Source organism: Martes martes (assembly GCF_963455335.1).
Source record: "Martes martes genome assembly, chromosome: 1".
NCBI classification, from domain to species: Eukaryota; Metazoa; Chordata; class Mammalia; order Carnivora; family Mustelidae; genus Martes; species Martes martes.
The window spans coordinates 93,080,437-93,224,615 of NC_137888.1; the positions used below are offsets into that span (position 1 = coordinate 93,080,437).

The window sequence follows — 144,179 nt, forward strand, 5'->3', positions numbered from 1 at the left end:
ATACCTTCCAGTTGAGTTTCCTCCTTTATTACGTTCATTATTACATTTGTTACATATGTTATTAAATTCTTTCCATAAAAGAGCTTGTGCTGAGCCGGTTACCAAAGTCTTGTTTCCCAAAAAGGCACTGTATAATTGAGATGATTTATGCAATTGGAAGGGAGAATTCATCAGGCGACAAACTGTAGATCGTGACGAAGCCCAATCATTTCCAGTGACCTCAGATGCCCAAGCTGGATTCAGGATTTCAAGCCGAACCCTCGCGGCGGCGTGCAAGCCGGAGACAGACTCCGTACGAGAGAAGGGGAGGATGGTTTCCTACGTAAAGAACCTCCAGTCCCAGAATCCCATCGGGACTCCAAATCCCAGAAACCCGGCTGGGCTAATCTATCCCAGTCCCTAGTCGGCTGACCGCGGACGCAACCAAGTTGGGAAACCGGGGTGAGATGCTGCCGCCTTGTCTCCTAATGTTTTCCTTGCAGGAAGGGAGCTTTGTAGGGAGAACTGTGGCATTCTCTCAGTCACAGCGTCCAAGAAGGTCTCCCTTCCGGCCCGTTTGATGTGACAGGCTGCGTCTCCCATCCTCTCTCCCCCTTTTCCTAGCCCCCGTAAGAATGGTGCAGCCGGGCGGTGAGGTTCCTTGAGATGGATCGATGGTTGCGCCCGCCCTCCCCCGGAATGTGGGCCTTTGGAGCGAGCGAGGTGGGAGGGACCGGAGCGGGGAGGCGTGCTGGGCCCGGGCGGCGGGAGGAGCCGCGCGGTTCCGGCTGCCCCGGCGAGGCGACCCTTGGGTCTGCGCCGCGGGCGGAGTGGACAGGTAAGCAAGCGGCAGCCGCGCCTCTGAAAGAGGCTCGGGCAGCGGAGTCCCCCACGGCGCCCGGCGCGCCCCCCGCACCCTCGGCCTCCCGCGTTGAGGCGGGGGAGTAAGGAGATGCCGACCCAGAGGGACAGCAGTACCATGTCTCACCCGATCTCAGGCGGCGGCAGCGGGGACCATTCCCACCAGGTCCGGGTGAAAGCCTACTATCGCGGGTGAGTGTCTCAGAGTAGGGGTGGGGGTGGGAGGGGAGGGGAAAGGCCCGCTCCACTTGGACTGGAGGCAGGGAGGGTGAGGGGCTGGAGATGTGGGCGAATGGGTCCGGGCGGGAGCCTCTAGGGACTCAGGATGGGTGACCAAGTGGTCGGGGGAGGAGCATGGGGCGCGGCGTTGGGGCACCCCAAGGTGTGTTTCAGGGCGCCCGGGAGTCGCGCGGCTGATGCTCCAGACTAGGGTCCGAGGGAGGAGTCTTGGAATAGAGCAAGTCCACCTGGTGGGTTCGAGAGAGACTCGCCTACTAAGAGATTTACAAGGGCTTTACGTCATGAAGTCTGAATGTGTTTGGGGTTGCGAGTTGATTCCGAGTGATGCCTCAGTGAACTAAGTTTGCTCTAGGCTTGAAAGACAGGACCGCTTTAGTTTGCTGGTTCTTTGGATTACCAGAAGGCCTAAAGCCTCTGGTTCTCTTAAGTCAGGTTTACCTTCCTCGCCTAGAACAGTTCACAAAGTGTATCCGAACTACGGTCAGGCTGCCTGTGTGTTAGACATAGGAGTTATTATTTAAGAGTAAAGTTGATGGTTTTTAGGGATGTGCATTAGGTACTTATGTCTCGCCGAGATTAGTCTGTATATGTGTAAATTAAAACTGTGAATGCTTCTTTGTCAGTGTTGCTTCAAGGACCATTTGATGGGGGGAGATACTGCAAGGAGAGAAGAGGATGAACCAAGGCATAGTTTTAAAATCTGTGATCTTTACGCATATTATTACCTAAGTTACAACTCCTGTGCTTACTACCAGTAATAACCCAGTCCTAATATTGTTGTATTAAATCATAGTCTGTAATCAGTGACCTGACGGACATATCCCCCTTTTCTTGAATTCAGTTGTGGTTTGAAATACGAGATAATTATATTTAGTAGCTTTAGAGAGGTGAAATGTTGGTGTGAACATGAAGATTTGAAGTTAAGGGTTAACAGAAAACCCAGTGGCTTTGGCTTGTCTGACTGTTTGTCCAAGCAGAAGTAAATTGCTTAAAAAAAACTCAAGCACTAGGAGGTTGAAACTGCAATGCATACTTTTACATTCCGGAGGGGATCAGTGAAGATAGCAAACTTTAAAAAAAAAAAACACTCCTCTCTTGTTTTGATTTCAAAGGAAATGGAAGCCCTAAAATGTGTTATTGGTTTGAAATAACGACTTACTAGTTCTCTTGCTGCCATGTAGCCTCTGACCTCTTGTTTATTAGGTTGACTGTTTTCAACTGTAGTTTACAAGAATTATTTTGGACAGTATCAGTGTTTTTGCTTAAATTGATCAAGGAGGTCTTCACTTTAAAACAATACCTAGAAGTGTGTGTGCCTGTTTTTTAAAAGTTTGTAGTGGTCCCAAGAGCTGTTTTGACTTGACTATGGTCAGCTATGAACTTTGCAATGTGGGGGAAAAAAGTTTTTGCTTCCTTTATCTTTCCTTTAACTTGATAGATGAGGTATTTCACTTTACTTTTTTTTTTTTTTTTTAGAATAGGGACTGGTCATATAGGCTTTTTTCTTAAGTAAGATTTTATTTATTTGATGGAGAGTGAGAGAGCACAAGTAGGGGGAACAGTAGAGAGAGAGGAAGAGGGAGAAGGAGGCTCCCCACTGAGCTGGGAGCAGGACTTGGGACTCAAGCCCAGGATCCTGGGACCACGACCTGAGCTGAAGGCAGACACTTGACCTGAGCTGAAGGCAGACACAACCAACTGAGCCACCCAGAGAGTCACCTCACTTTCCATTTTACAAAGTTGACAGTCCATGAGTTATTAGGCCTTGAGAATGAAATATATAGTAGGTGTTTTTTTTTTTTAAGGTGTCTCATTATTGACATTTAAAAAACTGGATTAAATGAATATACTCACATGGTAGGAATGTGCAAATTGTACAGAGGTATACAATAAGCGTCTTCATCCCATTGTCCTAACTTCCAGAGGTATACTGTTAACAGTTTATTTCTGTTCTTCTGACGGTTGACTTTATTACTTTAAAAGTTATACTGCTGTTTCATGATTCAACTTTAGATAGTACCTTTTAATCCGCTCCCCTCAAAGATTAGAAATTGGGTGAACACTGCCTTTTGCTTGCCCTTCTCCTGGTTGGTGCTTCTCAATTTTTGATTGTTAAACTATTATTTTCAGTTCTCTGGTTTACATTTATGACTTTAAACAGTATAAATTCTTGTCTTATTAAATTTAAATAGTTTCCAATGATTTTAACTATGAAGAGGAAGAAATTTAGCTCCCTCCCCCCATTTTTACTGGTTTGACAAATGTAAATAGGCCTAGTTAGTAAATTAAAATTACCATAAACTTCTCCTTTGGAAAGAAATCAAAGTCTGTTATATTTCAGGAATGTAGGTGTCATATTGTCTTGGCTTATTGCTACAATTATTTTTATAAAAGAGAATAAAAAAGAACATATAACCCTTTTAGTGCCTGACTAAAATTTCTCCAAAACATTCAAGTTAACATTTTGTTTTTTAAAACCTATGAATTTGGGCACCTGGGTGTCTCAGTCGTTGAGCATCTGGCTTCAGCTCAGTCATGATCCCAGGGTCCTGGGATTTAGCCCAGCATCGGGCTCCCTGCCTAGCAGGAAGCCTGCTTCTCCCTCTCTCACTCCCCTGCTTGTGTTCCCTCTCTTGCTGTGTTTCTCTCTCTGTCAAATAAATAAATAAAGTCTTAAAAAAAAAAATAAAATCTATGAATTTTTGTTAAAGAATGAAAGAATCAATCCCTTGCCCTTTATTGCTTTGTATTCATTGAAAGCTTTCTAACAGTGCCTTCATTTCAAGCCTCATTTAAAGACAACATCAGCACTCTCTCTAAATTGTACCAATTTCTGTCCCCTGAAATTAGATCTGTTAAGATTATATGTTTATTAACAATAGTCTAAACTGGTGGTTTTGATATTACATAGTCAGCTGCTCATTACTACAGATGAAACTAAAATAAGTCACCAGTGAGGATAGCTAATAAACAGGTAGGCTAACTAGAACACCTACCTGATTTTAAAATAGAAAATTCTTCCTTTATATCAAGAAATGTAAGGACAATGTGCATTTGAAAAAAGTTTCTATTCTTTCAGATCTTATGAAAGGCCATTATCGGAAAGTTTTCTCTTACCCCTTGTTAACAGTGTATTTCTTTCCAATGAACATTGAATCTTGGAATAGCCAGAATTTTTTAGTGAATCAATTGCCTTCTCCTTTCAAAGATGTGTATAGTGTTCTCCCATTCAGTTAAATTTGTTCTTAGTGCAAATGTGATATCCCTCTAGATGTAGCAGATTTAATTAGATTTTTTCTAGTTTTTAAGCAACAGATTAATAACATTGAGAATCTGACTGGTTTGGGGTGCCTGGGTTGCTCAGTTGGTCAGTTGTCTGACTCTTGTTTTTGGCTCAGGTCGTGATCTTGGGGTGATGAGATTGAGCCCAGTGTGGGGCTCCTTGCTCAGTAGGGAGTCTGCTTGATATTCTCTCTTCCTGTCCCTCTGCCCCTCCCCTAGCACGCACTCAAGATTTCTCTCTAAAATGAATAAATCAGTTTCAAAAAAAAAAAAATCTGTGTCACAGCCTATACACCCTTCTTTCCTTGACATGGGAGTTTGTCAGTGAGTGGCGTTTGTTCTTCAATCATTACCTAGTAGTATTAGGAGGAAGAGAAACAGGTTTTGTTGGTTAGTGATAAATTGCTATTGTATGTGCTTATCCTTATATTAAAGTTACTTGATATTATGGGATAGAGTTTAACAAGGAAATGTCTGGACTACTCATTTCATTTTACATTACAAATGTATGGGGAATTTTGCAGAAAGGTTGTAAAAATGCTTTTTAAACCCACTGCCATTGGATGGTTGTAACATTCTAGAGTATTCTTTTTGTGCACATCTACAAATAGGAGCAGATTAACTCCTTGTATATTTGGATTGTATAGCTGGTTCAGTGAAGAAGTATGCAGGATTTTTCTGTGAACAAGTCTTGGCAAGACTTGTTTTTAAAAGTATTGCAAAATAATTTTAGCAATATAAGGCATATCTCTAGAATGTTCTAAGGAAATACAAAGACTATATTGAGTTGGGAGTTGGGGGAATGTTAGTTATTAGTCCTGGAGCTTCTGGCATGGCACCTAACCACAGGACAACTCCTCATAGCTTTATCAGAGAAGGAGAAATGACTTGGTGGCCTGGTGCCAAAAACCGAAATAGCTCTCTCAGAAATTTGAATCAGATAATACAGAGATAAATTGCTTGGTAGCAGTGAAGACTGGAGCTGCAGAGTTAAGGGAGCGGCTAGTGAGGCCGGCACCAACCAGGTACAAACGTCAGGTCTGAGAAAGCAGAGGAGGAGGCAGCTTTCTGCGAAAAAATTCTTCCTGGAGGTCCATGAGAGCTTTCTAGTACAACTCCCAACCCTCTTGTTAAGGTAACTTGAGTGTTTGGGTTTTTTTTTTTAATGGTTGAAATGAGCATAATGAAAACCTGAATTTTTAAAATTCCAGTCTTGCTTAGGATTTCACGTATTACCTAAAGTGTGTTTAAACTCACTTTAATAAATATTGTTGAATACCTGCTGCCTACTCTAAGGTAGGCACATGGTGCTAGGGTGGACAGAGGGTGTAGAGGTGGCTAATCTAAGGCTCTGCTCTCAAGGGACTGAGGAACTTTTAGGAGGACAGACATAGAAGAGTTAATAAAGGAGTGTGTATGTGTTTATGTGTAAGGTCCTTGCAGGGATGGATATTGGGGAGGGGTTTGGGAAACCTTCTAGAAGATTAAATATTTGAGGCTTTTAAAGGATAAATAGGTTTGCCTGGTTGATGAAGATGTGGGGTGAGGGTCATTCCAGTCATTGCACAACTGCGTGGTATGTTTGGGGAATTCAGATCAGTTTAGTTGTTAGTTCCATAGTCATTCCTTATTAGGACATAAAGTGTGAAGTGGGCACTGATAAGAAGTGAGGCTAAGAAGAGGTTCATAAGCACTACTCATGAAGATTCTCGAATATCATACTTTGGGCTTCGGACTTTTTTTCATTTGGTGAGGGTTTTAAGTAAGAGAGATTCATGCTTAGATTTTCATCTTAGAAGGCTCACTCTTAGAACCAGTATGGGTGATGAATTAGCAGTGGATGAAGACTAATTTGGAGGCTTTGGAAGTAGTCCAGCTGAGAGAATCAGAGGGGGAGAAGAGGATATGGATTGAACAGTGATTTTAGGGGTAGAATCAATATGAATTACACATTGATTGCCTGTGGGGAAAAGAGGGATTCTGACAACAATAGGTTTCTTATTTGAGAGAGACCAAGGAATAAAGGAGGAAGAGATTAGTGAGAGGAGGTAATTCATTATGTGGAACAAGTAACCGAATTTTGAGTTCTTCATGCTTTGCACGCATCCAGGTGGAAATGCCTAGAATTAACTGAAGTGTCATTTACTGTGTGCCTGCTGTATGTCCCAAGCCCTGTACCTGGCAGCTTACCTATGTAAGAATGTGGCTGAGAATGATGATAGAAACAAAAGTGCGACCAGTTACCAAATGTAGATGACAAAGGCAAAGGACTAAAACTAAATTTTAATACAGACATACCTAAAGTGGAAAGTTCCCCTTGTACCCTCTCACCCCCACTCCCTGATGGTATCCATTGTTAATAGTTGGGATATTCTGCATCATATTAATATGTCTTTACATATAGATATTGTGTACACACAAACCCTTTTATTTTTTAAGTAAACAGATTTGTATTTCTACACATGTTTCTGCAACTTGATTTGTTTTCATTCATGATCATCTTTCCATGTGAAGGTAGGCAGGGATAACTAGAGACATACATATATAGAGAGCAAACTGCTTACTTTATAATCGACATATAGTGTTCTATAGTATCGTTATACCATAATTTAATCTTTTTCCGGATTGATGAGCATAAAAAATTACCTTCATTAAATCAGTATTTCAAATTATGCTGAAGGAACATCCTTTTAATTTAATATATATTCTTGCAAACATGGTCCAAAATTTGCCTCTTTTAAAACTTGATAATTGTCTTCCAAACACCTACCAATTTACATTCCAAACAACAGTGTACAAATGAAGTATTTTCCTTGTGTTCCCAACTGCACATTATTGGTCTTTAAAGTTTTCCCAGGAGGGGCACCTGAGTGGCTCAATCAGTTCAGTGTTTGTCTTTGGCTCAGGTCATGATCCCAGGGTTCTGGGATCAAGCCTTCCGTTGGGCTCCCTGCTCAGCTGGGAGCTTCTCACTCTCACTCTTACCAGTTTCCCTCTCACTCTCCCTCTGCTCTTCCCCCTGCTCCTGCGTGTGCGCTCTCTCTCTCTCTCTCTGTCTCAAATAAATGAAATCTTAAGAAAATAAATAAAAATTTTCCCAATAGGCAACAAATGCTAACTTTTTTTATAGCTATCTTTTTATACATTACTGATTATTTGTAGTTCTGCAGCTTGTTTATTCTTGTCTCTTGCCCAGTTTTTCTCTTGAATTCTTTTTTTTTTATTAATATATTTGAAGGGACATTGACATTTCGTCTGTTAAAAAAGTTGCCAGCATTTCTCTAACCTGTTTGTCTGGAGTTTTCACTTTAATTTAATCAAATCCATCTTTTTTTCTTTTTTTTCCCCCTTTTTGGCTTCTGGGTTCTCTTAGGTATTTGTATTTCCCATCTAAAAATATTTTTTGTGTATTAATTGTGCAGCTTTTCAAGTGATTATCTTTTCAATCAATCTAATATTTGGAGGTTTAGTTGTTTGTGCTGTACTGATACGACTTAATGTTTTAAAAAGTGTATTCTAATATTGTTACTGAATAGGTTCTTTAACCACTGGGCTGAAGGACAACTTTGTTCTATACTGAATTTCTCAGATGAACTTAAGTACTTTCTATTCTGTTTCATTGATTTTTTTTAAAGATTTTATTTATTTGAGAGAGAGAGAGTGAACATGAGCAGCGGGAGAGGCAGAGGAAGAGAGAGAGGGAGAATTAGACTCTCTGCTGAGTAGGGAATCAGATGCAGGACTCTATCCCAGGTCCAAGTGATCATGACCTCAGCTGAAGGCAGACAGACACTCAACCAACTTGAGCCACCCAGGTGTCCCTTTTTCATTGATTTTGGGGAGAAATATATTTTTGCACATACCGCCATTGGTTTAATTATTGTAGTTAGTTTTGATATATGCTATGGAAAAGTCATTTCATTAATTTTCTATTTCCACATTTTCTTGGCTGTTCTTGTATATTTATTTTCTCTTCCAGATTAGTTTTTGAAGGTTTTTCTAGGTTCCAGAAAAAAAAGCTTTTATTTTTTTATTTTACTTTATTTATTTATTTTTTTAAGATTGTATTTATTTATTCCAGAGAGAAAGAGTGAGCAGGGGAAGAGCCCAGGGAAAGGGACAAGCAGACTCCCATTTGTGCATGGGGCCTGATGCAGGTCTCGACTATAGGACCATGAGATCATGACCTGACCTGAAAGAGTCAGACACTTAAGAGACTGAGCCACCCAGGTGTCCCCAGGAAAGAAAAAATCTTACTGGTATTTTGATTTGGAATTGCTTTGAATTTATAGGTTAGTGTGAGAACTGATAGTTTTATAATATAGAGCTTTGCCTTTTAACTATGAGGTATAATACCTATTTATTGATTTTTTTATTCACTAAGGTTTCTATCCCTTAGATTTTACACATTTCCTGTTAAATTCTTAAATGTTTTATAATTTTGTTCCTTTTGTGAATGGAATATTTTGTTTTCAGAGGCTTATAATATATCATCTATTTTTGAATATTTAAGTTTAACTGGTCACCTTAATTCTAATAATTTCTTAGTTAACTATCTTGGAATTTATAGCTAGATAATGTCATCTGCAAATAACAATTTTGCCTCTTTAATATATCTCTCACTTATTTTTCTTATCTTAACTATTTGGCTAGGTTTTCTAGACAGTGTTGAATTTTAGCAAGATCTTTTATCTTTTTTTTTTTTTTTTAAAGAGAGGGAAAGGGGGAGCGGGGAGGGGTAGAGGGAGAGAGAGGAAGAGAAAATCTCAAGCAGGATCCATGCCCAGCTTAATGTAGGACTCCATCTCACCACTATGAGATCATGATCTGAGCCAAAATCAACAGTTGGACGCTTGACTGACCAAGTCACCTGGGCACCCCAGCAGTGATCTTTTACCTTAATGAAGTATTATCAATAGTTAGAAAAATCTCACAAATTATTTCCAAAGATGCCCAGTCTCCTTTCCCCTCTATGAGGAATGCTAAAAAGCACAGAAACTAATCTTTATAATGTATCCAGTTGTTCCAAGAACTATGATGAGTGTTTTCCCATCATTTTTATTTAATCTTCACGGCAATATCCAGAGGCAGATACTATTATCTTCATTGTATGGATGGTAATGTTGAGGCTTAGTAAGCCACAGCACAAAGCTGAGTCTTAACCCTTCAGAGAATTTTTTTTTTCCTTTTACTATATGGACGGGGCTTTTTAAAATCACTTTTTTGCTTTATTGTCAAAGTCATATTTCACAGTTCTTTTTGAGCCAGTTTTCTTTTTCTTTTTTTTAAGATTTTTTAATTCACTTGAGAGAGAGTGAGAGAGCACAGAGAGAGTGAGCAAGCACAGGGAAGGGCAGAGGTAGAGGGAAAGAGAAATTCCAGCAGACACCTCCCTGAGCTCAGAGCCTGGGGGCGGCGGGGGTCACCTCAGTCTCATGACCCTGAGACCGTGACCCTGAGCTGAAAGTAAGAGTTGGACACTAAACCAAATGCACCACTCAGGGCCCTATTTATCATCATGATCATTAAAAAATGGCAGTTGCTTTATCAATTTTTATGAATAAATTAATTTGAGGAGTGGTACTATGAGATTGTATGAATATTCTCTTTCCTCAGAACTTTTAACCCAGTGATTTTACCATCCATGGATAATTCTGCCTAAATCTATTATATCAGTGATTACAAATAAGACTTTTTTCTCTTTATACTACATTTAATTTTGGAGAAAAGCTTATTTTGAGATAGCAGAAGGACTGAACTTGTGGTTCTTTTTTCAGGTTTATTTTTAAAAGCAATTAGTCCTACAGAAAAACTTTAGATTCCATATTTTAGGACATAGGAACATAATGAATGCTTAAAGCAGTTTGTCTTCTGAAGCCCAGTAGCAAAATTAAGACTGCCTTTTTTTTTTTCTTTTTTAAAAATTCAGCTAAAACTATATCTAAATTTGCCATTTTGGGAATTTTTGTGGTGAAGCAGACTATATTCTGTCGAAGACCAGTGGTAAGATAATTTATGCTAACACTGAAGTTAAAACCAGAAAAAAAAAATCTTTCATGCATAATTTGTTTTATACCTTGAGAAAATAATATCTTTATTTTGTAGCTCATTTTTAGCTTTAGGGCTATAATAAGGATCTGGTGTTTGTAGAGGGTATGAACATGGTGCTTTTTCAATTACTTAGAGAAGTGTTTATATAAAACTCCCTTAAATGTTTTAGTTCCTGGAACTTAAGGAGTGGCAGTTGATAAAGCATGACTCCTTCACTGAGTCTCTTTAGGATGTTTGTACTTATGTTTTTTAAGGATTATTTTAAAAATATTCTGATAAATATTTTTTAGCTCTTGCAAAATAAGATTTCTTAAAAATCCCTATTGTTTACAGACATGCTTACGTATGTGTTAATTTTAAGTTCATGTGGACCTTAATAAGGAAGTCACATTTTGATGATATCTGATACTAGTTTTTTTCCCTTGCCTTCAAAAAACACAATGCCATACTTGTTCTTTGCCAGAGAAAGTCTACAGGAGTCTTTACTTATTTAATTCTAAAATACATTCTTCCAACTTTTACTCCCTTATACTAATGACCTTGAGGGTATTTTGAAAGAAAAATTGGTGGGGAAGTGGGAGGGGATGGGCGAAGTGGGTGATGGGTATTGAGGGTGCTGGTGATGAGCATGAGGTGTTGTATGTAAGTGATGAATCCCTAAGTTCTACTCCTGAAACCAATACTACACTGTATGTTAACTAACTTGAATTTAAATAAAAGGTTGGAAGAAAAAAGATAATATAAAAAGATAAATAAAATGGAATAAACCCCCCCCCCAAAGTTGCTTTAAGGTTAGCATGTCTCTTAATAATGTTGTTAGAAGAAGGAACTATTTTCTACTTTTATTTTCTTTTTTAAAAATAAAATTTTAAAATATTTAAAACAATTTTATTAATAAAAGTCATTTTAATGTTTTAAAATATTTTGTTTATATTTTTTACTAGAAAACAAGTTTTATAATAAAATCATACCTTTTTATGGTGGAGAAATTAATGATTATCTATACCATTCAGAAGAGTCTAAGTACAAAGTACATCTTCTTTCCATCTCTGATCTCTCCCCAATCCCCAGTTCCACTACCCAGAGTTAACTACTTTTAAAATTTTGTTTTGTTTTGAGGTGCCTGGGTGAATCAGTCGGTTAGGCATACGACTCTTGATTTTAGCTCAGGTCATGACCTCAGGGTCCTGAGATAAGCCAGCGTTGGCCTCCACACTGGGTATGGAACCTGCTTACGAATCTCTCCCTCTCCTGTCCCTTTCCCACTCCCCATGCTCGCTCTCTCAAAAAAATAAATAAAAATCTTGAAAATTTTGTTTTGTTTTATTATATCTGTTGCTCAATATGAAAGATGAGGAATTTAGTACTTCTTTGTCACTGTCTCTCCTGGTTTTTAGTTCTTCTAATCGTTAATGTTTGTAACTTAAATAATGTATCTTCTTCTGCTTTTCTTTTTAATTGTGGTAAAAAAAAACAATTTATATCTTAACCATTTTTAAGTGTACAGTTCAGCAGTGTTAACTATATTCACATTGTTGTGTAACCAATCTCTAGAACTTTTTCATTTTGTAAAACTGAAACTGTACCTGTTGAACAACTCCCCATTTCCACACACCCCCAACCCCTGGGAACCACTGTTCCAATTGAGTGGATTCATACAGTATTTGTCCTTTTGTGACTGGCCCATTTCACTTAACATAATGTCTTCCAGGTTCACCCATATGTCAGAATGTCCTTATATTCATTCATTTATTCATTCATTCGTTCATTCATTCATTCATTCAAGTAATCTCTGCACCCAATATGGGGCTCTAACTCGGGACCCTGAGATCAAGAGCCACATGCTCCGCTGACTGCTCTAGCCCGGTGTCCCATAATTTCCCTAAAGGCTGAATAATATTCCTTTGTGTTTATAGATCACGTTTTTTTATCCATTCCTCTTTTAATGGACACTTGGGTTGCTTCCATCTTTTGGCTATTGAAAGTAATGCTCCTATGAACATGGGTGTACAAATACCTGTTGGCGTCCCTATGTCCTGCTCTTTTGGACCTGTACCCAGAAGTGGAATTACAGGATCAAATGGAAATTCTGTTTTTAATTTTTTGAGGACCCTCCATACTGTTTCCTATAGCTACTGCACCATTTTACATTCCCACCAACAGTGCACAGGGCTTCTGTTTCTCCACATCTTTGTCAACACTTGTTCTGTTTTGTTTTGTTTTGTTTTGAAAGTAGTTATCCTAATGGGTGTGAGGTGATATTTCATTATGGTTTTGATTTGTATCTCCCTAATGTTTAGCTATGCTGAACATCTTTTCATAAGCTTGTTGGCTCTTTGTATATATCTTTTTGGAGAAATGTCAGTTCAAGTCCTTTGCTCATCTTTTATTTGGGTTATTTGTTTTTTTTTTTTTCTTTTTTCTTTTTTAAAAGATTTTATTTATTTATTAGAGAGAAAGAACGAATGGGGAGAGGGGCAGAGGGAGAGGGAGAAGCAGACTCCCTGCTCAGCAGGGAGCCCCTTGTGGGACTCAATCCTAGGACCCTGGGATCATGACATGAGCCAGAGGCAGACACTTAACTGACTGAGCCACCCAGGTGCCCCCATTTGGATTTTTCTTGTTCCCTGTTTTTATTTTTAAATTATTAATTTCAGATAGAGTATTGACTCTCTACTAAGAAACATTTTGAAAATAAAATTTCTCCACATCTTGATTTTTCTTAGTAATTTTTACATTCTAAAAGTTTGTAACATTGTTCTCTTCTTTATCTTATAAATTTTTGTTTAAAGCAATTTTTAAAAGCTTGCTAACTGGCTCAGTTGGTGGAGTGTGTGACTCTTGATCTTGGGGTTGTGAGTTTAAGCCCCATGTTGGTGTAGAGACTACTCAAAAATAAAGTCTGGGGCACCTGGGTGGCTTAGTTGGTTAAACATCTGACTTCAGCTCAGATCATGATCTCCAGGTCCTGGAATTAAGCCCTGCATTGGACTCCCGCAATCAGCAGGGAGTCTACTTGTCCCTTTCCCTTTGTTCCCCCCTACCCCCAACTGGTGCGCGCATGTGTGCTCTCTCTGTCTCTCAAATAAATAAATAAAATCTTTTAAAAACATAAAATATTTTTTAAAAAAGCATTTATAATGAATGCTTATGTAGATGTTAAGTACTTTAAGAGCCAAGTACTATGATTAGATGCTTAAAGAAGGAAAAGTAATCTTGCATATATAAAACTTCTCTTTTAAAGGTTCCTCTTAACTTTGTTGTTTGGGGCTGGTACGTTTTCTTCACCACTTTTATTTCATCTGTTTTCAGTCATCTGGGATTTTTACTTTCTGGTCTGCTGCTGGTGCCTTTTCTGACTTATAAGACTTAGATAATTTGCCATTTCAGTTTTCTTTTTTTTTTTTTAAGATTTTATTTATTTATTTGACAGAGATCACAAGTAGGCAGAGAAGCAGGCAGAGTGAGGAGGAAGCAGGCTCCCTGCTGAGCAGAGAGGCTGATGTGGGGCTCTATCCCAGGACACTGGGATCATGACCCAAGCCAAAGGCAGAGGTTTTAACCCACTGAGCCACCCAGGCGCCGCGCCATTTCAGTTTTCTGATGTCCATGGGCCCTTCGAATGAAGGGATACAGATATGTGTTCCCTCTGCCATATTAAACCAGAGGCATTTGTTGCTTTTGTGTGTTGCTTTTAAAAGGTTAGTTGGGGAGGGGAAGGGTCAGAGCACAGTGTCCACCCCAGGTGTGATTAGATTTGGATTTGAATTCATATTCTATTTTTTTTTAAAAGATTTTATTTATCTGACAGACAGAGATCACAAGTAGGCAGAGAGGTAGGCAGAAAGAGAAGCAGGCTCCCTGCTGAGCAGAGAGCTGGATGTGGGGCTCAATCCCAGGACCCTGGGACCGTGACCTGAGCCGAAAGCAGAGGCTTTAACCCATTGACCCACCCAGGCGCCCCTATATTCTATTTTTTAATTGGGAGAGACTGGCAAATATTCCTTTGTGCTTTGCTTTTTAAATTTGTAAAATAGGTTAGTCTGCCTAGTTTGACAGTTACTGTGAATGTCATATAAAATTACAGTTTGTTTAAATACCCGGAGCACATTCAGTATTCTATGAATGCTTATAGGCAAAGGAAACATAAACCGTGATAGTACCCTGTCAAAAGTGTGTTTTCTGGAAGATGGTTTTCTCCTAGAGAGTATTTCTTCTACAGTCAGTTAAGAAATGTTTAAGTCCTTATTATGTTAATAGTTATGTGAATCTGTGAAACAGTCTGAGAATTCTTGTCTTCCAGTTGTGTACGGTTTAGTTGAGGATGTGTTACCAGTGTATGAGTTAAATAACAGAAGATGGAACGTAAGATACATGTTGGACAGGTTCAGTAATGTAGACCATTCGGCTTGTGTGGTTGAAAAAGGCTTAATGGAAGTTCATGTTGAAATACCAGTTAAAGAATTGATACCCACCTCCCTATATAAACTGGGCCTTGAACTGAGGAAAGGTCAGAATTAAAACTTGGATCATCAAGGTCTTTTGTGTGAAGGTCATGAGTAAACCAGATGTCTGTTGTAGAGTATATGTGTTGGGGATGGGTTCAATTTGAGAATAGAACCAGATTATTAAAAAACTTAAATACCACACACAGAGAGCTGGAATTACAGATTTAAGAAATCCCACTACATAGAGATAGTAGTTAAAACACTGAATGTGAATTAGGTTTAGAGAGAAAGAGTGACAGAGGATGAATGTGAGAGAGGGTGTAAAGAGTATCTTGTGATTGACGACCGAAAGAGACTAGAGTTCTGAAAAGCAGACAGAGAACCAGGGTGGCATACTATTATGAAAGCCAAGGCAAGAGGCTTCTCAGAGGCAATGGCAGAAAGCTCTGAGATGCTTAGAATGATTCTCAAGAAAAGGCCAGTCAGTTTCCATGCTCTGCTCTCTACTTACCTTTGACAGCCCCTAAAGACTATAGTTTTTTTTTTTTACTTTTTTTAGAGATGACTTAAAATTCTAAACTCCTTATTTCCTTCTCTGTGCTCTGTGTTTGAGCTCCCCATGTCTGTTCACAGTTCTTCCTTTCTCCGTGAATATTTCTCAAGAATCCATTCTGTGGGGCACCTGGGTGGCTCAGTGGGTTAAGCCTCTGCCTTCAGCTTGGGTCATGGTCTCAGAGTCCTGGGATTGAGCCCCACGTCGGGCTTTCTGCTCGGCAGGGAGCCTGCTTCCCCCTTTCTCTGCCTTCCTCTCTGCCTACTTGTGATCTCTCTCTCTGTCAAATAAATACATAAAATCTTTAAAAAAAAAAAAAAAGAATCCATTCTGTGCTAGGCACTGGGTCTAGGCACTGTGTTGGCCACTGGTAATATAATGAACAAAACAAAATCCCTAGTTTCATCAAACTTATATTCTAGCTGGGGTAGATGGTAGACTATAAACATTGGTTTACCTGTTGAAGTAGTTGAAGAGGTTGGTCGGAGAGGTAGCCAGCACCTGGTAGACCCTGCTAGGGACTTGGTTACTCTGCATGAGAGACAAAGACATTTGGAGAGTTTAAAACAGGAAGGATGTGAACTACATTAACTCTGTAAAACTCTTAGAACAGTTTGACACCTAGAGATCTTTGTAAGTGTTTGTTAAATTAGAGTCTTTCAGGCCATCTGACTTAATATTTGAAAGGATACTGTGGCTGGCTACTGGGCCTAGACTAGATCATAGGGAGCCTTCTCGTGGCTCCTTGGAGGAAACCCCAGGCCTCCTGTTGCGATTTCAGGCTTCACAGTGAGTAGCTGCTAGGTAGATTTATTTGAATACTGTTGCTTATCTAACACTAAAACAAACATAAATACACATTTATATCTATTCCTATGTTTTCTGCGTATCTACCTTAAAACATTAGTCATATTATAAAACCAGTTGGGGCAAATGGGAGTTCTTTGGGAAAAGGTGAAAATGAAGGTGTGAAGTCTAAAAATCATGCCATACAAAAAATGGATGACAGTCTCATGGATGGTTAATCTGTGGAAGTGAGGGCTGAGGAAGAGGGCATGACAGATCTTTGTCCAGTTATTGAAGAGCCATCTCTTAGACGAAGGGTAGACTTCTTAGGGAGGGGAGATCTGGAGTCAGCGATTAGAACAGATTTCAATTATATATAAGGCAGAAACTAATCAATAACTGAGCTGTTCATCTGTGGAGTGCAGTGCCTCACAGAAGAGTATGCTCCTGAAAACTAATATTAAAGCAAAGTGGGACGACCGTCAGAGCAGTTAGGGTGGGCTTCCTGAAGGCGGAGGGAGATTAAATTGAAGTTTCTCACAAATCCACTATTTTTATTTTTTATTTTAAAATTTTTAATTTTTTAATTTAAATTCCATTTAGTTAACATTCTATTCTTTTTATTTTTGAAATTATTGATATGGATTTTTCTTTTTTCTTCTTTTTTTTTTACTTTACAGAGATCGTCTACCGGAAGCAATGCAATGATACACTCACAAAATATCTGACGTCCTTCAGATCGCCAGGCATTCAGTAGTATGTAAAGCATCATTAGTTCCAGTTATCTTCAAACTTAAAACTCTTTTTCTTTTTCAGGGATATCATGATAACACATTTTGAACCTTCAATCTCCTTTGAGGGCCTTTGCAGTGAGGTTCGAGATATGTGTTCCTTTGACAATGAACAGCTTTTCACCATGAAATGGATAGACGAGGAAGGTGAGTGATAAAGAGAGGGCTATGTGTGTAAGCATTTGATCTAAGATACTATTTTGTCATTTATTTTTAAAATACAGTAAAAGTCCCAATTAATTAGGACTATTAGGAAATTTGATGCCATTTTTATTTTGCTTCAGGTACTTAAAAGAATATCACCAAAGTGGACAGTCTTTGTTTTGTCCTTTTTACTCCAAAATAATGAGAAATTAATGTGACTGTCTTCCCCCATTAACATAAACATCAAATAGTGTTATATTTTACTTTAATTTTGAATATGAATGTTGTTTTATACTTTAGAGATTACCGTCAATAATTTGGCAGTATTTTTTGCTGAATATTCCTTCAAAGAAAATGTTACAGAATAGAAGTGATTGTGACACTACGATTTCAAAGATGGTGGCATTGATACCTTAATGACTTGGACTCAGAAAACATTTATTGAATATCTATGTACTAAAAATAGATATTTTCTGCTCTTAAAGTCAACGTCTCATTGAGAGATGGACATGTAAATAACAAATGTGGTGAGTTGAACATAAATGTGTAGGGGTCTTGGAATGCAAAAGAAGTAGCATCTCCATGTGCCCGAAATATTTGTGACATTTGGACTAAAATAGTGACAGAGTAAAAGTTTTTGAAGTGGCGGAGGTGAGGGGAAAACCATTTTTGACAAAGAATAAGATAGAAAAAGGACAGAGGTATGAAGAACGTGGTGTGTATGGAAGAGCAGTAATTCACTAAATTAACGTGTGGGGAATGGTGTGGTATCGGGACTAGATCCTTGCTCCTTAGTGTGGTCTGCGGAACTTTTAGAAAAGGCGCATCACAGACTCCTGGATCTGAATCTATATTTTAACAGGAACTACAGGTAAGTCGCATGAATATTAAACTTGTAGAAGCTTAGGGTTGACTCAATCCTGGAAGGCTTTGCAAACCACATTAGACTTTATTTTACATGATAGAATGTCACTGAAGTATAGCTTAAAGATACCCTAAATATACTAGCTTTGTATTATGGCCCTCTATTAATTGTAATGAGAATGGAATTTCTTTTTAAGGAGAGTCATTTTAATATGTTGCTCAATATTTGGGGCCATTTCTAGGTTTACAGATAGGAAGAGCCCTGGAAAATATTATCCTAGATCCACGCTGTACATAAACTCAAAATCTATTTTTACTTTTTAAACACATTTTTAAAAAAAAGTTTTATTTTCTAATCTCTGTGCCCAATGTGGGGATAGAACTCATGACCCCGAGATCAAGAATCACATGTTCCTCCCAACTGAGCCAGCGAGGCACCCTTTTAAAGACATTTTTAAAAGTTTCTCTAAAGTAATCCATGTTTACTGTTTGGGAAAAAAAAGTAGCACAGATGTTTTGAAATTTTGAAAGAAGTCTTCTGTTTGCCCTTTCTCTTCTTTCCTTCCTCATCAGTCCCAGGTGTAAGAGAGAAAAACCACGATAGCAGCTAGTATATATCCTTCAAGATATTTTCTCTCTATATACAGATATGTTTGTTTCTGTACATTATTTATAAGTGTACTTTTTTAATACAAAAAGAATTCAATCATATAAATCATTAAATGATATTTTCCTTTTACATTGTGAATTGGACATTTTTCATTTCAGCGTGAATGAAATTACACCATTACCTTTTTTTTTTTAAAGAATTTTATTTTTTTAAAGTAATCTCTACACCCAAAGTGGGGCTTGAACTCACAATCCCAAAATCAAGAGTCACATGCTCCACTGACTGAGCCAGCCAGGCGCCCCTATAGCGTTACTTTTTTAAGTGCTGCATAATATACCACATCATTGTAGGTATTTCATGGTTTATTTAATCCCTTATTGGTGGACATTTGGACTACTTCCAGGGTTTTGTGGGGTTTTTTTGCTACTATAAGCAATACATAATGAACATCTTTATATGAAATTTTGTGCAATTGTATGGGACTTTGTGTAGCAAATGCATAGAATATGCACATCATAAATTTTGGTAGCTAGGGACAATTTGCTATCAAAACAAGTTTAAACCAATTTATGGCACAGTTACATTGAATGAGAGCATCCCTTTGCTCTTACCCTCACTAACCTCAGATATTATGAGTCTTAACATTTTTTGAAGTCTAGTAAGGGAAATACTAGCTTGGTATTTTAAATTCTGTATTATTTAAGGACAAGTCTGTCTCTATCATTTCATCCATTTTTTACCACAAGGCTAGTTTAAATATTGTTAATTCTAAATGGTGTGGATATCACACTATATCTTCAGCCTGAATATGAGACTATATAATTTAGCACAGTATATACAATATAGTTAGCATCAATAAATTGATTCTTATCATGAACTAATGTTATTCTCATTTTTTTTAAAGATTTTATTTATTTATTTGATGGACAGAGATCACAAGTAGGTGGAGAGGCAGGCAGAGAGAGAGAGAGAGGGGGGAAGGGAAGCAGGCTCCCCGTGGAGCAGAGAGCCCGACGTGGGGCTCGATCCCAGAACCCTGGGATCATGACCTGAGCCGAAGGCAGAGGCTTTAACCCACTGAGCCACCCAGGTGCCCATCATTTTTTTTTTAAAAGTAAACTCTATGCCTAATATGGGGCTTGAGCTCACAACCCTGAGATCAGGAGTCTTATGCTCTACCAACTGAGCAAGCCAGGCACCCCAATGTTATTCTCATTTTAATCCCGTCCTGACCATTTCATGCCATTTATTTCCCATTTGGGATTTTTTTTTAATTGGTGGTTTTTAAACTAGTGCACATAGGAATCATAAATAATGCATTTTATTAAATTGATTTAGAGATAATCCATTAAAAATTGTTATAGTATTTGGGGTGCGTGGGTGGCTCAGTTAAGCATCCAACTCTTAATTTCATCTCAGGTCATGATCTTGGGCTTGTGAGATCAGGTCGGGCATGGAGCCTGCTTAAGATTCTCTCTATCCCTCTCCCCCTCCCCCTATCTCTCTCACCCTCTCTGAAATAAAATAAAAATGAAACAAAATTTTATAGTACTCTTATACTTTGTGTTGTCTTTACCTGGGAAGCTCTGTTCCCACATTGTTATATGGCTATCTCTTTCCTGTCATTCAGGTTACTCAAATGTCCTATCCTCCAAGAAGCCTTTCACTCCTATTCACCTTGAATCTTATTTTATGGTAGAATGTAAGCTCCATGAGAACAGAGATCTTGTCTTTGCCATGGAGCTCCAGTGCCTAGAGCAGTACTCAATAATAGTGTGCTCGAAAACATTTATGAGTCGTAGAAAAGGCTAAAAGCAAGGCTGTCCTGTAGTTTTATGTACATTATTGAAGATTTAAGTGTTGGGAGTTGTGGTTTATTCTATTTTTTCTTAACATTATAGCATATTTTAATTAACAGATTCACATAGTAAATTAAATTAATTCTCTGGTGAAACAGTCTTATCCTTTTATAACGCAATTCAAAGTTCTTTGTCTCTAAATAGCTATTAAGTGTCCTAATTTTCTGGGGAGAACTATAAAACTATAGCCTCATTCAAGTAAAAGGTTAGACTTTCTATTAAAGTCTGCTGATTCCCATGTGATCCTTGTTACCCTGGTTAATTTTGATACCAGTCTCTTCTTAATTTTAGGTATATAGAGCTGTAGTAATTATTTTTAAGTTCCTTGCAATTATTTTTCAGTTGTAATTTTGTTACCTTTATTTTTAGCCAGGTAGGCATAGGGGGTGCTTATCTAGAGAAAAAATTCTCTTCAGGATCAGTGGGACACAGGACTATGATTTCTCTGGTTTATGAGCAACACTGTCTAGAAGCTAAGCTTTTAACTGTGGGATTTTTTTCTGTTAGAGCAAATAATGATCACAAGCTTACTTCATTTCTTAAAGTAGATCTATGACAGCCATTCTTTTTCCTTGTGTTCAAAACCAGTTTTACTGATTTGTTTTGATGTGTCTGTGGAAAAACTGGTTTGCTTAATCTAACTAAACATTTTAGAATGAATAGTAATTTTGTAACAATTATACCTCCCTTCTCATGTGAGGAGAGAGTATGGGACAGAGAATGATAAATGACTTTTTAGTTCATCAAACTTTAATTGTGACTGTTTTTCCATAAGGATATGCTTTTTTATATTCACAATATAATATTAAGTATTTTCTAAATTTCTAATGCCATCAGTTTCTAATTTATTCAGAGTCTGATGACCAGGTTTATATTTAACTGCTTCTATTCTGTCACTTCTCTTTTATTAGAAACTAACCTTTGGGTATTTTATTTCTTAGTTAAGTTTTTATTAAGAGTGGTGCTTGCTTTTTAACAAAAATATTGATTTGTTTGAAGGAAAAGGTATCTCTGAGGATCCTCAGATTCCCCCCAAATAGCTCCTATAAACAAATTAATGATGTCTTTTTTGGTGAATATACAACCAGAAGGGATTGGGTAACAGTTTTTTCCTTTCTTACAAATAGCCAAATATTGTACAGGCTGTTATTTAACCCGCCTTTTCACTTAACATCTTGTGGATTATCTTTCCATATCAATGCATGTAGAATTATATAATGTGGTTTATATAATGTTTATATAACATGGTTGTACCATAACTTAACCAATCCCCCTTTGATGGCTATTTGGATTATTTTGTAGTGTATAAAAAATATTAGTGCAGAGACTATCTTTGTACATACTTTTTTGGGGACACCTGTACTATATTACTTATAGGGTGAATTCCTTGAAATGGAATGTGTCCTTGCAAATAGGTGGTACCAAATTGACCTCCAAAAATATTCCACCTTTTGTTATACTTTTCACCAATAACACCTGTAAATTATTATTTTATTACTATTTATATTTAAAAGACCACCTAGGCACACCTCAGTCAGTTGAGCATCTGCCTTTGGCTCGGGTTACGATCCCAGAGTCCAGGGATGGAGCCCCAGGTTGAGCTCCCAGCTCAGTGGGGAGTCTGCTTGTCCCTCTCCCTCTGCTGTTCGCCCTGCTTGTGCTCTCTTATGCCTGCTCTCTCTCTCTCTCCCCCAAATAAATAAAATCTTAAATAAATAAAAATGAAAGAGGTATAATTGACACAATATAGTGTACATATTAAAAGTGTACATGCAATTTGATGACTTTCAACACCCAGGAAACATCACAAGCAAGATGGAGAGCATATCAATTACCCCAAGAGTTTCAGTGTGCTTTGCAATTCCTCACGCCTACCCCTCCATGCGAAGTAACTAGTGATTTGTTTTCTGTCACTGTAGATTAGTTTACATTTTCTAGAGTTTTGTAGTCGTGAGATACACAGTATGTACTCATTTTTGGGGGGCAGGCTAGTCTGGTTTCTGTCACTGGGAAAAATTGATATGTGTGTTGTGTGTATCAATAGTTCATTTCTTTTTATTGCTGAGTGAGTGGTATTTCATTATGCGGATGTACCACAGTCTTTGAACTGTTCCTCTGTTGATGGCCATTGAGGCTGTTTGCACTTTGGGGCTATCACAAATAAAAGCTCTATGGCAGTCACGTATGAGTCTTTGTATAGATACAGATTTTCTTTTCTCATGGGCAAATAACTAGAAGTGGAATGGCTGAATCATCTGGTAGGTATATATCCTTTCTTATTTATTCTTTTTCTGTAAGATTTTATTTATTTATTTGACAGAGAGAGAGAGAAAGATCACAAGTAGGCAGAGCAGCAGGCAGAGGGAGAGGGAGAAGCAGGATCCCTGCTGAGCAAGGAGCCCAATGCAGGGCTCCATCCCAGGATCCTGGGATCATGACCTGGGCCAAAGGCAGACACTTAACTGACTGAGCCACCCAGGTGCCCTGGTATATATCCTTCTTGAAAAATAAAATAGGAAAAAAAAATATTTGAAAAGGAGATGAGGTGGGGTACTATAACCCAGGTGCATTCTTGGGCTGATGATTTTTAGAAAAGAATTTATATGGAAGTTGAGCATATGCAAATTGATACCTTTTAAAAACCCTCTAATCCCAGTCATCCCTGGAAAGTCTTCTGCACTCCCAAAGATGGAGTACTCCACACTGAAGACAACTGGCTGACTTAGAGAAGTCCTCAAGCCCTTCTTTCAGTTCTGGCCTCTGCCCCAACTCTCTGCTCCAGGCATTCTGTCCGGTAAACTCTGGCTGCTGCCATTTATACAGCAGGCCGTGTAGATGCCTGAAAGGCAAGGGGATCAGACTGGGGCCCACCTGGAAAAAAATCCCTTGCAGTGGTAGGGTGGAGATGAGTTGAGAGGTGAGACAAGAGGGGCCATAAGATCCTGACTGGTCACCAGAGATCCCAAACTCCAACTTACGCTCTGGTCTGTCGAAAGGTCTCTTCGTTGGCATCCCCACCTCCTGTTACATTTTAAGGGGTAACTACTATCGTAGGAAAGGTTTATAATCCAGACTGTTTCTCACTCACATCCTTCCATCTCCAGGGAACCACTAATCTGTTTTCTGTCACTATTCTATATATATAAATAACAAAATGCAGTGTTTTCATGTGCTTTTAAATTCATATAAATGATACTAGCACATATTTTGAAACTTCCCCTTTTTCTGCTGGACATATGTCTTGAGGTCTGTTCATGTGCCTAGAGAACTAGTGTAGTTCTTTTTTAAAATTCTTTTTTTTATTGTGGTCAAATATACCTAACATAAAATTTTAACTTTTGCTAAGTGTACAATTCGGGGACATTAAGCATATTCACAATTTTATGCAACCATCCCCCCTTACCATATTCTAGCATCTTTTTATCGTCCCAGACAAACTATACCTATTAAGTAATATTTCCCCTAATTGAATTTAAATTAAAAAAAAAAAAAAAACAACTCCGCATTTTCCCCTCCTCCAGCTCCTCTTCCTCACATGCTTTTCTTAGACTTTCTGTCTCTATGAATTTGTCTTTCTGTCCCTATAAATTTCTCTGTGAAATAGATTTCTGGCTTCCTGCTCTCTAGGTCACCTTTGTTTTTGAAAGATAATTTTGCAGGGCAAATATTTTAATTTAATTTAATTTTTTTTGCATTCTGTATACTGTCTTCTAGCTTGCATTGTCTCTGATGCAAATCTGCAGTCAGTGACCTTTGTTCTTCTCTATGTAATATATCTCTTTGGCTGCTTTTAAAATTTTTCTCTCTATAATTGGAAAAATTTTGGCCATTATCTCTTCAAACAATTTTTTTTCTGTCACCAGGCGCCTCCTATTTAGGGACTCCAATTACAGGTATGTTAGGTCTCCTGAGGTGTCATAAAGCTCACTAATGCTCTGTTTCTTTCTTTTTTTCCCCCAGTCTGTTTCTCTGCTTTTCATTTTCGATAGTTTTATTGCTGCCTGTCTAAGTTCACCAGTCTTTTCTTCTGCCATTAATCCCATCTAGTATAGTTCAATTTGGGCCTTTATCTTCCATCTTTACTTGACATACCCAATACCTACAGCTTCGTGAGCATATTGGATATAATTATAACTTTTAATATCCATTCCTACAAATTCTTTCATCTTTCAGGGTCTGTTCCAATTGATTGATGTTTCTCCTGGCGTGGTTCGTATTTTCCTGCTTCTTCATGTGCCTGGGTCTATTTTACTGGATCCTGGATATTGTGACATTGGCAATGGATATATTTGTATTTTTATGAATATTTCTGAGTTTTGTTTAGGGATGCATTTAAGTTACTTGGAAACAGTTGATCCTTTGTTACTTATTTCCAGTCTCCTGGATCTTTTTTTTCACTTGTTTTGTGTAGTTTTCTTGTGTTTCAGGTGGAGGGTTGAATCCAGTTCCTATTACCTCATCATCTCCAGAAGTGGAAGTTGAGGATGGGCAGCTTGATAGGATAGCATATGCTTCTGTAACCACTGATTTCCACCTTCTAGAAAAGCAAGCCAGAAGCCAGAAGTCCACTGCTTTTGTGATTGGGCCTAATATTGAAAGGATGGCTATTTAAACACCCTAGCATTCTTGGAAACTTTTTGCAAATCTGTATTTTAAGCAATGCAGCCCTTCAGAGCAGGGAGTGCAGGACCTTTCACAAGTAGTATGTAGTGTTCTGAACCCAGTTTCCAGTGGGGGGATGGCAGTAGGAAGGTTCGGTGGAAACGGGGATTTTGTAAATCTACAGCAGACTCAGGCATCCGGGAGAGGACTGTGAAGATACTACCTCAGGCAGATGTTAACGGTTGCCAACTTTGGTTGTAGACTGCGTTGATTCTCTTAAGTGTGGGGCACTGAATTGAGTCATGTGCCGAAATACCTAATATAACTAGAGTTATATATGTGGTTTTTTTTTTAAAGATTTTATTTATTTATTTGACCGAGAGAGATCACAAGTAGGCAGAGAGGCAAGCAGAGAGAGAGGGGGAAGCAGGCTCCCCACTGAGCAGAGAGCCCGATCCCAGGACCCTGGGATCATGACCTGAGCCAAAGGCAGAGGCTTAACCCACTGAGCCACCCAGGTGCCTCTATGTATGTGTTTTAAGTTCTGCATCTTGTCAGGTTATCTCATAAATAACTGAACCTTGCATATTTATCAAACACCTGAGGTCCAGTGCCCTATTTTTCTTCTTTTCATAGGTGAAAGAAAATGTAGATGCATTGAAAGAAAGACTTGATCTGCTGGTTATAATACACACATTTTATTACCTTGAAATTCATTGACCATAGCAGATCTCACTCTGGCTGTATGTCTGTTTCAGGAGGTGAATTTGGACTTTAGTAATAGAGGGGGCTTTGAGAAATAGCTTTGCTTCCTATCTTTGTTTCATGATGACTCTTCATGGAATATTTTACTTCTGAGTTACGTGTCCTGCTTTATCAGGCATGAAACAGTTGGCCCAAAAAGGTAATACTTGAACCACAGATAAAAACAAAATAGATTTGAGTATATGTAATGTCAGTAATTAACTCCTCTTTTCACACTTGTGATTATTCAAAAGTATCAGTCTCTAGGTAAATACTGAATACAGGTACTTCACCCAGTCTAGGTTTCAACCGACAGCAAGCAGGTACTAGTCTGGCAAAAAGACAGTGTCTAGCAGAAGGGAAAGATTGATTTTTTAAAATATGGTTGTAATGATACTTTTAACAATAGTTAATTCCATTCATGGCATTTAGTCAAAGCACAATAATAAAAGCCACATGTATAATGGACCAAGCGTACCATGAGTCACTTTAAATATATGATCTTCAGTTTTCCCATTATCCTCACAATATAAGTAATAGGCCTCTGCAGAGAGAGAGAATAAATATGTGTGCACCGACATATATATATTATATATATGTTTTTAAACAGTGAGAACCTAGGGGTTACTATATATATATATATATACACACATATATATATATATCTCATGCTCATTAGCATTCACTACCTATTTCCCCTAAGTTCTTTACCCACTGCAGCCCATATATATATGTGTATGTGTATATATATATATATAGAGAGAGAGAGAGAGAGAGAGAGAGAGAGTAACCCCTAGGTTCTCATTGTTTAAAAACAACCTGAGCTAAGTTTAAATGTATTTGCCAGCGTGGATTCAGTTTCCTCACCTGGAAAATTGGAAATGAAGTGTTAATTAAATTTTAGACTCAATCTATTTCTAGAATTCTTTGAATATTTCATTATTTATGAATATTATTAGAATTAATTTAGTCAGTTGGCTTGTTTAACTGGAAGAATAATTTACACACTTACTGACATGTGAAATTTCCATTACTTTTTATGTTGCTTTTTTATTTTTAGCCTATACTTAAATCTACTGAAGAAACAAGTTTTTTTTTTAACCTATATCAAAAATGGTATATAATTAAATTGACTTTCACTTTCATAAATGTGGCAAAATGGGAGAAATTTGAGTAACTGAGAAAGTGAATCTATGAATGAATTACTTTATTTCTTTGAGGCAAACTAAGACAGACTTTGCTTTTGGACTAGAATGTTACTTTGCTGTCAGGCTCACATTTATAAAAATGCTGCATTATGTAAACATTTTTTCTAAAACAGCTTCATTGAGATATAATTTATTATTTAAAGGAGTTTTTAGTATATTCACAGAGTTAAACAACCATCACCACAATCAATTTTAAAACATATCATCACCCAAAAAATAAATCCCATGCTCATTAGCATTCACTGCCTATTTCCCCCTAAGTTCTTTACCCACTGCAGCCCGTAGACCTAGGTAACCACTTATCAATTTCATGTTTCTTTCTTTTTTTTTTTTTAAGATTTTATTTATTTATTTGAGAAAGAGAGAGAGAGCATGAGATGGTAGAGGTCAGAGGGAGAAGGAGACTCCCTGCCGAGCAGGGATCCTGATGTGGGATTTGATCAAAGCCAAAGGCAGCTGCTTAACCAAATGAGCCACCCGGGGGCCCCCAACTTTATGTTTCTATAGATTTGCCTAATCTAGACGTGTCATATCAGTACTTGTTCAATTAACGGACATTTGGGTTATTTCCATTTTTTGGCTGTTATGAGTACTACCACTATGAACATTTAGTTACAACTTTTTGTGTGGCCATATGTTTTCATTTCTCTGGATATATACCTAGGAGAAGAATTGCTGGGTCATATGGTAACTATGTTTAACCTTTTGAGGAACTACCAGACTGTTTGTCAAAGTGGCAGCACCATTTTACATTCCCACCAGCAGTATATATGGATTAATCCTCACCAGTACTTGTTATTATCAGTGTATTGAGTGTTGATCCAAAAATGGTTTATCTATGTAACCTGGTTGAATCATTTTGACTCACTGTTTTTTATCTAGCATCTTTAAGATATTAATAACACCAAGTTAAAGACTGGATGTATGAGAGAACCAATCTTTCTTTTATGTAGATTATACTCAGTCAGAAAATAAATCAGAAGAAAAGCTTCCATCCATAGTAACAACATGATTTTTTTTTAAATCTAGGGGTAAAATAAATAAATCAATCAATCAATCAATCTAGGGGTAAACTTTAAAGGAATGTGAAGAACCCATGTAAAGAAAACTGAAATAAAAACAACTGGATTCCATAAGCAAAACTTTAAATGAATGGGGTTAGGAAGAAGTATCTTGTAAAATGAGAACTCCCTGCAGATCAATCTATAAAAAGACCATGACCGCCCCCCCAAATTCTAATAGGATTTTTTAAAAACTGACAATTTCATTTGGAAAAATAAACAGGAAAATTCTGAAAAAGGAAATGTAAGGAGGGAAGAATTACTCTAATTTTTATGTTGAAAAACACCATAATCACAGATATAAGAGTAATAACAGCTGACAGAAAATACTTGTAACATTTCCAGAGAGTTGGTATCTCTAAGATAAAATAATTAGGTAAAAGAAAAAAAAAGATGAAAAATCTACTTAAAGAAATGTAGATAGCTAATTCATAAATGACCAAAAAAGCTAAAAAATTACTAATAGTTAAAAAAACCAAAGATTTGAAAATAAGACATTTTCACTGCCAGATTAGAAGATAATTAAAATTTAATAATTACTTATAGGGAGTTAGGAAAGATACACTGTTGTATATATGATAACCTTTTGGAGTTCCTGTCATTCTAAATTTTGGAATAATTGTCAAAATTTTAAATGGGGGCACTTTATTTTATTTTTTAAAGATTTATTTTAGAGAAAGAAAGAGCACGAGCAGGGAGGGGGGCAGGGGGGATGCAGAAGGATAGGGAGAGAATCTTAAGTAGACTCCACGCTGATGCGGAGTCCATCACATGGCTTGATCTTACGACTCCGAGATCACAACTTGAGCTGAAACCGAGAGTAGGACATCTCACCAACTGAGCCACCCATGTGCCCCAAATGGGCACACTTTAATCAATCCTACTTGTAGGAAATCATCATGAGAAGTTATTCAAATACACAAATACTTAAAGATTATTTGCTGTCTTATTCACTAATAAAAAAGACTAACATACTGATACATGCTACAACATGGAGGAACCTTGAAAACATGCTCAGGGAGAAAAGAGGGTTATGAAAGACCACATATTGTATGATTCCATCTATATGAAATGTCCAGAAAAGCCAAATCTATAGATGCTGAAAATAGATTAGTGGTTGCCGAGGTCTGGCAATAGGAGGAGAGGTTGAGGGAAATGGAGAGTGACCACTATGGGCAAGGGGCTTTTTCGAGGAGGAAATAATAAAAATGTTCTAAAACGGATTCTTGATAGTCGACAGCTCTGCGAACATACTGACAGCCCCTGTACACTTCAAATGGGTAAATTGAATGCTTTGTGAATTATATCTCAATAAAACCATTATTAAAAATTAGGTTATCCTTAGGTTTTTCATAAAATGTGAAATATTACATCCTTAGGTAGGGCTGTTCAGAAGAGGTGGCATTTGTCCTGGGTCTTGTAAAGATTCACAGAATTTCAAGATTCAACTTGAAAGATGGTTGTAAGGTGTTGGTTCCATAACAACTCACCTCAGAGTGTAGTAGCTTTAAATAAAAACCCGCCACTTTATTTTAAAATCTCTCACACTTCTGTGAGTTGACTCGCTCTGCTGGTCTCACAAGAGGTCTCTCACGCAGTGGCAATCAGAGAGGGCAGCTGGGTCTGGAGTCATGTGGAGGCTCGCTGGGATGCTGGCGTAGTTGGTTCTCTCTCCCTTTTTGTGTAGTCTCATCACAATGAGGCAGTATCTCATTGATTTTCACTTTCTTAATGATTAATGATGTTGAACATTTTTTCATGTGCTCATTGGCTATTTATACATCTTCTTTGGAGAAATGTTCGTTGTTTTTTTTCCCCTTGCCTGTGGTTTTGGTGTCAAATCCAAGAAATCAGTGCCAAATCCAGTGTCGTGAAGCTTGCTCCCTATGTTTTCTTCCAAGGGTTTTTATAGATTTAGCTCTTGCATTTAAGTCTTTGTTCCATTTTGAGTTAATTTTTATTTATGGTATGAGATAAAAGTTCAACTTTATTCTTTTGCATATGGTTACGTTTGGATATTTTATATAAAGTGAGTTTTTGTTAGTCTTTATAGGTTTATAATGGTATTATGATCATATTAAGGAATTTTAATCTTAAATTAAAGAGATTTATGCAGAATGATACTGTAGAAGTGAATGGATATGTAGGGGGAAGTGAGATTTGGTAATATGTTTGAAAATTTCCAAAATGAGGGGTGCTTAAGTGGCTCAATTGTTTAAGTGTCTGACTCCTGATATCAGCTCAGATCTTGATCTCAAGGTTATGAGTACAAGTCCTGCATTGGCCTCCAGGCTGGGAGTGGAGCCTACTTAAAAAAAGAAAGAAAGAGAGAGAGAGAGAGGAAGAAAGAAAGAAAGAAACGAAAGGAAAGGAATTGAAAAGAAAAAGAAAATTTTCAAAATGAAAAGTTAAAAAGGAGAGTTAGTAAACCAGGAGAATGGCATTTAGAAACCTAGAGGCATGTTGGTGGAGGGATGGGGTAACTGGGTGACAGGCATTAAGGAAGGCATGTGATATAATGAACACTGGGTGTTATATGCAGCTGATGAATTACTGAACTCTATATCTGAAACTAATGATATACTATATGTCAACTAATTGAATTTAAATAAAATAAGTTAAAAAAAAAGAAACCTAGATGCCGAGTTTCTGTAAATAGTCAGTGGGCAACTTTGTTAGATGCTATAGAGAGGTCCATTAGAGTAAAGACAGAAAAGGGGATTTAGCAGCTCTCTTCATGACTGTGGATATAGCACTTTTAGTAGACCATATGGACTAAAACCTGTTAGCAGAAATTTTGAGAGGATAGGAACATGGAGAAAGCAAGGTGGAGTCACTCTTGATATTAAGAAAAGCTATTTCTAATAAATCTAAAGGATTGTAAACCTCTGATTAAAATTACAAAAGAAAAGTATGAAGTCAAAAGCCAAAGGCCCTATCCTTCTTCCCCTTCTTCTCACCCACCCCTTCCAGTTTCAGTCTTCAGTTTGCTCTTGAGACGTGTGCCTACTGAATGAAGAGAATGGAACCTGAGTGTGAGGGAGATTGCTGAGAGGGAGACTCAAACATGCCTTTGCCTGAGAAGAGCTAGTGGAAGGAAAGAAAAATTGAAAACGGAACTGAAGGGGACTAATGGGATAAGGCCCAGAGAAGATAAAAGGAAGAGATTCCTTAAGGGAGTCTCCAAGTTGGAGAAAGGTACAGAGGCACTCATTTCTTTGAGACTGGAGGATAGGAGATGGCTTCAGTTTTCTCTCTTGAGTAATAGACATAGTTCTCTGCTGAGAGTGATTGAGGTTTGGATAAGGTTGGTGGCATCTTGTGTGTGGTCACATTTGGTGTAACCACAGGAATGTGCAAAAGCATTGCCATGAGGAGGACCCAGCTCAGGCTCCAGCTATGATCAAAATGACTTTTTCATTGAGGAATGCCATCATCTGGGGAGACGTGCCATCTCACTGTTGGTCAGGGATGACTCAGTTCTTTGGCTGGTTGATTAGGGAGGTGTTTCTCCCTTAACCTTTCTGTGGGTAAGTTTCCTAAAACTATGCATTCACGTTTGAAAGAGCTCAAGCAGGGCTCTCTGAGGTCCGGAGTACTCTAGTAGCTGTGCTGCTTCTTTGTGAGCCTCTTGGGTGAGGAAAGACTCACAGGTGAAGGAAAAATTTGACAGAATGATGACATTATGGCAGTGAAACCACTTTCACTTCCTCCTTTAAAAAGGAAGGTAACAGAAAGCTTGTCCCTGGCCATTAGTCATCTCGTAGTAACAGTCCAGATGTGGTCAGGGTAGATTCCGTTTGCTGTATTCTGAATATCTATGTTATTGAGAATTAAATGGTTTTTGTATGTCTCAAATTGGGTATTGATGAGCCTCATGTAATATTTTATAGAAATAAAAATGGAATTATGTTACCTACTTTAGAAAACAGAATTGGCTAAATATCTAAAATTTGTCCTTGCCAAATACTTCTGTGTGTGTGTGTGTGTGTGTGTGTGTGTGTGTGTGTGTATAAAATTGTTTTTCTCAAGATTTTATATAATGGCAATTGTTTTTGCTCAAGATTTTATGTAATGAAAATTGTGTATTAAATATTACATTTTAGAGGGTTTAAAAGGTGAGCTTTGCTTTACTTTTTATATTTTTTAGGAGACCCGTGTACAGTATCATCTCAGTTGGAGTTAGAAGAAGCCTTTAGGCTTTATGAGCTAAACAAGGATTCTGAACTCCTGATTCATGGTAAAGAAGTAGTCATTTCTTACTCTTGTAGAGCTCCAATTTTTTAAAAAAATAACCCTATATTCTTGACATTTTAAAACATAATCCTGATGTCATTTTCTTAATCTCTACCCTCATTGCTATGTGACTGTTCATAGTCAGTAGTTTCTCAAATGCTAGAGAAAATAAAATCAATCATCTTATACTCTTGGAAAATTTGTTATTTGGGTATGCCTTCGTGGATATTAAACTGATCTTCTCTTAAGTGTTTCACATCAAAGTTTAAGAGAGAATTTAAAATTGAGTGCCTGGTAGGATTCTCCTGAGTCATTCCCTTGCAGTTTTGTAATGTATGCAAATAATGATCTCCAAAGAGAAGGTATCTGAAATGTCCTTTCTTTTATTTGAGGGTTAACAGTGAAACTATTTACATAGTTATAGAGATTACTGCGTTAAACATCTGCAGGCCCACAAGCTGGCTAGTGGTAGAGAAGAAGAGGTGAAACTCAGCCGGCACGTAATGGTGCGTTGTAGACCAGGGTATAGAATCTAGGTATTCCGCTTCCAAGTCTCTGTTCTTTTCATTCTACTGTGCTACCCCTCACATTTTTTATGTCCTGTAAAACCCACTTAATATATCGCATTTCACTGCAGTTCATCGGCAATATTTCAAGTAATATTTTTAGGAGGCCAAACCTAGAGAACTCTTTAAAACTTGAACAAATATAAATCGCCCGTAAGTATAGTGAGTCAACACCTTGTTATTATTCCCTTGTACTTTTCTTCACAGTGTGTCTTTTAAAAATCAGTAGCTTAATATTTTCTACCTTCAGAGTTTGACATAGTGACTCCTAAGGGATCCGTAATCTAATTGGTTGAGGTCCTAGCAGAACTTCAGAAGTCATCCATTTTTGGAGTCATTTCTTTCTAGAATAAAACTGCAGTGAATGTTGAAAGAAGTGATTGATCAGTAGTATTAAACAGTTTGTTTTCAGTTTTTGTTATTTTTATACCATAGCACAACTGAAGTTAGCTTATATTTCAACTTTTAAGAATATATTAGGACCCATGCTTCTCATACTTTGTGTTTTTTTTAAGCCATGTCCTTTTATACATCACAGACTACAAATAGTTGACTGGTTCATAAAAATACTGTCTTTATTTTCTACCTCTTTATGAAAATGGCCTGAATTAACATGTTTATAAATTTGTAGTTCCTAAGATAAAAAGTATATTTTTTGGATTTGGGTAATCTTAGTGCCGTAAATTTTTTCCTAAATTCAGTATACATCTTTTAAAAACTGTAATGGTTTGTGTTCATATTTGTATAAATTTTTCTTTTCTTTTTTTTTAAGATTTTATTTATTTATTTGTCAGAGAATGAGAGAGAGAGCACAGGCAGGCAGAGTGACAGGCAGAGGCAGAGAGAGAAGCAGGCTCCTTGCCGAGAAAGGAGCCTGACCTGGGGCTCAATCCCAGGACACTGGGATCATGACCTAAGCCAAAGGCAGCCGCTTAACCAGCTGAACCACCCAAGCGTTCCTGTATACATTTTTCTAATTCAGTTTTAGTTCTTCATTTTAGCAAACTTGACAGTACAACAAAGATTTAAGGAAATAGTTAATGATTTTTCTAAGGGCAAAAAAATCAATTAGTAACATAATAGGGACTAGCATGAATAATTTGAGCTTCTAATGCATTTGATTTTGGCTGTTAACTTTTATGAAAACTTTTTTCATATAGACTTAATAAACCAATCCCTTGAAAAAAATCTTACTGACCGTATGCTAAATATCTTGTGTCAAGAGAGGGTCAGGTTGAAATTTGGGTCAATTTTTTTGATTTAGAATTTAAAATTCTGTGTAATTTGTATGTTTTCAATTTTCTATATTAATTTTAGTTTCTTTTCTTGTAGTCTTCCCTTGTGTACCAGAACGTCCTGGAATGCCATGTCCAGGAGAAGACAGTGAGTGTGTATTTACTTCATATCTTTGAATGTAGAGTTATTTATGGCATAAAGGCACAAGTGAAAGGAAATCAGAACTAGAACTTTTAGTCCATTTCATTTCTTTTCCATTCTTCAATCTAATTTAGGCTATCTTAGCAACTGCCTAAATTCTCTACTTTTGCCAGATAAAAATCAGGCAGTTTTTAGTTACAAGTTACTGACATGAGTATCTGTTGAATGTTTGAGAGGAAAATTAAGTGAATTTTAAGTCGTGTTTCTTCCTAGTTTTTAATTTTGGAAATTTTCAAACCTGTGGAGAAGTTGAAACAACATTGAAAACAAAGACACAAAGATATCCTTTGCCTTCATTGACCAGTTATTAACATTTTCTGTGTTTGCTTTATTTCTGCATCTGTATGTGTTCACACATAGACATACAAATATATACGTAAGAAACATGCTTGTGTATTTTTATTTTTTTAGTGTAACATTTGAAAGTAACATGATGCTTCCTTTCTAAGTACTTGAGCATGCGTAGTTAGAAATTGTTAGGGGTTTTATTTTGAATGTCTGGGCTGATAGTTACCATTAGTAAAAAGAACTGAAAGAGCAAACAACTATCTGGTCTGATGGAACTTAAATATGTAAACTTATTTATGATCATAAGGTACTGCTTTTGATATTCCTTTTTTTTTTTTAAAGATTTTATTTATTTATTTGATAGACAGAGATCACAATTAGGCAGAAAGGCAGGCAGAGAGAGAGGAAGGGAAGCAGGCTACCCGCTGAGCAGAGAGCCCGACTCGGGGCTCGATCCCAGGACCCTGGGCCGAGCCGAAGGCAGAGGCTTTAACCCACTGAGCCACCCAGGCGCCCCTGCTTTTGATATTCTGTATAGCTTATTAGTTGTGGATATTACTCATTTTTCACTTGTGGTTTCTGCACATATGTATGACTTTACAAGAATTGTGATAAGTATTTTCCTTTGAATTAAATGAAATAGTTTTAAAACTTTAAGTTCTGTGACTCTTTTTTTTTTTTTTTAAGATTTTATTTATTTATTTGAGAGAGAAAGAGAGAGAGTGAGCACACAAGCGGGGGGGAGGAGCAGTGAAAGAAGGAGAAGCAGACTCCTGACTGAGCAGGGAGCCTGACATGGGGCTCCATCCCAGGACCCCGGGATCATGACCTGAGCAGACGCTTAACTGACTGAGCCACCCAGGCGCCCCAGTTCTGTGACTCTTCCTGCAACTTGGTGAAGAAAAATAAAAGAGATATTAATGTTTGTATAGAGAGTTGAATGTACTATTTAGGAAGATGGGGAAATTTAAGGAAGTAGGTAGAACCCTGAAGCAGTAGTGAAAAATGTAGGTCTGGATTCAGAGAAGAATATTTTGCCAGAGTTCAATGATGGATGGATCAAAGACTGAGCCCCTAGGTTAAGATATAATTAACAGAAACTTTCTGCTTTGGTTACTCCTAACAGAATAAATAAATAAAAATAAAAGGATCTGTATTTAAGGTTCTGTATTATGCTATCTTTAGATTTCTAATTTAGAGGATTTCAACTAGTTTTTTCTATCTTAATTTTAAATGGTAGACCCAGTGCTACATTGGCTTTAAAATATGAGTTTAGAAACCTAATGGAATCTTTCTACAGTATTTACTATCACTGTGGAATATTAATAGTAATGACTAATAGGCAATATGTATAATAGTGATTGACTTAACCAAAATTACACAAGTCAACTAGATTTGGTCTTATGGAAGCTCTTAGTTTGTTTAGAAAATGTATTAATAGGGGCGCCTGGGTGGCTCAGTGGGTTAAGGCCTCTTCCCTCAGCTCAGGTCATGATCCCGGGGTCCTGGGATTGAGCCCCGCATCGGGCTCTCTGCTCAACGGGGAAGCCTGCTTCCTCCTCTGTCTCTGCCTAACTCTCTGCCTACTTGTGATCTCTCTCTGTGTCAAATAAGTAAATAAAATCTTTTAAAAAAAAGAAAAAAAGAAAAAAAAGAAAATGTATTAATACAAAAACCCTTGGATTAAAGATTAATGGGGAGGGGCACCTAGGTGGCTCAGCTGGTTAAGCCTCTGACTCTTGATTTCCAGCTCAGGTCATGATGTCAGGGTTATGAGATCAGCCCTACTTTGGCTCAGTGCTGGATATGAAGCCTGCTTAAGATTCTCTTTCTTCCTCTCCCTCTGCCCCTCTCCCCCTCTTTAAAAAAAAAAAAAAAATTTAGTGGGGAAGATAATATTCTTGTGGTTGCAGAGTGTCCCCTTTAGAGCATCTGTGAAAAGTAAAATGTACTTTTACAGTGAAGAGAACAAGCAGTCACTGCCTTTAACAAGAGTGATTGAACTGGGAGTCAGCAATCTGACATTTGTGCATCTCTCTCTTTTTTTTTTTTTTAAATTTTACTTATGTATTTGACAGAGAGAGGGAGAGAGATCACAAGCAGGCAGAGAGGCAGGCAGAGAGAGAGGGAAGCAGGCTGTCTGCTTCTTCTTCTCTCTGATCTCTGAGATCAGGTCATGATCTCAGGACCCTGATCTCTGAGATCAGGTCATGATCTCAGGACTCTGAGATCATGACCTGAGCCGAAGGCAGAGGCTTAACCCACTGAGCCACCCAGGCACCCTACATTAGTGTATCTCTTAATGTGATACCACAAGCAATATATATCACCTATATATTATTTTTGCCAAAAGTATTTGATACTGATTCTAATGAGGAAGCAGACAAATGCAGAATGTAGGACATAATATAAGACAACTACCTGGACTCTTTTTTTTTTTTTTTTTAAATCAACATCACAAAGAAAAAACAGTAAATATGGCAGCATGACTGTTTCAGCCTACATTCAAGGGACAAAAAAGGTATAGCAACCAAAGGCAATGTCTGAATCTTGCTTGGATCCTGGAGAGAAAGAGAAAGCTATGAAAGATACTTTGAGGGCAAATAGGGCAATTTGCATATGAGCTATTAGGTGATATTGAATTAATGTTGATTTTCTAAGACATGGTAATGGTGTTAGGGTTAAATAGCATTAGGGGAAACGCCCTTAATCTAAGGCAGTAAGTGGATACTTAGGTATTTAAGGGTGAGATGTTATGTCTGCAACTTACTTTTAAAGGATGCAGACAAAAAGAGAGGAAAGCAAATGCGACATAATGTTAGGTATTGGTAAGTCTGCATGAAGGATTAACTATTTATTGTTCTAGTCTTTCAACTTTTCTGTGGGCTTAAAATTGTTTAAAATTAAAAGTGGGGGAAAATTTTTTTTAAAGATTTTATTTATTTATTTGACAGACAGAGATCACAAGTAGGCAGAGAAGCAGGCAGAGAGAGGAGGAAGCAGGCTCCCCACTGAGCAGAGAGCCCGATGCGGGGCTCGATCCCAGGACCCTGGGATCATGACCTGAGCCGAAGGCAGAGGCTTTAACCTACTGAGCCACTAGGTGCCCCGGAAAATCTTTTTTTAAAAGATTTTATTTATTTTATTCTTGTAAGAGAGAGCACAAGAGAGTGAGAGGGGGTGGGGGTGGCACGGAGGGGCAGAGGGAGAAGCAGACGCAGGGTTCGATCCCAAGACCCTGAGATCATGACCTGAGGTGAAGGCAGTCGCTTAACTGACTGAGCCACCCAAGTGTGCAAAAATTGGGGGGAAAATTAAAAGACAGAAAAGCCTTAATAGTAATTTTTAATACACTTTTGCTCCATAGGCTTTGTTTTCATTAATCCCTTGGTGAATCTATTTTATTTCTTCACTTTCAGGTTTTTATCAGAATATTTTTTTCTTAAGAAAAAAAAGAATATTTGTTTCTTAAAGTGAATATCATGAAAGAAGGTCACAGACTTAATTATAAGAAGACTTTTATTCACACTTGCTCTTTTTCCTTTTTTAACATTTTATCTCTTTAGAATCTATCTATCGCAGAGGTGCACGCCGCTGGAGAAAGCTTTATTGTGCAAATGGACACACTTTCCAAGCCAAGCGTTTCAACAGGGTAAACCTTAGTTTGTAGAACGTTAATAACTTGAGATATCTGTTTTTTTTCTCCGTACTGTGAAAGAAAGGTAGTCTTCTTTTCTCTTTTAAAGGAGTCAGTAGGGTGACACATTCCCATTTTGCCTGGGGCAGTATCTGTGTTATCTTGAGGTAATTTTTAATAGCATCTCCTTTCGCTCTTAAAAATACCTCTGATTGAATTGTATAGTTACCTTAGCTAAAAGAAAGTTGGCTTTTTTACTATAATTCTAGACAACCAGAAATAAGCAAAGTTTATTTTGCAAACCTTTTAATGTGATTTTACTTTCACTGTTTCAGAAATAATAATTGCAAACCACTTATCTAGCTTTTACTAAGTACCAGGTGCTTTTCCAAATGCTTGACATCTGTTGACCCATTTAATCTTTTTTTTTTTAAAGATTTTATTTATTTATTTGACAGACAGATCACAAGTAGGCAGAGAGGCAGGCAGAGAGAGAGAAGAGAGGAAGCAGGCTCCCTGCTGAGCAGAGAGCCCGATGCAGGGCTCGATCCCAGGACCCTGGGATCATGACCTGAGCCGAAGGCAGAGGCTTTAACCCACTGAGCCACCCAGGCGCCCCAACCCATTTAATCTTTTAATCTTTACAACAGCCTTATGAGTTAGATACTATATATTTCTATTTTAGAGATGAAAAAGCTGAGGTGTGGGGTGGTTAAGTAACTTGTCCAAGATGACACAGCTAGTAAATGGCAGAACCAAGGTTTGAAAGAAGTCTATTTCCAGAAGTCCTTGTTTTTAACTACTCTTGATAACTACAAAATATGAACCCTATTTCCATTGTAAAACCAGTGCCGTGTTCTGAATTCATTCATGTAACTAAAAGCTGTGACCTGGGGTTCCCCAAATCCTTTTCCCAGCAGCACTGATACTAACAGAGCTTTGAAATGAACACATCACTTTAGGAATTGCTCTTTGAGAGAGCAGGGCTTTGGTTTGACCTCTGAACAGTCTGGAAGGTTGATGTTTGCTTGGGAGTCCTTCGTAGCTTTTTCTGCTGAATGCTTTTCAAGTTTAATTCACTTTTACTATTTTCAGTACTCTGAGTTTATGCAAAGACTAAAAATTCTTGAACTTATAACAGAAAACAACATGGTTGCGAATTTCACTCTTGCAAATAACTCTTTTCTGTTTATTTTTCTGTGACCATCATAGCTTCAGAAAAGTTACATTTGGTGAAGGGAATTAAGTTAGAGAAGAAAGCCATTCATTTTCACTTTTTTTTTTTCTTTTTTGGAGAGAGAGCGAGTGAGTGAGTGGGGGTGGGAAGGGGTACAGGGAGTTGGAGAGAGAGAATCCCAGGCACGTTGCACACCCAGTGCAGAGCCCAAACAGGGGTCCATCCCACCACCCTGAGATCATGCCCTTAGCCCAGATCAAGAGTAAGATGCTTTACTGACTAAGCCACCCAGCTGCCCCTTATTTTCACTATTTTGGCAAATGATTATGACTTTTTATTTGCTAATAAATTGCTGTTGAATTACTCTTTCCAGCGTGCCCACTGTGCCATCTGTACTGACCGAATATGGGGACTTGGACGTCAGGGGTATAAGTGCATCAACTGCAAACTCCTCGTTCATAAGAAGTGCCACAAACTTGTCACCATCGAATGTGGGCGGCATTCTATGCCACCGGTAAGACACAACTGTCTTTTTTTAATAGAACATTTTCAGTAACACTGCTAGGATGGAGGGCTATAATACAAAGGTGGTAAGGAATCACAGTGGAGCACTGTTGTTACAGAACGTAACTTTACAGGCCAGTTGACATATTGTGAGTTTTGGAATTGTTATTAGAAATTTGTTTATGGTATGTAGCTAACTTCTTGATTTAATCTGCTACAGAATCATCAGGTTAAATTAGGTAGAGGTAGGAAGAACTATTTAAGAGCCTTTTTTTCTTCCTTAAGATAAACTCATTAGTTTATAGCTCACATTGTTTTAGCATCTACACTAAACGGAGATCAGGTAAGAAGAATCAGAGGCTTCATGTTTGCTATTTAAAGTGTGTGATTACTGGGGAGATTTTGAATTTAAAATTTTTATTTTCACTTTCTATTTTAAACATGCAGTTATAACGTGTTCATTATAGAAAAAAAGGGGAATATAGATAAATAAAGAAAAATTACATAAAAATCCCCCGTGAAATCTACTGTCTAAAGGTAATTGTCTTCTGGTGTATATCCTTCCAGAACTTTTTCTGTACAAATTTATATGCATACTTAAAATTTTTGCTATATAGGAAATTTCTATATGGAAAAATTTTAAATATTTTTGAGTCACTCTAACAGTATAATGAACTTCCATATACCAGTCACCCATCTTCAGTAGGTACCAGCTCATGACCAGTCTTAGTTCAGCTGTACCCCCACCCGTGTAACCTGCTTTCATCCTGTGTTATTTTGAAACAAATCTAAAAGATAAGGTCTCTTTAAAAACGAAAAAGCAAATTCCTCATATCGAATATTCATCTAGGCAATGTTCAACATTCCAGTTGCCTCATAAATGTGAAAATTTTTAGTTTTCATTCTGAACCAGTATCTAAATGAAGTCCATATTTGCACTTTACTGATGTGTCCTAGATATTTTCTCAACTTATTGATTCTTCCATTTCTCTCTCTCTTCCCCTACCGCCCTTAAAATTTAAATGTAGAAGAAATTATGTTGTCATTTAAAGTGTTGCAGTATTTTTCTCTTTGCTTCTCTATGGTTATGTTTAAAATGTTCCCCTGTCCTTTTTATTTTCTGTGTATTATAGTTGGATCTAGAAGTTTAGTTAGATTCTGGCTTTTCTTTTTCTTTTTTAAAATTTTATTTATTTGTCAGAGAGAGAGCATAAGCAGGGTTGGGGGTAGGGGGTGGAGCAGGCAGAGCAGGCAGAGGGAGAAGCAGGATCCCCGCTGAGCAAGGGATCCTGATGCAGGGCTCTATCCCAGGACCCCGGGATTATGACCTGAGCTGAAGGCAGACACTTAACCAACTGAACCACCCAGGCAGCCCCCTGGCTTTTCATTTTTGGTTTTTATAGGCTGTTTTTGAGACTGCTTCATAGAAGGTGGAGTGTTTATCAGAATGTGCTTAATGTTTGGGTCTCATTCTTTTACATACTTTTTAACAAAAGTGAGATCATATATATACTGTTCTCTAACTCCTTTTTTTCACTTAACTATATTTTGGTCACCTTTCCATATCTGTCTATATCCTCTTCAATTTTAGCATAATATTTGGTTACATATCTATGTCATAATTTACTTAACCTGTTACTCATGATTTTACATTTGATTTGTTTTCTACATTTTCCTGTAAAGAAAATCGTATGAAGTTTCTGGTAAAAAAAAAATCTTATTATTTCCTTAAGAATCCAGAAGTAAATTACTGGCTTAAGGGATATGCATTTTTAAAAAGATCTGGATGCAGGGGCTCCTGGGTGGCTCAGTCGGTTAAGCAACTGACTCTTGATTTCAGCTAAGGTCATGATCTCAGGGTTGTGAGATTGAGCCCTGCACTGAGCTCCACATTGGTCGCTCTTTGGTATTAGAAGTATTTAGCTAGTTCATTTAAGCTCAGGAGTGGGTTTATCATTAGGGAGGTGAAAATCGCATCTTAAGGGAAAAAAAACTAGGCCAAAAATTGTGAACATAATTTATTTAGGCTACTGTGATATTCTCGAGTATTCTTAGGTGATGGAATGACCTGTGTAAATTTATAAATGCAGAAGGAGTGATAGAATTAGTGATTATTGATAATCACTAAATGCATTGTAAAATCCAGGAGCCTATCCAGACAGCCTTAAAATTATAACTGTGTAAGGGGCGCCTGGCTGTTGCAGTCAGTAGAACGTGTGACTCTTTTGTTTTTTTAAAGATTTTACTTATTTATTTGAGAGAGAGAGCATGAACAGGCAGAAGCAGCAGAGGGAAAGGGAGAAGCAGGCTCCTCACTGAGCAAGGAACCCGATGTGGGGCTCGATCCCAGGACTCTGGGATCATGACCTGAGCCAAAGGGAGATGCTTAACCCACTGAGCCACCCAGGCGTCCCGAGAATGTGTGACTCTTGATCTCAGAGTTGTGATTTTGAGCCCCATGTTGGGTGTAGACATTACTTAAAAATAAAATCTTTTTAAAAAATTAAAACTGTGTTAACTAATGCTCCTTCTCAACTTTGCCCTTTTTTGTTGGTATTTGTTAAACCTGGGTCCAAGATTAATGAATGGGCAGTGAGTTTTTTAAGTCAGTTTCTAGAATGTATTGCTTTTCCTTATTTGGGTCACTGGCACCTTTGAGAATCTTCAGAAAAATGGGAAACCCACAAAATTTTAGATTTATAGACTCATCTTCAGACTCAACTAAGGAACTTAGGGACTAGAGGCTCCCTTTGCCAAAGATGTAAAGTGAATGTGTGGAGCTCATAGGAAGAATAGTATAGAAGAAACACAAATCAAAGTTGATAGAAGTTCAATTTGATTTGTAATTGATGGTCTGAAGTTAGTTTTCTGTTTCTTCTGTTATCTGTGAAATGTGACTAGTGTTATCTCATTCACGGGAATATTGCATGGTTTCATATAATTAAACATAGTAATGCAGTTTTCATTTACTAAGTTCTATTCTTTCAAGTATAAATTTTAATATGCTGTGTCTCGTCGAAATAATGTTTCTGAATTTATAGTGTTACTGGGATTTAGAAAGAACCTGCTAAGTTACTGTGTCTTTGGAAATGTTTGTAGGAACCAATGATGCCCATGGACCAATCATCCATGCATTCAGACCATGCACAGACAGGTAAGAATGACACTGGCAGGAACTGTCATTCATCAGCAAGTATAATTTAAAGACTTCTTTAGGTGACTCTTTAACTTAAGCTTGAAACCATTTATGTTCTTCCCAAATAAAAGTTAGCCCCATTTTGCAGTGGTACTCTCCGTCACAATATTTAACATATACCTTTGGCATTTTAAGAAGACAACTATGTAAACTACAATAAAGGACTCTTTTCTCTGATTCAGATAAATTTCTTCTGAGACTTTTTTTTAAATTGAGCAACCTAACTTTTTCAATAATGAAAACGTATATTGTTTTTGTGGGTCATGTTGATTCTTCAGGTGATCTGTTTTTATTAAAAGCTTTATTATCAGAAGTAGAAATTATGTAAAAGATACAGTATAGAAAATTCAAAAAAGATCATGTGATCTTACAGAACCTTAAATATGTATCTGCGAAATTTAGAAAGCAATTAATTGGGCAGAGTATGCTGATCTTGGATGAATCAAGAAAGGGAAGGTGAGGGAGTTTTTCTGGAAGGACAGAATGTACTTTCTTGTTCATACAAGAAGCTGGTTATATGAAACGTGGGCGCTTTGTGTGTGTGTGTGTGTGTGGCCTGAAGTAGCTTTAAGGAATAAAAACCTAGAGTTCAATCTTTGTCAGTTCTTTACTTGACCTATGTGGTATCATAGTTACGAACATTTTAAGTATGAAGGAAGTGAAGAGTAAAAACCAAACGCCCCCTAACTCTGTGCCTTAGTCATACTGAAATAACTGAATAAGGTTTATAGAGTCACCCTTATAGAACTGATTAATATAGAAGGAACTGATTAATTTGTGAAGAAGAGAAAATTTTTTTTAAGATTTTATTTATTTATTTGACAGACATCACAAGTAGGCAGAGAGGCAGACAGAGAGAGAGAGGAGGAAGCAGGCTCCCTGCTGAGCAGAGAGCCCCATGTGGGGCTCGATCCCAGGACCCTGAGATCATGACCTGAGCCGAAGGCAGAGGCCTTAACCCACTGAGCCACCCAGGTGCCCTGAAGAGAAATATTTTTAAAATGCCAAAAATATTTGTTAAAATCAGTACTTGGTTGTAGTTGATTTTGGCTCTCCACTCTCATTAAAGATTAGGATTTAAGTCATAAATACATACAGTTTATTACTAGTAGGACAGATACTCAATTTTAAATAATGCAAACTTATTCCAAAATAAAAACTTAAATCAAATCATGAAAACATTTTAAGTCAAACTCAGTTAATGGGTGCTATGTTTTCTCCTTTTTCTTTTTTGGGATTGGGTTTTCAGTAATTCCGTATAATCCTTCAAGTCATGAGAGTTTGGACCAAGTTGGTGAAGAAAAGGAGGTAAGATAATTAGTTTTATTGTACATTACATCATCAACTTTTTAATAAGACTCGACAGTTAAAAAACATGACAATTAACTTGCTTCGATTTTTAAATCATAATGGTAAAAATGCAGAAATGATGTTTAATGATGCTAGAGTTTTATTCTGATTTAATCTAATTATTCATTTCATTTAAATTAAATCTCAAGAGATAAGTTCTTTTTTTAACAGGAGAAAATAAAATTCAATAGCATACAGGGATAACTTATTTCTTTTTAAGATAGCAGAACCTATAAAGTATAATTAAGAATGAGGTTTAGAATACTTGGTAGTATTGAAAAGACACATTATAAATCCTACCATTTTATGGGCTTATTATTTATTTAAAGTATAAATGATTGAGCATCTTGACTGCTACTATTTTTTCTATTAAACATTTTATCAGCTTTTAAAGCAATAGGTTTTTAATTAAAATGATAATCTTTTTGAAAAAAATCTTACAGTAAAAAAGATTTATCATGCCTCACACCTTCCACTCCCACTTTGACTTCTGAGAGGCAACTCTTTTTAATCATTTCTAGTTGTGCCTATAATACTTATAACTCAGTTTTTCAGTTTTCCAACTTTATATATTTTAGGCCATAAAGGTTTAGTTCACAGTACCTCCCCCTTTTCCCTTCTCTTTCCAGTGTTTGATAGGTGCATTATGTTTTACTCTCCGTTACCTTTAAAAAAGCCCCAACTTTTTACCATGGAAAATGTAATTAAAGGTAAACAGGGTAGTATAACAAAGCCCCTGTATCCATTACCCAGATAAAACAGTTATCAGTGTATGGCCGGTGTTGTTCTGTCTACCTACTTCCTTTGCTCCTGCATTATCTTGAAGTACATCTGTTGATTACATATTTAATCTCATATCTTAGTTTTTTGTTCTATGTAAGTCAATAACCTTGACTCTCCTTTAGCCATTCCTTCTCTTTCTTCCGGTTTTCCTCTTTTATGTGCATATTTATTTTTACATTGCCAAGGTTCTTAACGTTTACGATCTGTTCTGTAACCACAACTACATCTTCCATATTTTGTTCACAGGTTGAATCAATCATTCAAAGGAGGAAATTCCTAATAATAAGGAATGAATTCTCTATTCTTCTAACACCATGAGTTGCTAATATTTCTTTCTTTTCAATCCTTGACACTTTTACAGTTTTTTGTTCTTTTGGAGTTTCTGTTTATTGTTATTTATTGGTTTGTTTTTTTACCAAAGACTCATTTGCTTGTATCCTCAAGAGTTTTAATATTTTTTTAAGATTTTTTCTTGTAAGTAACAGTCTATTGCACATCTTTTTTTTTTAAGAGGTTTTTGGGGTTTTTTGTTTTGTTTTGTTTTTTAAGATTTTATTTATTTATTTTACCAAGAGAGACACAGAGAAAGAGAGAACACAAATCGGGGAGCAGCAGAGGCAGAGGGAGAAGCAGGCTTCCTGATGAGCAGAGAGCCCGATGCGGGCTTGTTCCCAGGACCCCGGGATCATGACCTGAGCCGAAGGCAGATGCTTAATGACTGAGCCTCTCAGGCGCCCCTTTTTAAGACTTTTATCATACAGTGAAGTATGCAGATCATGACTATATAGCTAACTGAGTTTTCATACACTGTGTAATGACCACCCTGACCAAGAAATAGGATCTACTAATATCCCAGAAGCTCATGTACTTTCTTCTAGTCACTAACACCCCCTCCTCACTATAAGTGACCGTTGTCTTAATACCAGAGTTAGTTTTGCTTTTTCCCCAAACTTTATACGAATGGATTCATACAGTATGTATTTTTCTGTGTCTGGCTTCTTTCGCTCAGTATTGTGTTTGTGAGATTCCGTCATGTTTCATGTAGTAGTATTTCATTTATGTTCACTGTTGTTTCAATTTATCTATTCTACTATCTATTCCCCCCAGTTGGGACTGGTACGATATACTGTTATGAACATTCTTATAAGTGTAGTTGGGCACACATATATAAAAGTTTCTGTTTGGTATATAATTAAGAGTGGAATTCCTGAGTCACATGTAACTGAACTTTAGTAGATAATTCCAAACAGTTTTGCAAAGTGCATGTATTGTTTTATACTTTCACCAATAATGTGTGAGTTTGATTGCTTCACAAATCTTTGTCAGCGCTTTGTATGGTCTGTCTTTTTAATTTTAGTGAATCTGTTGAATGTGTAGTGGTAGCTTATTACAGTTTTTTAATGTGCATTTCCTTGCACAACTTTTCATATATTTATTGGCCATTTGGGTATCATCTTTAGTTAGGTGTCTGTTTTTTTTAAATTGAGTGGTCTTTGGTGTGTTGATTTATAGGAGTTCTTTGTAATTTCTTGACATTATTAGCCTTTTATCGGTTATATATTGAAAATATATTCTCCCACTCTATGGCTAGTATTTTCACTCTGTTAATGGCATCTTTTGATGAATAGATGTTCTTGATTTTTAAGGTAGTGAAATACATTCACCTTTTCCTTTTTGGTACTGCTTTTGGGCCTTTTGAATTTTTTTATTTTTTTAATTTGGCAGAGAGGCAGACAGAGATGGGGGGAGGCAGGCGCCCAGCAGAGAGCCTGATGCGGGGCTCGATCCCAAGACTCTGAGATCATGACCTGAGCGGAAGACGGAGGCTTAACCCACTGAGCCACCCAGGCATTTTGGGTGGCCTTTTGAAATGTGTTTTTCCCAACACTATTGAAGATATTGAAAAGCCAAACCTTCCCCCATTACTCTGCAAAGCTCTCTCTTCATCAGTTATATGCTCATGACATGATCTAATTTTGGATTCTCTCTTATTTTTCGTTGTTTTATTATTATCATTGGGTATTGTGCTTCATGATCACTATAGCTTTATAATAAGTCGATTTAGTAAAATTCGTCTGCTTTGCTGTCTGGGGATTATCTTGGCTACTCTTCCTGGCTTTTTGCATTTCCATGTAAATTTTAGAATCAGCTTGCTGGTTTCCCCAAAAATCAAGCAAATAAACCAAACCGATCAATACATTTCAGAAAAAGTGACATCTTTACAATATGAAATCTTCAAACTGTGAGCATGATATATTCCTTCACTTATTTAGGTGTTTAAAGTCTGTCAATGTTTTATAGTTTTCAGAGTCCTTGAACTATAGGTATTGGATGTAAATGGTATTATTTTAAAATAAAATATTCTATTTAATACTGTACTGCTATTTAATACTATAACATTAACTTTATTTATTTATTTATTTATTTTTAAGATTTTTTATTTATATATTTGACAGACAGAGAGCCCAAGTAGGCAGAGAGGCAGGCAGAGAGAGAGGAGGAAGCAGGCTCCCTGCTGAGCAGAGAGACGGATGCGGGGCTCGAATCCAAGACACTGGGATCATGACCTGAGCCAAAGGCAGAGCCTTTAACCCACTGAGCCACCCAGGCACCCCTGTTTATTTATTTTTAAAATTTTATTTATTTTTAAAATTTTATTTATTTTTAAAATTTTATTATTATTTATTATAACATAAAAATAACAACAGTATTTCTATTTAATACTGTTATCTAGAAATAAGGTTTTTTCCTAAATTGCCTTGTATCCTGACACTTTGCTAAGTTTACCTCTTAATTCTGATAGCTTATTTACAGATACCTTTATATTTTCTATATGTATGATCATCTTATCAATGAGTAACAGTGTCATTCCTTTCTTTTCAAATCTTACAGATTTGTAGCTTTCTTACCTTATTGAATTAGCAAGGACCTCTACAGATGACCAAAATGATGTTGAAAAAAAGTGGTGACCAGCTATCTTTCTCTTATTCTATATCTCAGAGGAAATCTAGTATTTCATCAATAAGTTTGATGTTTGCTATAGGTTTTTATTTTATAGCTATCCCTTATCAAAATGAGGGAGTTTGTCTCTGTTTCTAGTCTGCTAAGATTTTTCTCTTTATCATGACAAGATACTGAATTTTATCAAAAAGATTTTATGACATTTGTGGAATTGATCCTATGTAAACTTCATTAATTTTCAATTGTTAAACCTATTTTTCATTTCTGGAATAAACTCCATGTGTCATGATACATAATTCTTATATATATTGGTGGATCTGTTTTGCCAATATTTAGTTTAGGTTTTATTTTTTATTTTCTTCTAAATATTAATGGGAGTCATTGACCTGTAGTTTCACTGTGTGTTGTTTTTTTTTTAAGATTTTATTTATTTATTTGAGAGAGAGAGAGAGCATGAAAGAGAGAGCATGAGAGGAGAGAGGTCAGTGGGAGAAGCAGACTCCCTGCCGAGCAGGGAGTGGGATGTGGGACTCGATTCTGGGACTCCAGGATCATGACCTGAGCAGAAGGCAGTCGCTCAACCAACTGAGCCATCCAAGTGCCCTGTAGTTTCCCTGTTTTAAATTGGATTGTCAAGTTTTGGTGTCATAAAATGATTTTGGAATTTTTTGTATTCCTAGGAAGAATTCCTGTAAGACTGCATTATTTCTTATGTATTTGGAAAAGTTCATCAGAAAAGCTCTCTGGGTTTGGAGTTTTCTTTGTGGGAAGGATTTTTTTTTTCTTAAGATTTTATTTATTTATTTGACAGAGATCACAAGTGGGCAGAGAGGCAGGCAGAGAGAGGGAGAAGCAGGCTCCCCGCTGAGCAGAGAGCCCGATGCGGGGCTTGATCCCAGGACCCTGAGATCATGACCTGAGCCGAAGGCAGAGGCTTAACCCACTGAGCCACCCTGGCACCCCAATGTGGGAAGGATTTTAATTCTAGTTTATGTCTGAATAGATCTGGGACAATTTAGATATCTCTATTTTGTCTTGTGTTTGTGTTATTCTTGGGAATTTGCTGAGCCTAAATTCTCAGATTTATTGACATGAAGTTGTCCATTTCTGAGAATATGAAATGACATCCTTTTTTATTCCTGATAAAATTTGTTGTGCATTCCCTTTTTCTTCATCATTCTTGCCAGGGGGTATCAATTTATTAGTCTTTTCAGAGAATTAATGTTTGGCTCTTCTCTGTTGAATGCTTATTTACTGTTCTAGTGCATTGGTTTCTCCCCTATCTCCTTATGCTTTTTTGTCATTCACTTTAAAATATATCTTTTTTTTTAAAGATTATTTATTTATTTATTTGACAGAGATCACAAGTAGGCAGAGATGCAAGCAGAGGGTGGGAGGAGGGAAGCAGGCTCCCTGCTGAGTAAGAGCCCGGTGCGGGGCTCGATCCCAGGACCCTGGGACCATGACCTAAGTCAAAGGCGGAGGCTTAACTCACTGAGCTACCCAGGTGCCCCTCACTTTAAAATATATCTTAATCTCTATTATGATTTCTTCTTTGGTCAGAGCATTATTTTCAAGTATACTGGTTTTTACATATTTGGAAAATTTTTTTAACTTCTAACTTCCTCTATAAATCAGAAAATGCGTTGTGTGTGATCTCTGTCCTTTGAATTTTTTTGAAATTTGCTTGAAGGCTAAGTTACATATACATTGGTATATTTTCTAATACAGTATGTTTTGTAGTTATTGAGTATGGTGTTCTGTACAGGTTATTTAGGTCAAGATTATTAATGTTATTCCATTTCTATTGTCTCACTGACTGTTCTTTCTCAACCACAAGGTTACATTGTGGATATGTCTGTTCCTTATTTGTTTTGTTAGCTTTTGCTTTATATATTTTGAGGCCATGTTATTGAATACATACAAATTTAGAATCATAATACTTCTATTGGATTAACCCTTTTTCATCATGAAATATCCCTTTCTGTTTTTAGTAATGCTTTTTGCCTTAAAATTCTTATATTAGGTACTTGCTGTGTAACAAAAAATCCCAAAATTTAGTGACTAAAAACAACAAGATTTATAATGTCATAGTTTCTATGGGTCAGGAATCCAAGCATGACTTATCTGGGTCCTTTGCCTCAGAATCACATACAGACTACAATCAAGGTGCTGGCAAGGACTGCTATTAGCTCAAAGCTTGACTGGGGAAGAAGCTGCTTCCATACTTACCTAGTTGTTGACAGGATTCTGTCCTTGCCACATGGACCTCTCTATAAGGCAGCTTATAACAAAGTAGCTTACTTTATTTCATCGGAGCAAGTAAACCATAAGATCCAGAGAGCATGAATGCTAGCAGAACAGAACTCAGTCTTTTGTAACCTAATCTCAGAAGTGACATCCTATTGCTTTTGCATTATTTTTAAAATTACAAGCAAGTCACTACATCCAGCCCATACCCAAGGGGAGGGGATAACACAAAGGCATGAATACTAGCTGGCGGGGATCATTGGGAGACATCTTAGAAGTCAGCCCACTACAGTAGGCTATAATTACTTTGTCTTATATTGGTTTAGCTACAACTGTCTTTTGGTTAGGATCATGACCTGAGCTGAAGGCAGATGTCTAACCTACTGAGCCACCCAGGCAGCCAGCCCTGTACTGGTGTTTTTAAATAGTCTTTATTTAGGTTTATCCACATTTTATTCTTTTTGTTCTGCATTCCTTCCTGTATGTCTGTCCTTCCATATGAGATTCTCTTTATTCTTGAAGAACTCAGTATTTCCTTTAGTGAGGGGCTACTAGTGATGGACTTCTTTAGTTTGTGTTTGTCTGAAAATGTTTTATTTCACTTTCATTTTGAAGGCTATTTTTGTAGATAAGCAGGGTATTTAGATCCTTTGAAGGTGACATACCACTGGTTTCTGCTTCTGCCCTGTTATTGATTGTATGAAGGTATTGTGCTTTTGTTCCATGTCATTCTCTTTTACAGTTTCCAGTTAACCACATTTAAAGTCTGTAGATTACCTTATCTTCTTAACATTCTGTGCTTTCTTAATCTGCTCTAATCTGATTTCTTTCACTCCTCTTTATTTATCCTTATTACCACATCAGATTTTTATTTCTAGATTTTTGTAAATGACCCTTCTCTTGAAACATCACTTTCCTTCAGTTTTCATAATACTTTTTTTTCTGATTTGTACTTGTTTTTCTTAAAATTTGCTCTTTGCTTTTCTTGATACTCTTCACTTGAGAAAATTCATACTTAATTCTTATGGGTACATCTGTTGATTGTATGCAGAGGGTTTTGCAGATACATTAAAAGAGATTATCTTCCAGTCTTCTCTATAAATTACCAGAAGCCTAAGTTTCCAGTTGTAAATGAATTATAAGGCTAATTTTGTTATTCCAAAGGAGCCTTGGTACTGTGTAGAAAAAAATATTTTCCACTAGTTAAGCTGTCTCATGCTTGTTTTCTGTCTATAGCTTCTAAAAGTGTCTCTGTCGTCCCATTAGTTCAGATGTCATATATCAAGCTTCCAGTAGACTCTTTAATCTTTTTTTAATTATTATTATTTTTTTTAATTATTTAATTTTTTATTTGACAGAGAGAGAAATCACAAGTAGGCAGAGAGGCAGGCAGATAGGAAGGGAGAAGCAGGCTCCCTGCCGAGCAGAGAGCCCGATGTGGGGCTCGATCCCCGGACCCTGGGATCATGACCCGAGCCGAAGGCAGAGGCTTAACCCACTGAGCCACCCAGGTGCCCCTAGACTCTTTAATCTTGATATCCCATTGTAGCTTGTAACTTCAGGATGAAAAACCAAGCCTATTATCTCAGTAGCTCTGTCAATCTTATCCTGTGTGCACACTTTGTTTTTCTGTCAGTAGTACCTCCAATCTCCAGGTCATCAAAGTTAGTGTCATTTTTTAAATTCATGTATCTTCATTGCCTCCAGACCCAAATTTTGTCAGATCTTAAGATACCCTTCAACACTTCTCAGATTTCAACTTCCTGTGACCATCCCTCTGACCTCAATTCATGAATTGATCCTACGTCCTGTGTAGTTAGATTATATCATTTGGAATGATGTAAGAAAAGAATTATTAAGAACTTAGAAGATATTTTAAAATCATCTTAGGTATAACCAGGTGTTATAAATATAACGTATTATGCAAAATTTCTCCAGGCATAACTCTTTGATGTAAATATTCTCGACAGGCAATGAATACCAGGGAAAGCGGCAAAGCTTCATCCAGTTTAGGTCTTCAGGACTTTGATTTGCTTCGGGTAATAGGCAGAGGAAGTTATGCCAAAGTACTATTGGTGCGATTAAAAAAAACAGATCGTATTTATGCAATGAAAGTTGTGAAAAAAGAGCTGGTCAATGATGATGAGGTAAGTACAATGATTTATTATTTCTGAACTGTTAAATTGGATTAAGTGTACTATTTCAGAGAAAACCTCAATGTTTGTGTCTTAAATTTCAGTCTATTCTAAATAAATGCTTCAGTCAAATTACATAACATAGATTTAATGTAATGTGATGATTACTAGATTTTTAAAAAATCAAAATCGAACCATATTATTATCAAGGGAAAGTACTGGAACTTTGTAAAAGTTTTCATAGACCATTTCATAATATTGAAAGATTTATTGGTGGTGTTTTCTCTTTGTATGTAGGCTCTTGTTTCATGTTGTTTCATGATAATCAGTGCTTTTGATATTTGGCCTAGTTACTAATTACATTTATGGTAATTGAATTACTAAGAACAAATTTATCATAGTTTTAATTATAATTCAGTTTGACATAGATTTCTTTCATATTTTGAAATAGGATATTGATTGGGTGCAGACAGAGAAGCACGTTTTTGAACAGGCATCCAATCATCCTTTTCTTGTTGGGCTGCATTCTTGCTTTCAGACAGAAAGCAGGTAAGTTTAAAAGATAATGGGATGATTACTGGGCTTTACACAATGAGAACTGCTTTCTGCTGTAAGCCGGAAGTGGAAGACATGGAGATGGACACAACAGTACTATGCTTAAAATTTTCTACTACTCAGAGTCCAATCAGTGATACCATTTTAACACTGGATCAGCATTTGGCATTAGGAAATTACCTGCTTTAGGCAAAAAAAAAAAAAAAAAAAAAAAAGGCCAGGTCATAAATATCTTCAAGAGTCTAGTTTTAGTTCTTAAAGTTTCCTAGAATTTAGCTAGAGGGAGAAATCCTAACTTCTTTACCTTAAGTAACAGATGAAAATGACTTACCTTGCAAATGCTAAACTTAGGGTGAGAGTGAAAAGCTCTGGATTGCTAGTGGTACTATTTTCAAATAGAAGAAAGGGTTTACACAACTGTGCTGGTTTATTTTCTTGTATCTTCTGTGATTAAACAGCTTTCCACTCCAACTACCCTTTGTTTCCACCAAATTCCTGGAGTGTTTGTTAAGGGTAAATCTATAGAATGCTCTCTGTTGTAACTGGTCTTTGTAGTGTTTAAGATGCAAAATGGCACTGCCTTATTTTGAATCTTGGTTTCATGTGCTCTCTGCTGTTGTTTATTTATTTTTTTAAGCCTGCTGACATGTAGAGTTCCTAGATTTAAGCCCTGCTGATTATTTCTTACTATTTCTTTTCTTTTCTTTTTTTTTTTTTTTTTTTTAATTAAAAAATACTTTTGGGGCTCCTGGGTGGCTCAGTTGGTTAAGTGTCTGCCTTCGGCTCGGGTCATGGTCCCAGGGTCCTGGAATCGACCCTAACGTCAGGCTCTCTGCTCAGCGGAGAGTCTGCTTCTCCTTCTCCCTCTGCCTGCTACTCTGCCTACTTGTGCTCTCTATCTCTCTGTCAAAGAAATAAATAGTCTTAAAAAAAAATACTTTTTTTCTCTCCAAGTTTTTATTTAAATTCCAGTTAGTTAACATACAGTGTAATATTAGTTTCGGGTATACAGTATAATTTAGTAATACTTTCATATAACACCTGTTGCTCCTTGAGAGTACCCTCAATCCCCACCACCTCTACCTCTGCCCACCTCCCCTCTAGTAACTATCAGTTTGTTCTCTAGAGTTAAGAGTCCATTTCTTGGTTTGCCTCTCTTCCCCCTGCCCCATATTCATTTGTTCTGCTTCTTATCTCCTCTCTGTTTTAGATTGTTCTTTGTCATAGAGTATGTAAATGGAGGAGATCTAATGTTTCATATGCAGCGACAAAGAAAACTTCCTGAAGAACATGCCAGGTAATGTGTACTGTTTGTGTTAGATTTTTGCTGGAGGTGGGGCTGGTGGGAGGGGGTGGGAAGGTGGGGAATGTTGTGGGGAGGGAATGCTATGGGACTTTTTATGTGCCGCTGGTTGAAAAGAGTAGATAAATCATGTATTTTGATACCAGTTAGTTTTCTGTAAGTCATGTAGGGGCTAAGCTGCAAGTTAGTTTACATTATAATATATGAATTATATGTAATGTTATATACATATTAATATAAGCAGTTGAAAAGTATAAACAGTGTTAAAGGGGGAGCCTTTAGTTTTCTAAACCCAGTTATTTTAAAACACTTTGTCTATTCAATATCCACAATTGAAAGAATTGATGAATTTATAAACACTTATTCATCTAAGGTTTGCAGTGCTCTCTGACAGTTTTTCATTGATTATTATTTGTATATACTTGAGAGTAATAAACAATTTCTTTTAAGCTATTATGTAATTCTTCCTGTAATTATAATTTCTGAATTGTTCTGCCTTTGGCTTTTTTTTTTTCCTCTGATCACATACCTATTGATAAATAAAAGATCATTAAATATTATTTATTTATTTTGTCTTTAATTTGATATTATTATATAAGATTGTAAGTTGCTTATATGTTGGAGGAATTAGGTAGGGAAGGATCATGGCCTTGGATAAATTTAATTCATCTGTGCCATGTTTTGTTTTGTACTCAGAATTAGGAATAATTCTCACCCTTTAGTGGTCCATAAAAGTAAGGCCAAAATGAAGCATATGAGTCTGCATATGTATGTGATGAAGGTTAAAGATTTTATTTTTATAAATACTTGTTCAGTGAAAATCTTGTTAGGACATTGATTATTTCTTACCAAAAGGAGATAATATCCTTCAATTTTGTAAGGAGGTAGAAATTGTACTAATCTAATCTTGGGCCAAACTGTGTTTGGTTTTGTTAATTTCCTGTATGTTCGTTTCCTGTATTTAGTCTTTATTAAATGATCACCCTTCATAGCAAAGCCACAAATGATATTTCTGACTGTGACCACAGCTTGTATTTGTTCCTTATTTGTTCAGTTGGACTTGGGGGAAGTAGTTTTTTCTGTATTCAAGTGCCAGTTCTGGTTTTATATCATCCTTTTCTGGGAACCAAATGACAAAATAAAAGCTCAGGTTCTCTGTGCATAGAATTAAGTAGCTGAGAAGGTATGTGTTATGCACCTCCAAACATGATCATGGTAACACTCACCAAAGTAGCCGTAAACCAACTTGGGTGTTTTGTTTTCATTATTCAGGTCAAAAGTTCTGGTTATCTACCAATGGGTTAGTGGCAGATCTAAAAAGCTCTTTAATATTAAATGGTATGGTTGTAGAAGAATTTATTTTAATTCCCTCTCTAGAATTTTGGTATGGATTTTGAGTAGTTTGAGTAGGACTTTTAGCATTTTTTCCATTCTAGACCAATCAGTGATTCTTAGCATTTGGGGAGATCATTCTTAGAGAAGTGTTGAAAGCTGTGGAAATCCTATAGAAGATACACAAGAACACATATACATACAGCTGTGCTCTGGTTGTAGCAGTGTGGACTGCCTGAAGTCCAGCCAAGGACCCAGATTAAGAGCTTTTGTCGAGACTTGTAAATTAAAAATTTTATGACTTTAATGTAGGCTGGAAATTTTATAATTGTGTTTTGGGCTCGGATATTTTAAAGTAGTACTTCAATTTGTGTTTTGGTATTATTTCTAAAAACATTGGGAGAAAAAAATCTTTTGACATGATTTTGGTGTTTTCATTTGCAGATGGGAGTAGGATTTCTAGAAACTTAAAACAATTTAAAAATTTGAATCAAATGAGTTATTTTTCATTTTAGATTTTACTCTGCAGAAATCAGTCTAGCATTAAATTATCTTCATGAACGAGGGATAATTTATAGAGATTTGAAATTGGACAATGTATTGCTGGACTCAGAAGGACACATTAAACTCACTGACTACGGCATGTGTAAGGTGAGGGAAATTTCTAGTTAATCAGGTCTCAGCAGCTCACAAAATTCTTTTGGTAAAATAGCAATATTTAAAGTTGAGGAAATGACTGCTACTTTGGGGTGCTTTTTGGGATTTTAGCACAAGAATATAAAAATACGTATTTTCTAACCATTTACAAAATTCCGTATTTTCTGTGAGTGTTATATGTGCCATAATAAGAGTTAATTTCTTTTTATTGTCTGTAAGCTTTTTATCTTGAATGTTGTGATACTACAGAAGAAAATTTGGAAATAAAAATTGTCTGCAATCCCATGACTTTAACATAACTACTTACATGTCACCCTCCATTTTTTGCTAATTGTAACTTTTGATGATGCATTCAGGATTTTATCAGGAAATCTGTCATTTTTTTATATTTAAAGTTTAAATATCTGACATGAAGTATGGTAGAACAAAATAAAAATTTCAGTTACTTTCAGGACCTGTCCTTTATTTCTTGGTACTTTATTCTTTCTGTAACAGTGTTTCATTTAAGGGTCCAGTGTTTTTCCACAAAATGTGTAGGGAGCTACTCCTTGTTAAAAGTAGCTGGGACATAATTATCCTCACACAGTAATATGGCAACAAGCATGTAAATGTGTGAATTACACTCCCCCATTCACCTGAGGGAAATGCCTCCAGAGCTTGGAGATTATTTAAATGTTAACATTAAGTAAGACACTCTAATAGTATTGAAGATTTGACCTTATTATCTGTTCAGCAACACTAGAAAAGAAAATCTTTACCTAAAGTACTTTTGCTTTTAGGTACAAAACTCAGGCATTTATCTTTTCTTATATTCAATTTCTGTTTCCTTAAGTTTTTCTATCACACAAATCTTTAGTCATAAACAAGTAGAGATTTAGTAGGCAAACCCCTATGTACCCATCACTGAGATTTGTGATACCTTTTTCATCTCTCACTTTTTTTTTTTTTTTTAAGATTTTGGTTGATTTATTAGAGAGAGAGCGAGCATGAGATGGGGGGTGGGTAGAGGGAGAAGGAGAAGCAGATCCTCTACCAAGCAGGTAGCCCAACACAGTTCAATCCCAGGACTCTGGGATCATGACATAAGCTGAAGGCAGATGCTGAACCAACTGAGCCACCCAGACACCTCTCTCCATCACTTTTTCCCCAGTGGATTTTTTTCTTATTTCAAAAGAAAAATGACAATAACATAAAAGTCAACAACAAAACCATGAGGAATGCTAACCTTGTTATAAAGTATACATATTAAAACAATAATGAGACTTAATTTTTGCATGCCATATACTGGTTTTTGAAATTATAATAGTCTACTTACAAGAGTTTAAAGTAACGGGTATTCTCCTGTATCATTGGTGAGTGTATGCATTGTTACCATCTTATGGATAACAGTTGGTGGGGATATATCAGGATTCTTAAAGATGTACAGCCACACTCTTCTGTCTAGTACTTCTGCCTCTGCGATATTCTGCGGTATTCTGAGCACATATTTTGGTCTATGAGGAAAAGTTTGTGACCAGGTTTTTTTATTGCAGTTAGTGATAAATATTATAAATAATCTAAGTGGCCACTGGTAAGAACAATGATTAGGGAAATTATGGCATGACCACAGAACAGAGCATTGTGAAGTCATTAAAATGTTTACCAGAAGTTCATGACCATGTAAAATGTTTAGAATGTAACATTAAATAAAGTTCTAAAGTATAGCATTGTCTAATTCTATATGTGTTGTTCTGTTATGTAGCATTACACACTTATTTTGTTCACTTTTATGTATTTTTTAAGTTACCATAATGGGCATGCATTACTTAATGAAACTCACAAAAATGAATTGTCTTTCTCTTGCTTGCTTAATTGTATATTTAGTATTATTTAGCTTGTTTTTATTTTTTATTTTTGTTATTATTTTTTAAGATTCTATTTATTTATTTAACAGAGAGAGATCACGAGTAGGCAGAGAGGCAAGCAGAGAGAGAGGAAAGGAAGCAGGCTCCCCAGTGAGTAGAGAGCCCTGTGCGGGGTTCAATCCCAGGACTCTGGGATCATGACCTGAGCTGAAGGCAGAGGCTTTAACCCACTGAGCCCCCCAGGTGCCCCTAGCTTGTTTTTAAACTATCTTTTTATTGTTGATTTCTTATTTAATTGCTGTGGCCAGCAAATGGTCTAAATGATACAGGTTCTTTGAAAATATATTGAGGTTTCCTTTGTGACTTAGTATTTGATCAGTATCCCACATGTACTTAAAAAAGAATATATAGGGGCACCTGGGTGGCTCAGTTGGTTAAGCGGCTGCCTTTGGCTCCTGGGATCAAGCCCCGCATGGGGCTACCTGCCCAGTGGAGAGCCTGCTTCTCCCTTTCCCTCTGCTGCTCTGCCTACTTGTGCTATCTCTCGCTCTCTCTCTCTCTCCATCTGTCAAATAAATAAATAAAATCTTCAAAAAAAAAAAAAAAGGATATATAATCTCTTGTTTGTATGCAAGGCATCTCTGTCCTTCACACCCTCTCTCTTTCCCTCTTCCCTCTCTCCTCACATGCACATAGATTACACATACTCTATATTATATTTAACTGGCTTTTATCTAAATCTTTTTCTGCTTACTAGATTTTTTTTGTCTGTATTATTTATCATTTTCTGATATAGATGTGTTAAAATCACCTATCATGATTGGAGATTATATTATCAGTTCAGCCCAATGTGGGGTCAGTCCCAGGACCCTGGGATCATGACCTGAGCCCAAGGCAGACGCTTAATGACTGAGCCACCCAGGAGTCCCTCGGATGTAATTTTTATCTTAACTGAACTCTACCAACAGCTAATGAGGACAGGTTTTCTTTAAGCTCTTTAATGGCAACCTGTGATTTTAATAATATGGACAACTGTACTAGTGGTATTTTATTTAAGCTTTATATATTACCATAGATGCTGAGTTTATATGATGATGAAATAAAAGAGATGAATTTAGAAGATAATTTCCTGGCTTACTATATCATTTATCTCTCTCTCTCTTTTTTTTTTTTTTAATAAAAGGAAGGATTACGGCCAGGAGATACAACCAGCACTTTCTGTGGTACTCCCAATTACATTGCTCCTGAAATTTTAAGAGGAGAAGATTATGGTAATAAATAAATAGGTGGCATCTTAGCTGTGTGCTAGATGGGTGGTTAAATGTGGTACCAATTGCATTATATTATACTATAGTATTTAAATGCTAATCTTATTAATATAAACTTTCTTGATCCCCTTAAAACCTACATGAAAACCCTAAACTATGAAATCAGAGACAGTGGGACCTTACCAGTATTTGAAGGTACAGATTTGAATAATATTTTATTAAGGGCAACACTAAGAGAATTAGATACTAATACAAGCAGTTTATACATATTAATTAAGCCTGTCAATAATCCTAGGAGGTAAGTACTGGTTAATTCCCATTTTTAGAGAAAGTTTAAATAACTTGCCCAAGGTCCTACAGCTAGAAAGTGGCAGAGTACAGATTTAAATTTTAGCCATGTGACTCCAGAGTCACGAACCCCTAGAAGATTGTTTCTATTTCCTGGGGTGTTTCCTCCAGGAATCTGAAAAATGAGGGAAAGATTGACTGCTGGTCAGGAACCAGAGGATATATTTATCTTAAGCATACATTTGACTTCTTGGGTTCTGACCCTCTGATTTCAGCAGATGTAAAGGAGGATGGATACTTCTGACAGCTGCTCATAATCTGATTCCAAGGTCCTTCAAGGATCTTTAATCAGCTAGCAGAAGATCAGTTTCAGACCAAGGAATGTTATTCTCAAGTACAATTTAATTATATCCTCAAAAACAACATTTTAGAAACAGATCATGAGTCTGAAATTACAGGCATACTTGAGAAAAGAAACTTCTGTTTCATTTCCAATATTTTATTTTTTATTTATTTGTTTTTAAAGATTTTATTTACTTATTTTAGGGAGAGTGATAGAGAGAGCCTGTGCAGATAGGGGGAAGGGCAGAGGCACAGGGAGAGGAAGAGGGAAAGAATCCCAAGCAGACTGCACTGAGCCAGTACCTGACACAGGGATCAAACCCATGACCCTGAGATAGTGACCTGAGCTGAAACCAAGAGCCAGGTGCTTAAATGAATGAGCCACCCAGGTGTCCTTCCAATATTATATTTTTAAAGCTATCTTTCTGGTACCTCCCCTTTTTGATAACTATATTGATATTCCTATAATCGTCATTGCCTACCATGATAGTTATAATGCATTTAGAGTTTAGTTTTTCATTATGTTTATTTTTTCATTATATAATAGAATGAATCTCATGTTACTGACTTTCGGGAATGCAGAAGAGATCATTTGTTACTTCAAAGAATTTCTTTTTTGAAGGTTTCAGTGTTGACTGGTGGGCCCTTGGAGTACTAATGTTTGAGATGATGGCAGGAAGATCTCCATTTGATATTGTTGGAAGCTCTGATAACCCTGATCAAAACACAGAGGATTATCTCTTCCAAGGTAATTTACAGTATTTTATAGAGATTCTCCGTGAATAACCTATTCTAGAGCATGAATGAGGATGGCTCACATTTTTACTTTGAGTAAGAAAGAGGAAAATAATTTGGACAGTGTACTTCTTAATATGTGAGTCTTCAATTTTTTTAAAAGATACATCTTCCTACTTTTCTATCTTCAGTCCATTTGCCTACTACTCTCTCATACTCAAAAATAAAACAAAGAGTTTCCTTTAGATTGTGTATCATAGAGAGTGGAGGAGGGAATCCTGTGGCTAGAGAGGACAGTCTTTTCACATGCACCCTGAGGGTGAGTCCCTAAGTCCAAGAACAATATGGAGATGAAGTAGGGTACCAAGAATGTAAGAGAATCAAAAGGTGAAAAAAAAGGGCCCATGATTGGAAATACAAAGAATCGAACTGGAAACAAACAAGCAAATACCAAAGTAATATATGTCGTGTCTTATTTTTTCTGCTAGAGTGCCTTATATTCCTTGTAATAAAAATGTAAAGATTGAAGCAATGTAAACGTTAAATATGTAATGCCATAATTTTGTCTTTCTAGTTATTTTGGAAAAGCAAATACGCATACCGCGTTCTCTATCTGTAAAAGCTGCAAGTGTCCTGAAGAGTTTTCTCAACAAGGTATAAATCGCATATAACAGTCTTTAGTGGTTTATCTGTATGGAAATGAAACTGTAAGTAGAGGTTCAGGTAGTGTAACATTCCAGAACATCAGAGTATGTGATTTTTTTCAGTCAGGTCTGGAATTTGTCTCTTCACCAAAGAGTAATTTTGACAGCGTTAGATTGTGAGATGAGTTGTCCTTCCCATTTTGGCAATGTAATTCACCCCCAGCTATATATTACATATGGTGTTTTTAAGTAAATAATATATATCATGTACACAATTAGAGAAAAATTACAGTCTTTGGGGATAGCCTCAGTGGTACTCATAGCTCCAGTACTCAGTTTTCTTTGGGTTATTACTCACTTGGCAGTAGTATTCCCTACTGCTGTCATGATGATCATGTCAAAAGCCCAAGATAAAATTCAGAAGAAATGAAGTGCTATCATTGGTCTTTAAAAGTCTGAAGATCATTCAATAATTTGTTGTTGTTGGTAGGTTAGAAGAGTTTTGGGATCTAAGATTATGATTCTGAACAGTTTTTACTCACAACACTTTTAACACCAAATGTGTAGGTTTTTCCCCACTCTCCAGCTCTCCAGACAAACTGGGTGTCCCACAATTCATTTTTTGGGGCACTAACTGCCCAGAGTTAACATCAGATTCCACGGGTTTAAGGGCTCAGGCTCACAAGACTATCTTCACTTCAGAAGCCAGTCACAAGTACTGAGCACCCACACTTCTGTGTGACTTGGCTGCAAAGTTGGGGGTTCCCACAACCCTCCCTCTTCAGGTTTGAGAATTTGCTGGAATGGCCCACAGGACTCTGGGAAATAGTTTCCTTACCATCACTAGTTTGTTATAAAGGATACAGTGCACAACCAGATGAAAAGATACACAAGGCGAGGTCCAGAAGGATCCTGAAAGCACGGGAGCTTCTGTCCCTGTGGAGCTGGGGTGCACCACCCTCAGAGCACATGGGTGTTCACCAACCCAGGAGCTCTCCAAGCCCGGGGCTTCAGAGGGTGTTGTGGCGGTTCCGTGACATTCAGCATGACTGATTAAATCACTGGCCAGTGGTGATTGAACTCCATTTCCAGCCCCTCTGAAAAGGAGGCTGAAAGTTACAACTCTAGTAATCACAAAGTTGGTTCCTCTGGCAACCAGATCCCATCCTGAAGCTATGACAGGCCCACCAAGAGTCACCTTATTAGCATAAACTAAGGTATAATCAAAAGGGATTTGTTATGAAAAACGACTTTTCTGAGACTCAGGAAATTACAAGGGTTTTAGGAGCTCCGCGTCAGGAACCTGGGACAGACCCTAGATATGCTTCTTACTGTATCACAGCAATCTTGGCAAATCATAAATCTTACTTTAAATAAATTGTAGGTTAGAAAGTAGGTTGATGTGCGTTTACCTTCTCAGGTACATGTAGATAAGATAATGACGAATTTTAATAAAATAAGAAATTGAGGCTTTTGAGTACTTTATGTGAAGAAAGATTTAAAATGGAAATCTAGGGGCGCCTGGGTGGCTCAGTGGGTTAAAGCCTCTGCCTTCGGCTCAGGTCATGATCTCAGGGTCCTGGGATCGAGCCCCACATGGGGCTCTCTGCTCAGCAGGGAGCCTGCTTCCTCCTCTCTCTCTCTGCCTGCCTCTCTGCCTACTTGTGATCTCTATCTGTCAAATAAATAAATAAAATCTTTAAAAAATAATAAAATAAAATAAATAAAATGGAAATCTAAGTGTCAACACACTGAAAAATGAAGGTGAGAGGTTTTAATATTCAAAACAAAATGTCTTTTATTGGAAAGGAGGATGGTAACATGGCCTCATTCACAGTCATGAATAAGCCATGACTTTTTATAAGTTGCAGTCCCTTCTCAGTCCAGTGATTCACCTAATGGTTGTGTCACTATTGTACACAGATGTTGGCTTGTTGCTATAATTGGGCAAAGGGCTTTTTTTTTTTTTTTAAAGATTATTTATTTATTTATTTGACAGACAGAGATCACAAGTAGGCAGAGAGGCAGGCAGAGAGAGAGGAAGGAAAGCAGGCTTCCCGCTGAGCAGAGAGCCCGATGCGGGCTCCATCCCAGGACCCCGGGATCATGACCTGAGCCGAAGGCAGAGGCTTTAACCGACTGAGCCACCCAGGCACCCCGGGCACAGGGCTTTTAAAATGAGCCAAGAACAGACTTGTGAAGTTTGGGGTTTGTATATTTTGACCAGTACTCTAACCTATGCCAAAGAAATATCAGGAAGCCACTCAAATGATTCTGGTGCTCTTTCCTCCCTTTTTCTTCAGCAAGGAGTGGACCTATGTCCACCAGAATCACATGATAGCTCAAGAGAGAGCCACAAGGAAATCTTGTCACAAGCTTCAGATACTCATTTAAGTCTAGTGTAATGTTACATAGAGATGAAAGGTAGACCATACTGATTTCAGAAATAGAAGTATCGTATAATAGACATGAAACCCAGGTCACAAGATGATTTATTCTAAAGCATGATATCCACTCACTTCTTGAAACATTTCTTCCCACCATAGGACCCAAAGGAACGATTAGGTTGTCATCCACAAACAGGATTTGCTGATATTCAGGGACACCCATTTTTTCGAAATGTTGATTGGGATATGGTATGTAAATTTTCATTGTTTTCTATGTTAGGTTTCATTATTATCTTGGGCCAAATTTTATTATCTTGAAAGAATGTTGAAAAACAAATATATCACAGCTTCAGTAACTTAAAACCACTCTCTAAAGTGCTTTTTAAAAAGCTTTAAAAACAGTAATAGCTTGGAATATTAATTTAATGGACCAGGTTGTTGTAATATTAGTAAGGCCTGCGTCAGTGTTCAGTTTTGTAAATGATTTCCATCCTTGTGAACACTGTAGAGCCATTGCTAAGAACGCACTGGGATAGGACAAGGAGGCATCTGAGGGCAGAGGAGAAATGTAGAGGTGGAATTTTTCTGGGAACGTAGGCTTGAGCTGTCATCTAATATGTCTTTTCTAGATGGAGCAAAAGCAGGTGGTACCTCCCTTTAAACCAAATATTTCTGGGGAATTTGGTTTGGACAACTTTGATTCTCAGTTTACTAATGAACCTGTCCAGCTCACTCCAGATGATGAGTAAGTAATTCCATAGACTGAAATATTTCTAAAGTTCTTTGGAAGTTTCACTGTTAGTGGCTACACAGTGCTTCATTATCAGATTATAGTATGATTTATTTAGCCATTCAGTTATGGGGTATTTGAATCTATGACAGTCTTTTAAGTTATAACAGCCGCCCTCTTCTACTTTGCCTTCCATGCCTTATCTCAAATTCTCACAACAGCCTTGTACGTCTGCTTGCTGTCCTCTTCGTCTTACAGACGAGGAAACAGGCTCAGAGAGGTGAAGCAGAGTTTCACAGTCGCCAGGCAGCGGCGTCAGGACGCAAACCCACGTCTGCCCGAGGCCCGTGCTCCTGCCGCTGCCCTGGGCTGCCCTGCTGTGCCGATGGCCATTTTTGTCTGAGTCCCTGTAGGTCACCTTAAGATAGATTCCTAGAAAACGAATTAGGTCCAAGGGGATCACATGCTTCAAGCTCTTGATGTGTATTGCCAGATTGCTTTTTTTTAAAAGATTACCTTACCCTACCAAGTCCAGCCAACAGTGATCTGACATGTTTTTTATAGTTAAAAGTTGCATGTTTTTTATGTTTTTTATCTTTTAAAAGTGTGGTTTAGAATAATTTGGGGGTATTTGATCACGGACCTGTCATTATAGATTTGTTCTCTCATCTCGAGGAAGCCCTTCCTCCTCGGCAGTATTTTTACTCACATCTTCTAATTCCTCTCACATTCCTCACGCAGCTATTCCAGACTGTCTCTACATTTTAGAAGCCTTCAGTCCTACCCCCGCGTCCCCCACCATAGTGGGTCAGCCTTGCCTTACCTTGAGTGCAAGGACTGGGACCTCCTGGTGTGAGCTTGCTCCCTTTTCATCTCTCACCAGACCATGGCGAGGCTCACAATTGCTCTCTTACCTCCTTTTCCTTCTTCCGGGTGCTTGGATGTCCCTCGTTTGCAGGGGGTGCCCCATTTCCCTACGTCTGTTTCCTTAGCTTTTCTGCTAGGATTTCATTTTGTCAGTTATGTCTGTTCTTCCACCTCCTTTAATTTCTCTTTCCGGCTGCTTTTCTGCTACTTACCAACATGCTCCGAAATCCTAGTTTCCCCCTGAATCTTAGCACATCTTTGAACCATCACATTTTCTTACTTCCTTTTCTTCCCAAAATAATTAATAGATGCTCATGGTAAAAGAAAATAAATAAGCAGTATCTCTCTCGAACTCCTTCAGAATAGTCAACATCGATTGTCTTATGCTTTCTTACTCTGGGCACTTCAACTCCTCGCAGTTTAACCTGTTCCTCCAGCATCTGAAGGTTGAATTGACTTGTTAATTTCTGACTTTTAAAGCGTATTCTGATTCGTCGTCATCTCCCCTGCCCTCTGTACAGCATTTGGCGCTCACAGCCTTGCTTTGGTTGGCACTAGCCATCGTGGTTCTCTGGCATCTCTATGACCACTTGTCACCCTTTTTTCCCTGTCCCCTTGAGGCAGGGATGTTCCACAGTTCAGTTCACAACAGCCTTCTCTTTGCTGTGTGCGGTTTGTGCCTGGGGATTTCAGCCAGCCCCACAATATTGACACCAGCTCTTTCAGTGACTGCCAGCGAAATTGGCAAACAGTTGTTGAGCAAAAGGCACTGTGCTAAATATTAGCCATTCAAAGACGATTAAGATGTAGGTTAGGCTCCCAAAAAGCTTCCTGTCTACTAAAGGAGAGAGAGATGTACCAATATCATTACTTCTGACAGCATCATGTGTTAGAAATAACACCAGATTCAATCAAAGGACAGGAATTTGTCCTGACACCACCTCTTCCCAACTGGGTAACCTGGGTTTGAATGTCATAACTTCTCTGAGCCTGTTTGTTCTCTTCCTGCCTGTGTTGCAAGGCCACTGTGAAGAATGAAAGAACGATGGTTCTAGAGCACCTCGCCTCTCCGCCCAGTGCCCCTCCTGAGCTGCATTTCTGTCTGCTGATTCCCCTAATTCGCCAGACAAGCACCTCAAACACAAACCCTTAAATACTTTCAGTAACAAAGCTTGAGATGTCTGGCTGCGTCCGTCAGTGGAGCACGCGACTCTTGAGCTCAGGGTTGTGATTTCGAGCCCCATGTTGGTACAGAGATTAAAAAATTAAGAAAAGAAAAGTAATGATTCCTTATGGTCTCTTTTTCTGTTCTCAATCAGTTCCTTATTTGTATTTACCTTTTTCTGCTCATTCTGTCATCACGTATTCGTTCAGATTCAAAATATCCATGATTATGGACCCTTTTCCTTAACAAACTGTAACGCATTCAGCTGCCAAGTAAGTCCTGTCTGTACTTCCTTTACTTCACTATTTGCGTCAGATCCTTCATGTTCATTCCCACTGCCATGAGTCCAGTTCGTATCTCTTTTAGATCATACCCAGAACATGACCCCATCCTCCTCATCGGGCATCTTCTTTGCTTTGCCACCCATTTGGCCCATCTCACTAAGTAGCACTCCCAGTTCTGTCACCCCCTTGTCGGAAGCCTCCAGGAACTTCCTGCTTGCCTAGCAGATAAAATCTGTCCCCTAGGCCAGCAGTTATGGCCTCCCACCCTCTCCTTCTGCCTGACTCCCTGGCCGTCTCTCTCTCTCTGTGCTCTGTGTTCTGACCAGTCTCCTGTTACTCTGCATTCCCTGATGGTGTGCTCTTACCTTTGTTCATGCTGTGCCTCTGTATGCATCCTTTTATATACTGGAATCTTCTCCGTCTTTCTGAGCTAGTTCAGGTGCAGCCACATCTTTGATGAATCAAGGTGAAACTCCTCAGGGTAAACCTCACTGGCTCCTTTGAGCTAGCCGTTACCTTCCTTTCAGATCACCTGTCATTTGACATGCCTCTGTTCCTGTGCTTTCAACTCGAATAAATTACTTGCATTTTCTCAGACCCAACATCATCTTTCGTGATTCCATTCAGTATATGTTTATGTAGTGGATGCTGGCATTTTCGATTTCTCCAACCAGAAGTCACCCTTTATTTTAGAACTGTGGTTAGATCCAGGCTTAGCTGTCCGTATGAAACTCAGAGTGTACTGCTTTCTCTTGTAGCTTTTTGTTGTATGACGTTCCTTCCCTCCTTGAAGGAAGGGACTGTATCCTGTGTAACTTCGTACTCTGCAGTATGGTGTGTGCATTTAAGTATTAAAATACTCAATAGTACTACTCTTATTGCATATTAAATTAGAAACCCAGTATAGCAGAATGCCAGCGTGTCTACACCCTGTGACCCATTACCTCCTTGCGGTGTCTTTCTGGGTACCGGTCCCTATTGCCTTTTCTTTTTTTTTCTGGGTACCTGCCTATATTTGCCTTTTTTTTTTTTCTTTAAGATTTTATTTATTTGTTTGACAGAGAGAGAGAGAGAGAGACACAGCGAGAGAGGGAACACAAGCAGGGGGAGCGGGAGAGGGAGAAGCAGGCATCCCCCTGAGCAGGGAGCCCGATGTGGTGCTGGATCTCAGGACCCTGGGATCATGACCTGAACCAAAGGCAGACACTTAATGGCTGAGCCACCCAGGGGTCCCTTCTGGGTTAACCCAAAAGGTTAAATTTTTCTATGTCTTGTCGTCATCACCTTCCTGTTGAGGTGATGACTAAATTGAATGCTAATTCAGACCTGTATGTTCACCTATAAAGAGAAATGTTGTTCAGGTCAAAAGTTAAAATTAACTAGGCTTGTGACAGTTTGTGACTTTTTTTTCCTAGCCTTCAATTTTGGACCACCTTTTAGTTCTAAACTTGCTTATGGGATTGTTAGTCTTCTCTTATTTTCAGTACTCTTGGTTCTTCTAGAAAATGTTTTGGAACTAATCTAAACACTTAATAGATTTCCCCTCCATAATTTATGTAAAATTAGCCTTATTTTTTCTTTTTTTAATTTTATTTTACCAATTAAATAAAAAGTTGGTTAGTTTATGAAAATTAATGTATTTTTCTTTCAACAGTGACATCGTGAGGAAGATTGATCAGTCTGAATTCGAAGGTTTTGAGTACATCAATCCTCTTTTGATGTCTGCAGAAGAATGTGTCTGATCCTCATTTTCCAGCTATGCATTTTGCTTGTGTTGCCATTTAATGCATGAATAAACTTGTTACCACCTGGGATACAATGAACCATTTTATATTTTTCACCTATGAAAAAACACTTAATATCTTCTATTATTGGCTGTGAGAGTCAATTTATTACATCTAACTGTGAAAAAGAAAATGAAACTAGTTTCCAGACAGTTGTGTCAGCACTTAACTATATTGGTAATCCAGCAGCCTGCTGATGAGTAATGAAGTTGTCATTTTGTTTAAAGAAACTACTTACCACCACCTTTAAACAGAGTATCCGTAGCATTAAGGCACCTGGTGGGATTGTATCATAAACCTCCGTAATTTTTTCATTCTTCGCCTCACCTTGAAGTGTTTAATTTTGATATAAAACAATGATTCAAAAAACAGCAATTTATTATATTTCCTATTACTTTCTGAGTTTGTGTTTAAAAATTCAGCTGTACGTTTTATTGCCTTGGATAATTAAATTATTGATTTTTAAGGCAGCAATTATTAAATTGGTAATAAAAGATGACTCTTGTTTTGAATTAGGGAATACACATTCTGCTTGAGGGAGAAAAATGGGCACATTTTATTAAGCATCAGATTCCAATCATTAGCTGTTTTTGAAAAACTTAATGAGAGTGATTTCTTTAGTATAGGGGCATTAACTTCTGAGCTTACACCCTTTTAACTAGAAAGTTAATAAATGGCACACAAAGAGCCAGGATGCTTTTGAATGGAGCATGTCTCAGCATATAGAAAGGAAAAAAATAGAAATTTTAAATAGATACAGAAAAGTGCAATGGTGAGATTTATTTCTTTCTTAGCAAATCCCACAGTTATTTTTTGTGATTTGATTTAGATAGTAAGGAAGCGCTCATTATCAGACTTGTAAAAACATTCCTTTATCCAATGGAGACAGAATGTATGCTATTTTTTCCTTATAATTTAGTATACAGAAAAAGTATTTATCTTCCAAATAGTGGCTTAACCATACTCACTTCTTCACCAAAGCCCCATCATCCCTACTTTTGGACCCTGTTTATGGAGTCTTCAGTGAAATTTTAAAAAATAAAGTAAACACAGATAAATATTAAGGACGTGCACATATATGCACCACATTTCCAGCTCCTTAAGTGAGTTTGTATTAAGTAGGTAACACAGGTAATCAGAGTGGAATTCATTTCAAAGGCAGAGTTCTTCAGATTATTTTTTATTAATATTAGTGTTTAGCAATTTATTATTTAAAGGGATGCCAGTGATAGCATCTGTTTATTTTTTTTAATGGAAAGGGATGTAAAAAGTAACCATAACCATCTAAGTTACTTGCAGTTGTCCAGTCTTGGTAAAATTGAATTTTGGGGAAAGCTAGCTAGTCTTAAAATTAGAATGATTTAAAATTTATAGGCATTTAATAAATTATCTTTTGTGATGCTACGTTTTATCAGAAATGTAATTTTTCTGAAGTTTCTGGCCATATACTCATTTTTCTTGAAATAACTAAATCTGAAAGCAATGAAAACCTCAAAAAGAAAAAGTTTATATACGTTCCCATGTTTATATAACAGGTATACATGTTTTTCTTAATACCTAAAACTTGTTTTAAGAAGCAATATTCACTGCAAACCATAAACCCATAGAAAATTCTGACATGTCAGAAATGAATTTATGATCTTGTTTTTAAGTGGTACTGTTTCCCTAGGGCATTAGTTCTCAAATTTCAGAATGGGGAACAATCACCTGGGACATTGTTTAAAATGCACATTGCTGGGCCCACCTTAGAATTCTGTTGGGTCTTTGGACCTTATTTTGAGAAACACTTTCTTGGAGCTATTCTTTCATGTCCTGTAGTTATATATTAGAACATTCATGATAAGTTTTGAGAAAGGGGTAGGCAGTGAGTTACTATCTTATCTACAATTTTAAATAAATTTCGAAAGACTTCTCTTCAGGTTAGATATCCCCCACCCCCACCCCAAAAATCCCATCTATTTTCTATCAGGAGTGTTACAAATGATGAACATTTTTCTGTGATAAGGTTTTAACCATTATTCAGGGTGGTTTTTTGTTTTAAAAATTTTTCTTAACAGATAAGATTTGCCATGTATATTTTATACAAAACTGCATTACAAATATGTTTTTAATTGCATTGTTTTTTTGTAGTTTTTAAGTGCCATGCCAGTTCCTTTTATATAGAAGTTCTCTCAAAATACTCAATGGGAATAAGGCAGCTGACAGAATGGGATTTTGGTGTTCCAAGAAAAAATTTATTTTGCATAAGCATGTCTGTGGTCAGATCATTTTACGTGTCTGCAGCCTGAATTGCATATCAGGTATTATGCTTGTTTAGTACCTGTACATTTACTTTTTAACTTTTGTTTTGATTTTTGTCATGTGGAATACTGCCTTGGTCACCATAATGTAATCTGTGTTTGTGTACCCTTTTTTTACTTTAAAATCTTTAAATAAAATGTTTAATACTCATCAGGACTGGAACAGGTTTAATATGTAGCATTTCAGAAATTTGTGTAAGAACAGGGTGCATCAGAATTTGTTAAAGAAGGAAAGTAGAAATTGTAGAGTTTGGAATATTGCTCTACTTAAATTAGCATTCTGATAGTACTCATGCCATAATCACAGACATTCATTCATAAAATATTGTTCAGTGTATTTTTAAACTCACTCTTCTATGTATCCCTGCTATTGGAAAACAAATTAGTAAGAACTCAGCTGAACGTAGAGCATTTTAACTAGTTTTAAAACAGAAGCAAATTTGAACAGATTCCGAATAGGTTTTTCCCAAATTATGTTGCACAGTGATCTAAAGTTCCAGAACTTCTCCTTTCTCGGTTGTAGTTGGTGTCTGTAGATAACAGCTGTGAGACTGGCGCCCCACACTTAGCAAACCTCTTTACCATAGCTTAATGTCGCCTTCCTTTCATGAGGAGAATGAAATCTTAAGTGCTTTTACTTTTTTTCCCTCCGTGGACTTGTCAGAGAGCGAGGGGTTGTATATTAAAAGCACCAAAGACTGATCTCCTGTGTCTTATTTTATTTTACTTTTTTAAAGATTTTATTTTATTTAAGATTTTATTTCTTTATTTGGCAGAGAGAGAGATAGGGAGAGAGAACATATGCAGGGGAAGTGGGAAGAGAGAGAAGCAGGCTCCCCGCTGAGCAGGCAGCCCGATGTGGGGCTTGATCCCAGGACTTGGGGATCATGAGCTGAGCCAAAGGCAGATGATTAATGACTGAGCCACCCAGGCAACCCAAAAGATTTTATTTTAAAATAATCTCTACACTAAGCGTGGAGCTCAAACTTAAACCCCGAGATCAAGTCATATGCTCCACCAACTAAGCCAGCCCCACACCCCTGTGTCTTACTATTTTATCCTAATTTCAATTCTATCCTAATTTCAAGGTGGTATTAATGAAGTTCTGCTCAAGCTAGCCCCAGTATCAAATCATGAGTTTGATTGTTTTCTTTGAGATAGTAAAATCCCAAAACAGAGTCCAGAGAGGAGCTTTGCAGCTTTAGGGAAACCACAGTAAGGCAGTCACTAAGGCAACCGGTTTCTCCCTGAAAGGTAAAGCCAATCCCCAGTTTTTACAATTCAGCAGCTTGGTTTCTGGACAACACCCACCAGTGAGTCAATCTGGTATATTGATGGCCTATCTCCCTAGATTTACCCTCCTCTGCCCTAGCACTTCAAGGATCAGTTAAAACCCAGATAATCCGTGTACTTTGTATCCATAGTTTATTGTTCCAGAATATACTGTAATTTACTATGCACAGTGCCAAAAAAAGAATCTCTGGCCTTGACATTCAAGATGGAGCGTGGACACACTGAGAAAGATGTTCATGTCTACAACAAAGAGTCTGATGAGAGGAACCAAATAAATGCAGTAAATGTACAGTATGTGGTTGTGATAGTTTATCATCTTCACCAGGGAAACTTGTCTTGAGTTTTACTTGACATTCATATGTAATTTATGCAAGATGTTTTTCAGATTTATGGTAGATTCCACAAAGCTTTCAGAATTCATATATACACAGAATTCATTTATATACAGTAAGAATTCATATATATACATACATGCTTTCGTATATTATATTCGATTGTTTTTGGCTCTTGTGCCCAGAAATATGAATGGGAGTGGGAGAGAAAATTGTTGGATGCTTCTGCTTAGACTGGATTTTGTACAATTCATCTCTAAAAGTTATGATGAAAATGAATCTAGCTCAGAATTTGAGAGTGATTTTCGGTAGTCAGTCCACCTTCATGTAGCCATTCGTGCCTTACTGACATTAACACTATTTTTACTGTAATTACTATTCTTAATGTTTTTATTGAAGAAAATGAAATTATAATTTTTCTAAGAGTTAAGTGATTGCTTGGCCTGATCTTTTACAGGATGTCTGAAAGTTAAAAAAAAAAAACCCATGCCAGCTGGATTTGAGATTTGAGAGAGATTCAGCTTTTTTTTTTTTTTTTTTAGGATTTTATTTACGTATTTCACAGAGAGGAAGAGCACAAGCAGGGGGAGTGGAAGGCAGGGAGGGAGAAGTAGGCTCCCCACTGAGCAGGGAGCCCAATGTGGGGTGGGGCTCGATCCCATGATCCTAGATTCCATGATTCTGGGGTCCTGACCTGAGTGAAAGACAGACCCAAACTGACTGAACCATGCAGCTGCCCCAAGAACTTAAGCTTTTCATTGACAGTTTAGCTGATCAGAAGCAAATTCTAATTCTATAGGAAAACCCGTTAGAAAAGAGAGCCAGTTGAAAAGCTCTATCAAAATCCTTGAAAAATTAGATACTATTTTTTTTCCATAAAAGGTAAGTGCTGGGTTTCTTGACGTAGTGACACGAAATGAGATTTGAAACTTACATGTTATAAACTGTCTGCAATGTGGGTGGTTATACTTGGTTACTTTTTTTTACATTATTCATAACATATTTAGGGGAAAATTAGGTAAAGGTAGTTAAGTACAGAAACTATTCTAACTCACATTTTATGGCCTTTTACAGAACATTTTCTCTCTAAGCAACATTTCTTTCTAGGCATCTAGGTTTTTATTTAAAAGTCAGGTTTTTAAACTTAAGGATCATGAAAGGATGTGCGTTTGTGAACAGTTCAAAAGTTTACCCATTTTGAAACAATATTTCAATGAGGAAAATCTAAATCACTGTGGCAAAGACTTGACATTTTGCTAAATTAATCCTTTAGTTTAAATTTTTAATTTTATTTATTGGAGGCATTACAATGTGTCTAGCACTCTGCCAATTCTGCAGGATTTAGAAACATTTTATTATGAGAAATTTTTTGTGATCTAAAGAATAAATTCGTTCAGAAAAGTTGGCGTAAGTTCAAAAGAATAGTCTGTATGCATGTAATTCCTTTAGGTAGGATATATTTCCTACGATTAAAATAAAAAGTAATGTTCTCCCGCAGGCAGCGAGGTCCGAAACACAGGGCAGTATGTCCGCCTCTTGCAATGGTGATTCTATCTCCTTTACCACCACCAGGGGCCAGTCTGTTGCTGTAATCAAGGTCAGAGTCACCTCAGCCCTCTGGGAGACGCCATCTGTCCACCACAGGCCAGTGAGCAAGAGGTTCTAGGATTTCATCGGTTCTCAATGGGCGGGTATTGCGATTTTACAGAACTTTCGGAAATCAACATTTGAACTGCTCTTCTGAAGGAAATCTCAAATATGTTACCCGGGAGTTTGGCAAGTTTTCACAAAGGTGCTTTGCCTTCTAGGTGTCAGAACTTTGATATTTATTCAACACAAGTGAGGACCTACTATGTGCCAGGCACCGGGGAATAATTCAAGCAAGGATTTAGTCATATCACATCTCATGCTACCTGGGCATTTTCCCCCTCTATGGAGGGTACCTTCAGCTAAAAATAAAACCAGGGCTGTTTTGGGTCATTTAAACACCGAGAAATTCAGCAAAAATAAAATTCAAGATTCTTCAGTTGTGGAACTTTCTATATCAAATATGGCGTGGCCTCACAGATTTAACCCATGAATGTTTGCAAACACTCAGATTGTCCATTAAAAACATGATTTCAGAAAAATTTTGACTCTGTTTCTATTTCAAAAACACTAAACACTTTTGTACTGGAGGTAAGGGGTTGAAAGCATCAATTTGACAAGAAAAGACTTTTTTTTAAAGATTTTTAAAAAAATTTATTTGACAGAGATCACTAGTAGATAGAGAGGCAGGCAGAGAGAGCGAGGGGAAAGCAGGCTCCCCATTGAGCAGAGAGCCTGATGAGGGGCTTGATTCCAGGACCCTGAGATCATGACCCGAGCCGAAGGCAGAGGCTTAACCCTCTGAGTGACCCAGGCACCCCAAGAAAAGGCATTTTCTTATTAATCCTGTTGAAAATGAATTTCTACCATGCCTCAATTCTAGGTAGGTATTTACTTCATTGCCCAAAATAACTGCTTGTACAATGTGCCGTAAGTTGCATTAAACAACCTCACACCTCCTTCACAGGTCTTTTCATCGACAACTTTTTTAAGACTGGGTGTGTTGTAGACACCACTTTGTAATCTGCACATTGTAACTCGGTAGTAAGAGGAACTGGGAAGTATGATGTCTGTCCACTTGCACAGTATTCTTAGAAGTATAAGAATTCCTTTGTATTTTTTAAAATACAGGTGAAAGCTTGTACTTTATCATGAGGCCTGGCAGGAGTTTTGGGGGGTTGTGTGTGTGTGTGTGTGTGTGTGTGTGTGTGTGTTGTTTTTTTTACTTTTGCTTGATTTTCACTGATGCCAGAGGAAGCTGAATTTCCCAAAGAAAGTTGCTCCTCGATGTTGAATCCACCCAGAAAGGAATATTATTTACTGATTTTAATAGCTGTCATGGGCCAGGCCTATGCCAAACATTTTGTATTCAATCCTAAGAAATTTCTGGCAGTGCCTCCCACCCCAGACCTACTAAACTGAAGTCTCTGGAGTGGGACTCAAGACTAGCATCTCAGATGTGTCTCAGTTTAAATTTTGAGAACCACTAACCTGTATTAATATGGGCTACTTTCACCATTCAACAGATTAAAAAAAAAAAAATGGAGATTTAGGAAGCAAACTCCCCATGTTTCCGGTGCCTACTGCTTCTAAAGAGATTTTATATAAATACAAAGTTTGCTCTAAAATCTGTCTCCTTCTGAGAAATTACAACGAAAACACTGTTTTTCAAATTCTGTCTTGCTGACTCAAAGACCATCTCTGTGGTTATGTTTAACACCTCAGTCCGTTCTCTGCAACTGTGTCAGTTCAAGTCGGCCAGCCTTTCGTGTGATACTGTACTCTGTCTTTCCATAGTTTGAGCCTCCTACTCTATAGACAGGCCAGGACCCCTTCCTTTCAAGCAGGTAGAGCTGTGTGGTAGTCCATCAGAAACTGTTCCCAGGAGCTCCTGGGTGGCTCAGTCGGTTAAGCATCTGCCTTCACCTCAGGTCATGATCCCAGGGTCCTGGGATCAAGCCCTGCATCAGGTTCCCTGCTTAGCAAGGAGCCTGTTTCTCCCTCTCCTACTCCCCCTGCTTGTACTGTCTTTCTCTCTCTCTCTCTCTGTCAAATAAATAAATAAAATATTTTTAAAAAGAAAAGGAAAAAAAAGAAACTGTTCCCATATCTGACACTGGGTGTGAGCCTGCCCAGTGAAAGAATCCTGTGTCTGGCCTCCTTCCCCAACTCGGACACCCTCAGATCAAGAAGTCCAGGATGCTGCTGATTTCTGGGAACTCAAGGTGCCCTCTGAAACACACCTATCACTAATGCTCTAGGTGACTGCAAGGGTTCGTTCTTTTAGCTCTCTTGGAGTTCACTGTGCCCATATGTGGTGATCTGTGCCGACTGCCCACCGTGTGACTCCAGAGAGGTAACCTGCCTCATCCTCGCTTTCCCATCCTTCTCTGTTTTCACCCTTCCCAAACTCAACCTTCCCTCTTCCCTACTCTCCTACCATTTCTCCAGTACCCACTAGGATCCTCCTTCCTGGGTCAGTGAACATTACCAAAACTCTCAACCTATTCATCGCATTCTCCTTCTCCTTCTGACTCCCCTGGGGTCATTGTTTTCCCTCCACACTCTGAAGTAGAAGCTGCTTGTTCTCCAGATGGTTCCCAGCCCAGGGGCCAGCATTCTTCCGGTTCCTTTGGTTCCTTCGTGCCACTGCCTACTATTACTCCTCCACCCAAGTAGGAAAATCCCACTTCTTCCAGGTTCATGCCCCGGGGCTCGACCTCCTTGTCTGATAACGCCCTCCTGTTTATTCCATTTCACATGAGGAGGATTTGGCCCCTGGGACATTGCTGTCTCTACCCTAAGGGCTACTTCCTTCCCCGGACCAGAAATCATGAGCTGAGCCAAAGGGAGACCCCCAGGTGGTCCCATTCGTTGGCTTGTTTTATTATCATCTGTCACTTCCACCAATCTGGGGGCTCCACGAGGAAAGGCCATGTCAGTTTCATTGCCCACTGTAGTCCCAGCACCTGGAGCAATGCTTGGTACACAGACCCTCCAGAAATATTTATTAAATGAATGAATAAACCAGTGAATGAACAAACATTACTGGAAAGAGGAAGCTCCCGGTGGCTGGTGGTTTCCCTCTGAGTGGAGATCGTCAGAGTAACTTTCATTGCTACAGCAGAGTGGGGGCTAAGGAGCCAGGACTTTGAAGAGACCACATCGATGGTTTTTATGCTTTTATGGGGACTGGAAAGTGGAGCTAGGAAAAGGCCTTCACCCACACACTGAATGCTGACCTAGGCTAAAGAAACTTTTTGCTACAGTTGGGAAGGTGAATCATTCTGGGGTTTTGTGGGATTCCCCAGCACTGATATAAACGGAAGCTTTTAGACAAGACCCTTAATTTCTCAGGTAATACATGGAAATCTGGGGAAAGGGGCCTCCTGAAATACTGTAGAGGCTGCAAAACATAGACCGGTTTAGTTGATTATGAGTTTTCCACTTTGTAGGAAGAATTTAGGAGAGGAGAATTTCAGTTTATAGATGGCCTCGATTGCCTTAGCCAGGTGAATCCTATTGAAAAGGCTCAGTGGCAGCACATTTCATACTTTGAGGATGGATCTGACTCTCAGAAATACTCCAAAGCTATTTAGAGTCAAGTCTCATGTGGGTGGCAAATCTGGGAAATATTGTTCTGGAAACTTGGACCTTAATTCTGCCTCCTTTCTTCCCCCTGATGCAAGAACCTCTGCTGGAATGACTTTGAGGTAAATAGGACATTTTGCTTCTTCTTCTTGACCCACAGAGGAAGGCTTAAATTCTCAGGGGAGAAGAAATGATGATGGAGAGAACATCTTTTTTTCTCTCCAGCTCAATGATTCCCCAAAGCTGTGTTCTTTGTCTTTGCATTCAGCCTCCTGGAAGTACCCTAGGTGCTTGGCCATGGACCGAGGTGTGGAGAGGGTGTATCTCCAAAGCTCTTCTAAGTCCATATTTGCAGAACCCAGAAGAATATTTAATTGGTTCTATACTCCAGGCTACTCGTAACAGGATTTCACAGGGTTGATATGTGGGGATGAAAAGAGAGTCCTTGTACCTCTAGTTTAGAATCCTTATCCTTAGAAGTTTACAAGACTGCAGGGTCTTGGCCACAGGCCTGAAAGTGTTCTCCCATGGTGCTCTCTGGTAGCAGAGAATGTCCCACTCAGAGTCGCACTTAATTCCCCACCTTCCATCCTTAATCCACCTCCGTTATCACGTGAGTAACTGCTATTCTTTCTTTCTTAGAGATTTTATTTATTTGACAGAGAGAGAGCGAGCAGGAGCAGGAACACAAGCAGTTGGAGTGGGAGAGGGAGAAGCAGACTCCCCATTGAGCAGAGAGCCCGATGCAGGGCTCGATCCCAGGACCCGGGATCAGGACCTGAGCAGAAGCCAGATGCTTAACCTACTGAGCCACCTGGCACCCCAAGTTAACTACTATTCTTACCCCCACATCCCATCTCTGCTGCTAAGATGAGTAGAGGAAACAGGCATTTTGGGGTTTGGGGGACAGAAAGAATTGCAATTGCCTTGCTTTTGTTTTGTTTTTTGTTTTGCTTTGTTTTGTTTTGGATGACTTCTAAACTCGTTTTTACTAAAAAAAATCAGAGTTTGCTTCGTGAGGATTAGTATCCTGTGACTCTGTCTCCGGGTCTACAATTAAGATTCATACTCTGGGGGCACCTGGGTGGCTCAGTGGGTTAAAGCCTCTGCCTTCGGCTCGGGTCATGATCCCAGGGTCCTGGGATCAAGTCCTGCGTCGGGCTCTCTGCTCAGCAGGGAGTCTGCTTCTCCCTCTCTCTGCCTGCTACTCTGCCGACTTGTGATCTCTGTCTGTCAAATAAATAAATAAAAATCTTAAAAAAAAAAAAAAGATTCATACTCTGTGGGCACCTGGGTAGCTCAGTGAGTTAAGCCCCTGCCTTCAGTTCAGGTCATGATCACAGCATCCAGGGATCCAGCCCCACATTGGGCTCCCTGCTCAGCAGGGAGCCTGCTTCCCTCTCTCTCTCTGCCTGCTGCTCTGCCTCTTGTGATCTCTCTCTCTGTCAAATAAATAAATAAAATCTTAAAAAAAAAAAAGATTCATACTCTGCTTGCATGATTCTTGGGCCTTTGGGCCTTCAAAGAGTATCTACCTCCTTTTAAAACTTGGAGTAATCTTACCAAGGCCCTTTCTATTAATGTGAGCTTAACAGAAACCACGTCTGATTTCCCCTTCTCAATTTCCTGTTTTCTTCACCCTCCGACATCAGACAGAGATGTTATAAATGATGGTGGACTGTATTGAGTTAGTGCTTTTGGTCTTTTAGGTTAAGCAAGTGTTAGGTGTGAGGACCTAACTGCCATTTCTAACACGATCTACATGGGGAAAGATCTTCTATGTTCTAAATAAAGACAGACAAGCAAACTAGTAGACCTAGTGTTACTGTGGAAACAGTCTCTATGTGTATGCATGGGTGGTCATACACATGACACATATAAAGGCAATGCTCTGGGGCATCCTCTCCGGGACTATCCTTTTGGGGCCTTCGTGAATCTGAGGCCTCCCTGAGTATTTCTTGAAGGTGGGCTACACAGCTTCAACCAGTAGACTTGTAAGGTAAGGGAAGTTTATTTCTTCCTCTCTTAACAGTCCGCGACAGATGCTCTGGGTCTGCAGCTGGAAGGATGGGCTTCTGTTTCCCATTGACATTCAGGGGCCCAGGCTGATGCCATCTTCCAACCATAGAAAGGGGAAAGGCGGGCAGGTACATTCAGAGGAGGTGTTACGGCCCAGGCCCCGACGGAGCCTGCCTCACTTAGGCTCGCATTACTTCGGCTAGAACTCAGTCCTTTGGCCTTTCCTAAAACCAGGGAGGCTGAAGAATCCCAGCCAGCGGCACGCCGCGGAAGAAGAGGCAAGTCGACGTTGGTGGCCTCCCAGTTGCTTCCACCACGCTGCAGCAGAATTTCTTCCAGACTGAGTCATGTCCGACGAGAGGCCCGGAACTGACCCTCAGAGGGACGTCAGCATCTGTTTCACATGGAGACAGGTTAGGTGGGAAGTCCTGAATTGACAGTAGGAGGGTCACCGGCACAGTCCCCTCTTGGTTCCTGGGGACCGCAGCTCTTATGTCCCTCTTGGACGTCCTTCAAGGAAGGCTCAGGTGGCTCAGCTGAGAACAGCCTAATGCAGGGAACAGCCCTAGACCTTGTGCGGATGCTCCATGCCCAGGATGCTGCCCTTCAAGACTGCCTATTGGCTTGACACTTTGGTCTCCTCCTTTGTTCTCCTCACCTCCCTCTGACCTCCGTCCAGGCCAGTTGCTGGTTTGGCCTTCTTGAAGTTGTCTCTTTCACACTCAAACACACTCAGCTTTTTGCTCTCCCAAGCTGCAGAGTGGGTCTATGTTGGGGGCCTAGGGCCGAGGGCCTCGTGCCTCCTTCCTGTGAAGGGCTCCCTAACTGGAAATCTTCTATGGCCCAAGCAGTTCAGAAGACATAGACATAAAATGCACTCAGTAAGAATCCTCATTTGTCCCTTCACCTATGTCAACAGCTTTGTAATGGTGGGATTTTTTTTCTTTAAGATTTATTTTACTTATTTGGCAGAGAGAGAATAAAATCAGGGGGAGGGGTAGAGGAAGAGGGAGGAGCAAACTCCCTGTTGAGCAGACAGCCCGACCCTGGGCTGGGTCCCAGGACCCGGAGATCATGACCTGAGCCAAAGACAGACACTTAATGGACTGAGCCACCAGGCACCCGGGTTTTTTGTTTTGTTTTGTTTTGCTTTGTTTTAAATGTAGGTGATCTGCCACCTGCCTCCCTATCTAAGTTAGAAACCCTTGATCTAGATTTAATGAGTATCTTATTATGACCTACGTGTTGTGGCTTATATATACTTCTTTGTTTACTCCTCAGCACCTAGCACATGCTTAGCACTCACTAAATGCTATCGATACTAGCTTTTCCTTCCTTCATTTATTATTTTAAGGGAAAAAAATTTTTTTAAATAACATCACAGCTACTCTATTTTATTTCTTTTATTTTTTTAAGACAGAGAAAAAGACAAAGAGGAAGTGAGCATGGGGTGGGGGTGGAGGCAGAGGGAGAGAGAGAGAGAATCCCAAGCAGGCTCCACACTCAGCACAGACCCCGACACAGGGCTCAATGTCACAATCCTGAGATCATGACAGAAGTTGAAATCCAGAGTCTAAAGCTTAACCGACTGAGCCACCCAGGCGCTCCAGAGGATTCTTTTTATAGTGAAGCTTTAGACGAGTTAAGCATTGGCTACTCAGCCCTTAAAATAAATATTACAGATGAAGCAATGACAGAATAGACAACAGAATAGGCTAACTATATAGCCCTCCTGAGGAAGATTCTACCAAAAGCTAAAAAGAAAAAACAGTTTAAAGACTATATGTGTTAGAAAGATGTAAAGCTAGATATTTACTGTACTATTCTAGATCTTGCTTTGTCATTGTACTTATATTGTGGTTTGCCTGTGCTTTTCACAGCATTATAACTACATGTGGAAATGAGGATCTGTCTCGATAAAAATATGGCAGCTATAAAGAGAAATACCATCTATGCAGGCTAGAAGTTGACCTGATCAAGAAATTCTTCACACACTCCTTTGTATCTTCTGGCTAAGTGAACCTGGAGAAGGAATTGTAAATTATGGAATAATAGCCAAAATTTGAAAAGGGGAATCTGCTAGGTGGGAAATGAGTTCTTTTTTAAAGAACTTGGTTTATGGGGAATGAAGGAAAAAACTGATGGATGGTTTAAAAGGAAATGTTTGACTGAAGCCTGCCTGCTGTACCCATAGCTACCTGCCCACAAGAATGTGGCTCCCTGGTGACAGCTGCGCTAATTATAGAAAAACAAGTTGAGTGGAAGAAGATGAATTATGTAAATTTACATTGACTGAGGATCTTGTTGGAACATTTAGGAATTTTGGTTATTAAAAATAAATCTAAGATTTTCTTACATTGAAAAGCAATGGAACTGAAGGATAATTTGCCAGAGTCTTAGCATGAAATCTGGATCAGCAAAAATAATATTTATTCACATTACTGTAAATTACTTGTGGGTAACAGCCATTTTGTGGATGCGAGGGGAATCTAAAGTTTTTGGCTGGAAGTTTACATATGATTTTTTGTTTATTTAAAAAAAAAATGATAGGTACCCCCCAATCACCTTTTTCATAAACCATTGCTGTTAAAATAGAAGCCTGCAACTTTCTCTGTTCCATTTCAAGCAGTTTTCCTTTTTTGTTGGTTTTTTTTTTTAAGATTTTATTTATTTGACAGAGAGAGAGACAGCGAGAGAGGGAACACAAGCAGGGGGAGTGGCAGAGTGAGAAGCAGGCTTCCCACTGAGCAGAGAGCCCAGGACACTGGGATCATGACCTGAGCCAAAGGCAGAGACTTTAACCCACTGAGCCACCCAGGCACCCCCCTCAAGCAGTTTTCTTATTCTAAAATATGATCTAGCTTCAAGGCTGAGGATTAAGAAATAATAAAGAATGGAAAGCCACTCAATCTTCTAAAAGAAAACATTTTTTTTATTTGTGTTCAAAGATGGGTCATTGAAATCAATACCTTCATAAGGAGGATTCTTTACACATTTAGAAATTTGATAAAGTCAGTTTTAGTGACTGTGTTCACAAAAGCGAATGAAACTGGTATTTAAAAATTTTTCTTAGTGAAACATTACTCAACACTTAATTTAATATACTGTAATTTTAAATGAACCTTTTTCCTACTCAGACACGTTGAAGATGCAGCTCCATTGTTTCAGTCACCCACTCACTGAACCCAAAAATGACTTATTGCTTGGTACATATCAGGAAGGTGGAGGGTCTACCACTAAGACAGCACAATTCACAAGAAAGGTTGTTTTCTCACTCACTCCCCACCATCATAACACTTTGACTAAGTGGGGAGAGCACTGTTACATCGAGGTCAGAAAAATGTGTGAATGCAAATAGCCTTGTGTTTCTTGTGGCTCTTGACTCCCAAATATGTATATTTTAATAGAATCTACAGTTCAGGAGAGAACGCCCAAGCCTTTTCCCAATGCCGATCTTTCACGATTTGTCTTACAACAAAAATTCCCGTGCAGACAAAGGACAGCTTGAGGATACCCAGTGTTCATCTTTAGCACTGACACTGCACTTTCATCTGTAACGTGCCTTGCAAACATTAACTAATTAAGAGGAACAACACCCCTGCAAGGTATTTAGCAACATGCAAAAATGAAAAGCTACAAGCAAGACAAGACAGGATGCATAAATCATGAAGTGTTAAATCAACATGACCTGAAAACCAGCAGGACTCCCTCCCCCTTTTCTTGTCACCACCGTCTTTGGGGAAAGGAAAGAAGTCAGATTTTATGCCAACTGATGGGGAGGGGGTGATGTCGGGGGAGGGGTGGGTGGGAGGATGGTGAGATAATTTCAAGTATCACATCTCCAAAAGGGAAATGTTCTACTAACTCAGAGAAGGGGGGCTCAAGAATATAACCCTTTTAGAAATACCCCAGAGAATAGAAAATCAATCCAGTGTTTAATTAATCTACTGCAGATTGACTTCACATAGAGGAGCCCCAACCAGGAAAGTCCTCCGCTAGGAAATCTGACAGTGAGCAGTTGGAGAGTCTAAGAGGGCAGGAGAATGCCCCGTAGTGTAATTTTCAGTTTTGGTTCTTTAAGGGGTGGGGGAGGGCATCCTGACTGCCTTGGGGTCCTACAGTATTTTGTTCACTCACTCTCTGAAAGCGTTCTTAGTAGGTAACAGCATTACATAACGGTGAGTAGAATCAAGTTCCCCAGCTTGTAGAAGAATGAACAGAGTGCCATTTAGAAGAATCTGCTGTTCAGGGCTTTGGATGAAGAAGACTGGGATTCTAAGCCATGATCCAAGTCTCTGTCTCTTCACCTCATATGGTTTGATAGTCCCTATCTCGAACATGATGCTAGAACGAGACATGGAAACATGGATGGAAACACGCTTGAAGTGCAGAGCAGATACTCCATGAACTAGTGTTTTTCTCCTTACTGCCTTGGGTGTGCTGTGGATAGGAAGTAGGCGCACTCCTGTCTTAACCACATGAGATCCCCACCTTAAAAGCAGTTCCTAGAGTCCGGTCAGATGCTCTTGAGTTCCATGGTCTAATGCGCTGGCCAGGAGCCACATGTACTACTGAGTATTAGGCTCAGTTCAGATGAGCTGTCAGTGTAGACTACATGCTAGATTTCAAAGACTTAGTAAGAAAAGAAGTGTAAAAATTTTTATTTTTATTTATTTATTTATTTTTAAAGATTTTATTTATTTATTTGACATACAGAGATCACAAGGAGGCAGAGAGGCAGGCAGAGAGAGGGGGAAGAAGGTTCCCCGCTGAGCAGAAAGCCCGATGTAGGGCTCGATCCCAAGACTCTGGGATCACGACCCGAGCTGAAGGCAGAGGCTTTAACTCACTAAGCCACCCAGGTGCCCCTGTAAAAATTTTTATTAATAATTTTTATATTTATGTCATGTTGAAATGAGAATATTTTGGACATAATGTGTTAAACAAAATATATTTTAAGATATATTTTATATATATTTAAATATAATATAATAATTTAAGTACAATATAATATAAATATACAAATATATTTTTATGTAAAAAAATTGTGGCTATGGAATACTTAGTTACATATGGGGCTCACATTTGTGGTTCACATTACATTTCTGTTGGACAGTGTTGGCCTAGAGCATAACTCTCAAATATCCTAGATCTCACAATTCATCAGTGAAGGGGTGCCTGGGTGGCTCAGTCGGTTAAGTGTTTGCCTTTGACTCAGGTCATGATCCCAGAGTCCTAGGGTCAAGCCCTACATTAGGCTCCCTGCTCAGTGGGGGTGTGTATCTCCTTCTCCCTCTGTACTCTTTTCCTCAAAGCAAATAAATAAATCTTAAAACAACAACAACAACAATTCATCAAGGAAAGAATGTTTAAGAATGTACCCCCAAAACATAAATTTTTTGTTAGAAGTTTCCTTTATGTACATTAGAAAACATACAAAAACAGAAAGCAGACATGAATAAAAGTCTCAGTATCGTCTTCCCACACCCCAGTGATCACCATGTGTATCCCTGGGATGTGCACATGCCCCTTTGAAAATTGCTACCTTAGAACTGGCTCTTGATGAGGCAAAGGACCCATTTATCACACTCCCTTGGGGAGTAGAGGAACTGGATGTTTATAATGGGAGAGAAACAAAATTACAAAAAATTGAAACAACACACAGATTACACAAGTACAACCGAAGTATAGTATTACAAATGTTACACCTTGAGTAAAAAAAAAAAAAAATTGCTAGCAATAGGCTCCTCTCAGTTTTAGCACCTGAAGTTTGTTGGTTGGCGCACAAGTGGAGGAGGGACCAAGTGAGAGGTGGTGAGATCTAGCCCTGAAGCTATCTGTACACAGAACTTTACATAGGATTGCAAAATTGTCAATTGTTGGAATCAAAGATGATGGGGGAGGGACTAAGGCAGATATTCTCCCCACCCATGACCCCCCTTCCTACCCCTACCCTTATAGTTAAGAGGAACAGTCTCTGAGTTTCTCAAAGTTCATTAAGAAGAGAAGGAAAGGAAAGAAGAAAGTGGAGAAGGAGCCAGTCCCCATGTCTATGTTTACAGGTTTCAGCTGGTACAATGGAGTCCCACTCCACACAGGTCCCCCAGAGGTGACAAGACCTTTCCTGATGGCAAGTGTAGGGAGATGCTAAAATTTGAAGGCAGCAGTAAAAGACTCTTCTGCCCAAGTTTGGATCAAGAACCGAAGACATTATGGGCTTGGACACTGCATGGGAAACTATGTGCACTAGAGACCAGATGACCATCTGGGACTCTTGAATGACCCTAGGGAGAGGAGGATTCCAAATCATGACAGACATTAATTTTCTGGCAGTAGACTTATTTGAAATAGAAATGTGACAAGTTTTTTTTTAAAGATTTGATTTCTGTATTTGAGAGAGAGAACATGAGGGGGGCAGGTAAGGGAGAGGGAGAGGGAGAAGCTGACTCTGCTGAGCAAGGGAGGCCGATGTGAGGCTCGATCCCAGGACCCCGAGATCATGACCTGAGCCGAAGTCAGATGCTCAACCTACTGAGCCACCCAGGTACCCCTGAAATGTGACAAGTTTTTAATGAAAAATATCTTAATTTATAAATGTACATAGTTACATAATTTGAAACGTCAAATAGAAATGAAAATAAAAGTCCCTCACCCCACCCCCTCACTTTAGATTCCCACTTCCCAGGAAAAACCACCTTCAACTTTTTAAGCTGTTTCTTCCCACATTTACCTCCATAATTCTAAATAAGGTAATTCATACTACTTCTGAAGTTTCCGAGTTTTATATTTTAATCTAAGGACTGCTTCCTATGGAAGACAAAAGTTCAACCCCCTTACACACACACACACACACACACACACACTCTCTCTCTCTCTCTCTCTCTCTCTCTCATAGCACAATTTCACAATTTTGGTTATTTATAGAGGATTTACATTACTATGACTACATCAATTTTATTCACCGCAGACCCAGGAATATATTGTGATTTCCTTTCTCGAGTGACTTTTTTCTAGAGTTAGCACCTAAGCACACAAACCAAAACAACTTTGCTGAGTTTTCTGTATACCCATTTATCACTCGTTCATCTTCAAACATTACACGACACACTAGGGTTCTCTCAGTTTGTTCAACCATTAGGAAATGTGTCATTTTCTGTCATTTCTCATTCTTCTGCACTCATCTCACCTGGAATGCTCTTGTCACCTGGGGCTTCCCTCCTGCATCAGTCTCATCTTTCTGTCCTGTGTCCTTATCTTTTCTAGCCTTTTGTCATCATTGTTGCGGCTGTTCTTGTTTATTCATTTATTCCCCCTTTAATGAGCGGTTTGGAAAGAAGCACAGATCATTTTTCCAGGACGGCTGCTTGTCGGGTAGTAGGAATGTGCTATTTCCCAACCTCAGTCTTGTAGAGTAAAAGTCACAGCAGCAACACAGTAACAGTGGCACCTCAAAACCATGAGCAGTGAGCAGTACAATACCAATGACACACCGAAGGGAAGTTCCTTCTCCCAGCTGAAGCTGACTCCAACCATCATCATCACTGGCGGACTTCATAGAAGAACGCAGAGTCCTCTTACACCCAATAGCACACACATTTTGTCTGTAAGTACTGGATTTAAGTAATTCATAACAAGTCATTTTATAAGTTCTGGAAAGTAGCTCTTAGACATATGGGAAAGTAAATGCTTATACAAATGTGGGTCATTCACCTCTAAGAACCAAAGCAGCTCCTCATGCTGAAAGTGGAACATTTTGAACAAAAACACTCTGTAATAGATTGAGATATGGAAAATATGTTAAAATCCATGTTTGTAAGGACAGAAAGATTAAAAGTTAAATATTTCTTGGTCATCTTTGGAGGATGCTTATTATCCTGAAAACTGGTAGATAAAAGGTGAACAGCCTGCCTGTCCTGAAAAACAAAAAGCAGAAAAATAACTCTATACCTCAGGGTAACCAATAGACCACGAGGGAGAGTTCTTCCAAACACACATTCTAGCTAATAAATGAGGAAGAAGTAAGTGATATTGCAACCTCTAACGAAATAATAAATCCAGGCAATGTTCATCAGTGGCCTCTGAAAGCATTTGTTGAAAATTGATGGGGAACATTGTAATTGATGGATCAGGCTGACAACACCTGATCGGCTAAAAACAAGCTGAAAACCATGATTGATCTTCATCTTAAAAAAAAAAAAAAAGAGTCAAGCAGACATTGTGTGTCTCAGGTGATATAAATAGGAAGTATACAATATGGCCAATAAACTCTTCTTGTCAACAAATCACACATAATCTGATCAAGTCTCTAGATTTTACTACCATTATCAAAGAAAATGGAGGCCACGGGACATGAAAAATTGACATTATTGGGACACAGTCAACAAAATCAGAATATAGGCACCTGCACAGGCCAAATGACAGTTTTTTCCCACCAATAGATGGGAAAGAAAAAGGAGTACCTATAGGTTTAAAGACTTAAGAAACACCCAAGTGTAGGAGGTGGATCTTGATTCAGTCATACCCACTTTCAAAAGAAGCCACCAAGCAAGACTTTTATCAGACAACCAGGGAAAGGTGACAGAAACACTGACTACATATTTGATGATATTAAAGAATTGTTATTAAGTAGTTAAGGTATGGCACTGGTGTTGTGATTGTGTTTTAAGAGGATTTGTTGTTTAGAGGTACATACCAGAGAGAAGAGAAGCTTATTCTTTTGCTTGTCTTCTTGGTCCCACCAACTGCTATTCCGCGGGATTGGCTCTCTTTACAATGCAGTCAGAAAGCTGGTGTAGATGCCCAGGCCTCCTCTGGCTTGTCACAGAGCCTACTCTGTGTGGGCCCTTGGAGTCGGCTGGGTCTTCAGAGCCAAGGAAGAGCCGGCATAGCTGGCACTGTGAATGGTGGTAATTGCTGAGTGTGAAAGTGTGTGCCAGGGCCAGTGCTTGGGAGTACTGGGGCCACGGTACATGGAAGAGTGCATGCTCTATCCAAAAGCTTTCAAACTCAATGACACACAGAAGGAGAGTGAACACTGGAGCCCAGGAACACAGATCTAAGCTATAGCCTCTCCTCAAGTTCACGATCCCTACAGTAGACCTAAACCTTATCCCGTACTTGAGCTGAATCTAGACTTTTCTTGGAAGTATAACTTTTGGCCATATCCACCTCTTTGACAGCCCATAGAGAACTCTGACTAGCTAGCGCCTAGTCAGAGTGGATTAAAAAATATTTCACTTATCAAACTGACAAAGCAAGAATGGGTAGGAAATGCAGGACCAGGAAAAAGGCCGTCCCGTAGGGAGCCTGTCTGTGTTGACCTAATGATAAGAATCTGTATACCAAGGGTGTCAGCCAGACAGGAAATCCATCCTGGTGAGAGTCAGAAGTGCCCCAGTCAGGACTAACAGGCTGTGGCCACATCGATTGGCTCCAAAGGGCATCCTTTAAACACACAGGCAAAGGGCATGTCTAGACTTTGCAGTCACCAGAGATTTTGCTGGACACTGTAAGGGAGTAAAGGGCAGTGGGAGGAGGATTAAGGGCCTAGGAAAGAAGCAGGAAACTTACTTCTTTCCTCCTTGTGATTAGTCGATTTTTATTCAATTTAAAAATAATTCTGAGGGGCTCAGTCGGTTAAGCGTCTGCCTTCGGCTCAGGTCATGATCCCAGGGTCCTAGGATCGAGTCCCACAACAGGGTCTCTGCTCAGCAGGGAGTCTGCTTCTCCCTCTGCCCCTCCCCCTATTGTGTTCTCTCTCTCTTTCTCTCAAAAATAAATAAATTTAAAAATCTTAAAAAAAAATTCTGAGATTCTCCCTAAATATTAGAGAAGTACCTGCGGTAGGAAAGTATTACAAAAAACGGGGGGTTTTGGGTGTTTCAAGATCTTGCTGATAGGATTATTGGCTCATGTGGTGGGTTAATAGCAAGGCTCACCATATCAACTTCTGTGTTGTCAAGAACAAATACTTACTGAGACTACCATGTAAAGGAACCATACCAAACCCTGTGGGGGACATGGGCATGATAAGATGCAGTTCCTGCCCTGTCAGATCTTTCAATACAGAAGATGATCTAAGATCATAAAACTACATTCTAATACATAATATGGTGAATATCAATGACCATGAGATTAGGAAAGACTGAGATAGACAGGCAAATCTTCACAAAAGATCTGGGAAATGATGCTAGCTTTAAAGTCTGGCCCCAATTTTAGTAGATGTTAAGAGGGGAGAGAGACTTCTTATCTAATTATTTCATGCTATACTAGATGTTGTTTGCCTTCCCTCTAAAGAAGTTGTCTTGCCCAAAGGCTCTTCTAGGCAGTCATGTTTTAATGCCCAGAACCTCTGTTCCAGCAAGTTAGGTTAAAGTTGGTTTCATGACCCAGGAATGTCACTCCCAGGCGTGGCCTGACCAGAGTGGCCTGGCTTAGAAAGATATTCTGAGCCCATGAGAGTCTCCTTTTTGACAATGTAAAGGTAGAGATACGAAAAGAGCTAAATGAAAGGATGTCATGTGTAAGTCAAAGTTCTGAAGAACTTTGGTGGTAGTACGAGGCTACCTGGGAGCTTGAGGATTTTTTGGTGCCAGTTGAGGGTGTCCTTAAATCCTCTACCTCTAAGTGACTTGAAGTAAATGGAATGGATATCTGTTTAACCAAATCATCTGATTAAATCACGTGGACAAGATGAATGTAAATAGTAACTTTTTGCCTTCTCTCTTAGCTCTGAGGCTCTTTGTACAAATACCTTGAAAGTCATCTTAGTAATTATAGAGTAGACATTACCCTTTTATTTGCATGCGACAGGAACTGAGAAGTGGCATGAGTTAACCAGAACTTCCAGTTTCTTTTTCTCTTACTCCCAATTTCTCTCTCCCTCTCCCTCCCTCCTTCCTTGTCTCATGGGTGAAATGAGAACAATGAGAAATTTAAGGTGAGAAATATAATCAAACCAGGTGTAGAGCTAACACACCACTGTGACCGGATGTGGTCTACAAATCTGATTCTGAGCTTGTAACTAGCTGTGGGGGGTGCGGGAATGTGGTTAATAACAACCTTTTTAGTATTTGTAAGACAGAAGTAAAGCAGCTGAGGCCCAACGGAAATACCTCTCATGGGTCCTCATGAAGGAAATGCCACGTCATCCTTAACCAATGAAGGACAGGTGGCTCTTTCTTCTAATATCCATTACACAGATGAAGAGCATAATACCAAATTCGGGTAAGGAAGGGAACTCTCCTTGTTTTAAATATGAACACTGATGGTTTGACTTAATCCCAGGAAAAAGTCTGGGAGGGGAAAATATAACATGCCTAGTGGAGCAAACAGCCTTCCAGTCTTCCAGGAAATGTTTGATGAATAGCATTCCTCAAAACTGTGCTTTGATAAGAATTAAAGAATGGAGAGGTTATATCCTAAAGGGCAGAAATTGGATACAGTTGATTCACAGTAGTTGTGTATTTCTGACATTTTGATATGTGGAGAATCAATGGAGCAGGTGTTATGGTTGGCATCAAAGAGACAAAAGTGGAGAGGTGACACCAGAAGATCTTCTAGATTAGGTACAGGTCTCAGTAGAGCATCCGAGCAGGCGTGGGGTTGGTAGGGTCCTAGAGGCCTGTGGGAATTATTATGGGCCACCCTGCAGCAGATATTTCATGGAGGGCCTTAGAGTTTCCTTAGAAGTTATGGATGATTGTTTACAACTGAATAATTTTGTAACAGTTACTGGCAGGTTGTTCTCCCTTTGCCTAAAATCACGGTAATGCCATGTTTATTTTATCTATTTTTAAATGTGTAAAACATACTGACTGCCTGGCACTTGTCCATGCAGGAGAAAGTGGTTAGAGCACACGAGGAAAATATTATATAGAGCTTTATTTGACAAGATGATTTATTTAAAAATCAACAAAGTGGCTAATGGAACTTCAGAGTAGTAATTTCACATTTATATTAAACTTTAATGAGCCCATGTGGTTTCTTTAAAATCTATATTACCTGTGTAAAGAAAACCTATTCATTAGAAATCCAGTCTCTGATTTTGGTAACAGAGCCAATATTCATATCCCACAGAGGCCAGTTCTAGCAAGCTTTAAAATCCAAGATATTTAACTTGGTGAATATAGGACTTTATTATCAACACTTATTTCCCATGCTGTCAATTGAAAGAATATGTTGACCACCTACTGTAACTAATTTAACTTGTAAATAAATGGTTGAGACATTAATGGATGAAACAACAGAGTTGTTAATATTTTCTTATGAAAATAACTTCTATACTTACAGTATGCATATTTTCAAGTAATCATTTTATTGCCTGATGTTTTAATATATAATTTTATAATTTATTTATAAGGAAAAATGTGTATGTCGATTCCAATTGCTAGTTCTGTATTTTTCTCTTAAATTGTAAAAGGAGAAAGTCTAATTGGCCTAATTAATTAGTATCAACCCCTCTGGGCCAGGACTTTTGGGTCAGGCTAAGCTACGTTATTGGCCAGCCTATGATTCAGGGCCCCACTCCTGATCCATTCAGTGACCACCCTTTGCTCAAGGAATAGTCTAGATCATAGCAAAAGACCGTGAGCAGGATGGGTTCTGTTAAGAGGATGAAGGCATTGCTGGCATCATGATTGGTGTGTTTCATATCAGAAGTTTCCAATCTCTCTTTATCATAAACCACTTTGATATACATCCTTGTTTGTTTGTTTTTTTAAGATTTTATTTATTTATTTATTTGGCAGACAGAGATCACAAGTAGGCAGGGAGGCAGGCAGAGAGAGAGGGGAAAGCAGGCTCCCCACTGAGCAGAGAGCCTGATGCGGGGCTCGATCCCAGGACACTGGGATCATGACCTGAGCCTAAGGCAGAGGCCCCAACCCACTGAGCCACCCAGGTGCCCTACATCCTTGCTTTATATCTTTTTGCACTTGTCCATTAACTCTGCTAAGATAAATTTCTGGAAGAGTAACTATTAAGTCAAAGGATCTGAAAAATTTTAATTTTACTACCTGTCCTGACATATTTTTACCATATGTTCATCTCTTACTATTTCACTTACTGAACACCAAGAATATAATTCTCCTTCTTTCCATGTGTGTAAACATGAAAGAAATACAAGTTTTACTTCTGCAATCAGCTCACAAAAACGGTGAAGCCTTACCACTTTGCTCTCTTTCTCATGCTTCTGTGAAACTGTGATGAAAGCCCCTTGGCTGCCACTGGGGAGGCTAGCATCCAGGGGATAGAAAAAGATAACATTCCAGGTGCTCTTTTTCACTTAATTTTGCAAATTTTGTAAAAGATTAAAACACACACACACAAAAAGCCAAACTGGGAGCCTGCTTCCCTTCCTCTCTCTCTCTCTGCCTACTTGTGATCTCTGTCAAATAAATAAATAAAATCTTAAAAAAAAAAAAAAGCAAAAAAGCCAAACTGCGTTCAGTGTGGGCGTACCCCTGACAGAGTCTGGAAAGTGGGGCTGGGTGTTGTCTCTGGGAATGCTGCTTTGGTATTCTGCCTTGTCTGCCCCTATGGCTGCTCTGACTGATTTTGCTGCCAGAGTTGTTCAGGTAGAAGAATTCTCCCTTCTACTTTTCCTTGATACTTCCCTGGGTGGAGAGCTTCTCAGACTTGAGAACGCAGGGACATGCCTGGATGTTTATTGAAATTGCTGATTGCTGCGCTCCAACCCCTGAGATTCTAATTTGGTAGTTCTGGGGCCCAAGAGTCTAGATCTTTAATGAGTTCCTCAGATGACTCTGGTGCAGGTGCTTGGCAAACCCCACTTTGAGAAAAATTCTTTGGGGACTTAATGGGTACTTTTTGGGTGAGAGGAAATAAAAGGTAAAAATTTTCTATTTAACAAAATTTTCCTATAAAAAATGGCTATGTTACTCTTTCTTTCAGTAAGTCAAATCTGGATACATCTTTTTTTTTTTTTTTTAAGATTTCATTTGTTAAGTAATCTCCACACCAAAATGTGGAGCTTAAACTTGCAACCCCAAGATCAAGATTTGCACACTCCAATGACTGAGCCAGCCAGGCACCCCAGATCTGAATGTATCTTAAAGAAGAACTTGAACTCTGTTTCAAACCCAGTACCTCCCTAACAAGAATGCTGCTGGCCCTTGCTTTCTCTTACTATATACATCCTTTTTTTTTTTTTTTAACTTTTATGTAGGGGCGCCTGGGTGGCTCAGTGGGTTAAGCCTCTGCCTTCATCTCATGTCATGATCTCAGGGTCCTGGAATCAAGCCCCTCATCAGGTTCTCTGCTCAGCCTGCTTCCCCCCCGCCCTTTCTCTCTGCCTGCCTCTCTGCCTTCTTGTGATCTCTGTCAAATAAATAAATAAAATCTTAAAAAAAAAAAAAAGCTCTTATGTATTTATTTGACACAGAGAGAGGAGAGAGAGGGAACACAAGCTGGGGGAGCAGGAGAGGGAGAAGCGGGCTTCCTGTAGAGCAGGGAGCCTGACTCGGGGCTTGATCCCAGGACTCTGGGTCGGAGACCTGAGCCAAAAGCAGATGCTTAACTACTGAGCCACCCATGTGCCCCACTATCCATCCTTTTTAATTAACTCATGTGTCTCACAGTCTTCCATTCCTAACCTCTCTGGTTCTCCTGTTCTTATTGGCCCATCCCAGAATCCACTGAGGAGCTCTGGAGTTTCTCCTGATTCTACTTTAGAAATTAATATTTCGAGGACAAGTCTCTGGGACACGTCAGGATTGTGTGGGGAGGCCATTCGGCTGCCTCCCAAGACCTCTTTGGCATTATCTGGGTTAATTAGAACCTGGTTCTTGGCCTCGAATGTTCAGCTGTTTGATTTTGTCAACAAATAAGATTGGCTCTGGTCTGTGAAGCCGGTTCACTTGAACCAAACTCACAACATCTGGTGCACACAATCAGCATAGCAGGCGTTTGTTTACAGTCAGAAAGGAACTGGACATTTACCCTGACATGGACTTCTCCACATACCAGTGGTTTGGGAAGCTCAAGTATAATCAGAAGCTTGCTTCAGAATAAGGAATGTTAAATACACAATTTGTTCTCTGGATACCTCAAGGCTGATGCATTCATTTATGTCCACAATTGAGAGAGCCTTGTTAATCTTGCTGACCCATTATGCCTTCTGAAGGATACGTCTATTTTGTAGGTTTGTTAATGCAGTCAGGTGAAGATTTTTTTTTTGAGGATTTTATTTTTTAAGTTATTTCTGCACCTAATGTGGCGCTCAAAGACACAACCGTAAAATCAAGAATCGCATGTTTTATGGACTGAGCCAGACCAGCGCTCCTGCCATCAGGTAAATTTTATTCTGACCAGAGAACCATTTATTTTATTTTATTTTTTATGCTTATGTTTGTTTTTTATTTTTTAAAAGATTTTATTTATTAGAGAGAGAGAGTGGGGAGAAGCACAGGGGGAGGGAGAGGAAGAGGGATAAAGAATCTGAAGTAGACTCTGCACTAGGCCCAATATAGGCTCGATCCCAGGACTGGAAGATCATGACCTAAGCTGAAACCAAGAGTCACATGCTTTTTTTTTTTTTTTTTTTAAAGATTTTATTTATTTATTTGACAGAGAGAGAGACAATGAGAGAGGGAAGAGAAGCAGGGGGAGTGGGAGAAGGAGAAGTAGTCTCCCAGCTGAGCAGGAAGCCCCATACGGGGCTCCATCCCAGGACCCTGGGATCATGAGCTGAGCTGAAGGCAGAGGCCCAATGACTGAGCCACCCAGGTGCCCCAAGAGTCACACTCTTAACCAATGGAGGCCCATGAGAACCATTTTATGTCTTCAAAGTGTTTTTGCCTCTCTCTCTGCTTTCCCCCTTCCTTCCCCATTTTAAAAATTTTTTTTTCCTTTAAAAAAAAAGATTTATTTATTTATTTATTTGTCATAGAGAGAGAGAGCACACAAGCAGGGGAAGCAGCAGAGGCTGAGGGGGAAGCAGTCTCCCCGCTGAGCGGGGAGCCAGGCACAGGGTTCCATTCAAGGCACCTGAGATCATGACCTGAGCCCAAGGCAGACACTTAAACCCACTGAGCTACCCAGGAGTCCCAGATGGGGGTGTTCTAATAGATATTTTTTTGTTGTTTGGTTTTTGGTTTTCTTGGTGAATCTAAGGCTAGTGAGATTTGGTAGCTAACACTAAGTCCAGAGCTGTGTAAAACTGAAGCGGACAGGTTTTTCTGCCATTACCCCATCCTTCCACTTCTTTCTGACTCCAGGTTGCAAGGACTCGGACTAGCTCAAGCTTAAGAGGGGATTCAGCTCAGGGTTGCAGGAGCATCCAAGGACAGCAGTATAGCTCAGCATGGGAACACACTGGAGCCTAACCCTTGAGTCTTATCAGCACTCTATCTGCTCTCCTCTTTACACCTGCCTCATTTTGGTTTCTTCTGGCAGATGTCTTACACTGCTTTTCTACTCCACGATATGGCAGCATGACCACCAAAAGTTTTGGAGGTTATATTTTCTCCACTCAGTACACCAGCCAGGCTGGGGCTAGACTCTCTTAGTGCTCATTCCAAACACCTCTGGGAAGGTGCTCATTGGCCTAGCCTGGCTCAGGTGTCTATTCCGGGTCCAGCTGGCTAGGTTTGCAGGGAAGGTCATTTGTAGTTGAAGAAGCCACGTGGTTCAGGGAGTGGGACAGGAGCCAGGAAAAGATGCATAGCTGGGCAGCCAACCCTAGGGAAACTACTATAATTCTCAGTCTACCATTTGGTGGCCCAGAACTCCCTGCTTTGGTTCTTTACCTGCGCTTTCCCTCCCTGAGCTATACATGAATACCTTCTATTTCTATGTCCTCCTCTAATCAGAGTTTCCTTATCTTGTGTGGCATTATAATAGGATTGTGCTATGTGACCAATGAATCTGACATAGCAAAACAGAGCAAAGATACCACCTAAACCCAGAATATCAGTTTTCTCATCTGATAAGTAGGGGTAATATTGTCTAACTTGAGACAGTGTTGTGAGATTAATAATTATATAAAAATAGAGACTAATAATGATAATAATGTTTATTCCCTTCTATGTAATACATTTGCAGTTTAACCTGGATATTAGTGAAAATAATATATTATGGGAATCTCAAACACTATGTCAGAAAGGCAGTGGGGACGATAGAATCTTCTGTGACCTTCAAATCATATAACATAAACCTTAATCCTATTTCTTACCTCCAGGTTGGTCTTACATAGAACTCAGATTTGAAAATCATGTAGATAATATTTTCATAATTTGAAGAGGAAGGATGTACCTAGCTGTATGATTTTGAACACAACTCTGTGCCAGTTTCTTCATCTGTAAAATGGGGTAATAATAGCCACTCTTTTATTGGGTTGTTTTGAGGATTAAATGAGTTATACTTAAAATACTTAGAACAGAGCCTAGCAATAGTAAATACTATATAAATGTTAACACTGGTTATTATTCTTTAATGCATTGTTTCCTAAACTGTAGGCTGCATGCATTAGTAGCTAATTGAAATTCAAAGATTCAGAATTGAGAGTAGAGTATCACAGAGCATTTTTCCATAGGAAGGGTAAGTATTATTGTGGGTGATGATAAATATTCTCCGAAGCTTGGTACAATGCTACCTACCTGTAAGTTTCAATATTTGGGCTTTTTTGGCCAATTTGACAGTCTTTACAGCTTGCGGGACTGAGAACCAAGAAGAATGAGGAAATGAAGAATGGAAACCCCAGTGATGTGGGTCAAATGCACGTCCTACTAACCTCTGTTCTGCCACTCATCAGCCTAGTGGTTAGGCTTGTAACCTAAACTCTGCCTCAACTTCTCTTTTGTTAAAAAGGGAATTTCTTGTCTGTGTCTCATAGGAAAATGTGAAGCATTTTGAACTACGTATAGTCCTAGCACTACGCAGATTTCAAATCTTAGCTTGGCAATATCACAGGGCTAATTATGACTTTTTTTTCCTGAAAAAGAGAAAAGGTCTCTGATTTGCAGTAAGTCAAACTTTGCCACACTTTCTAAACACTCATGAAATTCCTAGAATTGACAATGAAATACACTTTCCATGGGTCCATTACATTGATTTTAGAGTTTGTGGCAATTTATACACTAAAAATTCAAACACTTCTAACATGATCTTTTTTTCTTTTACCCTTTCTGGCTATTCCTTTTTGCTTTCTTCTTCATATTTCCCTTCCAGTTTCACAGAGCCCAAGTTAAAATCTGGAAAAAAAAAAAAAAGTGCAGCATGACACTTTTCAGGAAAGGGAAGTTAATAATTTTTAAGCATCGGGTTCTCATTTAAGACATGAAAATGGGGATTAGGATCTTGTAGATATAGTATTGATTCGGCAAATAAGAAGAGAAAGCCTAGTCAATGAGGGGAAGGATCTTTGCACTAGCAGGGACAGTAGCATTAAACTAATATGGGGCTTAAAGTGCACTGGGGGATGGGGGTAGGGGCGGGAGAGTAGGGGAGAGGGGATAGGTAGGAAAAAGATGAGAGTGCTGTGAGGAAGTTAAAGAGCATCAGCACCATCATAATTCGGACAAGTAGAAATAAATGAAAAGCTACAGAAAAAAATGAGGTGGAAAAGGAAATAGTTGAGATTCTTTTGTGAAACTGACGGACCTTGTAGCATCTGATTTGCTGCTAGAAAATATGTCAAACAAGTTTTTTTTTTTGTTGAAGATCAAGGGAGACGGGAGAAGAGGCACTAGAACTATCAAGCTACAACTGGTTTTTCTTCCTTGGAAAAGAGCACAAAAGGGTGTAAACAAAAACACAAGCCAATGTTTTTGTGCTCAGTTAACGTTTATCTGACCTTTCTTCCCCCTCCTTCATGAAAATAAAATTAATTTACAATGAGTGTTTGCACTTTACCCTGTCCTTTTCATTTTCATATTCTTCGTAATTAATATTGGTAGGTTATTATCAATAGATGGGTACATGGAGAAAAGAGGAAAGCAGTTGCCCCAAATCATTTATCAGGTCACAGGTCAGAACTAGTCTTGAATTCTTGGTTTCTCTTATTACCAGAGGGCCATAACAAATGAAGAAGAAATTCTAGACCATCTAGTAGTAATTAGTTTGGATCTTCTAGCTATACTGCTTAGTGGAAGATGAGACAATGGGTAGGCTCCTCCTCCCCTCCAAACATTTGGAATTCTTATATGCACACAGGCACACATTCTCACAGCGGTCTTGCTTAGTTCCTGCTGGCAGTGAGCAAGATGAGGTAGGAGGCCGATTGAAACCTATCTACTAGCTATTTACTAACCAATACTTGCGTTGACTTTTCAATACTGATGAAGACCATCCGTATATGGGAATTATAATATTCATTACCTTACAGTGCGTATTTTTTCTAAGGATTGTATTCTCTGTGTCCACTTAATTCTGAGATAAAGAACCATTATCATTTGCTTCTGTGGTTTTTTTTTCATATTATACAATTTTGCTGATAATTCCTGAAAATCTTTAAGTAAGCCTGCAAAATTTTGGCTTAGGAAGAGCCTCCCCAGCTGCATCAGAACTGTGTAAATGTACCCTGTTTAGTTTCACTTGTGTTCAAACCTGTACCTTTGAGGCTGAGACCTTGAGAATTCAAGGGTAAAGTGAATTTTAATTTGGTACGTTTTGTACTTTGATGAATAATAAAAAAAAATGCCCTCAAAGCTTGATTGGTTCTAGCTACATTTGCCTGTCACTATTTCTCAAACCATTGTACATAAAATAACAGGCACAAAAGATCCTTCCCTCAAAAAACAGATTCCTGGGGAAAGCAAATCAAAAGAACAGTGGAGGGGATAATGCGTTTGATTTCTCAAAAGTCTATTTACTGTCCAGTTTATTTTGGTCCTTAGGCCTTTGGACATGGAAGCAAGTACTTATTTTTATGGTTGATCGAACGACTACTAAACATTTGTCATTAATTGCAGTTTGGAATCACTTTTAAAAAAAATTTGTCATTTTGGTTCCCAAAAACTGAGACACGAGCCAGGTGCCAAGAGTTGCCCGGATGCCAAGTCCCAGGACTGTCCAGTCTTCCACATTGGATCTACAGCCGGCCTTCTAAATATTCTCGCAGTTAGAAAATCCATCCCCCAGACTCACAGATGCTGTTCTCCCCCCACTGGCTCTGCACAGAACATCATTATCTTTGCCGAGCTTCTGTCTCTATGGCAATAACAGATGGGAAGTGCTGCGGAATTATTCATGTTCAGCAAAGGAGGCAGTCAAGAAGGAGGGGAAGGTGGGGGGTGGGCGAGGGGGCACGACCCGGGAGCACGACGTTGGGGGGCGTAAGGAAGGGAACGTGGGAGTGGGGCGAATGAGAGGTTTGTGAGCCTCTGGTAGGCCTTCTGGGAGGAAAAGGGGGGGGGGAATCTATGAGCACAGGACTATTCCCAGTCGGCTAGCTCCAAATGCGGACCCCGTAGGAGCGACCTCGAAGCAGTAAAACCAGGAGACACTGGACGAAAATGGGCGAAAAGGGAAAAAAGAAAAAAAAAAAGAAAAAAGAAAAAACAACCCGAGGCGAAGCTCGAGTCCTTTGAATTTTGTGCAGTGCAAGTCGGTGAACTATTTCGGTTCCTGATCTTGCGGTGGGGTGGAGAAAAGGGGATTTCTTGGTGTTTCGAAATATGACGGAGCAACTCGGCAGAGTTTAATATGCTAATTGGCTATCCTGGGAACGCTAACAAGGAAGACCACTCTGCTGGCCCGATGGTCAAAGCCGAAAGCTCCTGGGTCGTACCTTTCCTCATCTCATTTCGTGTTCCCTTCTAAAACAAAAACCAAATAATAAGCCCTCAGTAAACACTGTAGAAACCTGTAATTTCTAGCTCCCTTTTGAAACCGAGGGAGAAGCCTAGTGGGGAGGGGGGAGGAGGGAGGCTGAGAAGTAGGGACAAAAATGTTCTCTCTCGGTTTTGCCGGAACTTTGGCCAGCCCTCTAGCCCGGCCGGATGGCGGATGGAGGTCAGCCCGGGGAAGGCGTCTGGGCGGAGGCCGCCTGAACAAGGCGGGGGCCGCCGAGGTGGGGCGGAGCGTAGGCAGCTGGCAGGGCGGCTCGCGGGCGGGAGGCCCCGCGGGGGCGGGGGGCAGCCCCGGCGCGCCCGGGGGAGCAGGGCCCACACCGGGGGCGCTGCAGGGCGGCCGCCACCCGGCTGTCTCCGGGGCGGGGCGGCCCAGCTGCGGCCTCGCGGGGGGAGGGTCGCCCGTGCCTGACCTCGGGCGGCGGCGCTCTGCCGGGCGGGCCCTGCCTCCGCCCTGCTGGCTGCTGGGGTCGCGCACAGTGCACCGCGCGGCCGCCCTGCCCCCTCTCTCCCTGTCGCGCGGCAGCCGAGCGGCCAGGGCGCCCCCGGGTCTGGCCCGTCACCACCACAGAGCAGCGGGTGGGGCGGGGGCGGGGCGGTGGCGGCCCCAGACAGCCGGCTGGGCGACTCGAGGAAGGAAGGAGGGAGGGTGGCGGTGGGGGTGGGGCGGGGAGGGAACATCCTGTCTGCGCCGGGTGCACCGCAGACAGCGCCGCGCGCCAGCCGCCCAGACGGCGCGCGAGGCCAGGAGCGCCGGCCGCGCGCCTGGGGGGAGGGGCGCGCGCCCGAGGCGACGGGGCGAGGGGGGTGCCCTAAGGAGCCACAATAGGCCAGACGGCGCGCGCGTCCCCGAGGAGCTGGGAGCCGAGAGGCGGTGGTGGCGGCGACGCCGGCGGGGCCGCGCGCGCGGTGCCGCCGCTGGCTCCGTTCCCCACCCCTCCCCCTCCCCGCCGCCCTCTCTCTCCCCCGGGCGGCCGGAGACGGCGGCGGCGTCTGCGGGAAGCCGTGTGTCTCCGCAGTGACGTGGGCGGGCCGAGGGCTCGGTGACGTCAGAGGGCTGTGTGTAGCGATGTGTGTGGGGTTCGGAGCGGCGCCGGCACAGCCGAAGGGAGCGGGCGAGCGGCGGCGGCTGGCACAGGTGCGGCCCCGGCTCGCGGTGAGGACGCGGCGGGCGCGGCGGGAGGCAAGGGGCGCGCGGCCTCGGGGGAGCCGGGCGGCGGTGCGCGGGGTAGTGGGGAGTTAACAAAGCTCGTCGAGCTACTCCGGGCGCGGAGGCCGGAGTCGGGGGTCCGGATGCGCGGGTCCCGGGTGGGGTCGGGGCCACAGGGGGAGCAGGGCGGGTGTCCCAGGGCGGATCATGCTTCGCTAACCTCAGGCGGTGGGCGCGGACACAGGAAGGGCGCTGCACTTGACCGGAGCCGTCGGGATCCCGGAGACCCGGACGCCCGTCACTCCCCCACCCTCCCCCAGCCGTCCGTCTGCACTCCTCGGGGATGCCCCCGGCGTCTGTCGGCTGCTTGCGGCGCGGGGATCCCGACTTGGCGCCCCACCCGTTCGCAGACCCTTCTCCCTTATGGCCCGGGCAGGTGGGGGAGGTGCAGCCGTAGGGGTGCTGGGATAACACCCGAGAACTTCCCGGGGAGAGGGTACGCGGGGGATTTCCACAGTCCTCCCCGCGGCCCCCGCAGTGGGGCAGTGTTGGAGGGCACTTGGGGTTGTCCCGAGGCTGTGGGTGGGGGTTGGGGGACTCCTCTTTCTCCACTTCCCACACCCGCCTTTGCACAGCCTAAGGCGTCCCATATCCCTTGTCCACCACTCCGCCCTCCCCCTCGAGTTTGTGATGGGTGGGTGGATTTGCGTGGGCCGAGGATTTCAGGGTTGGGGGCTCCCCCCCGTAGGTCATGCCTCCTGCCCTCTTTCTCAGCCTTCGTTCGCTGAGATGTTCCTGTGGTGGGCGAAAGTCAGAACATTGGCTAGTGGCCTTGGTCCGTAGCCCTTAGGGTATATTTTAAGGTAAATTGCTGGGAGTTCGGGAGGCAAAAATTTCTATTTATCGAATTTCTTTCGGAAAAGAAGGAAGTGGAAGAAGAATCTTTTCTTTTTCCTTCTTCCTCCATTTGCATTCTTTGTGAGGTCTGTCTGCCTTGTGTTTTTTTCCGGGATTAGTCTTGTTAAGGATGGAGATTCCCAGGAGTGGAGTCTAGCTTTTGGCTTCCATTAAGCCACTTCACCCACCTTTTAAAGGGAAAGTTAATTTTTGCCTACAGTCATTCCAGAAAAATAGCATACACCGACTAGGTGAATTAATGCACTTAAAATTGTAACTTAGTTTCATATGGTAGATATGTTAACTCGTATCTAATTTTTTGGGGGGATGAAACTGGTATTTTTTTTATATTAAGAGATGTAGTAAGGGATTATTATAATTAAAATGGCATAACTGAGAAAGCCTCTGGTACTGAATTTTGGGTGAGATGATCTACTTAAGGTTCTCCCTATTCTCAGTTGAAGTAGCCCTTCCCCTTTTGAGGGATATTATTGCTCCCTTTACTCATTCTCCAAATTGCTTTCCTGTTTAAATGAAGTTCTTTTAACTGGTGTTAGATTTGAAGAAATTGCTCAAGTGTCACCTTTGGTAAAATTGAACTGGGTATAAGATTAAGAAACTAGTTTCAAACCAACCCTTTGGCCTCTGGAGCAAATTCAAATGTAACTCTCCCCCACCCCGCTCTCTTCTAGATTAATTAAAAGAAGAATGAACAGTAATCCATGAAGATTCCCGGGGCAGTTTTTCTTTAGGTATCATTTTTAACTGTAGAAGTTCAAGTGGAGTCAGAAGCTCTTCTTACTGGTGCGAGGATTTATACAAGCCTTCAGTTTGTTAACACAGACCAACAAGATTATCACTTTTAGTGAAGATACCTTTTTTCCCCCTTTTTTGGTGTCCTTGGTGCCAAAACCTAAATTTGGGTGTGACATTTTGATCTGTTTGTGTCTAGGGTTTATGACACAAGTAATCACATAAGCTTTTCACATGTTTTGCTTAAAACCAAACCAAACCATTGCATTGATTCTGGACTTCTTGAATTGAGAGAATTGATAAGTTTATTTTAATGTATATATTTGAAGAATTACGAAAAAAGGCTTCCTCAGAGGTGTGCCTCACAATTATATTCTTATTATTAGAGACAAAAGAAGAAAGTTCATAGCACTGGCAGTGAAATTATACTAGAGTAGAAGCAGAACAAAATAAAGTTGCAAAATCTATTGAGTAATTTAGGGAGATTTCTCTTTGAAAATTTAAATTTTCTATGAGAGTAAATTGCCATAAGTATTGATATACATTGCTTTTCTCTCTTCGAATGAGTGATTAAAGAACAATGCAAATTTCAGACTTACTTATTTAACACGACAGTTTTTAGCCATGGCAAACCTACAGACAAATTTTTCCTTGGTTCAGGGCACAAATAAAAAACTGAATGGGATGGGAGATGATGGCGGCCCTCCAGTGAAAAAAATGATGACAGACATCCACGCAAATGGGAAAATGATGATCAACAAGATGCCAGCAGTAAAGAAGGAACACTTGGATGACTATGAAGTGCCAATGGAAACTGATGGGGAACATGTCAAGCGAACCTGTGCCTCTGTGCCTGAACCTTTACATTTAAATCCCAGTTTGAAACACACTTTGGCGCAATTCCATTTAAGTAGTCAGAGCTCCTTGGGTGGACCAGCAGCATTTTCTGCTCGATATTCCCAAGAAAGCATGTCACCTACTGTATTTCTGCCTCTTCCATCTCCTCAGGTTCTTCCTGGCCCACTGCTCATCCCTTCTGATAGCTCCACAGAACTCACCCAGACTGTTTTGGAAGGAGAGTCTATTTCTTGCTTTCAGGTTGGAGGAGAAAAGAGACTCTGTTTGCCCCAAGTCTTAAATTCGGTTCTCCGAGAATTTTCACTCCAGCAAATAAATACAGTGTGTGATGAATTGTACATCTATTGTTCACGGTGTACTTCAGACCAGCTTCATATCTTAAAGGTCCTGGGAATACTTCCATTCAATGCCCCATCCTGTGGGCTGATCACATTAACTGATGCACAAAGACTATGTAATGCTTTATTGCGGCCACGCACTTTTCCTCAAAATGGTAGTGTACTTCCTGCTAAAAACTCATTGGCCCAGTTAAAGGAAACTGGCAGTGCCTTTGAAGTGGAACACGAATGTTTGGGCAAATGTCAGGGTCTGTTTGCACCCCAGTTTTATGTTCAGCCCGATGCTCCCTGTATTCAGTGTCTGGAGTGCTGTGGAATGTTTGCACCCCAGACTTTTGTGATGCATTCTCACAGATCACCTGACAAAAGGACTTGCCACTGGGGCTTTGAGTCAGCCAAATGGCATTGCTATCTTCATGTGAACCAGAAATACTTAGGGACACCTGAAGAAAAGAAACTGAAGATAATTTTAGAAGAAATGAAGGAGAAATTTAGCATGAGAAATGGAAAGAGAACTCAATCCAAGGCAAGTTTTGTTTTTGCTCTTTTAAATAGTAATTTTGAATAATGGCAGTGGTTTACTTTGAAATCAATTCTATATTTAGACTATTACTTAACCTGTGCATTAAGAAACTGTTGCTGCTAATGCAACAACAACAAAAAATACTGATCTATGTAATGTGTAATGTTTGTATTACACATTTTAGGCTATAAAATGCTTTCCTGTGTGTGTGCTCATTTGGAAGATCGAACAACCTGTTGCAAGAATTAGGATTATTCCCATTCTACAGATAAAGAGAATGAGGCTAAGAGATCAAGTGGCTTTCCCAAGATTATATAGCCAGGGAGTGGAGGATTTGGGGCTTCTTTCTCAAGTCATGTTCTCTTTCTTTTTCACACATCCTGCTTTTTGATGACTAGATCTGTTGTTGTCCTAGGACTCAAGATAATTTACACTTCGGTGTTATTTCCATTTGCAAATGGTATAATAGCTAGCCAAAACAATTCTGGTTGTGGGCTTCAAACAGCATTTTTCAAAGGTAGATCTTGGATTTCTGACATTGTTTCTATATCTGGATATTCGGTATTGGAAATAAATGGGAAAGGCAGATTTATCTGAAGAATTTGTGGTTCTAGTAAGCAAGGTTTTTTTTAAAAAGAAAGAAAAAGCTGACAGAATAAAAAGATTATTTTAACTAAATATTAATGTAAAAACCTGTCAGCAAAGAGATCTTAAACATGTTTCCACCACATTATTTGGTATTTAAGATTTTCATTCTAAGAGTTTGAATGTCTGGGTAAAACAAGATATGGGTTATTAAATATCCAGTTTGTTGATCTGGTTTATATATATATTTTTCCACTTGATTAAAACCAGTTTACTAGCTAGCACTGTTTAATACTTAACAACGTGGCAAACATTGTTCTTGAGCCTTTACATATATAATTTTATTTGATTCCTACAACAAAAGATTGGCCATGTTTCATCTTAAGAATCTAATTTTCCACTATTAGTTTTATTTCTTGAAATAATCTCTGCCTTTCCTACTTCACAGAAGAAATGAATGAGGCGTATTAAATGACTGAAGCTTATTCACAGCAACATTAGAGTTGGGCTAGATTTGGTGTTGAGTGCTTTATTATAGTACCTTTAAGGTTTTGAGGGAAATTTAGTTACAGTTTAGTTTTAAAACTGCGATTTGCTTCTGAAGCTCAAGAAGGTAATTTTAGACTCTAATTCAGGAGAGTTTGCTACTTGCTGCTTCCAAAGGGTCAGCGCTTTGGAGTTCCTTGCCTGTGGCTCCTAGATAACTTTATATTGTTCATGTGCAGTTATTGACTGATTTTGAAGCAGGATTGACTTCAAGCCACTTCTCAAACTGCTGGACTTGCTTACAGCTGGATTGGTCCCACGCTGAAGCTTGTACTTGGAAATTCTCTAAATGTGGAATGCCCTTTTGATATTTATGATATCTTGCCTTAAGCTAATTAGGGGGTCTATCGTTACCTGTCCGTAGGTGACCACGTTATTTGCCAGCTGTCCTTGCTCCAGTCTTCATTGCTCTGACATAAGCATTTTTTTTTAAGATTTTATTTATTTATCTGACTGACAGAGATCACAAGTAGGCAGAGAGGCAGGCAGCGAGAGAGGAAGGGAAGCAGGCTCCCTGCCGAGCAGAGAGCCCAGAGAGCCTGATGCGGGGACTCACTCCCAGGACCCTGGGATCATGACCTGAGCCAGAAGGCAGAGGCTTTAACCCACTGAGCGACCCAGGTGCCCCTGACATAAGCATTTTTGGGATAAACTACTTTGCCTGATACTTCTGCTCTGTTTGTGAGAAAAGAACATCTGAGAACCAAGATAAAGGTTAAAAAGAAGAAGATGATGAATTTACTTAACTGAAACTGAATGTGCTGGGGTTTGGGTAAAATGGAAACCATTCTTCATCTGGATGTAGTCCTTTATTGTCTCAGAAATTACTAATTTGAATACAGTTTTTTGGGGGGAAGATGTGAGATTTCCCCCCCACCTTTTGGCTGTGCTACCTTTTTGCAGGATTTACTTCAGTGTTTTGGTGTATTTCTTCCAATTTTATGTGAATTTTAAGCAATTTAATGGAATTTAAGAAAATTTCTTAAGATCTTTAAGAAAGAAGTCTTTTTCGGTTCACGTGTAATACATACTTAAGTGGTTTATTGTGCTTGCCACTTCATATTTTGAAAATTTACTCCTTAAAACTTTGTAAGGTAGTTCTTGCTTGAAGGTCTGTTAGTGAGGTTTCTCATGAGAAGCCAGTTCCAGATGGGTCACGTGATCCTGGTTGTATACCTTACTGGGTGGTAGAATAAGGAGTCAAATGCATTTCTTCTGACTTGACGTCTAGTAATTTTCAGTGCTTTTTCCTAAAGCAAACTTAGTAGTAGAAACTTAATTTTGAGAAACATTAACTTTTCTTATCAATTTCCCTTAGTATTTTGGTTCATAAACTCTGTATTAACTTGAATTATAGACTAAGGTATTTAACTGGGAGGGGGGCTAGGAGATCTGCTTGACTGGGGAACATTTTTTATTATCTTCTCTGAGTCAGTGAGTTGGTTGCCAAACATACCAAATAGACCCAGAGGAAGTGTGTTTGAAAAAGTCAAGACAAGCTTTTTTTTTTTTTAAATAGAGTATACTAAATAAATTAACCTCTCATATAAAGAACCTTATGTTTAGTATGAATACGAATGTAATTCAATATGTTTATATAGTTAATGTAGTCAAAGTATTGTTTTAGATTAAAAAACAAAATTAGGAAACTCAATAGGGAGTTGATTGAAATATAGCAACTGTTAAATTATTTCTAAGGATGGAAATTATATTAGTAATGATCACCAAACTATTTGCATGACTAATCACTACATTTAATTTGCATAGTAGCTATATTTAGATGGGAGAAATAAGTGGTATAAGGTCAGTGTTCTAAGGAGGAACTGGTTCTATGTAGAAATTAGAGGTATATTTTGAACTCTTTATTACTCAGGTCACGACTAGAAACACATTTGATTTTAGAACTGCCTAGGTGGCTTTGCAAAATGGTGTTCTTAAACTATTTATTTCTTTATATCACCAGAGCTTTTTGTGCTTTTTGTTAGAAATATGGTTCTTGTATTTTACAGTGTGTGAATGTATGCAAGAATGTCATATTTCTTTTCCAAATCTTCAGTGAGTATTATTTATTTGATCTAAGTCTGATTTTGTTGTTCGTACATTTTTGTCTGTGGAAAAAAGGTTGCTAAGCAAATTGCCCGTTTTTTAAAAAAGATTTTATTTGAGAGAGAGAATGAAAGAGAGCTCGTGTGAGTGGGGAGAGAGGCAGAGGGAATCTCAAGGGATCCTAAGCGGACTCCATGCCAAGCCTGGAGCCCGATGCAGGGATTGATTCCATGACCCTGACATCATGGCTTGAGTCAAAATCATGAATGGGATGCTTAGCCGACTGAGCCATCCAGACACCCTGCAAATTGGTTATTTGTAAATAAAATTTGAAGGGTGATACTTACTTAAGATTATTTTTAAGCACGCTAGAAAAGTCCATTTGTAGTCATAGGTGGTTTTTTACTGTTACAGAATGTGGCTGACAATCTTTAAGATGCTGTATGCCCTTATGCTTTTTTTTTTTTTAAGATTTATGTATTTTAGGGAGAGAGCGTGCGTTCACATGTGAGTGCATGTGCACCTGTGTGCAAGGGGTAGGGAGGGGCACGGGGAGAGAGAATCCCAAGCTGACTCCCTGCTGAGCATGGAGCCAGATTCGGGCTCCATCCCACAACCCATGAGATCATGACGGGAGAGGAAACCAAGAGTCAGTTGCTTAAGGGACTGAGCCACGCGGGTGCCCCATGCCCTGATATATTTTTTTTTTTAAATTAAAATTTAGCTTTCTAACATTTAGACTTGACTACTCTTTAAGTAATATAATATGGTTTTACTCCGCCTAGGGAAAAAAAACCCCTACAGATTGTCTGTGATGCAAATAGATGACCTAAAGGTATCAACAAAATTGTTTCTTAAAACCCATTAAGCATTTTACTACTTTTAGTTTTGCATTTTACTTTCAGTTCATCATTTCTGCAGAGGTCATTGGAATAATAGTAATAGTAGAAAAAATTTTTCCCATCTTGTAAACTGTTTCTTCTGTTGAGGAAGTGCGTTTCTTAGTCCAAACCTAAATGAAGTGAGGAAATACACTTGAGAGAATGGGCAACTACAAACAATACTGTTGAGACAAAATGTGTTCTAGTAATGGGACAGATTTGGTGGTAATTTGTTACATCAGTGATAGATTGTGCATTTTGTGATTAGCATAAATTTTGATCAAGTGGGGATAAGGTTAGCATCAGATGAAGTATTTGTGCTCATATGGGGTATCAGTATGAATATTTTTGTCTAACTTCCTAAAATTAATAACTAACTTTATGAGTTTAGAGACAATCTTTTTCCTATTTTCCCAGAACATAGTTTAGTGCTTCGCATGTCAAATGCACTCAGCGAATTCCTTTTTTTAACTGAATAGATTTTTGAAAAACAACACTGCATTATATTTTAGAATATGTGGAGGTTTTGTTTTTTTTTTAAATGATGGTTTGATCTGGCAATAAACACATATATAATTTGCAGATAAACTGTTGAATGAGATAACTGATCCAATAAGAGAATGGAAGTGAAAGCACTTTGAAATTAAGAGTCTAGGAATGCAGGGTGGTGCTTCAAACTATCAGTGAAATATTTACTCATACGTATTTGGGGACTTTTCCTTTCCCCAAACCTCTTCTTGACTTAATTTAGAATTATGTGAAGATATTTCTAATACAAATAAAATAACTAAGTATTGGGTTCAGATGTATCTCACTCTTCGTTATTTGTACACAGTAATTGTACTAATTGGATATTTACTTACTAAAACAAAGTTATGCAAGAAGAAAAGTGTGAAACAGGTCTATTTTATAAGAATTATGTTAAGGACTGTTAAATGAAATCTTTAGAATGGCTTTGGGAATAGTGCCCCCTTATGGTTTAGAAAATACAAAGCCTGTATTTGTTTTTACCACTAAAAAATAATAAAACAGTTATAAATGTTAACATTTTTTAAAAGGCTTTGATAAAAAACTTAGAAGTTTATTCTTTTTGGTCTGAGAAATGGGAAAAAATTAAGAAACCTTAAGGAAGACGAAAAAGGGTACTCCTGAATCAGTGTGGAGGCAACCAGTAGTGTTCTCATAGTTGTGCACATGTCATAATTTATGCCATTGGAAGAACAAGGATGGAATCAAGAATTGGGTTAATTTCAGTTCTTTTAGAAGTCTTGGAGAGGAAACTATGGAGCCAGAAAACCCAATTTGTTCAAGTAGAGAGGTAGAACTAGTTTGGGAATAGCTTTAGGAATGACAGGAACCTGTATTTTGTCCACAAGCAGAATTTTATTCTAATGAAGGTTCATACATAAAAAATTTAAGGATTTTATTAGACTACAGAAAGCAAAAGAAGAAAATATATAATTAAATTCTAAACCTTTTCTTAAGCTGCGGTTTGCCTCAATCACTAAATAAAGTATTACAGCCCCATGCTAGGCTGAAAGAAGAATGACTAGAAAAAATATAAAGTTGCTTTTTTTTTTTTTTTAAGATTTTATTTATTTATTTGACAGAGAGTGATACAAACAGGAGAAGTGGCAGGCCAAGGGGAGGGAGAAGCAGGCTTCCCACTGAGCAGAGAGCCCAACTCCCAGGCTCGGGCTTGGTGTTAGGACCCCAGGACCCCCGGATCTTGACCTGAGCCTTGGAAGGCAGCTGCTTAAGCTTAACCGACTGAGCCACCCAGGCGCCCTGTAAAACTCATTTTGATTTATAGACTCAGAAGTGGGTCACAGAAATATGTACATAAAGACTAAATGCAGGCCCCGAGGGCAGGAATTTATCTTCTAGTTTCCGAATCTAGAATGTGGTAGATGTTTAATAAAGGTTTGAATAACTGAATGAAAAGTTTTACTAGCCTATAAAGTTACCAGTGATTTTCGAGGAGAAAACCAGGGTTAGTTTTAAAGCAAAGTAGCATTTTGTTTTTACTTATGGTTTTGAATTTATTTTGAGATTTCAAATAGCACTAAAAGTGCATATTTTGTGTTATGGGGACAAGGAATACAAAAGTTTAGGAAACTCACTACAGTTTATTTTGGTAACACTAGGGCTTTTATTTCATGTTAAAAAGTTTTTTTGGTGTGATTATTAAAACAGTATAGGCTCATTGTAGTAAATCCTAAACAAGTGCAAAGAAAAGAAAATTTCATACTTGCAGCATAGAGTGATAATTCCTTTACATATGTAATGCTTTGTAAACCTGTGCAAAAGCACCTGCACAGTACACAGGTGTTATTAAATACAGGACCAGTTGTTGAAATAATACTTTTGGACCTGTTTTTAGACAGTTCACTTGGAGCAAGGTTTTTCAAATTGCAATTTTTCATTCATTCAGCCTTTTTCATCTGGGCTGCCCTGAGGGGAGAATTAAGCCCTACAGAAAATTATCTGAGTGATGGTTTCATCAGTTCTTCGAAAGATGGTATATAGTACCCTTCTAAATGCTTTGGAGTGAAGTTAATTCATTGCATACAATGGATGCCTTGGGGCATTTGGGCTTGTCTCTTGAGAACTCCAGTTGAGAAGGGCCAGGAGGGTTACGAAATCAATTTAGTGGGCCATCAGCATTCAAATAAAATGAAATAGAGTAAAATAAAAAATGGACTATATTGCATATAATAAAAGCAATCTACATTTTGATATTGTCAATATGCATTAATTCAAGACCCAAATAATCTGAGATCATTTTTTGAAAGCATGTATGCTGAAATGGGATAGAAAAACAAAACCTTAGATTTATACAGATATTTTAGTGAAAAGATGTATATGACATGGAGATTGCTAAGTTATTGTAATATTAAATGGATTGGACACTGTAGAATTCTAATATAAAAATATTATTTTTAGGGGTTCCTGGCTGGCTCAGTTGGAGGAGCATGTCACTCTTGATCTCAGGCCCCACATTTGGTGTAGAGATTACTTAAATAAATAAATAAACTTAAGTTATTTTTAAAAGTACCAGGATTTTATTAACAGGACTTTTTATCAGTTTGCTCTTTTTCCTTCATATTGTAAAGGACGTGATACCGTGCTTCACATGGTTTTGTTTCCATAAAGGATTTAAGATAATAGTTGTACATTATAAAAATGTGAGCCTTTGCTTTTCCGATGAGCATTTTTCAGCACTTTAAACTTAAAATTGGCTTTGTGAGATACGTGGTATCTCCTGAAGATCTGTTTTTGGGCAGTTAGTGCCCTTATTGTTTCAGTTTTCATTGGGTTGATTAATTTGAATAATTACAAGGAAGCAAGGCACAAGACTAAGCCTTAAAAATCTCTCTCAGTAGCTATTTGCTACTTGTAACACTATTCCTGTTTCAGTTGTTGAAACACTCATTCACAACATGTTGGAAGTATTGAGGAAAGCTGATCCTTTAGTGAGAGATTGAGTTTCTTTCAGTAAGAGTTGTTGGCAGCTGTGTGATAGAGTGTCTTTGTGTCCTTCTGAGATCGTTTATTGGCACTTGAATGTCTTAGTATTATAATAACACAGTAAGAAGACCCTGACAGGTATATTCACTTTATACCTAAGGAGCTGTTGCTTAGCTATGTATTCAGTCATGTGTTTAGTAAGGTTGCTAATGATTTATGTTGGGCTTGTACAAAGTAATAATTTAATATGCATTATGTATTACTTCTTATATAAGCCCATCATTAGGTAACCTGTTAAATTTACCAGTCTGCTAGTTCTTTGTATGCTTACTGTCTTATGAACACCACAATGTAAAAATTAATCTACATCTTTTATAGCTCTTTCTAAATTCTGTATTTAAAAATAATTTTTCCACATATTTAAAAAAATTTAATTCTGATTTTTGGTGATATTTGGAAGTCTCACCAATATGTTGAGGTATTGCTTTGATTTCTTTAGTTCATTAATATTTGTCATTCATTAAAGATAGTATTAAGCTGATATTGTAATTAAAAACTAGTGTGCCACCTAAAAGCAAAGCTTATTATCAGAGATAAGTCTAGGAACTGTAAAGGGTTTTGACTGATTGGTTGGTTGATTGATTTAAGTATAAATTGGGTTTATATATGAATAGTGCTGAGTGGGTGGGATTGTTTTGTGTCTAGAAAGTGGCAACTAAATATTTATTGTTTTTTTGTTTTTTGTTTTTTTTGTAAATGAAATCAAGTTCTCTGAATTATTTGTCATTGTGAGACTAATAAGCATTGTACTACCAAAATACAGTTGTTCTTTATTAGGAAGTCTGACTATCAAAGGATCATGTATACATAACACAGTCGAAATTTAGAGAAACTTTCATAAAACATTCCCTGATTTTTACTTATTTAAGACGAATTCTATACATTTTGGGATTGTTTAAAATTTGCTTTCATAGACATTATTTGTTTATGACTTAGAGAAAGAACCTTTAAAATGAAATAATATGTCTGAAAATTTTCTTATGTGTTTTGGATGAGGATGCCATCTGTTCATTTTGTGATAGGTAATGATGGGGAAGTTGGGCAATAAAAGCATTTAAAAATGTTTAAGACTCCAACTTAAGATACTAAGTGATCTATTTCTCTCCTTTGCCAAGCAATGTAATGTATTCTATTTTAATGTTTAAATACACAAAGTGAATTAAGTTTTCCTACATTTAAAGGTAAGATAAGAGGGAATAGATGCTTGTATCTTGGTATCTAATTTTTATTCCTGATCAGTGCTAGCATTACTGCTGTGCCATTTAATTATATTGTTCTTTTTTTGAAGACCTAATTTGTATGTTGACACAAATGCAGAATAGATGAGAAAATCTGGCATGCCTGTGAATGTTCTGTTGTATAATATGTGTTTTTCTTAATTGTCTTTAACACACAGTTAGGATAAGTTGTTATAAATGTGTTTATGGCTTACCACATGTTGGATAAAATTAAATCCCAACAGTTTATCATGGTCAGTGTTGTACATTTCCCTATCATTTATATTATTTAATTTGTAGATCTGATTTCTAAAAATAGGCCCCAGAGACGGTTGGGCTTCTTTGGTACCTCATGGAGTAGAAGGATATTGAGTGTGAAAGAGACTGTCTTCTCAGTTTCAGGGTAGCAGAGTAACCCGATAAAAGGCCACTCTGGGAATTAATGAGCTAAGCTGTCATTCAGAATTCATTCAGCAAATATTTATTAGTTCCTACTATATGTCAGGCATGGTGCTAGGTACTGAAAATACAAAAGTAAGGAAGTTGGTCCTTGACCTCAAGCTGCAGTCGAAGCAGAGGCTGGATAGCCTCTTGTTAGGAATTTTGAATGGGGAATTCAGACATTGGCTAGGGGACTACACTAAGTGATCTTTAAGGAAGGTTTCTTTTAGAATTTCTTGATTGTGATTTTGTTAGTAGATTAGGATGAGATTAGAAAATAAAGGACAGAAATTAGAGAGGGATGGGTGTTTAAAATCCTAGCCGTTATTTACATCTGAAGTTTAGAGAGCTAGAAGTAGAAGATACACTGAGTTTGGCTCATGAATAAAAGTAAAACTTACACAAATCAAGCTATAGAGTTTTGAAATGTGATCAAAATTGAGTTAGTTGTTTTTGTTTTTTTTTTTTAATACTGAGTCAGATTTCAAGTCAAGATCTTTGGGTGAAGAAGTTTAGAACTTGCTATTTTGAAGATTGGGGATTCTAGCTTATAGTCAAAAAAATTTTGAATATATAAGTGAATTTTAGTAATTTGAATTTAAAATATCTGGAAACAGTTGGTATCTTGGGCAGTACATCTAGAATTATTTTGGATATAAAAGTGATTTAAAGTGGAGCTTTATTTTCTAAATAATGAGTTTAACAAATGACTTTTAGGAAAGAAATTCTCATTTAACTCAAGCTGATGTTTTATTTCATTGATTTGTTAGAGTGAGCTTAGCCATGCTTGTAAACACCTCCGGTTATACAGTGTTGTGGTGAAAAATGTTCTGCCTAAGTGAGTTTTCTGGATGAGGAAGCTACTCTTTATAGCAGTGTTTTTTTTTGAAACTTTAACCTTTGGGGCGCCTGGGTGGCTCAGTCAGTTAAGAGTCTGCCTTTGGCTCAGGTTACGATCCCAAGGTCTGGGATTGAGCCCCATATCAGGCCCCCTGCTCAGTTCAGGCTCCCTGCTCAGTGGAGAGCCTGCTTCTCTTTCTCCTTCTGACTGCTACTCCGCCTACTTGTGCTCTCTCTGCGAAATAAATAAATAAAATCTTTAAAAAAATATATAAAACTTTAACCTTTTTTTTTTTTTTTAAAGATTTTATTTATTTATTTGACAGACAGAGATCACAAGTAGGCAGAGAGGCAGGCAGAGAGAGGAAGGGAAGCAGGCTTCCTGCTGAGCGGGACTCGATCCCAGGACCCTGGGATCATGACCTGAGCTGAAGGCAGAGTCTTTAACCCACTGAGCCACCCAGGTGCCCCAAACTTTAACCTTTGCAACCTAATGCAAATGTCTTAGTTTTCAGTCTATGTGGTAGATATATAGTTATGGTATATATGTATACAGTGTACTATTTATATCTCATATAAATATAGACTCTAACTATATCATGTTAACTCAAGACTTCTTAAACATCAGTTACTGTACTGTGTTGTGATGAAGGCAGGGGACAATTGAGATATATTAAATTATTTGCCCTGGCCTATGATAAAGCTCTCAGATTGTCTTGCTTTTTGAATCAGGTTTTGTGTTTGGGTCTTGTAATTCTCCTCTCTTTAGGCTATCAGCTGTCGCCTGGCATCCATCATTTGGTATTGCTGTTGCCAGCAATACCCTTTCTAATTTACTTGTAGAACTGGTCTATAGGTTGAGAAACTGTGTGAACAAGTGATTGGCTTATTTTCTAAATAAGCATTTGATTTTGCCTCAGATTCTCAACTTATTTAGAATAGTTGATCTGGATTGTGAGTTTTTTTTTTTTTTTAAAGATTGTATTTATTTGAGAGAGCTTTTTGTGGGGGGTTAGGGAAAGGGCAGAGGTGGGAGAAGCAGACTCCCTACTGAGCAGGAAGCCCAATGCGGGTGGGGCATGATCCCAGGAATGGGGGTATGGGGTGAGGGGGGTGGGCATCAACCAGAGCCCAAGGCTGACAATTAACCAACTGAGCCTGAGTTTGTTTTTTTAACTGTATAGAGCCTAGAGGCCCTCACTGAATAATCAACTGTTTAAATCCTTTGAAAATACCATCATTTTCCCTAATCTTGTGGTCTCGTTAGTTTTTCACGTTCCTTGTTCATTCTTAACCAAAATGTTGATTTACCACCAATTGAAGTTATCATATTTTTATTTTTGGCTTTTCATTGGTCTTAAATAATCTCCTGATTGATTAAATTACGTATAATGTTTGCTCCAGAAGTGGTTTCCTTTTCATTTTCAACCCATTTTGTTGGGGCCAAGGGTTATCAGGCTTCTCCTGAGTTTCTTTATCCTAATTGTTTTCCCCCATTAGAAGGATCTCCCCAGTCAAACGGTGGACAGTTTATGAATTGATTTTGCTTTAATCATAACTGCTTAGCATCTGGAGATTTGTTTCTTTTCCATTTTATGTAGTTTCTTGGTTCTGAACTGGAATATTGAGACATCAGGCAAAATAGTTTCCCTAATCTCTTAGTATTTAGTGGGTGTCCCCTGAGTGCTGTGTTTATGGATTATTGGATGAGGATGTCATTTCTCACACATCTTACCTAGTTGCAGAAGGGAGTGGAGACATTCAGAGGAATATCCAGCTCTTGTTTTTGTTTCATCTTTCCTTTATCTCAGTCTCAATTCCATCCTCTCTTACTCCACTGGGGTTGTCCATTAACCTCCTGTTTTTGTTGCTCACCCAAACCTTAGTCCTTTTAGGCCCCTCCTCTACTACGTGAGTCTTGTTTCCCCTTTAAGATACTCTTTTCCCAAAATAACAGGGTAATTACTGTGACTTGAAATACTGTGCATGTGCATAATGGTGCTGGTGGTTGGTGGTAGTGGAGAGGCCATATAAAACAAACCAAAATAAGGGAGAAGTTCATAGTCACAGGTTATTCTTTTCTTTCTCAGTTTCTGAACCTCAGTTTACTAATCTGTAAAATGGAGTTAACGATACCTACTTAATGATGGAGTACTTGTTAGAAGTAAGTAGGGTTTATAAAGTTCTTATCAGGTAGATAGATGTTCATTAAGTAGCCAGTTACCTTCTTCTTTTCCTTTATTCACATGTGTAGTTTATGAGGAAATGTGTTTTACCGATAAGTGTTAGCAAGCAAAGTAATTTCAAGTTTAGCCTGGTGAAGTTTTGTTTTTTTGTGTTTTTTTTTGTGGGTTTTTTTTTGGTGTGTAAGATGTTTGTTGGGGAGTTGTTTTTTGCCTGCTAAAGGAAGGGAGTAGAGGTGAGACTGTGTGGAGGGAAGGTAAAATGTGCAATGCAGTCCCATCAGTGTTTCAGCCAAGTTGATAGAGAGCTGTGGAGTGAATAATGGCCATTTGAGTTTACCATGTTAGGATAAAATGGCTACTCCTTTGGACTCCTACCTCCCTCGTATCAGTGACCATATCAGCTGTCCAGAGAAAGGCAGGACTCAGCTTTGAGGAGTTTCCTCACGAGCGTGTGCTGCTCAGGTGCTATGCTGAATTCTTGAGGTGGATCCTCCACCTCAGATCTGTAGAGTTTTCTCTGGGCAGCTTTCTCTGACCTGCAGACTTGATTTGCCTTGGTCTTTCTGGATGTTGTACCCTGTCTTCTCCACTCAAGTTACTCTGTGAGGCTCTGACTGGGTTCCCTTGTCTTTCTAATTTTTGTTTTTTCTTTCTTACTTTTTTTTTAACATTTCACCATACATCTTTTATTATAAATCTACCTATTCATCTGTCTGTCCACTTTTTTCCCCCTCCAGTGTTATTGAGAAATAATCAACGTAATCACTGTATGAGTATAAGGCATACAGCGTGATAGTTTGATTTACATATATTGTGAAGTGATTACCACAGTAGGTTCAGTTAACATCCATCCTTGTAATGTAGTCTGTCTTGGTCTCTGAGGTGTGGTGGGGTGCTTCAGCCTCACCAACTCCACACTCCCATGTTACAGAATTCTCTTCATGGTGTCTTGTTCTTGAATAGATGTTGTTTCTCTTGTGAGGGGGTGTGAAGTCAAGAACAACCTGTATTTATTTATATAGTGACATCTCTCCCCTGGCAAAGTATTTATTGCTATAGAATGTTATCTAATCCACTAACAAGTATAGTAGGGAAGGGGAACATTCTAGCTGATTGTCACAGCAGGAAGAATACACAGTTACGATGCCATACATTTGCAAGGTACTATTTAAAATGGATTTTATTATTTATTTATTTAATTTTTTGGGATTTTATTATTTTTTAAAAGATTTTTATTTATTGGGGAGAGAGAGCAGGTGAGTGAGAGCAAGCGCACAAGTGGGGAAGGGGGGAGGGGCAGAGGGAGAGGGAGAAGCAGACTCTCTGCTGAGCTGAGCAGGGAGCCCCGATGATACTGGACTCTGATGATGCCAGACTTGATCCCAGCATCCTGGGATCATTACCTGAGCTGAACGCAGACCCTTCACTGACTGAGCCACCCAAGTGCCCTTATAATGGATTTTAAAAATAGATTCCTTAGTATGAAATTTTATGAAATCGTTTTTGGTAGTCCATGTTAATATGCATACTGAAATTTTTCTGTGATAGGGTAATTCACATAATTTTGAGTGACTAGATTTGGTACTTTAAGGGAAGGCTGCCTTGTTAGCAGAGGACTCTCAAATAACGTACCTTTTATTAGGGTTCTCCAGAGGCACACACTGGCCCTGTGAAACTGACACAAAAATTAACCATCACATCTTCCCTCAATGAACTTTTTCCCTTCTGCATTTTTCTACAGATAGATACACCATCAGGAATGGAATTAGAGTCATGGTACCCTGTTATAAAGCAGGAGGGTGAGCATGTTGCTCAGACACATTCATTTTTACACCCCAGGTAAGTGGGTATTGGCTCATTTGTTTGTTCATTCGTTCATTTGTTCATTCATTTATTCAACATCTATATGTCAGGCACTGTTCTAGTTCCTGGGAATTCATTTTTTAGTTCTAGGCTTGTTAAATGAATTGTAAATTGCATTGAATATTTGAGATAACCTTTTCTTGATGTTTTTATGTTCTTTCTAGGTATTTGTTATTTCCTTTTCGCCCTAAAGTAAAAATTGGAAGTTTTCCTTTTTATATATATATATATATATATATTTTTAATTAACATATAATGTATTATTAGCCTCAGGGGTACAGGTCTGTGAATCGCCAGGTTTACACACTTCACAGCACTCATCTTAGCACATACCCTCCCCAATGTCCATAACCCAACCACCCTATCCCTACCCCTGGAAGTTTCCCTTTAATTTCCTTGCTTCCCTATAAAAGGTAAACCAACTCTTCAAGAGTTTGGTATGCAATTTTGGTGTTTTACAAATTTTTTGAAACTTAGAAGCTTTCATAGTAGCCACATCCCTCAAAATCCAGTTTCATAGTTTTAATAAAAATGTACCTTAGATGATAAACTGTTTATTGATTTCTAGATTTTTAGTGCTGTAGATATATATTCCCCCCAAACATGGGTGATGAAGAATCTCAGTCTTATTTACATTTGCACAGTTTCTACCATTCCTATTGTGTTTGAAGTAAGTCTTTGGGCATTATTAAACCTGTTAGTGTTCTTAGCAGAATACAGAGTTTTTAATCCTCAGAATTCTTGTAAGTAGTAAAGAGGAACAATATAGATTATTGGATAAAGAAAATAAGATATAAGAAGAGATTATTTAGAGTTTAAGGTATTAAGTAGTACATCAGTTAAATTGTTGCATCTTCTGGCCAAAGGTTATGCAGGTTATAGCTAATAATATAGTGCTTCAGTTTCTAGCTCAAATTTGTTCTATCTGCTGAACAATTTATGTGAGCTTTGAGCAAAATTGGTAGTTATCCCTTCAGTCTTAGTTTTGTGCAACTCACTATGGAAGTTTTGTTGTTGTTTTTAATCACATTAGGAAATACTAATGTATTTTGGGAAGACTGTTGTGTGGGGTTTGAAACAAGTAACAGTAGCTGGGCGCCCAGTAACAGTAGCTGGGTGGTATTCAGTGCTCTTTAAGAAGGGCCCTGGGAGCTTCTCATTGGGCCTATGGTGAATCAGGCCATAGCCTTGTAGTATGGGACTGAATCAGCCTCTATAAGAAAGAGCGAGGATTCCTTGCTTTCACGGGTGGTAGGCAAGAAAATGGTTTTTTGAGTAGCGTTGGTCTGTTTTCTTTCTAGCATAAGCCTTACCTATTCAGGGCTATTAAACAGCTCTGAAGTGCTTCATGCTTTTAGTCTCAGGTGGTTTTGAGGGAAGGAGATGAGACTGTAATTTTCTTTGCCAGTGAGTATCTCTTCAGTGCTTAGAAATTACTTTTTGCAATATAATAAAAATTATTCATAATTTTGTACTTACTGTCTAAAGTACTGAATTTTTAAAGAATTCTTCTCTATGATCTAATTTTCTTTTTTTAAAATCATAAACACATAATGTATTATTTGTTTCAGGGGTACAGGCCTGTGATTCATCAGTCTTACACAATATACAGCACTCCCCACAATATGTACCCTTATGATCCTTATTTTCTGAGTTATTTTGTCTGTTTTAGTATAAAATTTTTTAACCATAGAAGTAGATTTAGTGTATTTTGCTTTTTACCCAAATGTGATATATGTCTTATTTTGCCTTTCTTTGTTTGTAGCTACTACTTATACATGTGCGATAAAGTGGTTGCTCCAAATGTGTCCCTTACTTCTGCTGTATCCCAGTCTAAAGAGGTCACAAAGACAGAGGCAAGTAGATCTGTACCAAGACAATCAGAGAAGTCTCATAGTAGTGGGAAACATCAAAAAATGGCATCCTACCCAGATGTCTCATTGGAGGAACAGGAGAAAATGGATTTAAAAACTAATAGAGAATTATGTAGCTGTATAGGTAAGTATTCAGAAATTTTTTTTAAAAAAATCATATACTTAATAAATACATTTATTCAGCATTTCCTCTTTCTTTCTTTCTCTTTCTTTCTTTCTCTCTCTCTTTCTTTTAAAAACAATACTATTTATTTGACAGAGAAAGACAGCACAAGCAGGGGGAGTGGGAGAGGGAGGGGCAGGCTCCTGGCTGAGCTGGGATCAAGACCTGAGTGGAAGGCAACTGCTTAACCTTAACCAACTGAGCCACCCAGGTTCCCTCATTCAGCATTTTCAAAGAGGATTTCTATTTAAGCGAGTGTTCTAGACAGTTGAAGCTTTTATCTTTAAAAAAGTGCACCTTTCAAAACTCTGAGTGACTACTTAGAACCTCAGTTTCTATACGTTTTTTAGAACAGTTATAGCTATAGATGCTAATGCTGTAGATATGTAGTCTACATGGTTTCATACTGCAAGTGGTTTTTGTGTGATTGTTTTTTCCCTTTCCTGCCCTTTTTTTGCTGTTAGGTTTCTTCAGAAGGCCCTTTCTAATTTGCTTTGAACTGAGAAACCATTTTATAATGCTAAGAAGTATGTAATGGGGTACCTGGCCGGCTCAGTCAGTACAGCATGTGACTCTTGGTCTCTGGGTTTGAGCCCCACGCTGGATGTAGAAATTACTAAAAAAAAAAAATCTTAAAAAAAATTTTTTTTTGGAAAATATTTAATTTATTTATGACAGAGATAGTGAGAGAGGGAATACAAGCACGGGGAAGCTGGAGTGAGAGAAGCAGGGTCCCCGCTAAGCAGGGACCCTGATATGGGGCTTGATCCCAGGCTGCTGGGATCATGACCCCAGCCGAAGGCAGATGCCCAACGACTGAGTGACCCAGATGCCCAAGAATAAAAGTCTTAAAAAAAATAATGCTAAGAAGTATGTAAGAGTAGTTAGGTATAGGACTCAGGGAAACTTAGCCATGTGATAAGCAAAGATCGAAAACTCATAGGTGTGGGAGCCCGGCAGATGGTATAAAAAGCAGACTGCTGGCTGGGCATCTTAAAAAAAAAAATCTGCCTAGTTACAGTGCCTTTTAAAGTACTGTGGAGCAAAGGAGACATGTCTGCACAAATGCTGCCTATTTTACCCTCTACATAGCAGCAGAGCTTTGCTTCCAGCTTAGGCAAGTGTGACAGTTATTTCAGCTATCTTGGAGTAGCTGAAGTGTCCATTAGTCATTTAACTGTTTTCATAGATAACTGCGATTCTTTGTGGGTTTCTGTACTTTAATTTTGAAGTTCAGCTTTCTTTGGATTTAAATATGGTAAACAATAATTAGTAACGTACTCTTATGTCATATTTGTGTTATATTTCATTTCCCAAATTCTAGCGACTTTAAAAAAATTGTTGATATATTTTGTATACCATAAAATGTATCCTTTTAAGGTGTACAATTTAGTGACTTTCAGTAAATTCTCAACAGTCCCAGCTGTTTAATTTCAGGACATTTTCATCCTTCCCTGCCACCCAAACCCCTGTGATCCATTAGAAGTTACACTCTGTTTTCCTCTTTCCCTAGCCTCTGTTTATTTTTTGTTTTTATATATTTGCCTATTGTGGACATACCATATGAGAGAGATCATATAATATGTGACCTTTTATTATCTGGCTTTTCACTTGGATATTTTTTCAGTCCATGTTGTAGCATATTTTATTACTTGTTTTCTTTATATGGTTTAATAATATTCTGCTATTTTATAAATAAATATACCACATTTTGTTTATCCACTTATCAGCTCATGGACATTGAATTGTATTCACTTTTTTTTAAAGTAGGCTCCATGCCAAACGTAGGGCTTGAACTCATGAACCCAAGATTAAGAATCGCGTGCTTTATTAAGTGAGCCAGCTAAGTGCCCCGAATTGTGTCTACTTTTTGGCTGTAATGAATAATGCTGCTGTGAACACTTATGCACATGTTTTAACATAGACCTGTTTTCATTTCTCTTGAGTGTATATTTAGGAGTGAAATTACTGGGTCATGTTTAATATCTTGAGGGATTGTCAGACTTTTTCAAATCAGCTATACCATTTTCCTTTCCACCAGCAGCTGATGAGGGTTCCAGTCTGCAATCTTTGTCAACATTTGTTATTGTCTCTCTTGATTATAGCCATCCTAATGGTTGTAAAGTGATATCCCATGGTTTTGATTTGCAATTCTCTAATGACTAATGATATTGAGTACCTTCCCGTGTTTTATTGGATCTGTTCAGATCCTTTGCCTGTTTTTAGATCCTTTGCTTAGATCAGATCCTTTGCTTCTTTACTATTGAGTTATATATATTCTACATAGTAGACCCATATCAGATATATGATTTGCCATTCTATCAGCAGCCTTTTCTTTTTTTAAAAGATTTTTATTTATTTATTTGACAGAGACAGAGATCATAAGTAGGCAGAGAGGCAGGGAGAGGGAGGGGAGAATCAGGCTTCCTGCTGAGCAGAGAGCCTGATGAGCAGAGGGCTTGATCCCAGGACCCTGAGATCATGACCTGAGCTGAAGGCAGAGGCTTAACCCTCTGAGCTACCCAGGCGCCCAGTTGTATTTTCATTTTATTGTTGATGTTTTTGAAGCACAAAAGCATTGTTTCTTTTTTTTTTTTCTTTTTTTTTTTTTTTTCAGAGAGAGCATGAGTTGGGTGGGAAGAGGGAGGGAGAAAGAGAATCTTAAGTAGGCTTTGCGTTCAGCACAGAGCCCGAGGTGGGGCTCAGTCTCACAACCCTGAGATCGTGATCTGAGCCAAAATCAAGAGCCAGATGCTTAACGAACTGAGCCACCCAGGCACTCCAAATCACAAAAGTTTAAATTCTGATGAAGTCCAATTTATTTTCTTTGGTTGCTTATGTAGGTGTTATGTCTAAAAAACCTTTGCCTAAACCAGGGTCAGAAAGATTTACATATAACTGTTGTAGCTCTTACATTTAGGTCTCTTCAATCCATTTTGAGTTAATTTTTATATACAGTGTGAGGTTCAGTCTCACTCTTTGTATGTGACTACAGTTGTCCCAACACTATTTGTTGAAAAGACCATTCTCTCCTGATTGAGTTGTTTTGGTGCCCTTGTTAAATACCGGTTGCCCATAAAAATATAGGTTTATTTCTGGACTTAATGTTTATGCCAGTACTACACACCGCCTTGATTTCTGTAGCTTTGTGGTAAGCTTTGAAATTGGGCATTGTTGAGTCCTTAAAGTTTATTATTCTTTTTTAAAGAATCTTTTTTAAAAAGATTTAAAGAAGATTTAAAAATCTTTAAACAATCTTTTTTAAAGATTGTTTTGGCTATTTTGAATTTCTTATATTTTCTTATGAATTTCTGCATCAGCTTGTCAGTTTCTGCCACAAAGCCAGCTGGGATTTCAGTAGGACTTACATTGAAAAAGTAGATCGGTTTGGGGGAATATTTACCATTCATCTTAGTGTGTCAGTCTGCTATAACAAAAATACCCTTGACTGGGTGTCTTATACTACAAACATTTATTTTTTACAGTTCTGGAGGCTGGGAAGTCCAAAATCAAGGCACCAGCAGATCTGGTGTCTGGTAGGGGTCTGCTTCCTGGTTGATAAAGGTCTGTGTTCTCCTCAGACACAGTGGAAGTCCTCACATGGTGGAAAAGGCAGGAGAGCTCTCTTTATTTATAAGGGTATAAATCCCATCATGGAGGCTCCATCCTTATGACCTAATTATCTCCCAAAGGCCCCACCTCCTAACACCATCATATGGGGCATTAGGATTTCAGCATATGAATTTTGGGGTCATTAACATTCAATTCATGACACCATCTTAACAATAGTAAATCTTCTAATCCATGAACATGGGATGCCTTTCTGTTTATTTAGGTCTTTAATTTTTTTCAATCGTGTTGTGTAGTTTTTATTGAATAGGTCTTATACTACTTTTCTTAAATTTATTCTTAACTATTGCATTATTTTTTATTTCATTTGTAAATGGAATTTTTTTTTCATTTTGTTTGTGGGTTCTAGTGACTTTTTCACAGTGATACTCACTTTTTGTTGCTTCATTTTTGCCTCTCAAAGATCCATCAATCTCAAATAATTCTACAAGTAAAAAGAAACCCGAGTCTACCACTTGCAGTTTCATCAGAGACACAAGCAAGGCAGGAATAGACCGTGATACTGCAGTTTCATCTCCACTTCTTGTCAAAGATATCATTTGTGAGGATGATAAGGGAAAGATCATGGAAGAAGTAATGAGAACTTATGTAAAACAACAGGAAAAACTGAACTCAATTTTGCAGAAGAAGCAACAACTCCAGATGGTAAAATTATTAAAGTGATAGTCTATTATAAAGATACTTTTGTACATTCTCAAGAAAAATGAAGAGAGAGGTTTTAAATGTGTTTCAGATTTAGATTAATGCTCATAAGCAATTTTCTTTTAAATTTTTAGAGAAAACAGTTTTTTCAAGATAATTATTTATATATAAAACTGATGTGACAGCTGAATTTTAGATGTTTTCTGCCCCTTTTTCCTGTATTGAAATTTTTAGCATGATGGAAATAAAATAAAAATTGTATTGTGATTCTATGTATTACAGGAAGTTGAAATGTTGAGTAGTTCAAAAGCTATGAAGGAACTCACTGAAGAACAGCAGAATTTGCAGAAAGAGCTTGAATCTTTGCAGAATGAACATGCTCATAGAATGGAAGAATTTTATATTGAACAGAAAGACTTAGAGAAAAAATTAGAGCAGGTAATGAAGCAAAAATGTACCTGTGATTCAAATTTAGAAAAAGACAAAGAGGCTGAATATGCAGCGCAGGTAAGAATGACTCAGTTTGTATAATGTTGCCCTTTCAGTGTGGAGATTGAAGCTGTACCTTCTCTATTAAAATTACTTTTTGTCAAGCTCATTTCATTGGGCAAGATTTCAAAATATATAATTCTGTTCAACACAAGTTTATGGTATATCATCCAACATGATTTTTTTTTAAAGATTTTATTTATTTATTTGACAGCACAAGCAGGGGAAGTGGCAGGCAGAAGGAGGAGGAGAAGCAGGTTCCCAGCTGAGCAGGGAGCCTGATGGGGGGCTCAATCCCAGGACCCTGGGATCATGACCTGAGCCAAAGGCAGACGGTTAAGAGACTGAGCCACCCAGGTGCCCCCCAAGATGATTTTTTGAATTTGATTGCTTTATTAAACTTTCATTAGGTTTCTGTATATTTTAGTTGCCCAAATTGCTAATCTCTAGCTCTCTGAATGTCAAATATTAAATTACCTTAATGTAGTATATGGGCTTTCAAATCAGCAAATTAACCGACGTGAATTGTTCGTGTTCAAAAGCACTTGAGCAGAAATGAATAGTAGCTCACAACTTGGGGAAGATGAACAAATAACCCTTAACTCGAGCAGGCTGTTTGGGAGGTACACTAAACTGTGGGCATAATGAAAGTGCTTTAGGTGTTAGTTCTCTTGGACCCCCCCCCATTCAATGTTATGTCAAAACTGGATGAATATTGTTAGATATTCAAGAGATTGTATATGCATGAATTTACAAATGTAGTTCATTTTTTAAAAAGTAATTTGAAAGTAGGTCTTTGCCATGATGTGAAGATTAAATGGAAAAACAAAACTGAATGAAAACTGACACAGTCTTTTAAATCTCACAGTTGGCAGAACTGAGACAGAGATTGGACCATGCTGAGGCTGATAGGCAAGAACTCCAAGATGAACTTCGACAGGAACGGGAGGCAAGACAGAAGTTAGAGATGATGATAAAAGAGCTAAAGTTGCAAATTTTGAAATCATCTAAGACTGCTAAAGAATAGAAACCTTTAAAGAGATTCATCTGTGTATTCCCAACAGGGTTTAGTTTTGTTTGTTTATTTGCTTTGGTTATTGAATTCTGAATAACTTGTCTGCATGAAGATAACTAGGCATCCTATCCATTTGTAGATCAGAGAAAGTGAAGAGATTATATATTAGTACATAAATTTTTACATTTTCCAAATGAATGAAAATGTATGTTCCTTTGTACTTCTTTTTTTCAGCCAGCTTAGAAACAGTACTATATGGTTTGAACTACTATATAATCTGCCTATATTTCAAATGCAAATTTAGCAGTTGTATACTTTTTAAAAGCTGCATTGTGTGATGGATAGTTGCGGTCAGTTTTGTTACCCATATTTCAGACTCAATTTTACATGTAATGGTGGCTCCATATTTCAGATATATGGAGCTACTGAAGGAATTGAATCTCCATGTTTTTCATGAACAGAGTCTCCTTTCTAAATTGATATAATCATTATACATAAAATCTGCTTTTCTTTTGTTTATATTACAGAATGAATTTCCACCAGTTCTCTTTTTTTTTAATGTCTCCTAAGAGATATTTTGTCAAAAGAGGAATTTCATTGATGAGGTTATAGCACACCCCATAGGCGTAATGAGGAAGGATAATATACTTTATTATACATTGCTGTTAAATACAAGAAGCAGTTGTAATTTGTTTTTTGGTTTACATGTGGTTTTATTTAGAATTTTTTTTATGTAGCAACTTCGGAAGAGGGAATAAAATGTAATGATTTTTAAACTTTTGTTTATGTTGTTAATAGAGGTGTGAAAATATCAATGTTCTTGAGAAAAACTGATACCATTGATGTACGTCAGCTTGTATACAGTCCATAATCCTCCTGTACAGTTTTTATATGTAGTTATGGGTCTTACTGAAATTCATATAATGGATCTGTTTTCCTTAATGGGTTGTTTTTTCCTTAAATTGTAACATATTAAACACCTTGAAGTTTATTTTGGATTTTTGTATGTTTAAATGTTGTCTTACCAATATTTGCACGAATGGACCATTTTCAGTTACTACTTAATATCAAAATCAGGAATTTACAGTCAGCTGGTAGTGTATGGTAGGTTAATATAGGGAAGTTTAGTTCTGCTACTAAAAGGTTTTTAGATAATTTTTAGAAGACAAAGGAATTCCATAGTTTGGGGGAGGGACAAATCTTCTGCACTTTTTTTTTTTGCACAGAAAAGTCTGTCATTCTTTAATGGCAAACTTCATATTTGTTAATTCTTGGCTTAAAAGATACTAGGTAAAGTTCTTAGTATGCATTTTTTAAAGGATTTTCCTGAAGCTACCATTAATTGACATTATTATTCCAGGAATTTAATGTTTATGTTCTCATGTAGGGTACTATATGAAATTACTTGAGAGCTAAGTTTATTTTTAAAATAAATCAGCTAGAGTTAAGGTTGTTTACTATTCCCAGTGTAGACAATAGATGCTCTACTGGTATAGAACTTCAAAAATCAGTAGGTTATCATTTAGCCAGTTATTTTCATATTTTGCTTAATGGTACTTACATATCCTAAAAGAATTTTTGTACTTCTCAAAGTATAGTTTCTTTACTAGAGTATGATGTAAATGTGTATTTTCTATTTTCCATTTAAATTTTACTATATTACCCTCCAATTTAATTTGTTAATTCTTGGTTTCCTCAAGGAGGAACAGTTGTTAAAAATGATATACCCTCCTAATACCTTTTATTTAGATCTGGAGAAAGAAAAATCACAAAGACATTTTATGATAAAGTTCATTTTAGTTGTGTCACAGTTAATCGTTTTGGGAGACAAACTCAAGCCCCTATAATTTCATCTTTCTAGTTTACTAAAAAATCTTTGTGCTTATGTTACTTAGTAAATGACAAGCTTACTTAAGTTTCAACCCAAAACTTCTAAAATACATTGCTTAATCTTTGAGATAGTTTATTTTAAAACTCTAAGCAGTGCTTAACCATCTTTAAATTATCATAAAATCTTAAGTTAGAATTGAGTAAAGAAATATTTTTTCTAGTCCTTTGCATTAGGAAAACTTGCCACATAAAATTGTATAGTCTTCATTTTCTAGAAGATACATTGATGTGCCATAGGTTTCTGTCTTCTTCATTGAAAATAGAGCTTTTTAGCCAGTTGTAAATATTTTACCTATTCTAGTTAAAAGTAATTTTAAGTTAAACTGCACCACATAGGTTGAAAATAGAGAGATTTTGTAATACTTCAAAAGTGGCCTCTGCTGAAATATCCATATAAACTTATTCTTCTATTCTTTGCATGCTCATTTTGTGTGTTGGTTGCTAGCTTAAAGTTTGTTTTGGTGTTAGTTTTTGTGTGCCAATTTATTAGGTAAGCAGATTTTTCCTCAGACTTTGTAATATTCTTTTTATGAAAAATATAAAAATATTTACTTTAAAAAGCTGCATTAAAGGAATGGCCTATCAGAAGTGCTAGGGCATCTTAAGAAGGAAGAAAAAATAGAATATTAACTTACTGGGTGATGGATGATGTTAGTTTCTGTACTTTAATTGTTGTGAGTAAAAGGTACCAAATCTATAAAGGTAGTAAATGTAAAACCTGCTGTCATTGAAGAAGCTCTAAACCAGCCTGATTTTACAAATGCAGCTTGTAACACTATGAAAGGATTTGACCAACAACATAAGTTTGGCTTGTGCTTTGGTTTTGTAAAGCATATTCTTTTGCTTGAATTTCTGTGTCCATGAGAGTCAGGATGTTTTATGCTTCTTGAACTAATTTTATAACATATTTAATATATTACCAGTTGAGATATAAGATCATTTGTACATACTGAATTAAAAACCAGTTACTAAAGTAGGTGAAATAGACAAGTACGATGATATTCGCAGGTCATCCATAGGTTTTAGAAGTCATGACAAAACAACCAATTTATTTGCACATCTGTGGCTTCTTTTTGAAGGAAAGTAGAATGATAAGGAAACTCCAATAATATGAAATATGTTCAAGGTTTTTCCCTAAAATTAATTGTCAAGCTGGTGCTGAAGGTTTTCGATCAGCTTCTAAAATTTTTCTTCTCAGTGACTTATGTTTGATTGCCTTGGGGAAAATCCGCATTTTCATTTGCTCGTACGCGTTTAATCTGCACGACAGGACATTAAAAATCAGTGTAATGAAAAGTTGTGCTCATACTGTACATCTGTTTCTGTGCTTAGAACTACTTGTTAATTTTTACTGAAGCTGTCAGCAATAAGGGACACATTACTGCTGTATTATACATTGTGGGATTGAATAAACAGCTTAAATTATTTTCTATTATAAGATACTGAAGCATTTCCATTACTGGAAGAAATTTATATGGGTATTCTATATTACATCTTGTTTAAAAGGACAGTTTTTTGTTTGTTTTGTTTCATTTTGTTTTTGTAAGATCTTTCCATTTTAGATGGCTTCTAAAACTGTAATGCAGTCTGGAGCTTGTTTCGTTAGTAATAGAATTAAATGTCTTATATAGTGCTACTGGTTTTGAATTAGAAAGTGATCAAATGTAAAAACTGAAATTTAAAAATTAAGCCCAGAAAACAAAATAGTATATTAAGTTAGTTGAATGTAAAAGAAATTTATAAGATTTTTTTCTTCAATATAGATACCTCACTTGAAAATAAAGCACAGCATACTTAAAGTAGTTCTAGTAAAAAAGTCCTGCTAAAAGAATTGCTTAATCTAGGACAACTTTGGGGGAATTATAGTTTGGGAGAAATAAAATATACTTGCTTTTAACCATCCTGTTAGAAGTATTTGCTTATCCTGATAATTTTAAGCCAACACAGTAGTCTTAAATTATTTCTGAATTTCTAACCTGTGAAGGCAGTAAGTAAAATATCTGTTCTACAACTGTTGAAACAAGTTGTTGACTACATTGACCATAATTCAATTTAAAATTTTGCCAATGATGTACAGTTTTATGGTTTAAATTGCTGTGGTTGGTTGCATCACATGACACACAAAACTGTCCTCTACCTCACGTGGAATAAATATTTTATATGGTTTTACTATAAAACAAGACTCATCTATCTGGTCACTTAGTTTACAAATTTTGAATTATATTTATTGAAACATGACATACTGTGCTCTCAGCTTATACCTCAATTGTATTTTGTGCTGTTTTCCATTTTCATGGCCTGTAAATAACTTGTATAGATTGTGGATTAAATTCAGAATAAAACTTTTAATGCCAATAAAACTGATTGAAGCCCTTTTAGTATCCTGTGTGAGCTCAACTTTCTTGTCCCTTAAGATTGACATTTTCTCCTTTTGTTCCTTCAAATCTATTAGTCATTACACACTAAGTGATTAACTTGAGAAATCTTTTTTAAATTATAAATTATGAAATTTCATGCAATATTTCAGGTATAGAACATACCAGCATTTTGTGATTATTTTCTTTCATGATATATAGTCTCTTACTTTCACTTCTTACCCTTACTCCTTTACTCCCACCTCTGGTATTATTATTTATTACAGTGTAACAAATTACTCCAAATATAGCTGCTTGAAATAACATATCTCAAACAGTATCTGACAGTCAGAAACCCAAAGGCAGGTTAGCTGAGAGTGATGGCTCAGGAGCTCTTACAAGTGTGTAGTTACTATGTTATTTAGGGCTGAAGTCATTTGGAAGCTTGACAGCTGGAGGATCTGCTTTCAAGTTCATTGACATGGCTGTTGACAGGTGCTCACTTCCCTCCTCTATGGACCTGTCCATGGAGCTCCCCACAATATGGTAGATGGCTTCCCCCTAATGAATGATCCAAAAGAGAGAATGATGCCAGTTTGCTCTGTTAATTAGACTCTTAAGTGAGTCACAAGTCCAGCCTATATGCAGTTGGAGGGTATTACCAAGGGTATGGAGTACCAGGAGGAAGGTATTATTGAGGGCCATCCTAGAATCTGATTACTATATCCTAATTTTTTATGGCAAAATATACATGAAATAAGGCAAATTATTTTTAAGAGTAATTCAATGGCATTAGCTACATTCACAATGTTCAACCATCACCACTATGTTCAAAACTTTTTTGTTAACCCAGACAGAAATTCTGTACCTGTTAAACAACTTCTTTTACCCACCACTCCCAGGTCTTGATACCCTCTATTCTATGTTCTATCTCTATGAATTTACCTATTGTAGATATCTGGTATAAGTGGAATCATAAAGTACTTGTCCTTTTGTGTCTGACTTACTTTATTCCTTCACTTAGCAAATTATTTTCAAGATACATCTGTGTTGTAGCATGTATTGGAATTTCATTCCCTTTTATGACTGAATATTTTATTGTAAATATATGTGTTATATATATGTGCATATCATGTTTATGCATTCATCTGATGATGGACATGTGGGTCATTCCACATTTAGCTTGTGAGTAATGCTGCTATGAACATTGGCTTACAAGTATCTGATTAAGTCCCTGCTTTTGAGCCTTTTGAGTATACACTCAGAAGTGGAAGGGCTGGATCATTGGGTAATTCTATGTTTAACTTTTTGAGGAACCACCGAGCATTTTCCTAGCAGCTGCATTATTTTGCATTCCCACCAGTAATGCACAAGGGTTCTAATTTTTTCATCTCCCCACCAACATTTGTTATTTTCCATTTTATCAATAATAGCCATCCAAATGATTGTGAAGTGTTATTTCACTGGTTTGATTTGCATTTCCCTAGTGGCTGAGATGTTAAGCATTTTTTCATGTGCTTATTGGCCATTTGTATATCTTTGGAGAAATGTATACTTAGGTCCTTTGTCCATTTTTGAATTGGATCATTTGTTTTTGTTGAGCTAGAGGAACTCTTCATGTATTCTGGATATTAATCTTTTATCAAATAAATGATTTACAAATATTTCCATTCTGTAGGTGGTCTTTTCACTTTTAATGTCCTTTGGTGCACAAAACCTTTAAGTTTTGATGAAGTCTAATTTACCTTTTTTTTTCTTTTGTTGTTAATGCTTTTGGTATTCTATCCAAGAAATCATTGCCGAATCCAATGTCATAAAGCTTTCCTCTTATATTTTCATCTAAGAATTTTATATTTTTTGGTTCATACATTTAGGCCTTTGATCCACTTTGAGTTACTTTTGTAAATGATGTAAGGTAAGAGGTCCAATTTCTAAGTTTTTTTTTTTTTAACATGATATAAGAGGTCCAATTTCTAAGTTCTTTCTTTCTTTTTCTTTGTGCATGAATATCCAGTTCCCAGCATCATCTGTTGAAAACTGTCAACACGTTGAATCGTTTTGTCCAAAATCACTGACCATATATGAGAAAGTTTCTCTCTGGACTGTTTTATCCTATTGGTCTATGTATCTCTCCTTATGGCTGTACCACCCTGTTTTGATTACTGTAGTTTTGTAGCAAGTTTTGAAATGAAGTGTGAGTCTCCCATATTTATTCTTTTTCAGGATTGTTTTGGCTATTTGGGGTCCCTTGATATTCTGTATGAATTTTAGGATGGATTTTTCTATTTTTACAAAAAACACCATTGGAATTTTTATGGGGATTTCACCAAGTCTGGATCACTTTGGATGGTATTGTCATCTTAATGATATTAGGTCTTCCAGTCCATGACCATAGAATAGCTTTGCATTTATTTATATCTTTATTTTCAACAATGTTTTGTAGTTTTCCATGTACAAGAATTTTCCCTCAGATTTATTCTTACGTATTTGGTTCTTTTTGATGATTGTAAATGGGATTTTTCTTAATTTCCAATCAGACTGTTCATTGCTAGTGTGTAGAAAATGCAGTTAATTTTTGTGGGTTTTGTGTCCTGGAACTTGGCTGAATTTATTTATTAGCCCTAACAATTCTATACTGTGTGGAATTTTTAGGGTTTTCTGCATGTAAGATCACATCACCTAAGAATTGCTTCTTCCTTTTTAATTTGGATGACTTTATTTCTTTTTCTTGCCTCACTGCTCTAACTAGAACCTCCAATACTATGCATAATAGAAGTAGTGAAAGCAGGAATCCTTGTTTAGTTCTTGATTTGAGAGGGAAAGGTTTCAGTCTTTGACCATTGTTTATGATATCAGCTGTGGATTTTTTTTTCCCTTTTTTTTTTAGTTGTGGATTTTTCAGATATGGCCTACTTGAAGAAATTCCTTCTATATCTAAGATATTGAGTGTTTTTATAATGACAAGGTGTTAGATTTTGTCATGCTTTTTCTGCAGTGCTAGAGATGATCATGTGCTTCCCCACCCCCCCATTACTGTGATGTATTACAGTGCTTGGTGTTTGTATGTTGAACTATCTTTTGTATTCCAAGAGTAAATCCCATTGCTCGTGGTGAATATATTTATTTATGTAAATGACATATACTTGACATACAATGTAAATTTAAGGTGTACACTATGTTAATTTGATGCATTTGTATTTTTTTCAGTTTGCTAAGATTGTGGGTTTTTGCATCAATACTCATGAATGATATTGGTTGTAGTTTTTTCTTTCTTTTCTTTTTCTGCAATGTCTTTGGTCCTGATGTTAGGATAATCCTGGCTTCATAGAATGAGTTAGGAAATGTTTTCTGGGCTTCGAATTTTTGGAAGAGTTTGAGAAAGACTGGTGTTAACTCTTCTTTCAGTGTTTGGTAGAACTCACCGGTGAAGCCCTGGATTTTTCTTTGTTGGGAGGTTTTTGATTAGCGATTTAATCTCCTTACTAGTTATAAGTTTATTCAAATTTACTGTTTCTAAATGAGTTGTTTTTTGGGTAGATTTTGTTTCTAGGAATTGGTCCTTTTCATCTAGGTTATTTTTTTTAAAACTATGTTTTCTTTTTGGATTTTTAAGATTTATTTATTTGACACAGAGAGAGAGAGAGAGAGAGAGAGGAGTGCACAAGCAGTGGGGGAACAGCAGGCAGAGGGAGAGGGAAAAGCAGTCTTCCTGCTGAGCAGGGAGCCCCACATGGGGCTCGATCCCAGGACCACAGGATCATGACTTGAGCTGAAAGCAGATGCTTAATGACTGAGCCACCCAAGGACCCCAGTTATCTTTTTTGATGGGATGTAATTGTTCATAGTGTTCTTTTAAAATCCTTTATATTTTTGTAAAATAAGTAGAAATGTTCCTATTTTCATTTCTGATTTTAGGAATTTGAGTTGTCTTTCTCCTTAGTCAATCCAGCTAAAGATTTTTCATTTGTTGATCTTTTCAAAGAACCAAACTTTGATTTTATTGATTTTCTCTTCTCTATTTATTTCCACTCTAATCTTTGTTATTTCCTTCTATTAGCTTTGAATTTAGTTTGCTTTTTTTGGTCATTGATTTTAGATCTTTCTTTCTGTTTAATGGATGTTTTTACAGCTATAAATTTCTGTCCTAGAATAGAAATTTAATTAGCATCCCATAAGTTCTGGTATGTAGTGTTGTGTGTTTTTTTCTTTTTTTCCATTTGTTTCAAGGTATTTTCTAATTTCCCTTGTGATTTCTTCTTTGACTCCTTGTTTGTACGTTTGCTTTTTTAGAGAAACAGAGAACATGAGCAGGCGGAGGGGAGGGAGAGGGAGAGACAGAATCTTAAGCAGACTGTATGCTCAGTGTGGAGTCCGTCATGGGGCTTGATCTCACAACCCTGAGATCAGACCTGAGCCAAAATCAAAAGTTGGTCACTTAACCAAATAAGCCACCCAGGCACTCCTCTTTGGTTGTTTAAGGTTGAATTGTTTCATTTCCAATTTGTGTATTTTCCTGTTTTTCTTCTGTTATTGATTTGTGGTCTCATTCCATTGTGATTAGAAAAGATAATTTGCATGAGGTCCATCTTTTTAAATTTATTAAAATTTATTAAAATTTATTAAGACTCATTTTGTGGCTCAACATACGTTCTATCATGGGGAATTCCATATGTACATGAGGAGAATGTGTACTCTGATGTTATTGAGTGGAATGTTTTGTATGTATCTGTAAGGTCTAATTCGTTCATTGTGTTGTTCAACTCCTCTATTTCCTTATTGATTTTCTGTTTGGTTGTTCTATCCATTATTGAAAACAGGGTATTAAAGGCTCCAATTATTATTGTAGAACTGTTTCTCCCTTCAATTCTGTCAATGTTTGGTTCATATATTTTGGACACTGTTGTTTGGTACGTTTATGTTTATAATTCTTTTATCATCTTGATGAACTGCACCTTTTATCAATATATAATATAATATCCTTTGTTTCTTGTAACAGTTTTTGATTTAAAGTCTCTTTCATCTGATATTAGCACTTTTACTCCAGCTGTCTTTTGGTTACTATTTGCACAGACTACAGGCATACCTTGTTCTATTCACCTCTATTGCATTTCACAGATACTGCGTTTTTTAGAAATTGAAGGTTTGTGGCAACCCTACATCAAGCAAGTCTACTGGTGCCATTTTTCTAACATTTGATCACTTTACATTTCTGAGTGACATTTTGGTAATTCTTGCAATATTTCAAACTTTTTCATTATTATATTTGTTGTAGTGATGTGATCAGTAATTATGACTGACTGAAAGCTCAGATTATGATTAGCATTTTTTAGCAATGAAGTGGGTTTTTAAAAAGATTTTTATTTATTTGAGAGAGAGAGAGCACTAGCAGGGGGAGGGGCAGAGGGAGAGGGAGAAGTAGATTCCATGCTGAGCAGGGAGCCCAATGAGGGGCTCAATCCTAGGACTCTGGGATCATGACCTGAGCCAAAGACAGATGCTTAACTGACTGAGCCACACAAGTACCTCTGAAGTGTTTTTAATTAAAGTATTTGCATTGTTTTTTCCAGATAATGGAATTGCACACCTAGTTGACTATAGTATAGTGTAAACATAACTCTTAGATGCATTGGGAAACCAAAAAATTCATTTGACTCACTTTATTGTGATATTTGCTTCATCAGGGTGATCTGGAATTGAGCCCACATATCTCTGAGGTATTCCTGTATCTTTTCCCATCCTTTCACTTTCAATCTGTTTGTGTTTTTAGTTTTAAAGTGTGTTGTACACAGCATAGTTGGATCTTTTCTTTTTCTTCTTTTTTTTTCCTTTTTTTTTTTTTTTAAAGATTTTATCTATTTATTTGAGAGATAGAATGAGAGGGGAGAGGTCAGAGGGAGAAGCAGACCCCCTGCTGAGCAGGGAGCCGGATGTGGGACTAGATCCTGGGACTCTAGGATCATGACCTGAGCTGAAGGCAGTTGCTTAACCAACTGAGCCACCCAGGCACCCCGCAAAGTTGGATCTTAAAAAAAAAAATCCATTCTGCCAGTCTCAGTTTTTTAATTAGAGCTTAATCCATTTATATTCAAAGTAATTACTGATAAAGAAAGGTCTTACTATCACCATTTTGCTACTTTTTTTGTCCCTCATTACCTCCATTACTGGCTTAATTTGTTTTTAGTTGAGTTTTTTGTAATGACATATTTGGATTCCATTTTCCTTTTCGTTTGTGAAAATGTTCTGTAAACACTTTCTTTGTGGTTTCCACGAGGCTTATGTTTAATATCCTAAACTTACAACAATCTAATTTGAATTGATACTAACTGAACTTCAATTGCATATAATTGCATATAAAACTTCTGCTCCTATGCCTCTAAATTCCCCCTACTTTATTATTATTGATGTTACAAATTACATCTTTATATATTGTGTGCTTAATAACATAGATTTATTATTTTTAATGCAGTTGTTTTTTAAATCATGTGGAACTAAGGGTGTAACCACAAACGAAAATTACAATAATACCAACTTTTATATTTGTCCAAGAATTCACCTTTATTGGAGATCTTTATTTCTTAAAGCATCATGTTGCCATTGAGTGTCCTTTTGTTTCAGTCTGAAGGATTCTTTCCAGTATTTCTTGTAGGATAGGTCTAGTGGCAGTGAATTTCCTGTTTTTGTTTATTTGCGAATGTCTTAATTTCTCCCTCATTTTGGAAGGACAGTTTTGCCAAATATAAATTTCTTGGTTGACTTTTCCACACTATTTTGCAGACTATTCCTTATTCTGTGTGGTCACTGAATTATCTGTTCCTTTAGTTCATGTTCAGCTAATGTTTTGAAAGATTTCCTTGAATGCCAGGAGCTAAACAGACAAAACAATAACAAAAACTCACAAAAAATATAAAAAGAGAAACAGAAGCAAACAAAGAAGTACAAGTATTTCTCCCAGTCTTTGCAGTTTGACTCTGTGTTGGAGCACTCCTTCAATACTTAGCTATACTTGCTCTCATCCTAGGAGTCAGCCCAAAATGAAAGTTTAAGGCCTTCTTGGATCTTTTCTGGGCATGTACCTTGCCTGGCACGTGTGTGGCTTTCTAAATTCCCTCATACACAGAGCTGCTTTTGAATGTTCTAATTTCCCAAAAAATCTCATCCTAGCTTCTCCTTCAGTACTTAGTCTGTTGTTCATTTCTACCTTGTTATCTCTTGTCCCAGGCATCTGTGAATTTGTAGTCCACCTTTGCATTGTCTTTAAGCAATCCCCACTGCTTTTTCCACTTAAGTTCCAAATTAGGCATATTGAAGATGAGAAACTTCGTCAGTAGTTCAAGTATTCCCAGACAAATCAGAGCAGATGTACACAATGATTTTCATTTTTAAAAGATTTTTATTTATTTCTTTGAGAAAGAGAGAGTGCACAAGTGGGCAGAGGGAGAGAGAGAAATAGACTGCTGAGCAGGGAGCCCAATGCAGGACTCGATCCCAGGACCTTAGGATCATGACGTGAGTCGAAGGCAGACACTTAACTGACTGAGCCACCAGGTGCCCTAGATGTACATGATGATTTTCAAATAAGGTTTGCTTTGCTCCCTCTTGTTCAAGGGAGGGATCTGGAAACTGGGCTGGTGCTTCAAGATCAAGACTGCTTCTACACCGGAGAGGGGATAAAAAGGGCAAACAAAACATCCCCAAACATTCTTATCATTTTAGAAGATGGTTTTTTTTGATTGGGTGCTTGCTTGGTTGCTTAAAGCTTTTACTATTTTCCAGAGTACTGACAAAGTTGATCCTGCCAGTTGCCTTTTTTTTTTTTAATGTTTTTTTTAAATGTTTTAAATGTGGGAGAATGAGAGCTTAGAGCGTCCAGGTTCATTGTTTGGCTTACCACTGTCCTATTTAGCCACAGACATTTTATAACCTGATCTTGCAGTGATATATGAATTCTGTCCTATGCTATTGTTCATACAGACCCACCATGGAACAGTGTGGGAGGGCACTACACAAGAGTGAATACCGGGAGGTAGGGATGACCAGGGGTTGTCTTAGAGGCTGCTTACCACAGGATAGGTAATATATATATATATATATAATATACATATAACCAATAATATAATAATATATATAATATAATATAATATAATATAATATAATATAATATAATATAATATACATATAACCAAAATAATCTTGGTTGAAACCACAGAGTTGTATACATTATAGCTAGAACTTTGATTTAGAAAGCGTTAAGGGGAGATGTTTGGCTTACATAGCAATGATTACGGTTTGCCCTGGCCTGACACAGATACTGGACCTATCAGCATGAGTCAGGCACAACTTCTGCCTTGGAGGAACTCCCAGACACCTGAACGGATCATTTCAAAGCAGCATGTCTAAGCTCTATACAGAGGGCTAGGGGAACATGAAGAGTGCACTTAGCCTAACCTGAAAGGTAAGGGGTGTTCCTGTTTCAAATGATACCTGAACAGAACTTTGAGAGATGGGAATTTGGGGAGGAAGAGCTGTGGCTGTGTTGGGAAGCCTTCTAGGTGGAACGATCTACATTCGGGTAGTAATGAATACAATGTTCTACTTTATGAAAGAACAAGTCACACAGTTTAATTTGAATCTTAACAGTATAATACTAGTAATTATGTTTTGATACAACCGTACAAAAGGTGCTATGGGAACACCTCTGACCTTCATAGGAAAAGGCACATAAAGTCCTGTCATAGGAAGCTCTTGAGCTAACTAATTTGGGGTGACTGGAAAATAGCTGCGTGGAGAAGGTCCTTTCCTACAGGGTGAATGGCAGGTATAAAGCACAGGGAATGAGAAAGTGTGGCATTCTTCTATGAGGAACTGCCAGCAAGTTCATTATAACTGGTATGGTTGTTACTTGGAGTGGGGGGCTGCACAAAGGAAGGGAGAAGTTGCTGAGAGGGTTGTTCACAAAGGATGTGTGTGCTCTTGCATCTTAAAGGGTTTGGACTGTGTTCTGAAAGTGAAAAGGACTGTCAGGGAGGTAGTGACATAATCATCAGGATGGTCACATAGTGTATAGGGACATGAGTACTCTTTATAGATCCTTATGGTAATGGATATTTTAAAATATTGAAAGCATTTTAAATTAAAAAATTAAATTTATTTCCTTATTTTAAAATCAACTCATGCTCGTTACAGAAAATTGGAAAATGCCTAAAGAACAAGCGCAAGGGAAGGAACCCTCAATCTTAGTACCTGAAGGAACTGCTTGTTATTTCAGCATTGATTTTCCAAATATATCTGTATGTATTTAAAAACCAATTTCCTACTGTCCAGATATTTCTAAATGCAATTTAACAATTTGCATTTTGAAATTCATATTTTATAATGTTTACTTTTTTTAGAAAAAGTAAGCTCTACATTCAATACAGGACATACATTCATGACCCCCAAGTCAAGAGTCACATGCTACTGACCGCATCAGCCAGACACCCCAACATATTTGCTTCTTAACTGAACACTTAATTGAAATGTAAATTGAAAAACTAGGGTTGCCTGTATGGCTCAGTAGGTTAAGCCTCTGCCTTAGGCTCAGTTCATGATCCCAGGGTCTTCGGGATGCAGTCCCTAAAGGGGCTCCCTGCTCTGTCGGGATTCTGCTTGTCTGTCCCTCTCCGTTTGCCCTCTCATCCTCCCCGCCTGCTCATGTTCTGTCTCTCTCTCTCTCAAATAAATAAATAAGATCTTAAAAAAAAAAACAACTGAATTGAATACTTTCTTAATGATTTTCTTAGGTAGACCTTTAGAAGCTGGAACAAAGAATATACATATTTAAATCCTTTGGCTATATATTGCTGAATTACTTTTGTAAAAGGATGTACCATATTTAAAAAATTTTTTTCTAAAGATTTTATTTTATTTATTTGTCAGAGATAAAGAATGAGACAGAGCACAAGCAGGGGAAGCAGCAGGGAGAAGGAGAAGCAGGCTCCCCGCTGAGCAGGGAGCCCAATGTGGGACTCAGTCCCAGGACTCTGGGATCATCATGACCTGAGCCAAAGGCAGACGCTCAAACAATGAAACCACCCAGGTGTCCCTGTATCATATGTTTTATCAGTATTTTGTAGTGTTCATTCTTTGTGTTGTTTTTATTGAATCACTTTTATATAGCATTAATGAGAGACCATGAGAGCCCTCCAGTGGCCAAGCTAATTTCTGCAAAAATATTATCAACGGTTGAATTAAAAAGGAATTGTATCTAGTTAAATTTTAATGACAAAAAGAGCAAAGTGTTAGAAATATCTTGGCTGTTAAAAAGGCCTTCTCTCCTTTAGTTAGAGAACAGATGCCATTTGCTTTCCTTTCAAATTCTTGTTCATCTGCTACCAGATTATGAAATGTTTTAAATTCACTGCTGTATTATATGAAGATTATGTTGTTTCAAACAGGTTTAAAACAAACTGATTAACTACTTATAAAAACTAATATTAATTGAGTGGATATATGTATTAGGCCCTGCTCCAAGGATTTTACATATAGTAATTCTCATGGTTATTGTAAAATAATTACTATTTTAAATACCATTTTACTAGCAAGAAATAGAATATTAGAAATAGAACATTAGTTATTAAACAGAATAACTCAACAGAAAGGTTAAATAACTAGTTAAGTAAAAATAACTAGTTAAGTAACTAGTAAGTGGTGGAGCTAGGATTCCAACCCAGTGCTCTTAACCACCTGTTCTAATACCTCCCTTGGATCTTGGTGTCCAGGAATGTTCTCATTCAGGATAATTCATAAAGTAGAAACTTTTTGTAATAAACCAATGAATAAATGGAAGAAAACAATTGGTAAAATTGAGACAGGCTTCTCTTCTAGTAATTCTTTATGGAACAGTATAGTGTCGATAACATAATTTATAATCTTATATCATGTATTGAATGAATAACAAGAGGACACATGATAGTTTTGATTATTCTGTAACTCATACATTCTTCAGTGCAAGACTTACAGTTTGACAAATTGCTCTGTATTTTGATGTCTTAGGTGGGTAAATGGAAGAGAATTTAATTTCGAAGAGAATTTAATAGTGTGGACTTCGAGTCAATTGTCTCATTTTCCTTTTAGTACTTACGTACTTCATGACTATTCTTTCAGAAAAATGCGATCTCCAGTTTGAACTAAAAATATGGACTGCTACTGGTCTTCAGGACATATGAGCTTATAGGCTGAATGAGATCTATCGTCCAGTGTATTCTGAAACTTCTGATACAGAAGCAGATGAATAGCCATTTGAAGGCAGAGGAGAGAAAACATTCTGGAAAGGGCTCAAACCTAACAATCCAGATGCAGCCTTTCATTATTTTGCTTCATCTTCAAGTGGAAGGAGGGGAAATCTGGAATAAAAAGGCCTCTGTGGGAATGGTTTTTAATTGCATCACGCAGGCCAAGAAATGGGACCCTGAAAAGTCAGTTTTCCCTCCCAAGTAGTTGAAGTCGAAATTCTAGATGGAAGTACTTTGTGAAAGTGCTCTGCTCTCAATGTAGATACCTTGACTGAGCCAGGATCTCTAGGTAATCAGAGATTGTCCTGCTTGAGACCTGAGCAGCACATGTTCCTTACTGGAGAAAGCTCTTCTTTACTAAGGACAGCAGGTGGGTACTGAGACCACAAAGGGCCTTCACTCTGCCTCTTGCCTGCTCTCACACTGTTCCGATCCCTACCTCCTGATTTCTTCTTCTTCAGATTCCCAGCGGCTATGGACTAAATATTTGTGTCCTCCTGCAATCACCGGTTAAAATTAATCTTTCAGGGGTGATTAGGTGATGAGAGTGTAGGCCGCCTAAATGGGATTAGTGCCCTAATGAAAATGACCTCAGAGAACTCCCTTGACCCTTCTATCATCTAAGGACACAGCCAAAAGACTGCCGTCTATAAACCAAGAAGAGGATTCTCACCAGACACAGAATCTGCTGATTTGTTCCTTGATCTTGTACTTCTAGCCTCCTGAACTGTGAGAAATGTTTCTGTTCTCTATAAACCACCCAGTCTATGGTATTCTGTTATGGCAGCCGGGACAGACTAAGACAGCATCCTAGTGAAACTTGGAGGCTTGCAAATGCAGTCTCTCCTTTTTTGGAAGAACATTTCAATCAGCTCCATTCAAGAGATGCGGACAGAGTGCCTCTATGTCTGAGGCCACAGACATAGGCCACACTCAGATTTCAGTGATCAACAAAATAGACAAAACCCCCAAACTCGCAGGCATTTCATTTAAAGTCTATGTTTGGAGACATTTGTTTACACTATGAATTTGTGCTACAATATTTCTAAAAATGTGTGTGTCTTTGAAATTTTGTGTTACAACTAGAAGAATTATCCTTTTAAAGGGGGGTCTTACTAAAAGTATTTACTTTTTAAATGAATAATCTCACCTAGGTGGTATTGTATATGTCCTATATTTTCACGTTTGGTTTTCTAAAGAGGCGCATATTTCTTAATTGTGAGGAAAACTTTTTTTTTTTTTAAGATTTTAAGTAATCTCTACATCCAACATGGGACTTGAACTTAACAACCCTGAGATCAAGAGTTGCATGTTCTACCAGCTAAGCCATCCAGGCGTCCCTATGAGGAAAGCTTTTTACAGAGAAGTGTATACTGCATTTGGGGCTAATGATTGCGCATTGGAATGTGGGAAGTTGCTGTTAGTCATGTTTCTCTTCAAGTCATAGGCCACTTTACACAGAAAATGTTTTTACCAA

The 144,179-nt window shown here is 38.2% G+C and overlaps 2 protein-coding genes across 3 annotated transcripts; both read left to right on the forward strand.

Annotated features, from left to right (window-relative positions):
- Positions 1–690: 690 nt before the first annotated feature.
- Positions 691–71,238, forward strand: PRKCI (protein kinase C iota). Its single transcript, XM_080800271.1, has 18 exons — positions 691–1,032; positions 17,017–17,138; positions 32,234–32,323; positions 34,218–34,268; positions 38,177–38,262; positions 39,798–39,938; positions 43,028–43,082; positions 44,374–44,432; positions 52,439–52,615; positions 53,055–53,152; positions 54,369–54,455; positions 56,309–56,444; positions 59,478–59,565; positions 60,815–60,940; positions 61,502–61,581; positions 64,118–64,207; positions 64,588–64,703; positions 68,659–71,238. The coding sequence occupies exons 1-18, from the start codon at positions 932–934 to the stop codon at positions 68,744–68,746; spliced, it is 1,791 nt and encodes a 596-aa protein (XP_080656397.1). The 5' UTR covers positions 691–931; the 3' UTR covers positions 68,747–71,238.
- Positions 71,239–101,688: 30,450 nt separating this feature from the next.
- On the forward strand, positions 101,689–129,681 carry SKIL (SKI like proto-oncogene). Of its 2 annotated transcripts, XM_080812571.1 has the most exons (8): positions 101,819–101,858; positions 103,460–103,519; positions 104,181–105,242; positions 119,254–119,351; positions 121,141–121,373; positions 125,446–125,687; positions 125,967–126,191; positions 127,042–129,681. In XM_080812571.1, exons 3-8 carry the CDS (start codon positions 104,205–104,207, stop codon positions 127,198–127,200), a joined length of 1,995 nt encoding a protein of 664 aa, XP_080668697.1. In that variant the 5' UTR covers positions 101,819–101,858; positions 103,460–103,519; positions 104,181–104,204; the 3' UTR covers positions 127,201–129,681. The 2 variants fall into 2 exon arrangements, with proteins under 2 accessions (XP_080668696.1, XP_080668697.1); XM_080812570.1 differs by having other exon boundaries at positions 101,689–101,858; positions 103,460–105,242.
- The last annotated feature ends 14,498 nt before the right edge of the window (positions 129,682–144,179 follow it).

Coding starts and splice junctions, on each gene's coding strand:
- PRKCI (XM_080800271.1), top strand. CDS start 932: ATGCCGACCCAGAGGGACAGCAGTACCATGTCTCACCCGATCTCAGGC. Junction 38,263..39,797: donor AAGCCAAGCGTTTCAACAGG/GTAAACCTTAGT, acceptor TACTCTTTCCAG/CGTGCCCACTGTGCCATCTG. Junction 56,445..59,477: donor CTGACTACGGCATGTGTAAG/GTGAGGGAAATT, acceptor TTTTAATAAAAG/GAAGGATTACGGCCAGGAGA.
- SKIL (XM_080812570.1), top strand. CDS start 104,145: ATGGCAAACCTACAGACAAATTTTTCCTTGGTTCAGGGCACAAATAAA. Junction 105,243..119,253: donor GAAAGAGAACTCAATCCAAG/GCAAGTTTTGTT, acceptor ATTTTTCTACAG/ATAGATACACCATCAGGAAT. Junction 126,192..127,041: donor AGGCTGAATATGCAGCGCAG/GTAAGAATGACT, acceptor TAAATCTCACAG/TTGGCAGAACTGAGACAGAG.